Here is a 121,896-nt window from a genome sequence, read left to right on the forward strand (position 1 = left end):
GTTCTTTTCATAAAATCAACCCATAATACCCAGAAGAAAATTAAAACATCTTCATTTTTAAAAATCTACTCCAATGGAGAAAATCTTGCAAGGCATCAGTGTGTCATTCTTTTTATTCTGTTAACACAATATGATAGAAATAAATATTTTGTAGAACAACTATCAGCAATATAACTTACTCTTGATCCCAAAGAAACTAAAGTAAAGAAATACTGCAATTACAGAAGCAGTGTTGCATGATGGTTAAAATATCAGGAATTAGACAAACAACAGTCTCAATTCTGGCTCTAGCGTTTATTATTCACTCTGGCCTCTATTTCTCTGACTGTAAATGGATTTCATGATTATACCTGTTTCATAGTTCTGTGAAAATTAAACATAAATAACAAAAATAGTGTATTTAATATTAGCTTTTTAACTCAAAGGACTCTCAATTAAAAAAAAAAAAACTATCTCTGTTGCTATCCGGTAGTCATCTGAGAATTTATGGCTATCTTACTCAAAGATCAAGAGCTCCTATAAAGTCAAGAAGATGACTGTATTCTGAGACAGAATATTTTTTGAGAGAGGCAAAGAATATATAAAACCTACCGAACTGGTAGGAACCTGAGGACAAGTCTCTACAAACCTTTTTATTACTCCAGAGCTAAAAGATTCAGGATTAAGCTTGAGGTATCAATATTTGGGCCAGCTGAGCATGAGGAACCATAGAAAGTTTATGGGTTAAGCCACTCACCTTTTGTAAGAATGATTGCAGTATTCAGGATGCACACACAAAGGTACATCTTCCAGTTATTTTTCAACTTATCAACTGCAAAATAAACAAATATTTATTGTGAAATTTCCCGAGAAACTCTGACTGGATATTTATTATGCATTTATTTCTCTCCCATAATAATCAACCAAGAAACTCTCATTGACAGCATCTGTATCTTAAAGTAATAGAAGATACAATGGTGTTGGTCTTGGTGAAAGGAGGGAGGGGAAGCAAGGTTATTTCAAAAGGTAGAAATAGTGTGAATGAGGGCTTGTAATCAAGAAAGTATAAGGGTCATCAAAGAGCTATGATCAGACAAATGGCTATGACAGATACATAAATCAACATAATCAAAGATAGGGGAGAAGGGAAACTCATAAAGTCATTTTACAGAAAAAATAAAATGTGAGATACGTTGTTTCCTTTATTCTGTAGGCAATAAGAAGAAGAAGCTTAATGTGTTTGAGCAAGAAAATGTCAAACTAAAAGCAGTAATTTGTGGAGAACAGAATGAATTAGAGAAGAAAAGGGATTTGGCACTCATGGAAATGTTAGGAGAGCAGGAACAAACAGTAATTATTCTATTAATGATTAAAATAATCTTGTCTGGCACATTATTAGCCAATGTAGAAACAATCTGCAAAGACTGTATATGTACACACACACACACGTTTAAATATAAAAAAAGGATTTGAAGAAAGAAAGAAAAAATATCAAAAAGATGTCATACACTTTTTGACTCTGAGTTATAGAGCAAACCTACTGAATGAAAACTAAGAAAAGTTATTAGGTTTTGTAGGACAGGTAAAACCTAATCTGCACCCATCTTAGTTTTCAGCTGGGGTTCTATAACAAAAAGATGGATTAACAAGAGAAAAACAGTTTACTAACTGGTGCAGCGCACAACACCTGGGAGAAACTCAAACAGAGAGGAATTCAAAGAGGTGCTTTAGAACTCCAGCTTATATGGCATCTTCAACAAAGAACAACAAATTTGTAGAGAAATGAGAGGACAGAAAAAAAGCAATTTTAGGCTTCTGAGGGCAGCAAATGGTGGGAAGATAAGTGTGTGGGAGTAAACAAATGGAGTAAGGTTTGCTGTCTCTGGGCTGATCAGTCTGTCTCCAGTAAAAGGAGGATTTATATCCTGTCTTTAGGCAGAAAAGGAGGAGGACAGAGTGAGTTATTCCTGCATTTGCTGCTTCCTAATTGCCTTCAGCTCAAAATAATTTTTACGTCAAAAGGCATATTTTTGGATAACATTCTGGTTTCCTTAAGTTTTATGATCACAATAAAAGGGAAAAGGATTGTAATGGAAGAGATACATTTGCAATATTTTCAGACAATTTGGTTGTATAAGAAGAAATACCAGCAGAATCAACTTTTATTTCCTTTGATTTTTTTATATCACTGGTTACAACTGCTAGTGCTATACTGTACCAATGAGTGAACATCTTTTGCTTGTTCTTGTTCTTAAAAGGAATATGTATAAAATTTCATTATTATCATAAAAATGCTGTATAAATTCAATATATAACATTAGCAATTTAAGAGAGTATTTTCCTATTCCTAGTTTCCTAATAGGGTTTGTGTCAGATAGACATTGAATGTCATCAAATGCTTTGTAGGAGTTTATCAAATAATCATGTGGTTTTACTTTTTAAATCTAACAAGGTAACCTACACTGATTGATTTTCTGAGACCAAAGCATTCCAAAGATAAACCCACTTGAATATAGATTATTAACTACATTGTTCTATTTAGTTACCTAATATCTTATTTGGAATTTCTACTTCTAATTTCATGAGCGAATTTGTCTATTTCTTTTTGTCTTGTTTGTAGCTTATTTTGAAATCAAACTTACAGGTACTAGAGAAAGAAATCAAACTTACAATCCAGTTAAGAAGAACTGGGCGGGTTTCTCTTTTGTTGCCGTTTTCTGAAACAAGATGTACAATTCAAGAATTAGCTGTTCTTTGAAACATTGAGAGATTTCTTCTATTTTAATTACTATGTTTCTATAATATTTATTTCAATTATTTCTTTTTTCTCATTATATTTTGACATTTCTTATTTTCCAAAAATCCATTTATTTTCTTCAAGTTTATAAATCAATCGATGTTCTAGTTTGCTAGGACTGCCACTAATAAGCTGTCAGAAACTGGGTGGCTTAGACAACAGATATTTATTGTGTCTCAGTTCTGGAGGCTAGAAGTCTGAAATTAAGGTGTTGGTAGGGTTGGTTCTTTGCGAAGGCTGTAGGAAAAGGATCTGTTCCAGGCCTCTCTCTTTGGCTTGTAGGTGGTCGTCATCATGTTGACATGGCAGTCTCCCTGCGTGTAAATCTGTCTCCAAATTTCCCCTTTTGATAAGGACGTCAGTCATATTGGATTGGGGCCCACCCCAATGACCTCATTTTAACTTGGTAAAGACCTTTTCTCCAAATAAGGTCACATTCTGAGGTAATGGAGGTTTAGGACTTCAACATATGGATTTGGGGGGACACAATTGAATCCATAACAATTGATAAATTATTATATTTCATTAAATATTAATATTTTATGTAATTATTTGTACTTTATTGATATTTTCTTTATATCTTCTCTTTTGAGGACTTTTATACATCTAGTTATTTAGTCTTTTCTGGTAAACATCATTTGATTTTGTTATTCTTCTCATTTCTTCTGTTTTTTATTAACTTATCCCATTACCTATATTTTTTCATTTTGTAGATTTTTATTTCACTCTATTGTACCTAGATGTGCTTGTCTTCTCATATTTCCATTTCTAATATCAATTTTAATTTGATGTTTGCTTTCCTTATTTTATCCTCTATGTTCTCTCTTTCTCTCTCTTTCAGATTCTTATTATCTAGAAGTTAGCATTTGTACTTCTATTTTTCATCTCTCTCAGCCTTTCTTTTTCATCTTCCATCTTTTTTCATTTTCTAATGTGGTTTGGACTAATTCATTCTTAATAAGCATCCGTTTTACTAATTAACTCTGCAAAATGTCCTTTATTTCAAATATATTTCTATATATAATATTTCCACTTGATTTTTACTAAGCATCTTGTTTCTGTTTCATTTTATCGATATCCTCCCTAATCTTTTTGAGTCTTTTCATTATATTTTAATTAAATTCTCAGAATTGCTTTTAAAGATTCTGCTTCTGGGAATATTCTGTGAATTATTGTATTTAGAGTGGTTAGCTTTCTCAGGTGCCCAGCTATTTGACATGTTCTCTGGGTATCAGTGACCCTGTCATATAGTGACGTGACTGAAGGCTGACTTTTTAATTTAAGAAAACATCATGGCCTTGCAGTGCAAGATTGAGAATTATAAGCACAGCAGACCAATGTTGGCAACCCCTTTCTGCTTCTACCTCAGAGAAAATCTTCTCTGGACAAGAATTCAAACTTAAAGCCTATGAAAGAAGCAGTTTTAGGAAAAGGCAATCTTATTAAGTTGTGATCGCGGCAAGCCTTAGGGTTTGTGGGGACAGTAAGTTTAGGAATTAATGTAACAAGGTGCCTGGCCAGCCTGAAAGGGTACTTTTTAAAATTCAATCTTTCTAAAAATTATAAACATATATGCACCAAACATCAGAGATCCAAAATATATGAAGCAAACATTGACAGAATTTTAAAAATTATCCTGAATTTTAGATAGCTTGACATTAGAGTTATAAAAAAGAATAAAATACAACTCCTTTAGCCAAGTAAATCAGTCAGGTTTGAGTGGGTGACAGATCCAAAAGTTTGGAGAGTATAAACAGGAAGAAAATCTCTATCCTTGCATTATGGAAATGGACAAGATAAAAAGGATTCTGAAGAGTTTACTGGAAGGTTATGAGAACACCAAACTACAGGAATATCATGTGCTTGCAAGAAGAATGAGGGAAAATAGAACCTTCAGCTGTTAATTCAATTCATATTTCAGACTTTCAATATACATTTTTGCTGAATTCTGAGTCTATCCAAGCACATATTAACTATTCTTGGCTTGGCCTTACATACTAGTTTGAAAAGCATCCCTTCTAAATGCTCAAAATGAGTGTAAAAATCACTAAATAGAAAAGAATCAAGCATGTGAAGGTGGTATGGCAGAGTGTGTAGGATTTGAGCTTATTACTAACTGTATGAATGTGCACATATCAATAAAGCTTTATGATCCTCAATTTCTTTGTATCTATTATTGTATCAACCTATTTATTTGTATCTATCTGTCTATCTATCCATCCATTCAATCATCTCTCTGTCTACATACATACCCAAGTACGCACAGGTGTGTGTATATGTGCATAGTTACCCTTCACTAAGCACTTAATACTTATCAGGCAGCAAACCAAACATTCTTCTCAGAGTATCTGTCCCATTTATTCTTCATAATAATATCTGTAAGACAGGATTAATTATCCTCATTTTATAAGTATGGAAATCAATGCTCAGAGAGATTAATATTTTCACCCAAGGTCAATTCAGTTTCATTAAAAAACACTTATTTACATTTAATATTTTTTGTCCCTTTGCTCTTTATTTGTTCTTGTGTCCCACTTTTTTTGGTATTCTTTTTGTTTGAATTTATTTTCTACTAATTCTTTTCGAGAGAGTTTGTGAGTGGTAATTACTTTAAATTCTTACATCTGAAAATTTTTCTCTAACATCTGAATGATAGACTGTGTAAAAAATTTGAATTTGAAACATTTTCTTCTTTATAAATTTGAAGAAGTTGCATAACGAGCATCTACCGTGGCTGGTGAGAGACCTACCATAAAGGCAACGATTTTTGTTCTCTTAGAGTTAATTTGGTTTGTTTCCTTCTTCTTTGAAAACTTTCAGAATTCAGAATAAATTTCAGAATTTATTCTTGATGTTTTGAAATTTAGTATAAAAATTATCAAATTAAGAAATCCTTTTAATTCTTCCTGCTCAGAATTTTTGGGCTCATATGTTTTTCAATTATGATTTCTCTTCTGTTACTGCTAAGGACACCACTCTCCCAGAAAGAGTGAAGAGTAAGAGGATTTAGATCAAAGTTGACAGACGTTAGCTTATGGAAGAAAATGGAAAATTGACTCCTCCATAAGCAAAGTGTATCATGAAATAAGCAAAATATTTTTGTCCTCAAACAAACAAAAAAGTCTTATATGGCATATAGATGGAACACATGGAAAGAAGTATTCATCTTATTATAGCACTCAATGCAATTTCTTATAATTTTCTTGTTTTCCATTTTTGTAGAAAACCTATATACAAATTATTAATAATAATTATACACATATTCAGTCTGTATGGGTTCAAATTCATTTATTACTTGTGCCTTCTTGAGAAAGTTATCTAAACTCTCTGTTGCTTAGTGTTATTCTCTATAAAATTGAGAACAAAATTGTGCTTACCTTGTAGGAATGTTACAGTGATCAAATCAAATACTACGTGGAGAGTGCTTATAAAGTTGATGCCTGGCATTTGTGTCAGATGTATCTGTATCTATCCATCTACACACACACATGCACACATACCCATATTCTGGTGCAGTTTTTTATTACTTTAAAATCTACTTATGAATCACAGCATGTAGGTGTGCTAAAATAGAACTATATATTTCTTGCAGATCTTTTTGTGTATGAAGCCGTATTATGTTTAAAAATTTTTACATCTTTAAGTCATTTGTTACTTAGATCACTGATCCATTTTCCTAGCTAGAGTCAGAATTTCTCTCTGGATATGAATATATATAAATACGCACAATTATGACAACCAAAAACTGTGCATACCTCTTGACTGTTGTGCAGAGCCAACTCTCTGTTCATTTCTGTAAAGTTGAGGAGCTTATATACAGGAAATAGTGAACATTCTCTAAGTTTTCCTCTATCATGCTAGAGGTCTGGATAGCTTCAGCATGGTTGGTCTATGCCTTGTAGACTTTTAGAAAGAACCACTTATGGAATCAGACAGACTTGATTGCAATCTGAGGTCTATAATTTGCTAGGTTTTTGACTTCTGGAAAGTTACATGAACTCTGTTTATTTATTTACTTATTATTGCTTTTGGAGAAAGTTTTCCCATTCTGTTTAGAAGACTATTAAATGAGATTGCACAAAAAAGTATCCTAGGCACAGAAAGGGCACAGTAGACATAGTGAACTTCAAGAACTTTTCTCCTCTTAAATGTTCCCTTTCAATCTTGCATACACATCTATTAAAGCACTTGACATTTTGCATTGCAATTACTGTTTTTTCCCTTAGCCTGATAGAGATAATAAAATATTTATACTGTATTCCTACGTCCCGGTGGCTTGTCAGAATGCTATAAATTACTTGGTCACAATTCCAAAAATATGGGTTATTTGGTTCACTTCAATTTTTAGGGAAACATCAAATCAAAGACTCCCCGTCACTCTGCCTCCCAGTGAAGATGGTCATGGAATGTCCAGAAACAAAGAAGTTCAGGCTACTTTCTATATTTCAGATTCTCAGTAAGCGTTGATTTAATACATATCCAAACTTCTTTATAACTATATTATTTTTTCTTCAATAATTTATACATGTGTTTTTGGGCTCATATTTATGGGTTCATAGCTGTACCTTTTACATTACAAAATGCACTCACATTACATACCTTTTACATTACAAAATGCACTAACAGAACGACTACTGTTAACTTAGAGGGAATTTAAAGTAATTTGTTTTCTTTTTTATTGGAAAATTTTGTTTCAAAATATTTGTAAATGTAATAAAATACATTTAACATACAACAAACAAACAAAAACAAAATGAAGAATGAAATCATTTTATTGTTCTGAGTTTTTCTAGTGGTTACTAAAGTATCTATAAAGAATATGCTTAGATTACTCTTTATAGATATTATCTGTTAAATTTGTTATTGATAACTGAGGATGAGTGAAAAACACCAGCCCTTCTTCTCCTTATCCAATACAATACATATATTTACATTCATTGGTCACCTCTACAATTATAAATAGCACATTTAATGTCTATTTATTGTTCTATACAAAAAGTGTATCTTGATTTCCTGCTCTATGCAAAGAGAACATTAGAAATCACACGCTGCCCTCCATCACTCTCATGCTCTTTTCAGGTATTTTTCATTTTTGTGGTTATGAAGTTGTATTTGTCCAGGTAGGAGGATAGAATAGAAAATTTGTTAGCTTGAATTATAATGCAAATCTTTAAGCATAGAGTATGTGAACCTCAACTTGTTCTCTAGCCTCAGGCTCTGTAAACGTTAGGAGAAGATATGTATAGTCAGGTATATATTGTATACATATATATAATATGTATGTGTGTATACCATCTATACCATATGTACCTATACATACAAATGTATATATATATTCTGGCATATATAAGTATGTTCACATATAGGTGTACATTTTTTTATATAAATGTTAACATACAATGCACATTATTCTGTACCTTCTTATTTATTTATTTTTTTTAAAGATTTTATTTTTTTCCTTTTTCTCCCCAAAGCCCCTCTGGTACATAGTTGTATATTCTTCGTTGTGGGTCCTTCTAGTTGTGGTATGTGGGACGCTGCCTCAGCGTGGTCTGATGAGCAGTGCCATGTCCGCGCCCAGGATTCGAACCAACGAAACACTGGGCCGCCTGCAGTGGAGTGCGCGAACTTAACCACTCGGCCACGGGGCCAGCCCCTGTACCTTCTTCTTTTTTAACAAGATATTGTAAAGATTTTCGTATAACTCATTTCTAAGAGCTACAAGCTATTCTGTACGGATAAAATATGTCTAATTTGCTCCGTGGGTAGATATTATGGTTGTTTCTCAACCTTTTAAGCACAAATTCATATACATTTTTCTTTGCATGCACATACAAGTATATCTAACAGACAAACTCTTAGAAGTGGAATGGCGGAGTCAAAGAACATACACATTGTATATTTTGGTAGATCTGGCTAAATTGCTTTCCAAAGAGATTATACCAATTTATGTTCTCACCAAAAAGTGACAAGATGGGAATTTTAATAAAATCATTGTTTTTTTCTACTTTACTTTTTTGATGAACTTTCGTGGGAATCTCTGTTAGCATGCTGGACTGGACGGTATGGAGGTGGTACTAGTATATATCACAAGCTGATTTCACTTCTCTTTGAGTTTAGTGACTTATAAAAACACTGTAGGTGGACAATCTTTTATTATAGGATGTTTTGGAGGGGCTGTTCTTTCCCAGAACAGTCCTTACTGATTTCAAAGGGAATCCTGACTAATAAACAGCAACATTTATCTAGTGATCTACAATTTTCAAAGTGCTTTTATGTCTACTATTACATTTACATTGTAAAATTTATTCATGAAACAAATATTTGAAATGTACTAATAACAACATTAAAATTCATAAAAATCAAATGATTGGCCTGAGATCATCATACCAACTGAAAATAAGCATGTTGGGATTTAGACCCATATCTTCTGACACCTCTTCCCCATTCCTTCTCAGTATTTGCCTTCTGGTATAATTCATCTTTTTCTCCACTACTAAACCCCAGGAATACTGTTTAAGATAGGCTCCTTCCTTAAGCTCATGCAATTTCTACATTGAACAAACACTATTTGAGTGAGGCAATGATAAAGCTAGTTTAATATCCTCTTTTAGTCTCCGTTTAAATGTTACCTTAGGCCCCTGGATGAAATGTCCATCTCCATAACTGTTTTAGTCATGAACAATACCTGTACACACATGGAGAGGTCCAGGTTACATGTAAAGGACTAAGAACTGATATGGAGCCACTCCCAAACCTCCTCTATATATAGCATTCAAATGGAACAAACTCTAAAAGATATAAAGCATTGTAAGTCACATTTTTCCAATAATTAATTTTTCAATACTTTTAAATGTTTATTGGACATAATTTACATGATAATATTCACTAATTTTTATTGTACAATTTAAGTTTTGATGAATGTATGACACCATGCAAACACCACCACAACTATGATTTAGAACACTTCCATTGCCCCCTAAAAGTTTCCTTGTTTCTTTTTATAGTCACTATTCTCCTTGACCTTGGCTCTTGGCGAGCATTAATTTGCTTTATGTCAATATAGTTTTGCCTTTCCTAAAATTTCATACGCATGGAATCATATAGTATGTAGTGTTTGTGTCTGGTCTATTTCAGTTATAGGAATGCTTTTGAGATTCAGTCAAGTCATGCTTATGAGTAGTTCATTCCTTTTTCTTTCTGAGTAGTGTTCCCATTTTGTGTTATGTCACAAATTGTTTACCAATAAGCAGATGATGGACTTTTTTTCCCCAGCGTTTGACTATTATGAATGAAGCTGCTGTGCACATTTTATAACAAATCTTTTTGTTGGCACATATTTTATTTCTCTTGGGTGAATTCTCAGGAGTGGGATTGCTGTGTCATATGCAAAGTATACATTTAGCTTTATAAAAAATGGCCAAATTGTTTTCCAAAATGAGTGTATGACTTTCAGTTCCCACCAACAATGTAGGAGGGTTTCAGATGCTTCACATCCTCTAAGACACTTGTTATTGTCAGTCTTTTTAAAATTTTATCTATTTCTTATAGGTATGTATTGATCTCTCATAATTTGGTTTACATTCCTCCAACGAGTAATTATGTTGAGCTTTGTTGTATGCACTTATTTATCATTTACATGTCTTCTTTGGTGACTTGTTTGTTCAATACTCTGCCCATTTTTAAGTGAGTTACTTGTCTATTATTGAGTTGTAAGAGTTCTTTATGTATTTTGGATACGAATCTCTCATCCTTATATGTTTTGGAAGTGTTTCCTCTGAGTCTGTGGCTTAACTTTTAATTTTCCTCACAGTTCGTTTGGAATATCAAAAGTATTTCATTTTAATAAAGTCAAATTTATCACTTTTTCTTTCCATGGTTTATAAATTATGTGACTTCTCCATAAAATCTTTGCCTAACTCAAGGTCTCAATGATTTCCCCTTCTGTTTTTTTTCCCTAGACATTTTATAGTTTTAGCTCATATTTAGGTTTTTGATTCACTTTGAGAAAAGTTTTGCACATGATATAGCGTAAATAATGGGGTTAATTTTTTTTAATATGAACATTCAATTGTTCCAGGACCATTTGCTGAAAAGACTTTTCTTTCCTTTTTAATTACCTAGTTACTTTTGTTGAAAATCTGAGGGTCTATGTCTGGAACTATTTCTTGATTCTATTTTGTTTCATTGACATATTTTCTGTATTTATGCTGATGTCACATGATCCTGATTACTATAGCTTTATATTAGATCCCGAAATCACATGTTATAAATCCTTCAACTATGTTATCTTCTGTTCAAGATATACGTTTTTTTACTATTCTGAGTCATTTTCATATTCTTATAAGTTTTGAAATCTGCTTATTAATTTCCAAATAAGACTGCCAGGATTTTTATTCAGATTACATTGAAGCTATAGATTAATTTGAGGAAAATTGACATTTTAATAACATTTTGTCTTCATCTTTGAGCATTGTTTTTCCCGTATTTATTTAGGCCTCCTTTAATTTGTACTCAAGCAATTTTAGTGTGCAAGTTTTGCACGTGTTGTTCATTATATCCCTAGGTATTTTGTATTTTTCATATCAGTGAAAATTGTATTATATATTTCACTTCAATTTTCAGTTGTCTGTTGTTAAGAAATAGAAATGCAATCAACTTGTATATAGTGACTTTGTATCCTGAAACTTTGCCAAACTAATCACTCAGTACTTCTATTACCTATTTTGTAGATTCCTTCGGATTTTATGCATAAGTGTTTACACCATCTGTGAATAAAAGTTGTTTTATTTTTCTAATTAGTATTCCTTTTGTTTCTTTTCTTGCCTTATTTTACTGGCTAGAACCTACCATAAGTGCTGAATAGAAGGGGAAGATTGCCTATTCTTGCAATGTTTCCAGTCTTAGGAGGAAAATATTATCTTCCCTCATAAAATATGATAAGTGTAATGTTTTGTAGATGCTGCTTATGAACTTGAGAAGGTTCTTCTCTATTCCTAGTTTGCTGATCAATCTGGATAGATATTTACCCATTTTATTGATCTTTCCAAAGGACCAGGTATTGTTTACACTCATCTTCTCTTTTTCTATTTCATTGATTTGTTTTTGCATTTCCTTCAGTCCTCTTTCTTTCTTATGTTAGGTTTAGCTTTCTCTAATTTTTCTACTTTTTTAATGGGGATGCCTAGATTAATTTGTGACTTTTCTTCTTTTCTAAGAGTAGCAGTTTATTGCTATCCATTTCCTCCTACGCGCTACTTTAGCTCGATCGTGGGACACAATATATCGTGTTTTCATTTTCATTCAATTCAAAATACTTTGTAATCTTCCTTATCATTTCTTGATTTTTCTATGTGTTAATTTGGAGTGTATTTTTACATTCTCAATATTTGGAGATTTTCCAGATACTGTATGGCTGTAGATTTCTAGATCATTCTGTCGTGGTCAGAGAAGTACTTTCTTTTTAATTGTTTGAAACTTATTTAATCTTCTTTTGTGTCCCGGATATGATCTGTATTGAATTTTTTGTGTGAACTTGCAAAAAAAAAGAACTCAGTTATTGTTGGGTTAAGTGTTCTATGAGTATTGATTAAATCGGGTTGATAGTGTTGTTCAGTCTTCTTGTTCTATAAATTACTCTAATTGTTATATCAGTTTCTGAGAGAAAGGCCTGAAATGTCTAAATATAATTGTGTTTTTCTAACTTTCCTTTTAGTTAAGTTTTTGTTTCATGTACTTTATATTTATCTTTTTAGATGCACACACAATTATGATTATTTTCTTCTCTTGATGAATTGACCCATTTATTACTATGAAATGCACATCTTTATCCATGGTAATATACCTTCTTCTGAAGTCTACTTTGGTAATAATATAGCCACTCCAGTTTTCTTTGGATTATGTGTATTTTCATGGGTATTTATACGTATACTTTATAGGCATATATTTATATGTGTTTACATTTGTAAAGATATGTGTGAAAATATTAGTGAATATGGAAGTGTGCGTCTAGATATATGGCATATGCATATATGCATTCCCATGTGTATGCATTTTGAGTGTATATAACAGGTGTATACTTGCGGTTTTGAATATATGAATACATGTTTCTAATTTAAATAAATGTATCTGTGTGAGTGTGTATATTTTTAACAGCTCTGAAAATTAAAGCTTATACTGCACACCAGATTTCAAAAGATGTGAAGGTCCAAAGGGAGATTGCAAATGACCCTATACAGATTTTCAAAAGAAACGAGTAAGATTAAAACCTATTCCACTTCTCCAACTTTTAAAATATAAAAGTGTTGAGAGAGTTTGGAGAAAGAACTTGTGAAGAGATTTTTTTGGAAAGCCCTCTTGTCATGTTAAGATTTTGCAAAACCCCCAAAATTATATTCTCCTCTTTCCTGCTAGGGTTCAGAACCAGGAAAAACAGATCAGAGAAAAGTCAGCTTTATTACTGAAAAGCTGATTTTGGATAATATGTCATAAGCGCACGTAAACAATGGGCTTCCCAGTTATGCCCCTCAGGATAAGGCAGATTACTCACCTAGTCGCTGGTGTCACCGGACGATTGCAGGTTATTTCCAGGGAAAGGCATAGGGGAACAAAATAGAATGTGCTCCACATGGGCATTGGATCGCAAGTGAGAGGGAGCTCAGCCAGGCCCAATTCCTGACCCAAACTCACTCAGATCAGTCTCTCTTCTCCTGGGAGTCTATTGGGGAAAATTTTCTTCATGGAAATCAGGCAGAGGATTAGTCCTTCTAATTCTCCAATAATACATATAGAGATATAAATAAACACACACACGTATACACACTTGCTGCCTTTTAGAATTGCATATATACATACATTCATCTCTCAATTCTTTTATTAAACAAACGTTTACAGAGTGTCTAATATGTGCTGGATATTGTTCTAGGTGCTTGAGATATATCCATGAACAGAGATCCCTGTCCTCATGGAATTTCCATTCTAGGAAGATTAAACAGATAAAAAAACTAAAAATAATAAATAAACCATATGGTAATTGAATAGGTTATAAGTATCATGGGGGAAAAAAGATAGGCTAGGTTGAAGTTGATTAGTGATGTTGAGGAGTAGGAATGTTAGTTGCAATTTTAATAGGTTAGTCAGAATAGGCATCATTGAGAAGGTGAGATTTGAGTACAGTTGGAGGAGGTGAGGAAGAGAGCCATGTAGACATATGGGGGAACATCATCTTGGTAGATGGTGGGAAGATCCTAAAGCCAGAATATGCCTGGAACACTCCAGAAAGAGTGAGAAAGCCAGTAGTGTCTGGAAGAGGAGCATAGTGGAAAATGAGGTCAAATAATTAACAAGCTAATTTTAGTTTTTCCATTCCCGCAAGCTAATTTTGGCTAATATTCTAAGTGAAGGAGGAAGCTGGTGAAGTATTATCCATAGAATAGTGTTTTGATCTGACACACAATTTATAGGTTCACTCTGGGTGCTGTCAATTGGAAGGGGACGAGATATACTCACCTAGTCTCAAAAAGCATAATTTTCAAAATGTTCAAACATTTGTCTACCATGATCCTAAATTTCATCCCCTATCCCATTCTTTGCTCTTCCTTCCTCTCCTCCTTTATATATCAGATCTTCATCATTGAGCCCTCTGGCTCTTTTTAATATTATTTCAATCTGAGCATGAATTGATGGAAATTCCATCATTAGGAGATGCAAGGTGGCACTCTTGAAATGTGAGTCACCACTGCAGAGACCCCTAGTGAAAACGCACCAGTCCCATTCCACATCCTCCTTTTGTTGACAATGGTTATCTTTATAGCACAGTGATCTGAAAAATTTAGGAGATTTTTTGTTCTTGCACAATATGTAAGTCATGTTTTAACAAAGCTGTATTCAACCGGCTAATATATTTCACAGACTATTGAATCCCAGTCTCTGTAGAGAAGAAAAGAAAGGTATTGTCAAAATGTGCTTCTGGTGATGCTGTACAGGCTTTTATTTTTTTCTATACTATTTTCCAGATTGTTTGAATGTTTACAACAGGCATGAGACAGAACTGAGTTAAAATGAAGTTCTACCATTTAATATAATCTTAGGTAAACAATCTAAGCTTTCCTTTGCTGATTTATTTAAGAAAAACTGATATGAGATATTCAGCATTGAGGCGTTGAAAATATTTAGCAGAGTTCACATTATAAATTTATGCTCAAAAGAGAATAACTCATTGTGTTTGTAAACATAAAAATGTAGAACATAAAGGTAGGGTAACGTAAAATATTAAAATGTGTGGAAATTTTTAACAAAAGTTAGGTGTTGACCCTCTCCCTCTGTCCCTCGGACACCTGTTCAAATATTGTCTGTAATCTAAATCCCATAGCGGTGTGAGAGGACAGAGACATCTCCATGATTTCTTAAGTCACCAGGCCTCTTTTTCCTCATGTTCTGCTCCACCTCTAAATACTCATATTCTGCGCACCATGACTCACATAGCAAAGCTTCATCCCTTCACTGGTTTCAGCAACAATGAATTCATTTCATGTAATTCTTTAGTTCAGTAACTTGAATAAAGACCTAGGGAATCATAAAAAATTGTACATGGCTCAGTATGAATTTGTTTCTAGGGGATTTGATCTTTGACGGTGATGTAAAGAAAGAAACTCTAATCAATATCTGAATATTTCTCCCATGGGCCTTCTTTCGAAATTCTAAATGAGTCACATATCACTCAGGGCTGAGTGGAACACTCAATGCTCACCTCATGTTTTGTCTCTTTTATCTCTTTTAGGCAGATTTAATTGAATTTCAGATAAGTAGAGGAATCTTTCACTCCCTTCCCTTTACTCTTCAATCTGTTCCACTGAGGCATGCTGATGAATCAGTTATGACTAAGACCATCATTACACCCATAAACTTAGATGTACCAGCTTATGTTGCCTAGCAACGGCATGTAAAAACTCAGTTTAGTTTATTGGTCTCCTCGATAAGCATTTAAATAAAGATAAAAATCATTTAAAATTTCATCAATCAACTTAAAATGTGTTTGATGGGAAGGAAAATATATCTATATGAATTTATAATGCATAAAATATAGTTTTTTTTCTTTATTTCCTGTCTAGGGGAGCTCTTTATCTAGGGACAAAGGCCTTTTCCACTGCACATATATTCTCTTGCATTATCACAGTTAGCACTACTTATGCCTTTCTTAAAAAAGAGGCACACTTTCCACTTCCTTCAATATTGAACGTGGGACAAAACAAAGATATTAAATTCTTTATTTCCTGAACCTGATGAAAAATAACTAAGCATAACCTACAATATCAAGTGTAAACTTTGGTGGCCACGTTTCACAATGTGCAATGTGGAAGGAGTAGAAGGAGAGAAATAAGCTGCTTCTCCCCTCTTATCAGTCTCCGTACTTTATGTCAGATTGTGGCGGTGAGAAGCAAAGAACACAGGGAACTTCACTGTCATAGCAACAAAGAGAGTCCTAGACCTTTATAATGCTTTATAGTGTAGTAAACATTGTAAATGATTTTGTGAAGGATTGGATTCCTTCTTTTATAAGTTAGAATAAAAATTAATAAATGAATTTATTTAGCCATATAAAGATTACATGAAGGAAGAGTGTAAATGACATTTCATTAACAATCCTTCTCATATGAAAAAAGTTGGTTTATTTAAGGCTGAAATAGATGTTTACTCATCCACTCTTTGCAGCTTTCACCACAGTAAGATAGGTACAGGCATACCTCAGAGATTTTGTGTGTTCAGTTCCAGACACCACAATAAAATGACTCACATGAATTATCTGGTTTTCCAGTGAATATAAAAGTTATGTTCACATTATACTGTAGTTTATTAAGTGTGCAATAACACTATGTCTAAAAAATAACGTACATGCTTTAATCAAAAAATGCTTTATTGCTAAAAAATGCTAACAATCATTGGAGCCTTCAATGAGTCGTAATCTTTTTGCTGGTGGTGGGTCTTGCCTTGATGTTGATGGCTGCTGACTGATCAGTGCGGTGTTTGCTGAAGTTTGGGTGGCTGTGGAAATTTCTTAAAGTAAGACAACGATAAAGTTTGCTGCATCCATTGACTATTCCTTTCGTGAATGATTTCTCTGTAGCATTGATGCTGTTTGACAACATTTTATCCACAGTAGAACTTCTTCCTCTTTTTTTTTTCTTTTGAGGAAGATTAGCTTTGAGCTAACATCTGCTGCCAATCCTACTCTTTTTGCTGAGGAAGACTGGCCCTGAGCTAACGTCTGTGCCCGTCTTCCTCTATTTTATGTGGGACACTTGCCACAGCATGACTTGACAAGTGGTGCGTAAGTCCACAACCAGGATCCAAACCAGCAAACCTGGGTGCTGAAGCGGAATGTGTGTACTTAACAGCTGCGCCACGGGGGCGGACCCACCCCCAAAATTTTTTCAAAATTGGGGTCAATCCTCTCAAACCCTGCTGCTGCTTTATCAACTAAGTTTATGTCATATTCTAAATCCTTGTTATTTCTCCAATTTTCCCATCTTCACTGAGAGTAGAGTCCATCTCAAGAAACCACTCTTTTTCTCATTCATAAAAAGCAATTCCTCATCTGCTAAAGTTTTATCATGAGATTGCAGCAATTCAGTCACATCTTCAGGCTCCACTTCTAATTCTAGTTTTCTTGCTATTTCCACCACATCTGCAGTTACTTCCTCCACTGAAGTCTTCAGCCTCCTGAAGTCATCTGTAGGGGTTGGAATCAACTTCTTCCAAATTCCTGTTAATGTTAATATTTTGACATCTTCCCATGGATCACAAATGTTCTTAATGGCACATAGAAAGGTGAATCCTTCCCAGAAGATTTTCAATTTACTTTGCCCAGATCCATCAGAGCCATCACTATCTGACAGCGATAGCCTTATGAAATGTGTTTCTCAAATAACGAGACTTAAAAGAAAATTACTCTTTGATCTATGGGCTGCAGAATGGAAGTTGTGCTAGCAGGTCTGAAAGCAACATGAATCTTGTTGTACACCTTCATCAGAGCTCTTGGGTTACCAAGTTTATTCTCAATGAGCAGTAATATTTTGAAAGAAATCTTTCTTTTAAGCAGTAGGTCTCAACGGTGGGCTTAAAATATTCAGTAAGCCATGTTGTAAACAGTGTATTGTCATCCAGGCCTTGTTGTCTCATTTTTAGAGCACAGGAAGAGTAGATTTAGCATAATTCTTAAAAGCCCTAGGATTTTTGGAATGGTAAATGAGCATTGGCTTCAACGTAAAGTTACTAGCTGAATTAGCCCCTAACAAAAGAGTCAGCCTTTCCTTTGAAACTGAAGCCAGGCATTGATTTCTGTGTAGCTATAAAAATCTTAGGTAGCATCTTCTTCCAATATAAGGCTTTCTCATCTACATTTAAAATCTGTTGTTTAATGTAGTCACCTTCATTAATTATCTGAACTAGATCTTCTGGATAACTTACTGCAGCTTCTATATCACCACTTGCTGCTTCATCTTGCACTTTTATGTTACAGAGATGGCTTATTTCCTTAAACCTTATGAACTAATCTCTGCTAGCTTCAGACTTTTCTTCTGCAGCTTCCACACCTCTCTCAGGCTTCATAGAATTAAAGAGATTTAGGGCCTTGATTTATTAGACTTTGGCTTAAGGGAATGTTGTGGCTGGTTTGATCTTCTTTCCAGGCCACTAAAACTTTCTCCATATCAGCAATAAGGCTGTTTCATTTTCTTATCATTTGTGTGTTCACTGGAGTAACACTTTTAATTTCCTTCCAGAACTTGTCCTTTGCATTCATAACTTGGCTAATTGTTTGGCACAAGAGGCCTAGCTTTCCACCTTTCTTGGCTTTCAGCAGGCCTTCCTCACTAAGCTTAATCATTGAGATTTGACTTAAAGTGAGAGACGTTTGACTCTTCTTTTCACTTGAACACTTGGAGGCTATTGTAGGGTTATTAATTGGCCTAATTTCAATATTGTTGTGTCTCAGGAAACAGGGAGGCCTGAGGAGAAGGAGAGAGATGGGGGGATGGTTGGTTGGTCGAGCAGTCAGAACACATACAATGTTTGTCAATTAAGTTCACCATCTTATATGGGCATGGTTTGTGGCACCCCACAACAATTACAATAGTAAGATCAAACATCACTGAACACAGACCACCATAACAAATATAATAATAACGAAAACTTTGAAATATTGCAAGAATTACCAAAATGTAATACAGAGACATGAAGTGAACAACTGTTGTTGGAAAAATGGTGCTGATAGACTTGCTCGATGAAAGGTTGCCACAAACCTTTAATTTGTAAAAAACAGAATGCCTGCGAAGTGCAATAAAGCAAAGTGCAATGAAATGACGTATGCTTGTATTCTTTACTTGACATGTTATTATACACATAAATGGTCATAAAGAAAATATCTAGAAAAGATTTTCTAAATTCCTATTTTAGGTCATGGATAAGCATATAAAACTCAAAATGAGGAAAAGAAAAATGCAATGATGCAATGGTGAGTCATCATAAATTCTGGTATATAATTTCTGAAATTAAATGATTTCATCACTTTTTTGGGAAACTTTGTAGCACTGGTTTACACTTTCCTAACTTCTAGAGTATCTTCAAATTTTTATCCTGCCTGTTTCCAAAATATGTGCCTATGCATTCCCTAGTGACAACTGAGAATTTACTAAACTGTCATGGGCTGAACTGTGGACTGAATTCGTAAGTTGAAGATCTAACTCCTAGCAGCTCAGAATGTAACCGTATTAGGAGTTGAGATGTTTAAAGAGGTGATTAAGTTAAAATGAAGTCTTTAGGGTGGGCCTTAATCTGCCAAGACTGGTGTTCTCATAAGAAGGAGAAACTTGGATACAGATAGGCATGTGCACAGAGGGAAGACTGCGTGAATATACAGGAAGAAAGTGGCCATCTACAAGCCAAGGAGAGAGACCTCAGAAGAAATCAACCCTGCTAACACCTTGATCTGGGACTTCTAGTCTCAAGAATTGTTGTTTAGGTTATCTAGTCTGTGGTATTGTCCAGTAGCTCTGGCAACTAATACACCAACTTTAACCAACTTATAGCTGTCTTGCTTCATCCTCATCTTTTTTTTTTTTTTGGTGGGACTATGTATAATATATAGTATAGTGTTAAGCTGCCAATATTTTTTCTTGAGAAATATGCTATAAGTATTAGTTTTCATTGTCAGAAAGTTTAATTTATGGCCACTTTTTCTTACATTTTTAAAAGTTGAACACATAATTATTGGCTGTATTATTGCCTTCAAATCATTGTGTGTGTATTTTCACACCAAACTGGATATAAATGAAATGATGACAGGAGAAGTTTCTCTAAATTTAGAAGCTCCTTTATCATGTCATATACTTCATATAATATCCAGCACAGAATGCCACAGAACCAGTACAGTACCTATCTATAGTAAGTGCTCAAGAAGTTGTAGCTGGTTACCCCCTCTTTGGGGAACTCAATATCCTTCTTATTCATTTCTCCTCCCTGAAGTTGGGGAAAATGTAAAATGTTTCAAGAACAAAAATGTAGTCTAAGCGTACAATCAGTTCTTCAAGCTCAGGAACATACAGAAGTTCTAGAAATTTAAATAAGGGTCAACTAGGTTAAACATTTTCTCTTTCTCACTTATTCTCTCCCATTTTAGGCCACCAGTGGGTGTGGTAAGTGTGGGTTTCAGTAACATTCTAAGTCTTCCCTGTCAATGAGAGTCCACAGCAACAACAAAGAAACAAAAGGCAAAGTCTTGATTAGAAAGAAACAAGGATCAAATTAGCCTTTCATTTAGTCTAGGACAAAAGGGACACTTGCTGCTTATATGCAGTGCAGTCCAACTCACCATATAGAAGTAAATATTGATATTCGATGTCAAACCCTCACTAAAGACCATATATTTGTCTGAAGGTTCTCTTTGGCATCTGTTTGTTGAGGTCGTTTTTGGGAGATGATGTGGAGGAAACTGTGAAGGTAGCTGATTATAGTCTCAGAATACTTACCCTGCTTAACACATTTAATAATAAATAAACATTATTAAGGCTTCCCAGTTGTCCTATGCATTTCCATTTGCCCACATTCAGACTTTGCTTGCATTGTAATTTTTCACTCCAATCCAGTATGAAGAGGACCTCAGATAGTGCAGCGAAGATTCCTCTTACAAGATACAGAGTGCTGTACTGGATCTCTCCCGGTTTTCTCATTTTCACTATCTCCAATGCTATGGTCCTTTTAGAGCCTGTTATTCTTTTGCTAGGGATATTGCAGCAGCCTTGTAACATGACTCTCTGCTCTTATATTTACCACTCACTGGCCCATCACAGCAAAGAAAATTCTTTTAAAAACCTAAGCCAGATCATGTGACACTTTTGCTCATAATTCTGTGATATCTCCTTATTTTACTTGGAAGAAAAACCAAAGCCTTTACAGTAGCCTACAAAACCCTAATGATCCACATCCCTCACTCACTCCCTCTTTCTAGGCACATTGACTGGCTGCCACTTTTCTGTTCCTTGAATGTTCCAGGTATATACCTACCTTAAGTTTCATTTTCTAGTGTTTTCTCTTCTTGAGAAGCCTAACTCCCAGATAATCCCTTAACTAACTCCCTCATCTACCATACATTTTTGCTCAAGTGTCATCAACTCAGTAAGATAAGACTATCTTACGTTCAGCCTACCCACTCGGAACACTTATAACATTCTCTAATTTGTATATATATTTTTGCATAAAATTTACTAACTTCTGATATCCTCTTTGATTTATATATTCATTATGATTATTTTTCATTCTCTTTCTCTTCCTTTGGGAAATAAGCTCCATAAAGGCAAACATCGTTGACTGTCTTGTTGACTGATGTATCACACCATTGAAGTACACCTATCATATAGTAGCTACTCAATAAATTAAATGAAATGTATATTGCAAAGAGAAATCTAACCACTTCATTCTTGAAGTTGAAAATGACCATAGATCCATGATAGATCATGCAGTTTGCCTGGCCATCTATCCAAGTTTTTTGATGTTCAGACTGAAAGAAGCAATTATTATTGACTTGCTTCCAGCCTTGTAGACTTTTGTTGCATCCTCTATGCATGCCTTGTCTTTAAAGATACTAGGATTTTTAACTAAAATTAACATGGTGGTGGAGAAGAAAAAATAAAAGTGTGAGAAAAAGGAAGAATTTGACCTTCAGGGTAAAGATTCTCATATATTTCAGATGGAGAAAATGTATTTTACCTCCATATTCAATTCAAATGACTTGACTTTAAACTTCAACTCAGAAAAGTTAAAGCTCAAGACAGAATATGAAAGAAATCAGCACTGAAGAATGCAGATCTATGCATAATTTAAGATACCAATAATGAACAAATAACAAACTTCCAGAAACTTAATTAATCTTCTCCTGCCGTTTTTCCTCTCATTTTTTAAATTTTCCTAGCATTTACTCTATACATCAATTTCCTTTCCTGGGTCATGTCTCACTGAAAGTAAACCAATTCTCTATATTCATAATTTCAGAGACTGGCTCCTTATTGTTGACTCAACTGAGACTAGATTGTCTTTCAAGGACAGCCTTTCCCTAGAAGTTGAAATTTTTCCTTTGTCCTTAAACACGAAACAGTGGAAGAAAAAAGATGTTGGAATTTTACTAGCTTTTTACTACCCACCTTTACTTTCTAACTTACTGCAACTAGATAGATGAAGTTACTAGTTGAGGTATAACCTTGAGAAAAATAAGGTTTGCCAAAAGGATACCTTTTACCTACAGCTGAAATAAATGGCTGGTTCATAGTCAAGCCTATGGATGGGAGGATCCTCAAATGGAACAAGAAACCAGCAGTTTGGTACAATACATATGAGCCCTGGTACAAAAGCCAAGTGGAAATATCAGGTCACTAAAATTATACAAAAGTATTAAGTTCAAAGTGATTTTAAAATGTCCAGTTCAAACAAGCAACTAGTAAAAAACTCAAGTATTTGGTTCAAAACTTGTGTCACCAGAAAGCCAAGTTGTCTCATTCATTCACTAATTCATTCATTCTTTTATTCATTCATTCAACAACAACCAGTTGAGCTTCTATCACATACCAGACACTTTTGTAGCTCTAGGAATACAACAGTGTACATAACATACACAAATCCTTGCCTTTATGGAATTTGTGTGCCTAGTAAATTATGCAGTTTGTCACAAACTATATCAGAGGGAAGGGGATTAGGATTGTTGGTGGAAGGAGTTGGAATTTTAGTATAGTAGTCAGGAAAGAGTTCAATGTGAAGGTGACATTTACTAAAGGCTTGAAGGAAGTGAGCTGGTGAGGTATATGTACACGGGGGTCGGGGGAGATCGTCCCAGGCAAAGAGAACACATAGTACAAAGGAGCAAGGTGAATATATCTGGCTTGCTCACAAAACTGTGAGGATGCCTGTATGACTGGAGAAGACTGAGTGAAGGGGCAAGTAGTAGGAGATGAGATTACAAAAGTAACTGAGTGACTGGATCCAATAGAGTCTTGCAGACCATTGGTAGGATTTTGGTGTTACTCCTGTGAATGAAAAACTACTGCAGCATTTTGAACAGATCTGATTTGTTTTAAGAAATTTGTTAAAAATATACTCTAGAGCCAGCCCTGATGGCCTAGTGGTTAAAGTTTGGTATGCTCACTTTGATGGCCCAGGTTCAGTTCTTGGGCAAGTAATGACACTACTTATGTGTCATTAGTCATGCTGTGGTGGTGAATCTCATAGAAGAACAAGAAAGACTTACAACTAGAATATATAACTATGTACTGGGGCTTTGGGGAGGAAAATAAAAGAGAGAGGAAGATTTGCAACAGATGTTAGTTCAGTGCTAATATTTCCTAGCAAAAAAAATCATGTTCATGAATTTAAAAATATATATACATACTTTAGAACTGTACTGTCTAGTTTGGTAGACAGTGGCTATTGAGCACTTGAAATGTGGCTACTCCAAATCCAGATGTCCTGTAAGTAATAAATGCACACTGAATATAAAAAACTTAGTATGGGAATGTAAACTGGTGCAGCCATTATGGAAAACAGTATGGAGATTCCTCAAAAAATTAAAAATCGAACTTCCAAATGATCCAGCTATTTCACTTCTGGGTATTTAGCCAAAGAACACAAAAACATGAATGCATAAATATATATGCACCCTATGTTCACTGTGGCATTATTCACAATAGCCAAGACTTGAAAATAACTTAAGTGTACATCAGTGGATGAATGGATAAAGAAGATGTGGTATATATACACAATGGAATACTGCTCAGCCATAAAAAGATGAAATCTTGTAAGTTACAGCAACATGAATGGACCTTGAGGGTATTATGCTAAGCAAAATAATTCAGACAGAGAAAGTCAAATACCAGATAGTCTCACTCATAAATAAAAGATAAAAGCAATGAACAAACACATAGATACAGAGATTAGATTGGTGGATACTAGAGGAGAAGGGTGGAGGGAGAAGGGTGTAAGAGGTAACAGGGCACACGTGTACAGTGATGGAAGGTAATTAGTCTTAGTCGTTGCGTGGTATACATGATGTACTCTACACAGGAATTGAAATATAATGATGTACACCTGAAATTTATACAATGTTATAGACTGATGTTACCACAATAAAAAAGTGTAAAAAAAGTATGTAAAAATCCCATTGATAATTTTTATATTGTTACATAGTGAAACAATATATTTACTAAATTGAGTTAATTAAAAATACAATTAAAATTATTTTCATTTATTACTTTTTAATTTTTTAGTGTGGCTTCTAAATGACATTTGTGTCTCACATTATATATTCACTGGACAATGTTGCTCTAGGTGGTCAATGGTGGAAGAGGGAAGAATATTTAGAAGAGAGAAAATGTTGGCTAGGAACAGGGTGGTAACAGTAGAGGTGGTGAAAAGTACTCAGATTCTGGTTATGTTTTGAAATACCAGGCAGAACTTACTGATTGTATTTGGGGTATGATGGGGGGAAAAAAGAGTCAAAACGTGACTATAAGGTTTTTGGCTTGAAAATTGCAAAGATAAAGATGATATTTTCCGAGATAAAGAAAACCATAGATAGAAGATGTTATGGGAGAAAGATATACTAAGATTTCAGCTTGGACAATGTTAAGTTTGATATGTTTATTTGACAGTCAATAAAGTGAATTTAAAAATTTGGAATTCTGGGAAGATACCTATATTGGAGATATGTATTTGGACGTCATCAGAATCTATGTGACATTTAAAGTTGTAAGTCTGGTTCAGATTGCCAAGGGTACAAGCGTAGATATAGAGGGGGCATGTTCAGGGATTGATCCCTGGGGCACACCAAAGTTAAGAGTTCAGGAAGAAAAGAAGGAACAAGCAAAGGAAGCCTGGAAGGAGTTACAAGTTAGTGAGGGAGCAAACCATGAGAGATTGGTGTCTTGGAAGTGAAATGAGAAAACTATTTCCAGAAAGAGAGAGTATTGAATGATGCAAATAGGTCGAATAACATGAAGACTGAGAATGGAACACTGGATTTAGCAATATGGACGCTACTAATGAAACTGAAAGGCAAATCTGGTAGAATAAAAGGAAATAGGAGCCTGATCAGAGTAGATTGAACATAAAATGGGAAGACAGAAATTAGAAAAAAACTAGCTAGGAATAATTTTCAAGAAGATGTCTATACAGAGAAGACAAGAAACAAATTGGTAGCTAAAGGAGGAGTGAAGTCTAATGAGTTTTTTTAAGGTAAGAAAAATACCACCAAGTTGTATTTGTGGTGGGGAGGTTTCACTTGATCATGTGCTCTCTCATAAATGCCTGCTTGATCTAAGATTTAGCACAAATACTTCTCCCGTCATGAAGCCTTACTTGACGACCAGAGGCAATCTTATAATCTCCTTCTCTTCAGCTTCCAATTGAACATACTTCTATTTAGCAATTATTTTGTTGCATCATTACTGTTTGCTTACATGCTTGTTTCTTCATTAAAGATGAATTCCCTTAATGCCAGAAATCCCATTTTTTTAAATTTAAATACTAGGTATCACCATCACCTAAGACTTGCCCAAAGTTCAATAAATATTTACAACAGGATGATCATTTTAGAAGGCAAAACAGGCGACTCAGTCTGAAAAGCAATCAGATGCTGTGGCTGGGAGAATACTTTCTGATTCTAATTATTCAATGTTAGGGAAGGAAAGGCCAGTCACTAGTAGCAGACTGAATCAATAATAATATAATTAATATTTTTTAGCAGAAATTTTTCACTGACATTTTCTAGGAAATCCTAACATTGCCCAAAAAAGAAAAGCAATGCCTCCACGTATCACACTTGATATGGCCAGCATTTTCTTTGTTACTATACATAAGAAAAACACATCATTGTTTATCTTCTAAAGAAAAACAAATAAGCAAACAAAAACCTAAGTAATCTTTACCTTTTTCTCTGTCTTCTATATGTTTTACTATTCACTACCCAGCAATTAATGTATTAATGAAGTGAGAATGGTACTAAAGATCCAACTTTTCAGCAGCAGTAGCATCTTCAAAAGTGCTTTGGCTCCACTTTCCAGTGTCATTTCTAAGAACTATGTTATAGTTTTCTGCCCTGCTTCCAGAACAGAAAACCAAGTTTCCTCCTGGGACTTTTTAAAAGAAATATTCTCATTTCCAAGTGGGAAAATATCAGGTGGAGACGGGTAGATCCACTGTTTCTTTGAAGTCTTTGTTTTATTAATGAAGACCGCTTTTACTTAAGGGCCGGAGTATGGACTATACTTTAAAAACCGCTGAGGGTGTAAGCTGGGATCAAGAAAAGATGCTGGGATAATGATAGGAGACTCAGTTCCTATATCCGAGGACAATTTCCCTAGTCCCCTTTATCTGGCTTCTTAGCCTTCTTGACAGCCTCCATTCCATCCCTATTCTCAGTCCTTTCTTCCTCCATCTCCAACCCTCATGTTAAAGGTTCTTTTGTGGTCACAGCTGCTGAGATAATCCTGGGGATGAGTTGTGAATTGCTAATTATATGTGGTGAAGGGCACCCTGCAGAAAACCCAGACACCAGTTTTTTCAGAGGGCAGTGCAGTAGCAAGACTGAACTGGAAACAGCACAGCAATCTAGCATCCTTTGCTCAGTCTGGTAGACTAGACTTTGGCTAGATGCCCCCAGGGGCGGTGCATGTCCTTTATCTTTTTCTCTATCTTCTTACGAAGCTGGGCAGTAACTGTTACCAGGCAAGCACCAGCCGGCACCCTTGTCCAGTGGTGATGGCTCTGCAGCCTGGGATAGGCTGTAGCAAAGTGACAACTCTGAGAATTTAATCTCTGATTAGCTCTTCCCGCCTACCTGCTAACTACTCAAAGCAGAACATGAAGAGGCCCATACTCTCCATTTTTGGAGCCTTTGTATAGTCTCCCTAACATCTAAAATCTTAGACAATTCTACAACATATGAGTTGTCGGCTTATAAACTGTGCAAACTCACCAGCATCACAAAGTGGTTCTGCCCATTCCCCTCACATTTCTTTTAAAACAAGTTTTTCCTGTTCTTTTTAACTTCTGAATTCTATGTTTACCTGTGGACTGCTTGGAGAAATTTAGGGGAAACAAAGCCATTGTTTTTACATGTTTCTATAGTACTTGAATGAAGATGTTTCATATACAGGCAGTCCTCACTTTGCCCAGGAGAGCAGGATGATAAAAATGACAGTGTAAGCTGAAGCCATGTTATTTTAATAACCAAAGGGGGAAATTATGATTGTTCCTTGACCTTTAAAAATTTTTGTTAAAGCATTGGAAGCTCTCTTACTCTCCCTCAAAACCGTGTAGGGAATAATAAATCAGTAAAATTAATATTTTTTAGTTTTAAATAAACATTAGAATTTCAATTTAAATCCTAATTTAAAACATTAGCATTAATTTAAACATTAGAAGCACTAAGAATTGAAGTACTTCATTTTATTTTGTAGAAAACAAAAAGAACCCTCAACACTTACCAAGAATACTTTGAACAGGTTTCCTTCTTCTTGTTGATAACTTACCATATGGAGAGAGTATCTTTTCCGTGCTGTCTCAAACTTTTTACTTCTAAGTTTGAATGGGCTTTCAACATTGGATCTGTTGCATTTGGAATGGCATGAAGTATCTCTGAGAATTCCTTTGCTGTAAATATTTTTTGTGGATGTAACTTCCCAGGCCATCTCCATTCTTTTCATCCCAACCATTTTTCTTATTTTTGCTCATGTTTGCCTTCACTAAATTCTTCTAGCGGCATCTCTAGGGTCTCTCCAAAAGTGGCATTGTTGGTATCCCCAAGATCAGCTATTTCTTTTATAACTCCATTTACCTTCTATTTGATTTTCACTTTTTGCATTGTCACTTTTTCTTTCTCTGCTGCACTGTAACTATTTTCACCAGTTCCCTCTTTTGATTATCTATTTTTATAGAATGTCACGTGAATTGATCACTAAGAGATAAAGTGATAACACAACTTTACCCTTAACTATCTTTGTGTTAACTGATGACAGATGCACATTAATCAATCACTAACAAACTTAGAAAAAAGTGACATGATTGGTCATTGATCATGACTCATATCTGTTACATATGCAGTGATTTGTAGGCTGAAAAACTAGCAATGAATTTTGTACTTTATATAATTACTCACAGTAAATGTACTGTAAATATATTGTAAATATGCTTAAGTTTACTGTAAAATTGAAATTTGAAATGTAGTTGGAGGATGGTGTTATTAAACCATAGTAAATGAAATTTGTGCATATCATAACCGTAATAAAACAATGCATAATCACACCTCACACATATACACACTCTCTTGCAAATGTATGTATAAAAGTAAAAATATATGCACATATAAGCATAAATGATATACATATATACCTTATTCTGGACCTATGATATGGACTAAATGTTCGTGTACCCCAAAATTCATGTCTTGAAATTGTAACCCCTAATATGATGATATTAGGAAGTGAAGCCTTTGAGAGGTAATTAGGTTTAGATGAGGTAACAAGGGTGGAGCCCCCATAATGAGATGCTGTGTGTGTATATATATATGTGTGTATGTATATCCTATCCATACACAGTGGATACATAAAACAAAAGAAGCAAACTCTGAACACAAGTACACAAAGTGGGGTGGAGGGGAAGAAGTAAAAGTGTAGAGTTTCTGCGTATCATTGAATTTAAGTTGATATCCACTATAAAATCCAATCAAATTATTACACATAAAATCAACCTCTAATTCATAAAAAAGAGTATGTACCACATGCACTCCCACCCTGCAAATAGGACTCTACCTAAAATGTTGAAGAAAACAATGGATTAGGATATGTAATCAACAGTGTCTGATACAGTGTTATTGCCAAAAGCTTTAATAAAATGTGTGTGTGTGTGGGGGGGTGGTTATTTACTGATTGCAAGACACAAAGAAAGAGATAGTACCAGTAGTCCTCACACACAGTATAAGAAAATCTGATAAAGAGAAAAATCCATCCTTCTCAGTTGCAATTGAGATATTAAAGGTCAAGAAAAATTCAGAAGTACTAAATACCCTTGTATCTTAAAGCAGGTGCTCTATCACCTATGCAAGAGCTACTAAGAGAGTATAAAATCAATTTGACTTACCTTAAACCATGATTCTCCTTGTGAGTACAAAAATATTTAAGTGACAAAGTACAAACAAAAAATGTATTTGGAAGAGCTGTCATTATGCTGTGCAGACCCTCAATGACCCACAATGAAAGAGAGAAACTATTTCCCACTCATCTCCAAACAAGTGGGAATAGCTCCAAAGGGACCACTCAATGGACGCAAATGTGTCCCCTGGTGTTTGAAAGTAGTAAGGGCCAATATCTGACCCTATCTGGGGGAGGGCAAAGAGAATTTATGGAGTAGCCTGAAGCTGGCAGAGCAAAGAGAAAAAAGACTGCAAGGGAGCTAATCTATTTCCACCAATCACGCAGTGGGATCAAATGTGCATCCCAGCTTGGGAAAATGGCTGGGGGTGATTATAAAATGTATCCGGTACACATTTAATGCAATCCCTATCAAACTGACAACAGTGTTTTTTTCAGAAATATAAAAATCCATCTTAAAATTCATATGGAAACAAGAGATCTCAAATATTCAAAACAATTTTGAAAAAAGAACCAAGTGGGAAGTCTCACACTTCTCAATTTCAAAACTTATTACAAAGCTACAGTAATGAACCAGTGTGGTGCTGGCATCAAGACAGACATATAGGCCAATAGAATAGGATAGAGAGCCCAGAAATCAATCTTCACTATGTGTTCAAGTGATTTTCAGCAAGAGTGCCCAGACCATTTACCATAGAAAAGACAGTCTTTTCAGCTAATGGTGCTGGGGAAACTAGATATCTACATGCCAAATAATGAAGTTGAACCCTTACCTTACACTGTATACAAAAATTAATTTAAAATAGATCAAAGGCCTATTGATCTATAAGGGGTAAAACTATAAAGCACTTACAGGGAAAGCTTCATGACATTGGATTTGGCAAAAATTTCTTGGATAGGATGCCAAAAGCACAGGTAACAAAAGTAAAAATAGTTAAGTTGGACTAAATCAAAATTAAAAATTTTTGTGCATCAAAGGATATAATCAACAAAGTGAAAAGGAAATGTACAGAATGGGAGAAAATATTTGCAAATCATATGTCTGATAAAGGATTAAAATTCAAAATATGTAAAGAATTCTTACATCTCAAGAGCAGGAAAACCAAACAACTCAATTGAAAAAAATTGGGCAAAGGGCTTAAGTTGACATTTTTGCAAAGAAGACATACAAGTGACCAACAAGCACATGAAAATATATTCAACAATCATTAGGGAAATGCAAGTTAAAAACACAAAGAGATAAGACTATCAGGATAGCCATTTCTATATTTCCAAAATATTCGCTTTTAGTGGGAATGTAAAATGGTACAGCTGCTATGGAAAACAGTATAGTGGTTCCTCAAAAAATTAAAAATTGACTTATTATATGATCCAGCAATTCTACTTCTGGAGATATACCTTCAAAGATTGAAAGGAGAATCTTGAAGAGATATATGTAAACCTATGTTCATAAACAGCATTATTCACAGCAAACAAAACATGAAAGCAACCCAAGTATCCATCAATGGATGAATCGATAAACATAATATGGTATATACCCATAATGGAATATTAGTTGGCCTTTAAAAGGAAGAAAATTCTGAGACATCTTACAACATGGATGAACCTTGTACATTATGCTAAGTGAAATAAGCCAGTAACAAAAAAATAAACATTGTATGATTCTACTTATATGAGGTACCTATAGTAGTGTATTCATAGAGACAGAAAGTATGGTGTTTGGCAGGAGTTAGGAGAAGAGGGAAGTGATGAGTTGTTGTTTCATGGGTATAGAGTTTCAATTTTGCAACATGAAAAGAATTCTGGAGGTTGGCTGCACAACAGTGTGAATGTACTTAACACTACTGAACTGTACACTTAAAAATGGTTAAGATGGGAAATTTTATGTTATGTGTACTTTACCACAATTTTTTTAAAAAGTGTCTAAGAGGACTCTACGCAATGAAACTCTAATAGAATCTATAGAACTCCAAAAGCCGAGGAGGAACCACCTCAAGAGAAGCATCTGACAGGAAGTAAGCAGCAGTCAGATCAGGGGATTTCTGAAAAGCTGACAAAATCACTCAGTAAGGAAGCCACCAAAAGCACACATCTGTTCTTGTCCTCCGGTTTTCTCTCCCACATGGGGTCAGAAACAGCAGCTGATAAATAGAGGAACTGATGAAGCTAGGGAAAAAGAGAAAGCAAACAGCACATCTCATCCTCTGTAGGCTCCGGGGTCTGAAATAGTACAGACTGGAGGAGGAAAGAGATTTTAAATTAAAAAGGGAAGAGTTTAGAGTTTTGATATTATAATATACATAAAAATTTCTGAAATGGGATGCTTCTTGTTACTGAAAAGAACTGCAAAACCAATAGGACTGACCCCAAACTATACAGATGTGGGGAAACAAGAGTCTTAGAGTGAGTTTAAGGAAGTGAAAGAATACAGTTAATTTCTGCTCATTCTTCCCATCTTCAAGAGTGTGACTGAGGGTTGTGGGTTAGTGGTTCTTCCTTGACCATAAACTTGGAGATATCAGTTCCTGTTAGGTGGGAGGGAAGGAAGGTAGGACCTTAAGAAATATCTCAGTCATACAAATTACTTTTTAAATAAATATGGTGTTTTCTGGAATCTCATGGTTATGTTGAAGTTTGTTGCTATTTATTTTATTAACTGTTTCATAAGGAAATGTTACCTCTGATTTCTCAGAATGTACAGCCTTTTTTATACCTTTAAATCTTTGCATATGTCTATACTTTTTACCCCATTTTGCTCATGTTTTCTAGCATTGGATTATGAGATGAGTAACTTCAGAATTAGCGTGGTATGTTTTAGACAAAGTGGAAAATAAAAACAATTATTGATAGCTATAGTTGTGAAATTTGGAATCCAATTGCCTTGAAGGGCAGTAACCAAGAATATTGTACAGCAGTCAGTGGAGTGAGATGGATCAAGAGAATGTTTCCAGGCAACAAACTCAACCAGTGTCTGGTGTGTAATGATCTGAAGATGGTCTGAGGCTGAGTTTGTTGCCTAGCAACGTTCCCTTGACCACTCTCTCCCCCAGTGACTACTGCACTGAGCTTGTGGGGTGCTTGTTTCCCTCCGGGTCCTGGGCATGGATGTACACACCACTCATCAAGCCATGATGTGGTGGTGTCCCACATAAAAGAACTAGAATGACTTACAACTAGGATATGTGCCAGGGCTTTGGGGAGAGAAACAAAAAAAGAGGAAGACTGGCAATAGATGTTAGCTCACAGCCAATCTTCCTGACCAAAAGCAATAAAAAAAATTGAATTTCAGATCAACAACAAATATTGAAAATATAACAAATACAAACATTACAAGAAGAATATTTACACAAAAATAAACCATTTTCAATTTGAAATTCAAATTTAAGTGGATATTTTGTATTTTACCTGACAACCCTACTTAGGTCACAACAACTTTTCTTATCTTTTAAAGTGTTCAGTGCTCCAGGGCTTGGTTTCGGGTTTCTCTCAGCTCTCCACTTACACCCCTCTGTGAACCCTTAGGAGGTGATACAGCCCAGAGACTGAGGACAGGAAAGGAATATGCACCAGAGCAAAGATGGATTGCTGCCCATTCAAGGGTGGAAAGGCCCCAGAGAAAGGGGAAGTGGAAAAGATGACATGAGACCCTGGGAAGCAGGACCTGAGGAATCGTGTGTACGCAGTTCATTTGGAAGATGAGAGAAACGCTGAAGGATCGTGGAGAATTGGGACAGGGTGTGTATGGAACAATTACTACTGTGAGTATCTAGAGCTTCATTTAGCAGAGCACTTGTAGAAGCTGGTGTAGATACTATCATGACATTTTCCTGTCTTCTCCTAGGAGTGTAGAGATGTTTCTTTTTCACTTGCAGTTGTAATGCATCCTCACCTGTGGCCTGAGAAGGAGAGTTTGCTGCTTTGTCCCCAGTGGCTTAAGGCTTTCGTTCCATAGGGGAGACATTTCCGGGTGCGGCTGTGTGTCTTTTGTACAAAGACTGCTGTGTATCTCCCCCAGGCCTGTAACATAAGAGAAACTTTCTAAAGGCTCCTAACCTGCTTTCAAACTTTCAGCATCCTCTGAGGTCTGTGGGTGTGATTTGCCTTTGCGTCTGCGGCTCTCTCAGGTTCTATGCTCTCATGCAAAACTACACTCGGCTTTTAGCAGCTAGCTAAAAGCTTTAGCTGAATTAGTTATAACAGCTTATATGAGTTGTGTCTTTACTCCAGGTAAGCAAGATTTCATGCCTGGTCTCTCCTTGGAGGTGCCGGTCTTTCCTTAGATTTCAGCTTAGTTGACTGCCCTGTGACCTCAGATTTCTGAAGGTTTTAAGAAAGTTGTGAATTTTGCAGATTATCCAGCTTTAACTTTGTTGTTGTAAAAGCAGGAGTGATGTACTTTCCAGCTTTCTACATGCTAAGGGGCCCTGACTCTTCCCCTCCAGTTGCTAGCTGCACCAGGGATCCAGCCCCGTAGCCCTTACAGGTTGTGTTTGCTCCCTTGGAGTGGAATAAATGTCAGCCACACTTTGGAGTCAAGACTAGAACGAGAGGTTCAGAATTAACTCGTCCAATACTGATTTTCTTCAGGGTTAGCTCCTATAAGTCTCCAAAGTAACTGGCTATGGTTAAGTGCTTAAGACAGACAGTCAGTTCGGATGGCATGCATCAGTGAGGCATCGAGTGATAGGCTGTGGCACATCCTCCAGTTACAGACAGGAGGGGGCTGGTGGTTTCTGCGGTGAAAATACTGAGGCAGCAGAATAGAAGAGAAGCAAGATTTTCTGATGTAATAATGCTGTGACAAAAGCTTAGAACGCGGCCCTTGATCTTGCCACCAGAGAAACTGCTGATTTCCTCAGCCATGCACCTGAAACACCCACGTGCAGCGTTAGAATCTCCTCCCTGGGTCTGATATCCAGACTTACTAGATTACTTTGCATCGCCCCGGCGTGTGATGGGTGAGAGGAAAGCTAAGCAACTGCTATTCAGTCTCTATCTGTGATATTGTCACCTAGTAAATGTCCCAGAAAAACTGACGTGAACGTATTGTTTGAGCATTTGCTCTTATATGTATATGCTCAGTAGATTTTATACAATGAGCAATAGGAAGATCTCTAGTTCTGGCCAAAGATCTGTGGCTTATATCACACGACTACCTACAAAAACACCATAATAAAAGGACAAATTCATAAAACAACTGAGAAGATGAAACTTGAGGGGCTCCAATTGGTCAAGGCTTACTTCTTATGTTCTACCTGCCTCCCAGAAAAAGAATAATAACTGCTTTGTTGAAAGATATCTTTCATAATCTCCAATGTCTTTATGTACAATGTCTGGTATGTAATAAAAATTATGAGGCATCCAAAAAAAAAAAAAGGAAAATGGCAACACAACAAATTGACAAGGCAAATAAAAATAACTGATCTGCAGGTGCTTCAGATACTGATGATAGACAGGAAATTTAAGATAAAAATTATTAATATGTTCAAGAAAAGAGAGAAAAGTAAGAAGAGTTTCAATAGCATGGAAATAATTCAAGTCAAATGAAAATTCTAGAACTGAAATAAATAGTCAAAAATAATTTAATTAAGGATTAAGTGAGGGCAAGATGGAATCAGAGAGATAAAAGTGTTTAAGAAGAAAGGAATAGCCATTAGCATCAAATACTTCAAAGAGAAGAAAACTAAACAACTGTTTTTGTTTCTGCATCTGTGATACTGTCTCCTGGTAAATGTTGTCCCAGAAAAACTACTTACTTACTTGTAAGTTAATATATAAGAAATATTCAATGGATATAGTGAAATTATAGTCTTTGTTGAAGTTGGTGGGACCCATTTTGTTAAATGAAAGGAAGAATTTGGACTACACTGGACTGATGAGACCCTAGCTAGAGGGAGATTGTATGTGTGTATATGTGTATGTGATATTTGAAAAACAGGAGAAAATTGAGCTTTAAAAATGTGTACAAGAGCATTGTGAGATACAAAATAAAAAGTAAAACCCTATCTCTCCCATCTTTCTTTGTTCCTCTGCCAAAAGTAAATTTTAAGTTATTATAAAATAATTCCTTCCAAAAAAGAAAAATATAAAACTGTTGTATGATTGTCAATTTTCTTCTTGATATTTATTTCTTTTCTGTTGATTTGTATAGCCTGTCTGTAATTTTATAAGATTACCTCCTCGTCCTTTATGATATATATATATGATATATATATGTATATATATAATTTTGTTCACTTTGTTATACAAATGAATTTAACTTTTATATTGTCAATTGCATCAATCTTTTTAATGGCTTTTCTTGCCTTGTTTCACAGATCTTTGCCACTTAAAGATGATAATAAATAAATCCACCAGTGTATATTTTCTTCTAAAATGTTAAAGTTTTCATTCTTTATATACAAATATTGGGTCCACCTAAGAGGAAGAGAAGGGCTGGTCTGTCCCCACAATGAGAGGCGTTAGAGCCTGTGGACATGTATTTGAACCAGGCAGCCGGCATGCTTGGGTCAGGTCTCATCTCTACCACTTGCATCTGTGTGATGTTGGAGAAGGGCTTCACCTCTTTACAGCTCACTTCCCCTTCTGTAAAATAAGGATGATGATAACAGACCTAGCTCAAAGAGTTGTGAAAATGAAACCAGCATTAGTAAAGTGCTTAGGATGAGATAATGATTATATAGTTTGCATACGCTTTCCTGTAAATTTACTGGCAATATGCCTTATGGTTATATTTTCAGATCAATTTCAATAGCCTTTTTTTACAAGTACTAGAAAAACACAATCTATTAATATTTTAATTGTTACCATTGAATGTTTAGATAAATTTGGGAGGATTGATTTATTTTTTAAAATATTGATGCTTCTGTTCCAAAATTACATTTTCCTTCTTTTAGTTTTTTTGTTCTTTTAAAAAGTTTTAAAATTTTCTTCATTTTCCTTCTGCAAATTTCTAGTTTTTTGTAACTGTTTTTTTTCTGTTTTTTAAAATTCTTTACTAGTTCTTGTGAAAGGGCCCTATTATTTTATTTCATTTTTACTGTATCCTAACATATAATAAAGCAGCTAATTTATTTACTGAAATCTTTTGGAACTCTTCACATATTCTCTTTAGTAAAAAAAATAGTGTCTATACACTTTATGTTATTTATATGTGGCAATACAAGAATCTCAAAGTAAGATTTATTAATGAAAATTAGGAAAGAATTTACTCAAAAACAGTCATTCCCCAACCCCCACCTCTAACATGTGTACTTGATCAACAAATGAATGAGCCTCTACCTGCTAAGAATGCTGAGTCAAACTTAGAAGACACTGGCCTGCAGGACCCTGGAGACTCGTTTCCTCCCCACTTTTGGTAGCTCAGATGAACTCAATCAACAGGATTGAGCCAGTCTGCAGAGACAGCAAGGCTGATCTCAGTTTTCCTGGCCTGCAAAGCTATTTCTAGGGCGTTTGGTATATCAACCATCAGTGTGCATACTCCCTGGCATGGTTCCTGGGCCCCAGATCCCTTAATATAGCTCTTGTTACTAGAGAAACCAGGAGTTCCCTAGCTCCTCTTAGGCTAACCTATACCATGTGACAGGGTGACAGGGTGGGGCTTATGCTCTCCCTCCTTCTGGGAATGCTCTCTGTGCATGTGCAGTCTCCAGGCTAAGGCAAACCCCTCTATCAAGGACCTTTGCCATGACACATACAGGATACCTATGCCAGGCCACTGCTGTAGAATAGCGAGTGAGTGAGGACTGTGTCCTGCCTATTATTTCTCTTCTTGAGAGTTTTTCTCCAATAGATTCTATATTGTCTCTGCACCATGTGGCTCTAGTGATTTGTGCCCCCTTGCAGGACACTAATATGCAAGACATTTTTAAAAACTACTTTCTGTAGTTGGTAGATACAGAGAAATGAGAAAAAGGAAGAGAGAAAAGGGAGAAAGGTGTTCCCTCCTGTAACAGTTCTCTACTCTCTCTGAGGCCACAGATGGACTGCAGCTCGTTTGCAGACCTGTGGGTGATTGGTACAGTGAGTTTAAAAATAGAAGTTTAAGCTTGTAAGTTCAAGCTACGGTTTTTAAACAAAAGTTTAATATCACAACTCTTGTTTAATATTAACTCTGTTATGTGACTCTCACCTTTTTTATTTTTTTTACAGTTTGTCGAGCTTTCTTTTCATAGTCATCAATGTCTGAAGAAGTTACTTATGCGGATATAAAATTCTAGGACTCCAATAAGAAAGAAAATGTCCAGGGGTTTGACCAATTGGGGATAAAAGGTAAGATTTTGAGCTATGGATGTGTTGTAAAGTGGTAGAAGTGTAAGGGTAGAAGATACTAGAAAAGTAAGGGGGAGAAGTCCTGCACTGTAGGTGTTAGTAAATCAACAATGATCCTTCAATTTGATTTTTTTGATTAAGCCTCCCATTTTTACCAAAGCTGCTAAAGTGTCATTCAAAATGATTATTAAGGGATTTTTTTTTTAAGGCACTGATCAGTGCATTGAATAAATCTTCTATGAATTTTCTACGTTCTATTTCCACTCGAGATAATTAATATAGGATTGTATTTTCATATGATTGGATTGCAAAATTTTCTTTTTGTCTCATGAAAGGAAACCATGGAACAAGAAGCACGTGTTGCCCGAAAGTCATGCTTTTCTACGTTCTTTTTTATAAGAAAATACTAATGTGTGTGTGTGTGTGTGTAAAAGAAACAGAGAGACAAAGAGAAACAGACAAATAGAACTTTTAGAGGATTTAATTTGATTTTCTACCTAGTCAGGCATTTAATACCCTAAAATTTTTCCTACTTCTTTTGGAAATCTTTTCCCAACTTGCTAAAATATAAAAGAGGTTAAGTTAAGTGAAAAGACATATCAAGGATTAAACAAGATAAAGAAATATTGGAGGATAAAACATTCAAAACCATACTGTACCTGGAAGCTTTGTATTTTTCCATTCAAATTAAAATTGTGATAAATGGATTACCTGTGTTTACTTCCAGTTTATACTCCAATAAAGTATAACCCAATCTCCATTCTACTCATAATCCCATATGTCTCCTATTATGCATAGCTCCCACCTCCTGACTCCTGAGCTTTTGGGTGAAGTCGTCCACAGCATATCCATACTTGAAATCAGTGTGTTTAAGTTAAAAATAACTTAAATGGTAGCTATGGAAAACCTGGAAGGTTGGTAGAAAAAGTGAAATTAGGAGAGAGAAGTAATAGAAGAATTCTCAAGTATTATTTATGTGGGGTTTTTTTCCCCTCAGAAAATATAACATTCCATGAAATAGTAACTTTACTATGAACAGAAAGTTCATTGTTATATCTTGGATCCATCTATCAGCATTGTAAATCTTGAGAAGAAATAGCAGCTAAATTCTGTGGGCTTTTTCTTTAATATAATTTTGGGTTTTTTAAGAGCAGGAGATTTAAGGGTTTTACAATATTTCCTATCTCAATTTCCTTGTTTGTATTTCACCTTTTTTATGGTATAAAAGGATGAGTTTAATATACCAATAATTGCCCTTTATGTCTCCCATTATATCCCTTCCCATCTCCTGTCCTACTAATACATCTTACTCTAAATTTGTACTTTCAAAAAATTTTTGTTTTTTATAGACCACATTTTGTTTATTTATTCATCCATCAGTGGACATTTGAGTTGTTTCCATGTTTTGGCCATTGCAAATAATGCTACTATGAACATGAGTGTACCAACATCTGTTTAATTTCCTGCTCTCAATTCTTTTGAGTGTATACCCAGAGTGGATTTGCTGGATCATCTGTCAGTTCAATGTTTAATGTTTTAAGGAACCACCAAACTCCTTTCCACAGCAGGTGCATCATTTCACATTCCCACTGGCAATGCATGAGGGTTCCAACTTCACATCCGCCACAGCATTTGTTGTTATCTCTCTAGCCATCCTAGTGGTCTGAAGGGATATGTCACTGTGTTTTTGTTGTTGTTTTTATTGAGGTCATAATAGTTTATAACGTGAAATTTCAGTTGTACATTCTTATTTGTCAATCACCATATAAATGTGACACTTCAACCCTTTTGCCCACCTCCAAAACCCTTCCCCTCTGGTAACAATGAAACTGTTCTCTTTTGTCCATGTGTTAGTTTATCTTCCACATATGAATGAAATCATACGGTGTTTGTCTGTCTCTGTCTGGATTACTTCACTTAACATAATATCCTCAAGGTCCATCCAGGTCATTGTGAATGGGAAAATTTTGTCTTTTTTGATGGCTGAGTAGTATTCCATTGTATATATATATACCACGTCTTCTTTATCCACTAATCAGTTGATGGGCACTTGGATTGCTTCCACTTCTTGGCTATAGTGAATAATGCTGAAATGAACATATGGGTGCATAAGTCTCTTTGAATTCTTGATTTCAAGTTCTTTGGATAAATACCCCGTAGTGGGATAGCTGGGTCATATGGTATTTCTATTTTTAATTTTTTGAGAAATCCCTATACTGTTTTCCATAGTGGCTGCACCAGTTTGCATTCCCACCAACAGTGTATGAGTGCTCCCTTTTCTCCACATCCTCTCCAACATTTGATATTTTTTGTCTTGGTGATTATAGCCATTCTCATGGGTGTAAGGTGATATCTTAGTGTAGTTCTGATTTGCATTTCCATGATGATTAGTGACATTTAACATCTTTTCATGTGCCTCTTGGCCATCTGTCTATCTTCTTTGGAAAAATGTTCATATCCTCTGCCCACTTTTTGATTGAGTTTGTTTTTTTGTTGTTGAGTTGTGTGAGTTCTTTATATATTTTGGAGATTAACCCCTTGTCAGATATATGATTAGCAAATATTTTCCCCCAGTTGGTGAGTTGTCTTATAGTTTTGTTCCTGGTTTCCTTTGCCTTGTAGAAGCTCTTTAGTCTGATGATGTCTCTCTTATTTATTTTTTCTTTTGTTTCCCTTGTCCGAGTAGACATGGTATTGAAGAAGATCCTTCTAAGACCAATGTCAAAGAGTGTATGGCCTATACTTTCTTCTAGGAATTTTATGGCTTCTGGTATTACTTAGAGGCTTTTATCCATTTTGAGTTAATTTTTGTATGTGGTGAAAGATAATCATCTATGTTCATTCTTTTTTCATGTAGCCGTCCAGTTTTCCCAGCACCGTTTCTTGAAGAGACTTTCTTTCCTCCATTGTAAGCCCTCAGCTCCTTTGTCAAAGATTAGCTATCCATAGATGTGTGATTTTATTTCTGGGCTTTCAATTCTGTTCCATTGATCTGCGTGGCTGTTTTTGTACCAGTACCATGCTGTTTTGATTACTGTAGCTTTGTAGTATATTTTGAAGTCAGGGATTGTGACGCCTCCAGCTTTGTTCTTATTTCTCAGGATTGCTTTAGCTATTTAGTGTCTCTTGTTGCCCCATATGAATTTTAGGATTCTTTGTTCTGTTTCCGTGAAGACTTTCATTGGGATTCTGATAAAGATTGCATTGAGTCTCTAGATTGCTTTAGGTAGTATGGACATTTTAACTGTATTTATTCTTCTAATCAACGTGCATGGAATATCTTCCCATTTCTTTACATTATCATCGATTTCTTTCAATAACATCTTATAGTTTTCATTGTACAGGTGTTTCAACCCTTGGTTAAATTTGTTCCTAAAGGGGCTGGTCTGGTGGCACAGCCGTTAAATGAGCATGTTCTGCTTCGGCGGCCTGGGTTCGCAGGTTTGGATCCTGGATGCGGACATGGTGCTGCTTGGCGAGCCATGCTGTGATAGGCATCCCACGTATCAAGTAAAGGAAGATGGGCACGGACATTAGCTCAGGGCTAGTCTTCCTCAGAAAAAAGAGGAGAATTGGCAGATGTTAGCTCAGGGCTAATCTTCCTCGGAAAAAAAGAGAAAATTGTTCCTAGGTATTTTATTCCTTTTGTTGCAGTTGTAAATGGGATTGTATTCTTGAGTTCTTGCTCTGTTAGTTCGTTATTAGAGTATAGAAATGATTTTTGTAACTTGATTTTGTACCCTGCAACTTTGTTGTCTTTGTTGATTACTTCTGATAATTTTCCAATGGATTTTTTAGGGTTTTCTATATATAAAATCATGTCATCTGCAAACAGCAAGAGTTTCACTTCTTCTTTGTCTTTTGGACTCCTTTTACTTATTTTTCTTGCCTAATTTCTCTAGCCAAAACCTCCAGTACTATATTGAATAAGAGTGAAGAGGGTGGGTACCCTTGTCTTGTTCCTGTTCTCAGAGGGATGGCTTTCAGTTTTTCCCCATTGAGTATGATGTTAGCTGTGGGTTTGTCATATATGGCCTTTATTATGTTAAGGTACTTTTCCTTTTATACCCATTGTCTTCAGAGTTTTTATCATAAATGGATGTTGGATTCTGTCAAATGCTTTCTCTGCATCTATTGAGATGATGACGTGATTTTTATTCCACATTTCTTTAATGTGGTGTATCACGTTTTTTGACTTGTAGATGTTAAACTATCCCTGTGTCCATGGTATAAATCCCACCTGGTCATAGTATATGATCTTTTTAATGTATTGCTGTATTTGGTTTGCCAATATTTTTTTGAGAATTTACAATAAAATATGTTCATCAGTGATATTGGCCTATACTTTCCTTCTTTGTATTTTCCTTGATTGGCCTTGGTATCAGGGTGATGTTGGCCTGGTGGAATGTATTAGGAAGTGTTCCACTTCCTTCAATTTTTTGAAATAGTTTGAGAAGGATAGGTATTAAATCTTCTTTGAATATTTAGTAGAACTCACCAGAGAAGCCATCTGGTCTTGGACGTTTATTTTTTGGGATGTTTTTGATTATTGCTTCAATCTCTTTACTAGTGATTGGTCTATTCAGATTATTTCTTCTTGGCTCAGTTTTAGGAGGCTGTGTGAGTCTAAGAATTTATCCATTTCTTTTAGGCTGTCCATTTTGTTGGTGTATAGCTTTTCATTGTATTCTCTTATAATCCTTTGTATTTCTGTGGTATCTGTTGTAATCTCTCCTCTTTGATCTGATTTTATTTCTTTGAGGCTTCTGTCTTTTTTTCTTTGTGAGTCTAGCTAAAGGTTGTCAGTGTTGTTTATCTTTTCAAAGAACAAGCTCTTTGTTTTATTGATCCTTTCTGTTGTCTTTTTAGTCTCTATGTTATTTATTTCTGCTCTGATTTTATTATTTCCTTCTTTCTATTGTTCTTCTTTTCCTAGTGTAATGTTAGATGGTTTATTTGAGATTTTTCTTGTTTCTTGAGGTAGGCCAGTACTGTAGAAAAATTCTCTCTTAGTACTGCTTTAGCCACATCTCATAGGTTTTGGTGTGTTCTGTTCTCATTTTCATTTGTTTCCAGGTATTTTTTATTTCTCCTTTGATTGCTTCATTATTCCAATAGTTGTTCAGTAGCATGTTGTAGGGTATTAATGTCTCCCCTACTATTATTGTGTTTCTGTCAATTTCTCCCTTTAGGTCTGTTAATAATTGCTTTGGTACTCTTATGGTAGGTGCATATATGTTAATAGATATTATATCTTCTTGATTAATTATATGCTTTATCATTATATAATGTCCATCTTTGTCTCTTTCTATCCTTTTTGACTTGAAGTCTATTTTGTCTGATATAAGTACAGCTATATCCACTCTGTTTTTGGTTGCCATTTGCTTGAAGTATCATCTTTGACTTCATGTTGACAGTATATAGTTATGTCTTGTTTTTTTCTTTTTAATCCATTCACTCAGTTTTGATTGGAGTATTTAGTCTATTTACATTTAAAATAATTATTGAAAGGTATGTACTTATTGCCATTTGTTAATTGCTTTCTGACTCTTTTCATTGTTCCTCTGTGTTCCTTTGTTCTCTTTGTCTCTTTCCTTGTGGTTTGATGACTTTCTTTAGATATTTAGAGTCATTTTTTATTTACTTTTGCTCATTTACTGTAAGTGTTAGCTTTGTGGTTACTGTGAAGTTTACATATATCATCCTATGTATATAATAGTCTATTTTAAGTTGACAATAATTTAAATTTGAACACATTACTAAAGTCTACATTTTTGTTCCTCTCTTCCGTGTTTTATATTTTTGATGTCACTTTTTACATCTTTTTATTGTATGAATCCCCTGACTAATTATTGTAGTTTTAGTTAATTTTACTCCTTTTGCCCTTTAACTGTCTTAGTAGCAATATGTGATTAATTCACTACCTTTACTATATATTTACCTTTTCCAGTGAGATTTTTACTTTCATATGTTTTCTTGTTATTAATTAGTACCATTTCCTTTTAGCTTAAAAAAGTCCCTTTAAGATTTCCTGTAAAGCCAGTTTAGTAGTGACAAACTCCTTCAGTTTCTGTTTATCTGGCAAAGTGTTTATCTCTCTTTCAAATCTGAATGATAACTTTGTTGGGTAGAGTACTCTTTTTTTTTTTTTTTCGAGGAAGACTAGCCCTGAGCTAACATCCATGCCCATCTTCCTCTACTTTATATGTGGGACACTTACCACAGCATGGCTTGACAAGTGGTGCTGTGTCCGCACCCGGGATCTGAACCAGAGAACCCCAGGTCCCCAAAGTGGAATGTGCGAACTTAACCGCTGCACCACCAGGCCAGCCCCTGGTAGAGTATTCTTGGTTGGAAAGATTTTCTTTCAGCACTTTGAATATGTCATGCCATTCCCTTCTTGCCCATAAAGTTTCTGCTGAGAAATCTGCTGATAGGTTTAAGAGTTTTCTGTCGTGTCTAACAATTTTTCTCCTGCTGCTTTTAAGAGTCCCTCTTCATTTTTAACTTTTGCCATTTTAATTATAATATGTCTTGATATGGAGCTCTTTGGGTTCATCTTATTTGGAACTCTCTTGGCTTTCTGAACCTGGGTGTCTGTTTTCTTCCACGGGTTAGGGAATTTTTCAGCCATTATTTCTTTAAATAATTTTTTTATCCCTTTTTCTCTCTCTTCTCTTTCTGGGACCCCTATAATGTGAATGTTATTCTGCTTGATGTTTTCCCCACAGGTCCCTTAAGTTATCTTCATTTAATTTATTTTTTCTTTTTGTTGCTTTGTCTGAGTGATTTTTATTGCTTTGTCTTCCATCTCATTGATTCATTCATAGGCTTCCTCTAGTCTGCTCTTGAACCCCTCTAGTGTATTTTTCAGTTCACTTATTATATTCTTCAGCTCTGTTACTTCTGTTTGGGACTCTTGTATATTTTCTGTCTCTTTGTTGAAGTTCTCACTGTGTTCATCCATTCTTCTCCTGAATTTGGTGAGCATTTTTATGATCATTACTTTGAATTCTTTATCAAGTAGATTACTTATCTCCATATCCTGAAAGTGTTTTTCTGGGATTTTGTCTTGTTATCGTGTTTGCTCTAGCTCTTGGTTGTCCCCCAAACCTTTGTGATTGTCTAGACTACTGATTTATTCTTGACATGTCCCCATTGTTGAGAGTGTGCCAAGACTGGTCAGTGTACCAAAGAGAGGAATCTCATTTAGTACCTAGTTTGAGGCTTATTGGAAGCTAGATCCTCAGGCAGCAGCTTTTAATGTATACACAGTCTTGTGGGCTGCAATTGTTATCCCTTCTGGCCTCCAATCAAGGAGATCTGGAGGTGTCCACTGGGCAAGTATTGCAGATTTTGGGGCTCCAGGTAAGAGTATAAGCTTGTTTCTGTGAAGTATCACTGATCCGTGGCAAGGCCAAGGGATTGTGCAAGAATAGTGTCTCCCTTTTTACATTCCCTGGTTGCGTCTCCTTAGCATCTAGGTATGTGGCAAGCCTGAAGCCTATCCCTCAAGCTGATGCTCCAGGCTAAGTAAGTAGGTCTTTTTCACAGGAAGACTGGGGTTGTGTTTCAGTCTTCTGTCTGTATAGTGCCCTAGGGGTGGCAGCCTGCTAAAAACTCTCTTTCTGATTGTTACAGTCTTGTAGAGCTCAGGTGTGCCAGCCCTCTTGGCAACCAGGGTCAGGAAACCAAAAGGTATCCCTTATGTGGATTGCATGCACCCACTGGATTTAGCAAGGCAGCTGCAAAGTGTAGGGAGTGAGTACACTCTATGGCTTCAGGAAGGCAGCAGGGAGATGTCTTGACATTGCGCTCCTGGCTTTAGTCTGGGAGCAAGAGAATGCCATGACTACTCTGACTTGTCAGCCCCAGCCAGAGAGTAGGAAAGTGTTGCAACCACCCATACTCTGGTTTCAGTAGAAAGCTGACTAGTCCCACAACCATTTGCCTCATCCTGTCCTAGCCAGGTGGTGGGAGGGTGCCACGTCTGAGGTGACTCACTTGTGCTAGCAGTAGGGAGTGCAATAATGGCATCCACCAGGGCCTCCATCAGCAGGGGGCCTTTCAACTGCCCTGGTCCCTCCAACCAACACTGTTAGGTTAGCAAATTAATCTCCTGCACATATAGTCTATGAACTTTTCAAACTGTTATTTTTTCACTGACTCTCTGGGTGAGTGAAAGTACATGTGAGCCCTTTAAGAGAGGAGTCTCAGTTTCCTATAACACTTTGGGTTCCTTGGACATCAGCCCTGTTGCTTTTCTAAACCAGACATTTTAGGGTCTTAACTCTCCAGTGCAGATCTCAGGTGTTTGGCATGCCTCACGAGGGATACCAACTTCTCGCTCCTCTGGGAGAAGGGCCCGTCTGGTGAGATCCCTCCCTATTTTGTGTCACCATGCTGGGGCTGAGGTCTTTTGCTAGACCATGTCTCTGCTTCTCCTACCCCTCTTGATGTCCTTCTTTTACCCTTTTTGTGGAGAGTAGTTCATCTAGTTTTCAGATCTTTTACAAAGAGAAATGATCCATATCCATATGTAAATTTGGTGTGTCCCTGAGAGAAGGTGAATTCAGGATCTTTCTATGCTGCCATCTGGGACCCCCAGATCTCTCTTCTTTTATTGCTTGATTTCCTGTAGCCTTTACAAAGTTGAACAGTACCCCTTCTTTAAATAATTTTATTGCAGATTCTCATGGATGCATCCTCATCGTTTCTGCCACCACAATGGCTGCTCTTCTCAGTCTTTTTTTTTTTTAAATTCTTCCTCCTGGATCAAACTCTGTATTGTAGAATACTCCAAGGCTCTGTTCTGGGTCTCTTTTTCTTGTGTCCCTAAATATACTTTTCTAAGTGCCTGATTCAGTCATTTGGATTCAAATATAATGACTCCCAAATATCTCCTCATAACCTTTCCTTGGATCTCCATATTAGAAAATACAAGCTTCTGTTTCACATTTCCATACAGGATTCTGATTTCATTTAAAATTTAAAATGGCAAAAACATAGAAATATTTGTTTTTCCTCTAAAACTGTTCCCTTTCCCCAATCATCCTCACTTCATTAAATACAAATATAAATACAGATTTAAATATCACTGAGTGTGTGCTATGTGCCAGCACTGTTCTAATATTACATATATTAAATCATTTAATCTCTAATGCTTTGTGGCTTTCTTTTTTTAAGCAATGCATACTAAGACACAGAGAGGTTAAATAACTTATCCATAGTCCCACAAGTCATAAGCAGCAGAATCAGGATTCAAGCTCAGGTATAGTCGTCCTAGAGAAGGTGCCGTGCTTTTTATCACTATGCTATATTGCCTATAAATGTTTATATCTTATTATATACTAACTTCATCAAGTCAAAAGTCTCTCATAAACGTTTCATAATTTGTGCTATAGATTCTAACTTCAAAACGTATTCTTACTCTATCCATGGGTCATCATATTCTCTAATACCAGTAAATCAAGCTACTATTCTCACACGCATGGCGTATGGCAATAAATTTCTTGCTATTATTCCTGCTTCCAATAGTGCAGCCCTATGATTCATTTGCCATATGCAGTAACAGTGGCTTTCTAAAAAAGACAATTCAATTATTTTCCCCTCCGATTAAAGTCCTTTCAGTGGTTTTTCAGGAAACTGCGATCCCCTTACTGTGATTAACAAAGCCTGGAAATAATTTGTCTCCTGCCTTTTTCTTTGACCTCCTCTAACATCATTTCTCACCTTGGCCACCATTCATTAGCCACTGTGATTTTTTTTCTGTTTTTCAAATAAGTAAAGTTTTTCCCCAAATTAGTCTTTGAACTAGATGTTCTTGCTACCCGTAATCAGTCCCACTGATTTTACCTGCTGATTATCATTGACTGTAAGATCTGAACTACCTACTGTCTGTAATATAACTTACTTTCAAATCTCTGCATACTATAGTGCAATTTGAGATCTGTATATCTATCTATTCATTTATTTTTGTTCAAAATTAAAATTTATCTTCTATGAGAGAAGGGACTTGTATGTCTTGCTCATTTCCGTATTGTTAGCACCCAGAATAGTGTTTAGTGTATAGAAGGTACTCAATAGATAACTTTTAAATAAATAAATACATAAATAAATGAGAAAATAATTATTAAGAAAGATAGTTTTTAAGGTCACACTTCTAACCTTAGATAAGACCTTTTCTGTATAGTTCTTTCAGTATTAACTATTTTCTAAAATCTAAAAAAGTTATTTCACATTTTATTTGCAATTCTCTCTGTATTTCACAATATTACTGTCTCACCAACTGTGAGGTATAGGAGAAGGACCAGAAGTTGAGAGAGATTTTCATGTTATCTCTGAATTATATTTTTTGAAATATCTAGTATTTATGTGTATACATAATGACAATTTATTTATTTGTTTATTTATTTAATTTTATTTTTTTGAGGAAGCTTAGCCCTGAGTTAACTACTGCCAATCTTCCTCTTCTTTTATTTTTTGCTGAGGACGACTGGCCCTGAGCTAACATCCATGCCCATCTTCCTTTACTTTATACGTAGGCTGCCTATCATAGCATGGGTTTTGCCAAGTAGTGCCGTGTCCGCACCCAAGATCTGAACCGGCGAACCCTTGGCCGCCGAGAAGCTGCATGTGTGAACTTAACCGCTGTGCCACCGGGCCAGCCCCATAATGACAACTTAAATCATGTAGTGATTTAATAATAATTAAATTATAAGGTTCATAATTTCTGCTTTTGTTTTTAATAGGGAAATAATCTGTTTTGGGGTTCACCATTCAGCAAAATGGAAGCATTCAACCAAAATTTGTTACTAAAATACATGAAGAAATTCTAATGAGGAAATGATGAAGATCTGGCCTAATTGAGATCTGACTGATGGAAGGACAGTTAGATACATTACAAAGAGACAGAACCTATCATTTATGTTCCATGGCCAAATTCTCAGGATTTTCTGCAGAAACTAAAAATAACTGAAATTATTTTCTTTGACATCTCTCATTTGTTGATGCGAAAAAGGAGTTCTCAGATTGACCTCTCTGTTAACTGCCAGCTACTCTAGAATCTTTGACTTCCTTTATAGAAGAGGAGAAATCAATCCATAGTCTCTTCCTCATCTGATCATTCTCAAACAATCGATTCATAGTTATTTACTCAAAACAACGTCTATGGGAAAAAACTGTTACTCTGGCTATACAGCCAGAATTCTAGACTGGTTCTAAATTCTCTTCTATCACCACTCTCACCTGACTTTGCTACATTTTTCTCCTATTCTTTCTGTTTCTATCAACTTGTGTTTACAGTGATTAACCACTTCCTTTGCCCCTGGACTGAAATATTTACTGCTCAATATTTGAATCCTGTAATTTGTGAACTTCATTGACCCTAAGTTAAGGTTAGGCATGGATTGGTGGATCTTTCTCCACATGAGACAGTAACCAATGTATAAATGCTGGAGGAAATCCTACAGTAAGGACACTTTGCCTCAATTTTTTTTTAATGCCATTGAAAAGTAGTAGAAGAATGTCAAAAATGTTACCTTAGAAAAGTAATATGTAGGGGCTGGCCTGTCAGCGCAGAGGTTAAGTTTGCACGTTCTACTTAGGTGGCCCGGGGTTCGCTGGTTCGGTTCCAGGGTGTGGGCATGGCATCGCTTGTCAAGCCATGCTGTGGTAGGCGTCCCACATATAAAGTAGAGGAAGATAGGCATGAATGTTAGTTCAGGGACAGTCTCTCTCAGCAAAAAGAGGTGTATTGGTGGCAGATGTTAGTTCAGGGCTAATCTTCCTCAAAAAAAAAAAAATATGTTCTATGTAAAAAAAAGTAATAAGTAAGAAATTATGTTCTGATGTAATATACAAAAATAAAAGATAATTATTTCAACCATTTCTATTTTCTGTAGGAATTTATAAAATTCAAGAGGTTATGTAAATATTGGCTGACATTATCTCCCTGAAAAATTGCGTAGCTTGCAAGATCTTGGATGAGACAATTATATCCTCTGACTGGTAACTCTTTATTTTTGTTGAATTTTTATCGTTGGTTTGAGTAAAGGTGTTTTCCTCAGGAGATTTGCTCTTTACAATCAAAACTGGCTTCGACCAAAATTGCATCCTTAAAGAACTCTTTTCCATCAGGCTTCTTTAATGTGTTTAATAATGCCAAAAGTTTCTGCAAATGTCTTATTATCTTAACAAATCATTAATGAATTTATAGTAGCCAATAAGGTAGAATTTCTGTGAATAATGCTTTTATCTAAGAAAATTATAGAAGCCAACCAAATTCACTGGGCTCTAATATGTGCTTAAAATTGTGCTAAGTGCCCGGATTCAAAGATGAATGAAAGATTGATTCTTCCCTCAGTTACATAGCCATTAATTGTACATACAGACTAATTAAATAATTCTGTAGATAAAAATAATATAATCTGATAAATGCTTCAGTTAGAATACACAGAATAACCAAAAATAAATTTGAAATTTATGTCATAACTGACATTGAAATGTCCATTTTTGAATAAAAAATTTAGAGATAGACTAGAATACCTTTTCTGGTAAAAAGAATAAAATGAACATGGGCATGACATATTGCATAGGTGGTATATACAAACTATTTTGTTGTGTAATATAGTAATATATTAAGAAATGTGGTTATAAATATACCATTATAAATGGATTCATCTGTTGTATTTGTTCTGCTTGTAATGAGGGGGCAAAAAAAGGCTCACTTAAAATATGCCAAATCCATTTGTATTTTATAATCCCTTAGATTTGGGAAGCAGACTGGATTAGACTAATAAAACAAACCAGAGAGACTGAACCGGTGGTGCAGCAGCTACATTCACGTGCTCTGCTTCTGGGATTCGCTGGTTCAGATCCTAGGCGGGGACCTATGCGCCATTTATCAAGCCATGCTGTGGTAAGCATCCCACATATAAAGTAGAGGAAGATGGGCATGGATGTTAGCTTAGGGCCAATCTTCCTCAGCAAAAAATGAAGAGGATTGGCAGCAGATGTTAGCTCAGAGCTAAACTTCCTCAAAAAAAGAAAGAAAGAAAGAAAGAAACTAGAACCTCAACCTGCTAGATACTATTGGAAGCCCACAAATTTATACATATTTATTGGTTGAAGACACATCAAGCAGGAGTGAATTCAGGGCAACTGTGTCAGGTGCTGCCACACTGAATCTAAACCCTGATGTTCCTGAGAGCTCACCACATTGGGCCAGACAGTAAATAGAAGTTTTGGCTGTTTTTGTGATTCATTTTGTTTTGTTTGCTTTTTTCTCTCCAGATTGAAATAGTAGGTGCAGGAACATGGGTCAGAAAGACAAGGCAACTGCAGCTCTCAAGAAGCTTGCAATGAGAAGAAAGAATGAGGTATTAGTTATGTGCAAATGGGGGAGAGAAGCATATATATTTTAAAGATTTCATTTGGAGTGAAGGACTAGAGGTATAAGTGGTATATGTGTCAGGGGAAGGTGTAGATGGAATCTTGTTTGGAAAAGTAAAATTTCCATGTGTTTATTTGTAATTGTTGCTAATGGGAAGGGCATCTATAATGGGATGGAAAACAGTAGATATTTCAAATTGTCAAGAAATAATACTGAAATAAAAAGTATATAATAATATATATGTATATACAGTACGTTTTAAATATGTATGTTATATAATCATACATAATATACATGACTGTATGTATGATTTCCTTTTGTTTTTTATTCTCAATGATAGCTTTGGGCTTGTTTCTGGAAAGGGGCTGTGATAAATGACATCTGTATTATGTCATCTCAAATAGGAAGTTTCTCTTTTGAAAGTTTAATTGATGAACTCATTTATTGATTGATCATTATTATTGACCTAAGTATGGCTGCTACATTTTTTCCAAAAGACAATATTTTGAATATACAAGTTTGTCTTTAATACATGGTCCCTGATCAGTAATCTTGTATTAGGGGCTGGTAATTATTCGGAACTTCAGAGGAAGATCTTTGAAAAATGCCTAGAGGGAAATGTCAACTGGAGATGATGTTGAGCTTGTGGTATCATATGTTAGGTTAATTCCTGGTTTGGATGATAATGAAAAGCATTTAAGGAGGAAATTTTCAAATACTTGCTACTGAGCCACTTAGACTAGAGAATATAATGGAACTGAATTATTCTAAATCATATTAGGTATCGGGGAAAGGAGGTGCAAAGTGTCGAAGTGTAGGACAGCAAACATTCCAGATGCGTGACAGTGGAAGCGACAAAGAGAAATAAAGCAGTGTTTGAATTGTGTGTTTGTTGATAAATGAGTAACTTGGATATTGTTGACATTGTGAATACCAATTACATTTTATTTAAACAATGCAGCACCTATGAGCAATGATATGTTGGAAAAGTAATTTTTTTCTGTAAATGTGTCTCAAATGTTTAACTTGCCAAGCGTAATTCTTTATTTCCTCTTTCAGGTTTAAAAGAAACACAAATGACTTAAAAGACAGGATTATTGTGGGTATATAGATAATATATGTGTTTATTATGCTGGCTGCACTGAGCCAAAAAGGATTAGATGTGAGAAGTTGGCTAATCCAGTGAAGATTGAGAGTACACTAATGAGGGAAGTACCAGAAGGAAGAATGCAGTCAGTGCAATTATTTTGCCTCAACTATTATCCTGCAATTAAAGGCAACTCAGGGGGCATATAGCTTACGGACCACACCAATGGAATAAAGATGCTATGCGACTAAATTTTTGTCTATCTCCTAACAATTTACATTTTCAAACTTTGTTCCTTCTCCTCATTTTCTGAGTGCAGGTAACCTAAAGTCATACTTTATCATCTAGATATAGTCCAGATATTTGGTAGAAATATAGTGCTTTGGGTGAGAATACAGAAAACTGAAGCTAATTGCTCCTGCTTTTCCAGAAATAAACAAGTTAAATACCCACCTTATGGAAAATCAGAAAAATTATATCTAGGAATACATAGAGAAGATAATGCACCATGACCAATTGTCGTTTATTCTAGTAACTCAGGTTGATTTATATTTTAGAAAAGAAATATGAAAGAGAGATAGAATATATATTATTTCAATAGATGTACAAAACACTTGATAAAATTGAACTCTTAACCATTGTAAAATCTCTCAGAAAACTAGAAGCAGATTTTCCTAATCTAATAAAAAATGTCAACATTACAAAGAGAAAAGGAAAAAAAAACCCAACAGCAACAACAAATCCTAAACCTAACATCATATTTCTGGTAAAAGGGTGAATGTTTTTCTTCTGAGCTCTGGAACGAGATCAGAGTGATTTTATCAATTATTTTACTCAACAACCTCTACTACCCATTGAAGATCCTAGCAGTGAATCAAGGCAAGAAAAAGAAATATGAAAAGTGGGAAAGGAAGAAATAATATATTTTTATTTGTAGATAATATAATTATGTACATAAAAACCAATATAATTTATAAAATACTAAAATAAATAATTTATAAAGATAATTGTGTAACATCTCAATATATAAACATCAATCATATTTTTATATGTTAGCAGTATACAATGAGAAATAAAATTTAAAAGCAATACATTTATAACAGCATCCAAAAACAAATTAGTAATAAATATAATAAAAATGTGAAAAACCTCTGCACGCGAATATTTCATGCCGTGTGGCCCATTGCCTCATCCAAAGTAACACCTCTTTCCTAGGGATCTCTTCATCTAGTGACTGGCAAATATGGTGTATCAACTGGAATGGAACCTTACAAAATATCATGTCTGACCAAGGGACACATTTTCGAGCACAGAGGTAAGAAAGTGGGCAATTGATCACAGGATCCACAAACAGAAGCAACTTAAAGCTGAAGGTCAGATAGAGGAATGGAAAGGACTAAACACAGCTGGAGAGCCAGCTCAGAGTTAATACTTATGACACCATGATGCCATCTTCCAGGTTTAGTGTAGGCTTAAAATCAATAACCTTTATATGGTACTTGTCCTCAGTAGCTAGAATACCTGGGTCTGGAACAAAATGTCAAAAGAAGGAATGACCTTGCTTGCCATCATTTCCAATGACCAACTTGAGAACTGTATGCCTTCTGTCCAAGTCACTCTGGCTTCTGTGGGTTTAGAGAACCTGGTCTCTAAAGGGCAAATTCTTCCACCAGGGGGCACAGTATCTCATTGTATGAATCAATCTCTTGGAATGAATAATTGAGGAACAGAAGGTAAATCTGCTGTTACACAATAGGGAAAGGAAGAAAATATGTTTGGTATCCACTTGTCCCACTGGAATACATCTTTATAATCCATCACCCATTTTGATGGTAATAGACAAATTCAGCAGTCACAGTTGAAAACGGTATGATAAACAGGGGCTAAAACCCGAGGTAGGTGACTAAGATCAGCAGAGGTGCCAGCAGAGAGTGAGAGGAATCTGGAGTGAATAGTAGAGGAGAGGGAGGACAAGGATCAGTTGTGACTCTGAGCTCAGCTGCAGCACCAGGGGCTGTAATTCACTCCATACACCTTCTTCTTACAAATTTATCCCAAGAAAAGAGACACACCTTCAATCTGGACTTGCTTCACTGCCATGAAGAGTGGATCTAGGTTGAGAAACAGTTAAACTGTAGTGGACTCTGGAGTGTGGTACACAGATGCCCCTTCAGGACTGAGGGGTTTATTCTCCCAGTTGCTGCAGAAGCCGTCACCCAACAACCATCAAGTGTGAGTCCTTGCCTCTTTCAAAGAGAATGAACTCAGTCAAGGCCGTGTTCCCTTTCCAGGGCAGCTCATATCCATGATTAGTGATGTGGGAGCATAAAGGCCTGGCTGCCCTGCTCTAGCTGGGGAAAACTCAAAAAGTCTGTTCCAGTTTCAGAGCTCTATCTGGGGTTGACTTAGGCCTCACTGAGAATGCATCACAGCCTGGCTTCCCTTCTGCCCAATACTGCTCCCTTCTCTTCTCTTCCACAGGTGGTAAAACCAAAGGTGCTCCCTAATAAACCTCCAGGCTGCTAATCTTGATTTCAGAATCTGCTTCTGGGGAACCAAGCCTGTAAAAGTTGCTGACAAAATTAAAGAAAAACCTAATACGTGGAGAGATTACCATATACTTGGATTATAAAACTCTATATTCTTGGGATGTCAAGTTTCCCCAATTTAACCCGGGGTTCAATATAATCCCTGAACATTTCAGATGGACTTTTTGGAAAGTGACATGCTAATTCCAAAATTAATATAGAAATGCATAGGATTTAGAATAGCCAAAACAATATTTAAAAAGAAGAATGTTTGGAGAAATTATAGTACTGACTATCTAGACCTACTTACGCCACAATAATAAAACAATTCTGACTTAATATCAAGATAGATATACATCCACAGGACCAGATCAAGAGTCCACAAAGATATTCATGAGAATACAGTTACTTTATTTATAAAAAGTTATCACTGCCATTAGAGGTAGAAAATGATGATCTTTTCAATAAATGGAGCTGGATTAATTGGCTATCTGCATAGAAAAAAATGAAACTCGATATATAACTTATACCATGCATAAATATTAGGTCATGAAAAACTGTAAGAGACTTGAAACATTCTCCCCCAGAGCCCAGAATGTATTCTCTCCTAGAGACTTCAGAAGGAATGGTGCCCTCTTAGCACTTTGATTTCAGACTTCTGGCCTCCAGAACTGTGAATGAATACTTTTCTGCTGTTTCAAGCCACCAAGGTTGTGGCAATTTGTTATGTCAGCCATAAGAAATGAATGCACAGACCTCTACATCCAGCTTCTCTCCCATCATAGTTCTTCTATTAAATCCCTTATTCCTATCATGGCTGAAGTGGCTCTGTTTTGCTGACTGAACATTTGCTGATTCAGGTATTGGTGCTAGAGCTGGTTTCAGGGAACAAACTTAAGAATAAATTCTTGAATGTTTTAAATGTCTGGATTTAAACACATCAATGACCCCATCCCACTATTAAGTGGGACACTAATCTATGATAGTATGCAATGACAAAATTTACTTATGTTATCATTTGTGCTTACCTGGAGTCATGTCAGCCATAGAACGTTAGAGTGTAAACAGAGAATATATTTGAAAGAATTTGATATTTTCTGATTTCTTCTAAGTATTTTGGAGTATGTCTAAAAATAAAATGATGAGCTCAAAGTTTAACATTTCCTCTCAAGGTCCATGTAAGAAATTAAAAATACTCTGTGACTATTGTTAAAGTAATACCCATCTTCTCTAGCCAAAAAGCCAGATTGCAGGAAATCAAATCTAAACTCTGATTCTGCAGGTTTCTGGTTTCCAACTCAAAATGATTTCTCAACCCTGCAGAGACCTCTTTATTAAAGTGAAGTGATTCATTGCTGGCAATAAGGATGTGACATCTACTAAGGTTCTCATAAAGCTGAAGACTCTGAGCTCTCCGATACCATTGATCCTCCTTTGTAACTAGAAGCAGGCTTGGGTCTCCTGCTGAAAAGTTTATCCTCATCTTGTCTAAATATATTAATGATTCCTGAGGTACTCTTCTTGCAGGAGAGTGTTGATCCTCATCAACACCCATCAACTATCATTGCTTCTAAATGTATAACTAGATTATAATCTGTGCCATTGATCCTCTTTCAAGAACAATTAGGTTCTTGCCCAAGCCTATCTTATCTAGTCCTTGAAATCCAAACTATTTTATCCACCTGTGATGTTTGTCACCAAAATTTTCTTACATAAATTCCCAACATTCATATCTTTGATATTATGCAATAATTCTTTCAAATAATTACTAAATGCTCATATAACAGGAGAGAGACTATCTTCTCTTCATGAAAGAGGATTTCTTTAGAATCTTTTGATTTGTCTTAGAAGAGCTGACTTTGATATATACATATATAATGTATCACATATTATCAGATACATTTTCATTCAGGAATAAGATTGTTTTACTTCTGTGCCATTGGTTCTGTAATCAAATTTCCAACATGAACTTTGGAAATTATCAATGAATTTGTCTTTGTATTTCTTTGTCTTTCATAAATCCTAAATAATTTTTAGAGCAGGAACATAGATAGCACAAATTTATTTACTTTCTTCTCTCCATATTATCTCCTTTGTGTAATTTTACAATCAAATGTATAGGATAGTAATTAAGCAAAGATACAGATCTTAATAAATTATTGTAAAACAAACAACCATGTGAATACCACTCATGTCAGGAAATAGTGCACTGGTAGAATGTGAAATGCCTTACAGAAATCCTTTCCCACAAGTAGCCTGATTCCTCCCCCCAACAATAGTCACTATCTTGACTTTATTATAGCTATACTCTTGCTTTATAATATTTGTACTACCTAGTTATGACTCCCAGAAAATATAATTTAATTTTTCCTATTTTGAACTTTATTAAAATAGTATCATACCATATTTATTGCATTGTATCCAGCTTCTTTTCTTGAGACTTTATCTTTAAAATGTCGTTTCATGTATATATAGTTTGCTAATTTTCAGTGCTGTATAGTTTTCTATAGCATACGTATACTACAGTTTGATTTTCATTTTAATGTTGAAGATCATTGGGTCTTCTCATGTTTGGCATTATGACAAATGATGCTACTATAACTGTTCTTGTACATGTTTCTGATGGACCAATAAATTCTGTGGGGTATAAATCTTGGAGTGAAATTTTTGGTGATAGATATTACGTATCTTCTGCTTTGGTTAAAAACGTCAAGCTCTTTCCCAAGTAACTTTATCCTTATACCCTTAGTGTGAGTACCAAATGCTCCACATACTTATCAATATGTACGTTGTCATATTTTTCAATTTTTCCAACCCAGTGATTTTGTAGTGCTCTTTGTATTTTTCATTTGCTATTTCCTGATTATTAACAAGAAAAGATGATTTTTCATATGTTTATTAGTTATAAATGTTCCTCTTACCAGTTAAAATCCTTTTCCCATTTGCCTATTGAATTTCCATCTTCTCCTTATGCATTTGCAGAAATTATTGCTATAATCCAGATTTGACATTTGTTAGTTACAGGTATTACAATAATATTCTCCCACTGTGTGTCTTGTCTTTTGATAATTTCATGGCATCATTTGCAGTTAATACAGTCAAATTTGTCAATATTTTTCTATATAGTTAATACAAAATTTTTTGCCTTCTTTTATACACATTATTCCTGGGACAAAGTGATAAGAATACTCTGCTGTGTTATCTTCTAAAAGTGTTAGTTTGCCTTTCACTTTTAAAGGTGCATTCCACTAGTGTTGACTTTTGTATACAGTGTAAATGGGTATCATTTTGTTTTCTTCCACTTGGAAAAGCAATTTACCTCTCAACATATTTGAAAAAGCGTTTTCCTTTCTTTGCTACCCTACAATAAAATTATTTCATATATTGATTGTCCCCGAATGCATAGTTTTGTTCCTACTTCTCTCTTTTGATGCATTGCCTGTTTATCTATCTCATTAGCTTTATAATGTCTTGCTATCTGGTAGAGCAAGTTCTTCGGTTGTGTTTCTTTCTTCTTCCCCAAGAGTTTTTTTGTCACTCTTTGCTTCTTGCACTTTTATATCTGTCTTTTTCCTCTCTGTTTTCTTGCCTCCCTTTGCATTAAACAGATTAGTTTTTTATTGTTTAACTCTCAGTTAGCATGTTATGTATGTTGATTTTATACCTTCTTTTATCATTCTTTTAGTGGTTACAATAGGAATTACAAGACACAGTATTGGCTTGTTAGAATCAAATATAAATCAATTCTTATTATCATCAATATTTTAATTCTAAACCTATTTAAACCCCTAAAAGAAAACACTATGTTTTATACAGTAAAAATTTACTTTTATTTACCCAAATATTTACTATTTTTATTGCCCATCATTCATTCACCTTCTCTTGGATGCTAACCAGTGTCATTTTCCTTCTGTCTTGAGATCACTATTTAGTTTTTCTTCTAGTGTAAGACTATTGGTAGCAAATTCTCTCAATGTTTTTTATCTGAAATATCTTAACTGTGCCTTCATTTTGTATTTTCACTGGGTATAGAATACAACTTTATCCTGCATTCCATTATATTCTAGCTTCTATCATTTGAAAGATTATATTGTTTCTAACTATCTTCTCCTTCCCCTCTATGAATATTATATATCCCCACCTTTGCTATGTTTACTTAGTTGAAATACACTTTCCCACTTCATTCTCCCTCTTAACCATGTGACTTTACTTAGTCAGACGTAGTATATGTCATGTGCATAGGAAATTTTAAATATGCTTTCATATTTTGCTTCATTTATTGCTTCTGCCTTTGCCATGTAGAAGAGACTGATCCTTCAGTTTGGATCCTAAAATAAAAAAACATAATCAAAGCTGGTAGAAGTTGGCAGAGGCATACAAAACCCATAGCCATGAGTGAGAAATGTCTTTGTGAATTTAAGATATTGAAATACTGGGATCGTTTGTTACTACAACAAAAACTACTAATGCACCGTTTCTGTTGAAAACTTAGCTGTTAGCTTTACTGATATTTTAAAGACAACATATCTCCCTCATTCTGGATGCCTTTTAAGATTTTCTTTGTCTTTGTTTCAGTAGTTTTACTATGATATGCATAGATATGGGGGGGGGGTTGTTTCATTTTTTTTGTCTGCTTAAGATTCACATAGCTTCTTGAATCTGGATTGTTTATCACCTTTAGAATATTCTTAGATAATATCTCTTCTAATAATATGTACCACATATTCTTACTGCTTTTTTATGATATTCCATTAAATTCCTATTAAAACTTATTACTGTATTCCATAGATGTCTTACATTCTTCTGAATTTTTCATCTTTCTTTTCCTCTCCTTGTATCCATCTGGATATTTTTTACTGACTTACCTAAGTCAGTGCAAACTAATTTTATGTACCTTTTGCTATGGCTAATCTGCTGTTGGACCTTTGAGTTTTTAACTTTAGTTATTGTACAGTTTAGTTTCAAAATTTTTAGTTGATTCTTTTATATAGATGGAAGTTTTCTAGTAAAAGTCCCTATCTAGAACTAATATTGTTGTATATGTTCACAAGCCCCCAAATTTAAAATCTATGGTTAATAACACCAATATCTATTTCTTCTGTGTGTTTCTTTCTATTTGTTTTTTTCCTCTTGGTTTTATGTTATTTGGACCTGGATCCTGGGCCGTTGGGTTACTTTTTATTCAATTACTGCCGCACAGTATGAACAACTATAAAAGCTATGGGTAATGTTATGTTTCTTCAGAATAGATTTAATTCTATTTTGGTAGAGTTTTCTGGTAGAAGCAGATCATTTTGCCCCAATCAGGAATTGAGATATCTAAGGTTGCGTTTCAGTCTTTGTGAACTGACTTTGTGAAGGTTGTGAATATCCTTTGTGAAGGATGGTCTCTGTGAATTTTACTTCAAGAGGTACCTCTTCTGAAGTCTCTGCTCATGGATCTCAACTTCAGGGCTCTGTTTTTATGGTCACTGAAGCATATGAGACTCATAAACTTTATGTATCTTCTAAGGCTCTTAGCTATTGTTTTCACTTGGCTTCTTGGTCTCATGACCTGTATACAATAACCTTGGAGTGAAATGTTTTGAAGGAAAAAGTGGCTCAGAATATCACACTCACTTCTCTATGGTTCTTTTTTCCTGTTAATTTGTCCCCTGTAGTCTTGATTATCTTGTTTCCCTGAATTCCAATTTTTTCCTCTGTGCCCATGAGAGTATCTAAAGTTTGAGCTGTTGGTCTCTGCTTTGTAAGTATGCCGTGAGCAAAAATGGAATCTGCAACATGAAATATAAATACCAGAGTTACCATAAAGTGTTTCCTTTAAATACACAATCTTGATGCCCATAAATCCTGGCTGAATCATTTGATATTCAATGCTTTGAAACAGTCATTTTGATGTCTTATCCATCTTTTAGAGTTGTTTTTAAAGAGATATGTGATCTAATATAACTTACTCTTCTGTAGCTAAAAATGAAAGCCTATCAGTGTTTCTAGTGAAGTTTACCAGGCCTTTGTCAATAACTAAGTAAACTATTTAGTATGGTTTTTATGGCAATTGTATGAAATTTTAAGTAACATTCTGAATTGACCACTTTGCATATTTAGTGTTCTAATCCAAGAACATGGTATATCTTTCCTTTTGAAGACTTTTAAATATCTTTCAATAAATTTATTTAATATTCCTCAAAAAGTTCTTGCACATTTTTAATTGCTTTATTGAGGTGTAACTGGTATACAATAGATTGTACCTATTTAAAGTTAAAAAATCAGTAAGTTTTGACACAGGTATAAACTCATGATATCATCACCACATTCAAGATAATGAAGATATTCATATTCCCCAAAGTTTGCTTGTGCCTGTTTGTGTTCTGTCCTCCTCAATCTTCTCTGCCACTTCATCTCCTGGCAACAACTATCTTTTCTGACACTATAGATTAGTTTGCATTTTCTAGAATTTTAAGTAAGGGAATCATATCATACACTTTTTTGTCTGGTTCCTTTTCATCAGAACAATTACTTTGAGATTATTATAAATTGTTATTTGTATCAATAGTTCATTCCATTTATCGCTGAGTACTCTCTCATTGTTTGGATATGTTTATCTATTCACTTTCTGATAGCCATTTGGGTTGTTCTGGTTATAACAAATAAAGCTATTATGGACATTTGTCCGTAAGTCTTTATATGGGCATATGTCTTTATTTATCTTCTGTGACTACTCATGAATGCAGTGACTGGTCATATGGTACGTGTAGGCTTAGCAATTTAAGAAATCACCAAACAGTTTTCCAAAGTCATTGTACAATTTTACATCCCCCTCTTCAGCATGCAAGAGTTCCATTTGCTCAATATCTTCACCAAGACTTGACGTAGTGAGATTTTTTTAAACATTCTAATAGTTATAGAGGGGTAGCCATTGTGATTTTAATTTTAATTTTGCTAAAGTGTAATGATATTGCCTTTCTTTTATTAGGCTTATTTTCCATTTGTATATCTTTTTTGGATATTGTGTCAGTTCTTAAGTTTTGCTCATTATGCAATTTTTTGTTATTATTTTTGAGGGTTGAGAGTTCCTTTTATCATCTGAATGTCAGACATGTTTTATGAAATATGTGATTGGCAAATATTTTTTCCTTGTGCTTGGCTTGTTTTTTTTATGTTCTTACAGTGTTTTCCAAAAAGCTGAAGTTCTTAATTTTCATGGAGTCCAATTTTTGACTTACGTTATTATTTTTTAGATTTTACACTTTGTGTAGTATCTAGGAAATCTTTGCTATAAAGATTTTCTCCCTTCTATTCTTCTTGAAGTTTTATAGTTTTAGATTATACATTCAGGTTTATGATCCATTATCAGTTTTGGTTGTTGGTGGCTTTTTCGTTTGTTATTTTCTAAGGTACAAAGTATGGATAAAAATCCAATTTTTTTCATAATGATATTCAACTTTTGGAATAAGTATGCTGTCTTCATTGAATTGCCTTTATATATTGGTAAAAATAACCAATTGTCCACATATGTATGGGTCTATTATAGACCTCAAAATTTTTCATGGGACTATTTATTTAAATCAACAATAATATCAAACTGTCTTACATATAGTAGCTTTATAATAAGTCTTACATCAGGTAGAGTAAGTTTTCCAATTTGTCTTTCTTTTTCAATATATTTTAATTATTCTTTCATCATTCTATAGATATCAATCAGGTCAAGTTGGTTGACGGATTTGCACAAGTCTACTATATACTCGCTGATTTTCTACCAGATCAGTGTGGCTCATTTCAAAGGAAGTATAACAATCTGTTGAACTGCCTCTTTAACAGACTATTCTGTTGAAATAGTTTGCATATGTCAAATCTTTGAATGAGAGTAGAACGCAGGGGCTAAGTTGAATAAAAAAACCAATACTCTGGCCAATGTAAAAAGTAACAGAATAAGGAGAGCTGTTCTGGGTCACTTCCAAACCCCATTTCTACCATACTTCTGTAATACTCTGAGGCAATTGAAAAGAAAATGTTTACTGTATTCTTGTGAAAGCGATTTCATTCTACCTTCATGTTGTGAATTAATACATTTTCATTTGCCAATGAACGACTCAAGTTTTGAGATACTGTGTTTTTGTGAGAATAGTTGGCCAATTTTTTTTCTTTGCCAAGATGAGATACATATTGTTACATGGAAATAACCAAGAATAGTTTTTTCCTTTGCCCAAACGGCAGTGAAGCTTTGTTTATAAATGAAATCTCATGACACTCATGGGCTATTCTGAAGTGAGATATGTGACAGTGTGTTGGGAATAATGACAAATTGTGCTTGATCACTTTAAGGAAAAGTTCCATGAGAGTAAAGCTAAGAGAGTAAAAGCTAAAATTAAGCATTAAAATTTTTTTCATTGGAACTGGCTCTGTGGCCAAGTGGTTAAGTTCGCACACGCTGCTTTGGGGGCCCATGGTTTCACCTGTTCAGATCCTGGGTGTGGACCTAGCACTGTTCATCAAGCCATGCTGAGGTGGCGTCCCACATGCCAAAACTATAAGGATCTACACCTGGAATATACAACTATGTACTGAAAAGAAAAGAAAAGAAGAAAAGAAAAAAAAAAGAGGAAGATTGGCAACAGATGTTAGCTCAGGACCAATTTTTAAAACAAATTTTTTTTTTCATTATGTCAATGTTAACAAGTTATTTTGGCTACTGTCAATACTGGTCCAAAGGATGTGTCATAAGTTGGAATCAAAAGTCATCACTGAATAGCCAGCCAAAGCACAATATGTCAATAATATTGATTCTCTTTCTGGTAACCGAAGTTTTTCCCTATTCTGCCAATTTTTTAAGAAAAGTTTGCAAAACCTGTAGCTCAATTTTCATGTGATTTTTAAAGTCGTCTTTAAAAATCTACTGAATCAAATCCTATCATATCTTTTCCAATTATAATTGTTTCATTTTATTTCATTCTATAAAGTAATAATTTCTGACTTCTAGTAACAAATATATCATAGGCTGTTTGTTTAACGAAGTAAATTTCAGCAGGGTAATATGTATATTTTTTGGTTTCTTTATATATATTGGAAAATTGGTCCATCAACGTAATTCACACATGTGTGTAAACACACATACGCAAAGACTGTCACACTAGTTGATAGAATGCCATGCCTTCTGTTGTTTACTTCACCTCATTTATATCTTAAAATTTTAGCTCCATCATACGTTGCATGATTACAAGTTAAGCAATGAGAAATAGCATATTGATTTATTACCTTCTTTTATAACATAAAAATGTATAAATAAATTTTATTGTCTATATCATTTTAACATGATTCAACTACTCTTACATTACAAATAGTCTCCATAATATATTTTCAGTATCCTTTAATGGGTTCCTCAAAATGCATGTTAGTTGTCAATATAAATAAGAATATCATATTTTTTTGACATTGGAGAAGTCGTATTGGATGATTTGATAATGTTACTGGCTTTGTCAATAAGATCATAAGAAATATTTTCTATAATTCACTAAGTTAAATATGTAGCTATGCTTTATTGACACAGATATACTTAAAACAGTAAGATTAAAAAATTATTTAAAAAGTTATGTTGAGGAATTTTAATGAAATTAATAGGATTTTGATGTCTCAACAAGTACTGAGAATATTAGGTTAAACAAGCAATCTCTAAGTGAAAAAGCATCTGTTAGAGTTGCCACAGAAAAAACCCTTAAGTTTTATATACAATATTCTTCCCAAAACTTGAATAAATGAATCAAAGCAACAACTAGGCAACAAAGTAATTTTGCAATTCTCATTGTTTCCAATACTTTCATCAAAATCAAGGGATGATTTAATAACATATTAGATAAATAAAAGCAATATTTTCTATTAGATAATTAGGTAACCTTTGGCAGGTAATTCACAATGAGTGGAATTGCTATAGTGAAACTTTCTCTATTCTCATCAATTAAATTTTATCAACAAAATATTCTGTTTTTATATCCATAAACAAAAAAATACAAACTGTTGAAAATTGCCTCAATCATAACTATATACATCTGCCTGACTAATTATAGAACACAGTAGTGTGACAAAAAGATACATTTCCAATAGAATATTATATTTATGTTTAAAAGTTATTGAAATGACCAATACATTTATATTGTTTTTATCAAATGTACATTAATTATTTTAATTGTAAATTTCAATTCATAGAGCTTCATGTATACAGGACTAAAAAGAATATAAAATTCATCCTCTATATCCATACTTCCCTGGAGAAAGAGCAATATGCTAGTCAGTGGGTTTTAAATTAAGGGCAGAATCAATAGCAAAGGAATCAGTTGGGGCAAGGTCAAAATGAAGGCAAATTATGCAACTGGGGAGCGATCCTTGGTTAATAGCTATGAATATACACTCTTGTTTTCATTTATTCAAGGTAATATGTGTACGCATTTAAAAAAAATAGTACAGAACATCTTGCTGGTCAATAAGAACATCTCTCCTCAAGTGATTTTCTTGCTCCTGTAAGGTAATTGTTTTTAATTATTTGGGCTTCTTTCTTATGGTGATTATCTTTATATCTCTAAATAATATATTTATATTACTCTGTATAGATGTATCAACCTTAGAAATTGTCTATTGGCTTCCTGTTTTGATAGATGACTCATTTATGATCACTCTTTCTCACTTCTTGTCCCTCACCCCATCACATAGGCCTTTATTCCTTATTTAAACAACTACTGAGTATATCTCTAAATACTTCACTGTGTATGAGGTGGAGATTAGTGTTATCACCTTTCATTCCAATTCTCTTTCTGCCCTCCACTTCTCTCTTCTAATCTTACTCTCTCTTAATCTCTGTGATTTGATTCTCTACGTTTGCACTGCTGACACTAGAGTAAAAATAAGCTCCAGGATCATAATTATTTCCTGATTGTACCATTGGCTGATTGTAAGATTGAATTTTAAAAATGCATTTATTGCACATGGAACATTCTTCAGGATAGATCACATATAAGGCCACAAAACAAGTCTCAAGAAATTTAAGAAGACTGAAATAATACCAAGCATCTTTTCTGACCACAACAGTATGAAACTAGAAATCAACTACAGAAAGAAAATCAGAAAAGCCACAAATATGTGGTGATTACAGGAAATACAACTGAACAACAATTCGGTCAATGAAGAAATCAAAGGAGAAATCAAAAAATACCTAGAGACAAATGAAAATGAAACTATAACATACCAAAATTTATGAGATACAGCAAAAGCAGGTCTAAGAGGAAAGTTTATAGCAATACAAGCCTACCTCAACAAACAAGAAAAATCTCAAATAAACAATATAAAAGTGAACTTAAAGGAACTGGAAAAAGAAGAACAAGCAAAGCATAAGATCAGTAGAAGGAATGAAATAATAGAAATCAAAGCAGAAATATATGAAATAGAGACCAAAAAAAATTAGAAAAAATCAATGAAACTAAGAGATGGCTCTTTGGAAAGATAAACAAAATTGCAAATCTTTAGCTAGACTCATCAAGAAAAAGAGAAAGAAGACTCAAATAAATAAAATCAGAAATGAAAGAGGAGAAATTAAAACAGACACCACACAAATACAAAAGATTATAAGAGAATACTACAAAATGCTATACACCAACAAATTGAATAACATAGAAGAAATGGGTAAATTCTTGGAATCATGCAACCTTCCAATACTGAATCAAGAAGAAATGGAGAATTTGAATAGACCAGTCATCAGTAAGGAGATGAAAACAGTAATCAAAAACCTCCCAAAAAATAAGAGTCCAGAACCAGATGGATTCCCTGGTGAATTCCACCAAACATTCAAAGAAGAACGAATACCTATCCTTCTCAAATTCTTCCAAAAAGTTGAAGAGGAGGGTAAGCTTCCTAACTCATTCTACAAGGCCAGCATTACCCTAATACCAAAATCAGACAAAGATGACACAAAAAAAGAAAATTAAAGGCCAGTATCACTGATAAACATACATGCAGAAATCCTCAACAAAATACTGGCAAATCTAATACAACAATACATTAAAAAGATCCTAGAACATGACCAAGTGGGATTTATTCCAGGGATGCAGGGATGGTTTATCATCCACAAATCAATCAATGTGATACATCACATTAACAAAATGAAGAATAAAAGTCACATGATCATCTCAATATATGCAGAGAAAGCATTTGACAAGATACAGCATTCATTTATGATAAAAATGTGGAATAAAATGGGTATAGATATAAAATACCTCAACATAATAAAAGCCATATATGACAAGCCCACAGGTAATATCATTCTCAATGGAGAAAAACTGAAAACCAACCTTCTAAGAACAGGAACTAGACAAGGATGTCCACTTTAACCACTCTTACTTAACATAGTATTGAAAATCTTAGAACAGTCCAGCAAGGAAGAGAAATAAAAGGGATCCAAATTGGAAAGGAAGAAGAGAAAGTGTCCCTATTTGCAAGTGACATGATTTTATATATAGAAAATCCTAAAGAATCCACCAAAAAACTTAAAGAAATAATATATGAATATTGTAAAGTTGGAGGATACAAAATCAACAGACAAAAATCAATCGTGTTTCTATACAACAACTATGTAGCCAGAAGAGAAATTAAGAATACCACCTCACTTACAATTGCAACAAAAATAATAAAATATGTAGGAATAAACTTAAAAAGAGGTGAAAGATCTGTACACTGAAAACTATAAAACGCTGTTGAAAGAAATTGAAGAAGACACAAAGAAATGGAAGGATATTCCATGCTCTTGGGAGAATTAACATAGTTAAAATGTCCATACTTCCTAAAGCAATCTATAGATTCAATGCAATCTTTATCAAAGTTCCCACAGCATTTTTCACAGGAATAGAACAAAGCATCCTAAAATTTATATGGAACTGCAAAAAGAATCCTGAGAAAAAAGAACAAAGCTGGAAGTATCACGCTCCATGATTTCAAAATATATTACAAAGCTATAATAATAAAAACAGCATGGTACTGTCACAAAAACAGACACACAGATCAATGGAGCAGAATCAAGAGCCCAGAAAAAACCCATACATTTAAGGACAGCTAATTTTTAACAAGGGAGTCAAGAACATACAATGGAGAAAGGAAAGTCCCTTCTATAAATACTGTTTGGAAGACTGGACAGCCACGTGCAAAAGAATGAAAGTAGACCCTTATCTTACACCATTCACAATAATTAACTCAAAATAGATTAATGACTTGAATGCACGACCTGAAACCATGAAACTTCTAGAAGAAAACATAGGCAGTATGCAATTCCACATTGGTCTTAGTACCATATTTTCAAGTACCACGTCTGGGCAAGAGAAACAATAGAAAAAATAAGTGGGGATACATAAAACTGAAAAGCTTCTGCACAGCAAAGGAAACCATCAACAAAATGAAAAGGCAATCTAAAAACTGAGAGAAGATATTTGCAAACCATATATCTGATAAGGTGTTAGTATCCAAAATATAGAAAGAACTGATAAATCTCAACAACAAAAAACCTAACAACTCAATTTAAAAAAGGGCAAAAGATCTGAAAAGAAATTTCTACAAAGAAGATATATAGATAGACAACAGGCACATGAAAAGATGTTCAACATCACTAATTATTAGGGAAGTGGAAATCAAAACTATGATGAGATATCGCTTCACAGTCATCAGAATGGCTATATTTAACAAGACAGGACATACCAAATATTGGAGAGAACAGGGAGAAAAGGGAACTCTCATACGCTGCTGGTGGGAGTGCAAACTCTTGCAGCCACTATGGGAAACAGTATGGAGATTCCTCAAAAAAGTAAGAATAGAACTTCCATATGATCCAGCTAGTCCACTGCAGATAATTATCCAAAGAACATGAAAACACGAATGTGTAAATATACATACACCCCTATGTTCATTGCATTATTACTTACAATAGCCAAGACTTGAAGGCAACCTAGGTTTCCACCAAGGGACATATGGATAAAGAAGATGTGGTATATATACACAATGGAATACAACTCAGCTGTAAAAAAAAAAAAAAAAAAAAAGATTAAATTTGGCCATTTGTGACAACATGGCTGGACCTTAAGCATAACATACTAAGTAAAATAAGTCAGAGGGAGAAAGTCAAATACCATACGTTCTCACTTATAAATAGAAAATAAAAACACCATCAAACAGTCACATAGAGACAGAGATTGGATTGGCAGTTACCAGAGGGAAAGGGGTGATGAAGCAGGGTGAAGGGGGTAATTAGGCACATGGTTATGATGATGGATTGTAATCAGTCTTTGGGTGGTGAACATGATGTAATCTACACAGAAATTGAAGTGTAATGATGTATACCTGAAATTTATATCATGTTATAAACCAATATTACCACAATAAAGAACATATATATAAAATAAAACAAAATAAGATAAATAAAAGTGCATTTACTTATTTACCGTATTATGGTTGCATAATAAAGATCTTTCTGCACAGCTCCAACATGCCACGCCACTCAGAGGACAATATACTCAGCAAAATGTTCAAATGAAATTCTCGTATTGAGCCTCACTAATTGTTCAGAGTCATCCCAAATTTGTGTTTGTCTCACATAGTTATCTTGCAGTTATTTGATTTTGCCTTTTGATTGTCTTATTGCCTTTGTCCTTTCATTACTTTATTTATAGCATATCTTTCATATTTTTAGATTCTTTGTCATATTGTATATTCAGTGGTGTGTCCTTTTTTCTGGAGTCCTTCTTCCTCATTACTAGTGAAACACACCCATGAGGTCAATGTGTACCCAGTTACTGGGACTGGACCAGTGGATCCAGAGACTGAGAACATGAATTAGTTCTTATTTACATCAGATGAAGATGCAGTATTTGACATATTTCCTGCCTTGGTCTGATTTGGCAAAGGATCAGGTTTGGGCCAGAAGATGAAAATAAGGAACATACCGCGATGAAATTGAAAAGAAAGAGAAAACTTAAAAGTAACCAAAACCTCTGAAACTGCAGAGTAAATAACTTACTTCTAAAAATTATTCTGACTCTTACGATTTCAGTAAGTAAAAGAGAGCATAGTATTATAGTACTAAATTAATCTCTTTGTAGATTAATATTTTTATCGTTGTTGTTCTCTGATTGTTTCAAATGACAACTCTGCAGAGACCTTTCATGAGAATCCTATTTATAGCAAGCCTCCTCTCCTTCCTCTGTCACCCTGTTACCCTGCTTAATTTCTATCGACAGCACTTATCACTATTTTACATTATATTATTTATCCATAAATAAATATATAAAATATTAATATATAAGCACCTATTTACAAATAAATAACTGAAGTATAGTGTGTAAACATCAAGGAAAATGTCTTTATCATTTGTTCTTGAATAATGCATAGTATACAGTAGGTACTCAATTAATTTCTTGAAGAAGGGAATGAATGACTAAGCAAATGTTTCTGAAATGCCACATAAACATATTTTTCTTTTTCAAAGTTCAAAAGATCTTTAAAATGGGTGAATAGGAATACTACCCTACCTTCCTCTCAGAATTCAAGTTATTAGAATTCAGTTCCTAACCTGATGGGTACATGCTAAAGAAAGAACTGGCACTTAAAAGACATCTCCTTTTCAGTGGCTGTTGCGCGTGTGTGTGGTGAGGGGACAATCTTTGTTTAGTGCAGCTCCACCTCAGCCTTGCTCTTTTTCTCCTCTTTCTCTGAGTACTGCTTTTTCTTTCTTTTGCTTGCTCTATTAATATTCTGTGTTAACTTCTCAGGAGTCTTTTTAATACACAAAAATAGGAAGTAAAAAAATTAGGAAAAAAGTTTTGGTGAGAATTAACTCACCTTTGGTTTTCTGGGAGTTCATAGTGGGTTAAGTACCACACGTAATTATAACACTGTTCTCACAGGCACAGGCTGATTAACAACTTTATATATACAGAAATAAATACACTTTTATTTGTATTTTCACAGGATGGTCTCGAGTCTGGAGATCCCTATGTTTTTTTCAAAAATAAGAAAAAAACTTTTTTTATACTTAAAACATACATTTTCCTCTTAGGACCATTTCTTAAACTTGGTGTTTTACTGGAGGAAGTTAAAAAATAAAGATAAGAAGGGTGTGCAGAGGTGAGAAGAGCACAGTTCTGCAATTCTCAGAAGAACAGTTCTGTTTTCTGACACTATACTTTTGTTGGTTTTGACAAAGGTGGATTGCTCCATTTAGTCCCTGCCTAGATCACGCACAACAGCAGCTTCGCTGAAGTTCAGTGTGGTACGCACGGCACACAGTGACTGAATTGTGCTTTATCTGTTCAATAATGCCTGAAGAAGTAACTTATGCTACTCTCAAATTTCCAAATCCTTCTCAGACAAAGAAACTCCAGGACAGCTCCAGTCTCAAGAGAACAGGTAAGATCCTCTGTGCAGGATCAGACAGACGAGAGAAGAGATTATTCAGCTGTACTGTGGGTTCTCCTGTCTTCAACTCAGGGCTCTTAGACGACTCTGAGATTTCAGTTATGGAATATTAGTTTATATTGAAGCCACTGTGCCATGGCCTAGTTTTGTTTATCTTACTTAGTTTTTAAGATCATCCTCGTGTGTGAAAAAAAAATTAGTCTAAGCCTCTGGAAATCCAGATCTCCAATATCATCAAAATAGCATTTCTCGTATTTTTTTTTAGCATTTTAGGATAATCTCACATATAGGTGAAGGAAAAATAGTAATGCATGAACATAACTATCCAGGGTTTTTATTTAAATGCTAAAAGGTATCAAACAGACATATGCTATGAAATTCATAGGACCATGGGACCCTAGTTAGTGATGATGTAGTAAATATTTCTTTCTGAGAAGGGATAAGACTGGAAGTTCCTTGTCTGAACATCACATAATTCCAGTCCACATAATTCCAGTCTGTTTTATCCAGCAATTTAGTTACTAGAAAGCTAGGGATAACAATAAAGCAGTAGGAAGATACTTTTTGGAAACATTAAAATCATATTTACTGAAATTTCTTTATTTCTTTGGGATACATGGTTTCTTGTGCATTACCTGGGATTATTTTTTGTTATTTATAATTTTTTTATTTACATTATTTCTAGACTTTTTCATTTGTTTTTTAATTTGTTTTTAAGTCCTTTTGATCTTAACATAAAATTCTATGTTCTACATAGGTGTGAAATATTTAATATATGAATTTACCCCAAAGTATTTTATATTCGAATGATAAAGAAAAAGATAAATCTATTATCAGAATTAGAATCAAGTCAGGAATGCTGGGAATATCTGGATTGTTAGAAAGTAAAAAGAAGACTAGAGAAAAGAATTATTTTTTTAACACTTTCACTTTTTTCCCTGAAAAGATAATCAAAAAGTGCCTGAGTTGGAGCTGGGTAGTGAAACTGGAAATGGAACAGAGGGAGCTGAGAGGACAGTTGAGGCGGTAGAGAGCACAGCCATGAGAGGTAAGATCTATTTGAATAAACAGAGCCACTGGGTCAAGGAGAAAACTAAGAAGGACACTGTGGGAGACATTGAGGCATAAAAAATAGAGATTACTTTTAAAAATAATAGATATAAAATATGTGAGAAAAGAAGCAAGGAGGATAAACAAAAGATGATAAACTCATGTCCCATAATTACAGGAAATCATCCTTTTTTGATTATTTTCTCCATCCATCCCTTAAGTTTTCATATCTTTTCCTATTTTTATAATGTTAAACTTCATTGACTTATCCCCTCCCATTTTTCATCATTTTATCCTTTTATTACATTTCAAGAGTGATTTTATTAAATTATTTTAAATTTTTCCTATCAAAAATGTGTTTCTGGTATCATTTTGTTTTCAATGAATTTTTGTTGTTTTCTAAAGGCTTCTTTTATAGCATTCTATTCTTATGTGTGGATGCAAAATCTTATCTTACTTCTCTGATGGTTTTAAAAATTGTATTTTCAAGTCAACATTATTGAAGTAGAATTTAAATACAAAATAATGTATCCACTTTAAGTGTATAGTTCATTGTATTTAACAGATATCTACCTATATGACCACAAAAATTAAGATATACAATATTGCTCTCACCCTAAAAGGACACCTTGTGTGCCTTCCCAGTTATTGTCACGACCATTAACATTAATCTTAGTCCAAGGTAATCACTGATCTACTTTCTGTCATCCTAGACTATTCTGCCTGGTCTGGAATTTTACATAAATAGATTCAAGTAACTATTCACTTCTACGACTGGCTTCTTTCATTAAGCATAATGTTTTTGAGATTCATCCATGTTGTGTATATCAGTAGTTAATTCCTTTTCATTGTGGAGTAGTATTCCACAGTATGCATACACCACAATATGTTTTTCAATTCACCTGTAGATGGACATTTCAGTCATTTCCAGTTTGCGTTAGTATAAATAAAGCTGCTATGATGTACATATTTTTAGAAATTTAATTAGGTAAACACCTAGGAGTAGAATTCTGGGTTGGATAGGGTATGTTTAACTTTATAAGAGAGTGTCAAAACTATTTTTCATATTTACACTTCCATGAGGAATGTAAAATCGTTCTAGTTTATTTACAGAACTCTTGAAGTGTTTTCATTGTGTTATCTCTGATTCTTCTAAATTCGTTTTGTGTGTATTTTATTTTTTTCTCAGCATTTCATGTTGACAACTTTCTTCTAATGTCTGGTGATCCTAGGCTACCTGTACTCATTTAAAAGTGTGACTCCAAATCAATTTAGTGGGACCTCAGTGTATAAGATGAGATGGGCTTGCTGAACGGTAGACTTCATGGACTGGGGCAATTCACCAATAAACCCAATTGTCACTATTTGTAGCACTTTCTTTTCCCCTTTTGGTCCACTTAATTGCTCTAGAGAGGAATCCTCCAACACTCTGCCCCTGGCAGCCTTCTATCACAATGTGTAAGAGAAGATGCTAAGGAAAAATTCAGTTTTCCAGCTATTGTAGGGGAAAACTCAATTCTTCCCGTCTATAAATTTCTTCCCTGTAAGTCTCCTTTCCTATTCACATAGAATACTTCACTTCTGACACTTCTGGTCACCAAGTGTGTTGGGATTTTTCCCCACATCAGCAATTCTCTGTGACACCAGCTGGGTGTCCTACAATTTAACTCAATTCTAACACTATATACCTGGAGATAGAGTCGGATCCCACAGGTTAAGGGCTCAGTCCCACAAGACTCTTCCCTCCCTACCTCAGATGCCAATCACAAGTAATAAGTCCTCAGGCTACTCACAACTTTTGTCCAATTTGGCTACAATTGGAAATTCCCATGACCCCTTCCTCAGGTTAGATTAATTTGCTAGAGTGGCTCAAAGAACTCAAGGAAGCACTTACTTACATTTATCAGCTTATTAAAGGACATGATAAAGAATACAGTTGAATATTCAGATGAAGAGATACATAGGGTGAGGTCTGGGAGGGGCCCAAGCAGAGGAGTTTCTGTATCCATGGAGATGGAGTGTGTCACTTTCCTGGTGCTGTGTTTGCCAGCCTGGAAGTTCTCTCTGAACCTGATACTTTTTGGATTTTATGGAGGCTTCATCACACAGGCATGACCAATCATTAACTCCATCTTTGGCCCTTCTCCCTGCTCAAGAGAATGGGGGATGTAGCTGAAAATTCCTAGCTTCTCTTTATGGCTTGGTCTTTCCAGTGGTCAACCCTCATCCAGAAGCCATGCAGGAGCCCACCTAGAGTTACTTCTTTAGAAGAAAAGGTGCTCCTAGTGCTCCTATCACTTAGGAATTTACAAGGATTTAGGAGCCCTGTGTCAGGAATGGTGTCAAGGATAAATATTAGAACAAGAGATGCTCCTAATGTTCTTATCACTTAGGAAATTTCAAGGCTTTAGGAGCTCTGTTCAGGTACCAGAGAACTCAGATGTATGAAGTGCAGGAGAAAATATGAGGTGAGGGGAGTCTATCTGTATCTTATGTAGATTCTCAGGTACTTTTTCAGTTTTCAAGCTCTCCCATACCTCCACTTGGAGAGATGAATACTAAGTGTCACCAATGCATGGAGCTTTGAGGGTTCTTAAGTAAGAATCAATTTGTTTCTTTTGTTTTCCTCACAGTTGACTTGGGTTCAGTTTCTGAGGGCCCATAAAGTTACTAATAGATTTTGTGTCTGCTCTCTACCCTCCAGAATGCCCTTCTCGTGGTTTCCTTTCCCTTTATTACTATGAATCTATGCCTTCTTTAACCCCTTTTCTATATTTTGTTGGAGTTTTTAGAGAAGACCAAGGTAAAGGAATGAGATCTAACTCTAACAATTAATTCCAGACTGATTTCTAATCAACATTTCAATCAGTCCAAATGCACCTCGTTCCTATTTCCTACAACCAAATACCTCCCCTGAATGGTGGCAGGTCATTGAAGGTATGCATATGTCCAAAACTCCTATGGGGTTCCATTGAAGAGAAGAGGTGATGGCTTTCTTGACCTCTGTGCTGGTCAGGACCCTGGAGAGTCACAGAAAATAGGTCTTAGGGGAAGATTCAGGCCTCTCTGATCCCTGGAAAAGGCCTAATATCTTGAGATTATTGGACTCCATAGAGGAAAGGTGGAGCCAGCCTTCTTGTGTGGTCCTAGGAAGACTTGCTTGTATTTCTGGCCTCACAAGACTAGTATGCAAACTGAATAGACATGCAGAGAAGTTCCTCTGTAATCCTAAATTGTAGAGAGTACTAGATTTTGCATCTGAGAAGACATTGGACCATGTTTCTTCTTTTATAGAACATAGAATTAAAATCTTATCATCCAGCTTGCCACTGACACATGGTGAAAGAAACAACTATACTTTCATCACAAATAGGTTTGACATTTCTCAAAGTACTCCAAAGCTCAATCTCAAACCCGAGTAAATAAAACTAGGGGAAGACAAATAAAAAGCTATTGATTTTAGGGGAGTCAGAGGCCTCGAAATACCTCAAAAAGGCAGCCGCTGGTAAAATAGAATCCCTAGAAGAGAAAGATAACCAAATTAAAAACTAACACAATAAGATTATTTAAGATATTAAATGATGGCATCAAAAACTTTAAATTGAAACAACATGACTTTCACTGTAATAACTCATCGTTGTAATGACTCATCACTAATGAGTAATCATTCATCAGTAGATGAGTTGAAGGGGAGAATGAAGATGTTAAGTTCCAATTGAATGTCCTGGAAGGTCATACAGAAGGAATTATTCAAAATTAAAGAGAGGAAAATTATGATGGACTTGAATAATAAAACCAAGTGATCTAACAAGTAAATAATGATTCCATAAAGAGGAAAAAGAACAGATATAAACAAGGAAATAATTAAAGAATAATTAGACATCATCCAGTACTGAGCAAATATGGAGAAAAATTAACTACCATACATCCATCCTGAATTCGGAAAAGATATAATTCATCTATTCTAGCAAAATAAAAAGTAATCATACATGCCATTTGAGAAAAATGCTCTAGAAAATTTCCGGACACACAATGAATTAATTAGACCTCAAAATAACAGGAAATTTACAGGTAAGTATAAAAGTAAAGCTGATGATGGAATGACTACAATAAAATTATAATAATAAAAGTGCTAAATCATTTTTGCAATGAAATAGACATATTGCAAGAGAGTGTCTATAATTGCCTAGAACAAATTTTACTAAACTCTCACAATAAAACATATGATTAGGGAGAAAAGAGATAAGCGAATAAAAGTATTATAAAAGTCCTGGAGGTTGAAACTGGTAATTCTATGCTAATACTATACTATTGCAACTCAGAAGCAATGAATGATTAGAGCATATTGGTGGAGGAATTAATGTTGGTACATTATTTCATAACATAGGAGATATATAACTAATTTAAGAAGAAAGTTATAAAACTAAAACTTCACTAAGGAAAAAATCAAATAAGTATTAAATCTAGATCAAATCAGGGGAAAAGGTATGTTATGTAATGATGAAATATATACTTCATGAAGTAGATCTAAGAATAATAAACCTGTATGCATCAAATAATATGAGGAAGCAAAAATTATTAGAGATTCACGGAGAATTTTATTTGAAATAAATTTAACTCAGAGATTTTAATATACTGCTTTTGTTACTATGGAATACCTAGAGGAAAATCTGATAAATAAGAAATGAATGATTCAGTACTTAAATTAACACACTTATTTAATAGTTAAAATGCCATATTTTATATGACTGTGAATTCTTAAGATAGAATGTCTTTGGAAGAAAGAGTTGGTAATTTATTTTTCAAAAATGTACCAAATGGTTTTAAATTTTTAGGGATTAATTGACCTTTATATCTCTGATCATAATACAATAAAATTAGAAATAATAATATTAAGATAACCCAAATAATCTTAAGTACTTGGGAAAAGACATATTCTTAATAATATGCTGATCAAAAAGAGCACAATAAATTATAGATATTTAAAATGTGATACAAAGGAAAACATTTCCTTTTGGAAACAGATGAAGCTATTAGACAAATAATTATCACCCCAAATCTTTTATTAGCAAAAAAGAAAGAATATAATAACCCAACTTAATACATGTATTAATAAAATCACAAAACAAATTGAGAGAATTGACAAATTTAAACAGCTTAAATCAATAAATAGAAAGTTTTTGAAGAGAAAAATTTAATCTGAAAACTGGTTTCATTGAATAGAACCCAATAGTCAAACTGAGGAAAAATGGAGAAAGAATAATTATCAGATATTAGGAATAATTTTTAAAATGCAGCCATATGCAGGGAGAGAATAAATATGTATAAGAGTACAGACTATGCAACTTTATGTAAACAAATTTGGAAATCTAAAGGAAATAGATGAATTCCTAGCAACATATTAAAGAGAACACTTGAAAAGATCAATCATCAGAGAATGGATTGGAAATCATATTAAATAATCTATTTCAACAGTATCATGGAAAAAGTAAGGAGGAACATCCAGCAGGGGTTCAACACTGATTACCTGAAGGTGGAAGGTAGATCAATGAGAGCAAGATTAGGAAGGTAGCAGGGGGGAAAAAGACTACTAAATATAAACAAGAAGGTGTCCATAAAAGCATCCAAAATATGTCACACATTTACTCACAATTATGCGTTTTACTGCTACATGTGAATGTAGAGATGTGTTCACATTGGTTGAACATAATCAAGGACTTCTTGACTTCTCAAACAATGATTTTTTTTCACTAAAAAAGAAAATAGAGTTCTAAGACTCCCATACACTGAGGTCCAGGGGATGGAGGGGGTTAGGGAAAGAAGACGCAACGTAAAACGTCTTGCTTCATGTCATGTTTCTAAATTCATGCTTCCTCATAGGACATAGCGCTCCATCGAAAACGTGGTGTAGCGTTGCTTTCATTTCGCTGACGCTGAACCTAGTAGTGCTGGCTGGACTGGGAACCCTGGGCTTAATGAGTAAGTTTTCACTTTTCTCTGAGGCGGTCTCTTGTTTTATCAGGCACATTGGAAGTGAATCCAAGTCCTGAGTCATATTCATATCAAATTTCCAAATAGAGAGGGAAACAGGTCTCATTTCTATATGACCATATCACGTTAGTCATTCTCTCGAGGATGCTTTAACATCAGATTCCCTCAGTGGCAGCTACTCATGGTAGAGTAATGCTAAAGTAATGTAAAGCCTGTTTTTCTAAAAGTTGTAAAATCAATACAACAAAAGTATAATTTATACTCTGAGAGTCTTCATAATAATTTCACTTATTTGAACCAAATTATACATTTTCATGACATTTTCTCCTTGCCCAACTCATTCTAATTGCAAACATCTTTCAAAATGCCGTTGTCGTTACTTGGTTCTTTTTCTTCTAATATTTTCATTAATAGCCAGTTATTTTCTTCTAGGAATCACAATTTCAGATAAATATGATCTGGCTTCATAGTACTGCCATTTGAAAGATAATTTCTCCCAAATGGTAAATCTTTTTCTCCTAGAACTTCTATAATTTTTCCTACCATTAGTACAATAATTAATAGACAAGGTCTCTATCCTCCAAGCTTCTTAAAGGCACGGACTATAGCTTATTCATTCTTTGTAATTTTTGGTTGAATGAATATGTTAAATGATTAAATGAATCAGTGAATGAACAAATAGGTAAACAAACATGTAGGAACTATGAAATAGCTTTATAAAAAAAAGGCAAATCTCGGTCTACACTAGGCATGAGTTACATATTTAAGGAAAAAGGAATACAATTCCTTTAACATATATTTTTTTAATAAAGACCTAATACATGTACATTGCAAAACCTTCAAATTATAGAAAAGGTGAAGAAACTAAAAACAATTGGAATCTGCCAATGGGAGATAACTATAAAAACATAGAAATATACATTCATATCTTAGTTATCACAGAGTAGCTATCATTTTATATCATTATGTTTAATAATTTAAGTAAATACTCATAACATTACATTACTTAACATTTTTGAGTACTAATGTTTTCCCAAGTTATTCACATACATTATCTCATTTAATCTTTACCACAATCATATTCTATAGCTACATTTTCCCTCAATATCCAGGGTTAGAGATCCCAAAGTACTTTTCCAGTTCTGTGTGGTTTATAAGTGACTGGTGGGGAATATTTGATCATAGCTCAATCATTTTACTTTACACTTTATAGTTTTAACACTTTTCCTTTTCTTCATGTTTCCATCCTTTGCTAAATGGATTATGTCTTCTTCTTTTCCTTGACTACCTTCCCAACTCTTGCAATAATGTTTCTTTAAATATCCGTTAATTATTTATTTGATAATTAAAAGGCTTCTTTAAGCCCTCAATATTTTAGGAGCATCTCTTCTCAAAGCTGGATGCTAGTGGAAAAAGCTCTCCCCCCCTCCCCTTCCTCCTACAACAGGGAGTACACAGACATCCTGAGGAATAGAAAGGGGATGATTATAAGAATAATTGCTAACATTTTTTGAGTGTCCAATCTTTGTGATGTTATCTCATTGTCATCATAAAATTTAAATAAAAAATTAAAGATTCTGTTAAATTGCAGGGCTGGCTGGTAAACTAACATCAGTCTATCTAGACAACCCGGATTATGTTAAAATAATCCACAAGATGGAGAAGGTCTGAAGTTTTCTGAAACTTCTGAAGTTTTTAGAGATAGAATTCCTGTCTTCAGAAATTATTTTCTTTTTATTCTGAAGCTGGTGTTTACCAATTCTACATCCTTAAATTATGGTTAGATCTGTCAGGAAACTCAAACTCACAACATAGAGGCTCATTGATACTTTCTCATGCCTCCTAGTCTCAAAATTGTGATTGGATTTTTATTAAAACACTACCCAATTACACTGTGTTTTGTTTTTGAAATTTCTTCTTACATAGGTGTTTTTTCTTTTGTATTTTTAAACTTATTTGGATATTTCCTTAAATAAGAAACTAGTGCTCTGTTGAGTAACATTAAACCTTTTTATCTCAAATAAATTTTAATCTTAAAACTATATAAGATTACTTTCCACACTTATATAAGTATGATTTAAATGTGTGCTTTCCATTAAAATTTTAAATAACCATTGCAATATTAATATAATTTACTGAAAGATGTTGACTGTGTTAAAGTCATTCATCTACTGATATGAATTACAGATCACCACGAACTCATCTCCTGCAACAGAACAGACTATGACATGCAAAGAAGTGTAATGAAACAGTTGGAGAGAAATAAAACATTATACATGAATATGTATAATAATATCTCAAGTGAGCACCCTATTTTCAAAAATAAGTTAGAAAATGTATCAAGAGTTGAAAAACTTTACCTCAAAATACTCTGAAGAATTAAAGCAGAGGGAAAATTGTGAGTGAAATGGTCTCTCTGTTTGACATAGTCTCATGAGTAACTTAGGGTTCTCAGTTTTCCTGGTGTTGCCCACTGAGTTCAAAATCTTGAAACATTTCTTAAATTAAAAAAAGCATGGCAATATGATAGCCACTTACAAATTCTTATATTAAAAAACTTTTTGTCTTACTTGGCTTAGTTTCTTTATATGTTTAATTATCATTTTTGTCAAGCTAATCTGTCTCTCTTCTCTCTCTCTTTCTTGGGTTAGATTCAGTTTTCTTGAATCCCTTCTTTTTTCCATTTTTATTTTTTAAAAATTTTATTTTATTGAGGTCATATTTGCTTTCAACGTTGTCTAAATTTCAGATGTACTTTATTGTATTTTAGTTTCTCCATAGACCGCATCATATTCAACACCAATAGTCTAGTTTTTATTCATCACCATACACATGTGCCCCTTTAACCCTTACCCCTGCCCATGCCCTTTTCCTCTGGTAACCACCCGTCTGTTCTCCTTATCTATTTGTTTGTTTATCTTCCACATATGAGTGAAATCACACAGTATTTGTCTTTCTCTGTCTGATTTATTTCACTTAGCATAATACCCTTAAAGTCCATCCATCTTGTAGTAAATGGCACACTTTTGTCTTTTTTATGGCTATTATTCCATTCTATATATATCCCACATCTTTATCCATTCATCTATTGATCAGCATTGGGGTTGCTTCCACATCTTGGCTATTGTAAATAATGCTGTGATAAACATATGGGTGCATAAATCTATTTGAATTGTTGATTTCATGTTCTTTGGTTAAATACCCAGTAGTGGGATAGCTGGATCATATGGTATTTCTATTATCAACTTTTTGAGGAATCTCCGTACTATTTTCCATAGTGACTGCACCGGTTTGCATTCCCACCAGCAGTGTATGAGGGTTCCCTTTTCTCCATATCCTCTCCAACATTTGTTATTTCTTGTTCTGTTAATTATAGCCATTCTGATGGCTGTGAGGTGACATCTCATTGTAGTTTGTTTGCATTTCCCTAATAATTAGTGACATTGAACATCTTTTCATGTGCCTGTTGGCTATCTGTATATCTTCTTTGGAGAAATGTCTGTTCATATCCTATGCCCGTTTTTTGATCATGTTGTTTATTTTTTTGTTGTTAAGTTGCTTGAGTTCTTTACATATTTTGGAAATTATTCCCTTGCCAGATATATGATTTGAAAATATTTTATCCCAGTTAGTGGGTTGTCTTTTAATTTTGTTGACGGTCTCCCTTACTTCACAGAAGCTTTTTAATTTAATATAGTCCCCTTTGTTTATTTTTTCCTGTTTCTTTTGACTGAGTAGACATGGTGTTCAAAAAGATAATGGTAAGATTGATGTCAGAGTTTACTGCTTATATTTTCCTCTAAGAGTTTTATGGTTTCAGGTCTTACACTCAAGTCTAATCCATTTTGAGTTAATTTTTGTGTATGGTGTAAGATAGTGTCCTATTTTCATTCTTTAGCATGTGACTGTCCAGTTTTCCAAACATCATTTATTGAAGAGACTTTCCTTTCTCCATTGTAATCTCTTGGTTCCTTTCTCAAGGATCAGCTGTTCACAGATAGGTGGTTTTATTCCAGGGCTGTGAGTTCTCTTCTGTTCATCTGTGTGTCTGGTTTTCTGGAAATATTGTGCTGTTTTGATTACTATAGCTTTGTAGTACAATTTGAGTTCAGAGTGTGATACCTCCAACTTTGTTCTTTTTTCTCAGGATTGTTTTGGCTATCCAGGGTCTCTTGTCATTCTACATAAATTTTAGGATTCTTTGCTATATGTCCATGAAGAATATCGTTGGGATTCTGGTTAGATTGTATTGAATCTGTAGATTGCTCCAGGTAATATGGACATTTTAAATGTTTATTCTTTCAACTCATGAGCATGGAATATCTTTCCATTTGTTTATGTCTTCTTCAATTTCTTTCAATAACGTCTCATAGTTTTCAGTGCATAGGTCTGTCACCTCTTTGGTTAAATTTATTCCTAGATATCTTATTCTTGTTGTTGTGATTGCAAATGGGATTGTGTTCTTGACTTCTCTTTTTGCTAGTTTGCTATTAGTGCACAGAAATGCAATGGGTTTTTGTAAGTTGATTTTGTATCCTGAAACTTTATGTATTTGTTGGTTATTTCTAGTAGTCTTTTTGTTGTATTCTTTAAGGTTTTCTATGTTTAGTATCATGTCATCTCCAAATAGGGAGTTTCACTTCTTCCCTTCTAATTCGGATCACATTTATTTCTTTTTCTTGCCTAATTTCTCAGGCTAAAATTTCCAGTACTACGTTGAATAAGAGTGATGAGAGTAGGCATCCTTGTCTTGTTCTTGTTCTCGGAGGAATGGCTTTCAGTTTTTCTTCATTGAGTATGATGTTGGCTGTGGGTTTGTCGTATATGGCCTTTATTATGTTGAGGTACTTTCCTTCTACACTCATTTTATTGAGAGTTTTGATCATAAATGGATGTTGGATCTTGTCAAATGCTTTCTCTGCATCTATTGAGATGATTATGATTTTTATTCTTCATTTTGTTAATGTGGCATATCAAATTGTTTGATTTGTGAATGTTGAACCATCCCTGAATCCCTGGAATAAATCCTAATTGATTGTGGTGTATGATCCTTTTAATGCATTGTTTTATTTGACTTGCAGGTAATTTGTTGAGGATTTTCACATCTATATTCATCAGTTATATTGGCCTGTAATTTCCCTTTTTTGTGTTGTCCTTGTCTGTTTTTGGCATCAGGGTAATATCGACCTCATAAAATGAGATAGGACATGCACTGTCCTCTTCAATATTTGGGAAGAGTATGAGAAGGATAAGAATTAAATCTTTTTTGAATCTTTGGTAGAATTCACCAGAGAAGCCATCTGGTCTTGGACTTTTGCTTTTTGAGAGGTTTTTGATTACTGTCTCAGTCTCTTTGCTTGTGATTGGTCTCTTCAGATTTTCTATTTCTTCTTGATTCAATTTGGGGAGGTTTTATGATTCTAACAATTCACCCGTTTCTTCTAGGTTATCCAGTTTGTTGGTATACAGCTTTTCGTAGTATTCTCTTTGTTTGTTCTTTTTCTCATTTTTTTAGGTATATGGTAATCTTGTTTTGAGATTTTTCTTGTTTTTTAGGTAGGTCTGTGTTGCTATCAATTTCCCTCTTAGTACTACTTTTGATTAATTGCACTTTTTTGTATGTTATGTTTTCCTTTTCATTTGTCTCTAGCAATATTTTGATTTCTCCTTTGACTTCTTCATTGATCCAATAGTTCAGTAACATGTTGCTTAGTCTCTACATATTTGTGACTTTCCCACATTTTTTCTTGTAGCTGATTTCTAGTTTCAGAGTATTGTGGTTGGAAAAGATGCTTGACATGATTTCAATCTTCTTAAATTTATTGAGGCTTGCCTGTTTCCCAACATATGGTCTATCTTTGAGACTGTTTCATGTGCACTTGAAAAGAATGTATTTTTTTTGTTTTTCAATGGAATGGTCTATATATATCCACTTAGTTCATCTGGTGTTGTTTCACTTAAGGCCATTGTTTCCGTGTTGACTTTCTGTCTGGATGATATATCCATTGACATAAGTGGGCTATCAAGGTCCCCTACTATTATTATGTTGTGTCAATTTCTCCCTTTACATCTGTTAGTAGTTGCTGAATGTACTTTGGTACTCCTGTGTTAGGTGCATATATATTAATAAGTGTTATGTCTTCTTGGTCAAATGTCCTTTTTATCATTGTATAATGGCCATCTTTGTCTTTCATTATCTTTTTTCTCTTGAAGTATGCATTGTCTGATACAAGTATGGCTACACCCCCTTGCTTTTCCTTGCCATTTTCCTGGAGTGTCATTTTTCATCCTTTCACTCTGAGCCTATGTTTAAATTTAGAGCTGGGATGTGTTTCCTGGAGGCAGCATCATTGTTGTGTCTTGTTTTTTAACCCATCCAGCCATTCTGTGTCTTTTGATTGGTGAATTCAATTCATTTACATTTAGAGTGATTATCGATATATAAGAGCTTAAAATTTCTGTTTTATCTTTAATTTTCCAGTTCTTCTGTATTTCCATTGTTTCTTTTTTAAATTAGTTTCTTGTTTAATTTTAATTTTTGTTTTTATAGCAGTAACATTGGATTATAACATTATATAACTTTCAGATGTACATCATAATATGTTTCGAATTCTGTGTAGATTACATCATGTTTACCACCCAAAGACTAATTATAATCCATCAACACACATGTGTGCCTAGTCACCCCTTTTGCCCTCCTCCATCCCCCTTCCCCTCTGTTCTACATATATGGCAATCTAAATTGAGTTGATATTTTCTTTAGCTTGACCTCTTTCTAAAAGCTCTACTCCTTTACTCCCCTCCTCCCATATTTTTGTTTTTGAAATCATACCTAATCTCTTGTTTTGTGTGTGTCTATCCATTACCCTCTTATCATTGTAATAGGTAATTTTAGTACTTTTGTCTTTTTTTAAAAAGATTTTATTTTTTTCTTTTTCTCCCCAAAGCCCCCCGGTACATAGTTGTGTATTCTTAGTTGTGGGTCCCTCTAGTTGTGGCATGTGGGATGCTGCCTCAGCATGGTTTGATAAGCAGTGCCATGTCCGCACCCAGGATTTGAACCAACGAAACACTGGTCAGCCTGCAGTGGAGCGCGGAAACTTAACCACTTGGCCACGTGGCCAGCCCCAGTACTTGTGTCTTTTAACCTATATACCATCTTCGTAGGTGGTTGATCTGCTACCTTTACTTAATTTTCGCCTTTACCAGCGATTATATTGTATGGCTTTTGGGGGGTTATTTTTTTATAATTTTCTTATCCTTATTTGTGGTCTTCTCTTTCCCACTTAAATAAGTCCCTTCAGCATTTCTTGTAGAACTGGTTTCTTGGCGATAGACTCCTTTCATTTTTGCTTGTCTGAGAAGCCCTTTATCTCTCCTTCCATTCTGAATGATAACCTTGCTGGATAGAGTATTCTTGGCTGTAGGTTTTTTCCTTTCATCACTTTAAATATGTCATACCACTCTCTTCTAGCCTGTAGGGTTTCAGCTGAGAAGTCCGTCGATAGCCTCATAGGCTTTCCTTTGTATGTCACTTGTTGCCTTTCTCTTGCTGCTTTTAGGATTCTCTCTTTATCTTTAATTTTGGACATTTTAATTATGATGTCTCTTGGTGTAGGCCTTGTTGGATTTATCTTGTTTGGTGCTCTCCATGCTTCCTGTACTTGGATGTCTGTTTTTTCCTTAGATTAGGAAAGTTTTCAGCTATTCCTTCAAATAGATTCTCTGCCCCTTTGTCTTTCTCTTCTCTTTCTGGGTCACCTATAATGTGAATGTTAGTGCCCTTGATATTGTCCCAGATTTCCCTTAGACTGTTCTCATTTTGTCTAATTCTTTTTTCTTTTATTTGTTCAGGTGATTTCCTCTAGTCTTTCTTCCAGCTCACTGATCCATTCTTCTGTATCATCTACTCTGCTATTCAGTTCTTCTAGTGAATTTTTCATTTCCTCTTTTGTATTCCTCATTTCTGATTGTTTCTTTTTTATATTTTCCAATCCTTTGTTGACGTTCTCACTGTGTTCATCCAGTCTTCTCCCAATATCAGTGGGCATCCTTATGAGTTTTTGTTTTAACTCTTTGTCAGGTAAATTGCTTATTTCTGTTTCATTTAGTTATTTTTCTGGGGTTTTGTCCTGTTCCCTTGCTTGCAATGTACTCCTTTGTCTCATCATTATCCCTGTTTCTCTGTGTTTATATCTATGTATTAAGTGGGTCAGCTATGTCTCCTGAGCTTGAAGAAGTGGCCTTATGTAAGAGATGCCTTTTGAGGCCCAGCAGTATGCCTCCCTCTCATAACCAGTCCAAATGATCAGGAGTGACCCTTTTGTAGGCTACTTGTGTCCTTCTGCTGTGGAAGAGTTGCTCTTACTGCAGGTACTCAGGGAGTCTAGTCTTTCCCTCTCTGGCCAGCTATTGGTAAATCTGGTTTGGGGAGCCCCAGCACAGTTGGCTGTAAGGTCTAATAGCACACTCATGTTTCAGTTTTCCTGTTAATTGACTATGTACCAATTGTAGCTTGTTGCTAGGCTCAAGGGCTTAAAGTTTCTATACACCGCAGGCCTGCAAGGCTGTTGTCAGCTCTCTTAGGATTGCAGTTGATTGGGGCTGGCCCTAGGCATAGGAACACCCAATTGTTTCAGGTGTTGGAAGGTGGAGTCAATCATCTTTGTGGATGAATGTGAAGCACAGGTCTTCTGCTGCTGATAAGCCCCATCCCCCATCAGGTACACACACACTGTCAACACAGCGCTTGTCCGTGCACATTTCCCAGCCCCCTGGAGCATACTCAGTTGCCCCACTGCAGAAGCCCCCACCTCTCCACCAACACCCCCCACAGTTCACCTGGTCCTCACACAGGGCTTGCCCCACAGAGGTAGACACACTTGCCTGCCTGTAGAGGATCAAGGCACCCAGTCTGTGCAGGCCAACAAGTAGCCTGAGGGCTTGCTGTTGGATGGGGCCTGTCTCTAGGTCAGCCTTCTTGCCCTGGATGAACTGGATTAAATCTGCACCCTAGTGGGTGTGGCAGACCCTTGGGCTATCAGGCCAGGGGAAGAACCTCATTGGCATCTGCCAGCATCTGTGTCAACTTGCCTGGATTAGGTCACGACAATGGCCACCACCAAAGTTTCAGTCTCTAGAGAGGTCTCACCTCTCACTGAGATGCACCCAGAGCCTACCAGGTGAGTCTCTTTTCACCAAAGGACTGTGCAGCTGTACTTTTGGTGATTTTAGGTTGCTCTCTGAGATGGATGAACTTGTGCATGGGCCTTTTAAGAGTCAGGTATTTTCGGCTTTCCTCCAATAGCTTTTCTGGGGGTTTTCCTTGTTTCGGTTAATAGCCAGTGAAGCCAGATAGTAGGACACTCATCTCAGTTGTGCTGAGTCTGAAGGATGCTTATAGTGGTAATGTGCCCCTGCCAAGGTCCCCACTTCTCCAAGGAGGGCAGCATACCTTACGGTGGCTCCCACCAGACCAGTTTTGAAGCTCTGCTGCTCAAGAAGGTGGTTTTTTTCACTTCAGGAGGAATTTCTTCCTCTCTGCCTCAGTCAAGAGTGTTCTTTGTTGTGGGGGTTCTTTTTACCCAGTTTTCACTTTTCATTCCAGGGTAATTTTTCCAAAAATAATTTAACCTAGTTGTGTTTGTGGGAGGAGGTGAGTTCAGATTCTGCCTACGCCACCACCTTGACAAGGTCTCTCCATTGTTTCTTTTCTCTTGTGTTTCTGTCTGCCATTTCAGTTTTGTGGTGAACTGTGATGGTTTTCTCAGTTTTCTCTTTATTTATGATTTGTGACTCTGCTCTGACTTTTTTTGTTTCATGGTTACCATGATGTTTGTATAAAATATGCCATAAATGAAAAAGTACGTTTTCTGATAGCCTCTTATCTCCACTATCCTATGCAGGTTCCATCCTTTTCCTCTTCCCCTTCTATGTTTTTGTTGTCAAAAATTATTCTTTTTTATGTTGTGAATTAGTGACCAAATCAAAATGTATCTAGCTACTTTTCACGCTTTTTTCCATGTATCCTTTATTTTATAATTAAGTGCTTGCTAACCTATTCTGGTACAGAGCAGCAATTTTCTGATTTTGTCTGTTTACCGCCTTGCTCAAAGCTTTGTAAACATTTGCCTCTTGTTTCAGGTAGGAGGGGTCCCTTCATTTCTTATGAGGCACGTCTAGTGGTGATGAACTCCCTCAGTGTTTGTTTGTCTGGGAAATCTTTTATTTCTATGTCATATCTGAAGGATAATTTTGCTAGAAAGAATATTCTTGCCTGATAGTTTTTAATCTTTCAATATTTTGAATATATCATTCTACTCTCTCCTAGTCTGTAAGATTTCTGTTGAGAAATCTGCTGAAAGCCTGGTGGAGGTTCCTTTGAAAATTATTTTCTTCTCTCTGGCTACCTTTAATATTCTTTCTTTGTCATTAGCTTTTGACAGTTTTAATATTATATGCCTTGGAGAAGGCATATAATAAAAGATCTTATAAAAGATAATATAAAATATCATATACATAAATAGTAAAAGGTCATACAAAAAAAGATCTTCCTGGAGAAGATCTTGTTGCACTGATGTAACTAATAGTTTTATTAGCTTCATGAACTTGCATGTCCAGTTTCTTCCCCAGGTCTGGGAAGTTCTCAGCTATTATTTCTTTGAATAAGCTCTCTGTGTCTTCCTCTCCTACTTCTCCCTCTGGGATACTGTAATCCTTATGTTACTGTCCCTAATTGAGTTAGATATTTCTTGAAGAACATTTTCATTTTTTAAAAATCTTAGTTCTTGCTCATCCTCCACCTCAACCATTTCTAGGTTTCTATCTTTGAGCTCACTGATTCTCTTCTCCATAAAATCTTCTATATTTTTTATGCTTTCTACATTATTTTTTATCTCTTTAATTGTGTTCTTCATATCCACAATTTCTGTTTTGTTTTTTTGGGGTTTTTTTTTCAGTTTTTTTTATTGAGTTATTGATAGGTTACAATCTTGTGAAATTTCAATTGTACATTAATGTTTGTCAGTCATGTTGTAGGTGCACCACTTCACCCTTTGTGCCCACCCCCCACCCCACCTTTCCCCTGGTATCCACTAAACTGTTCTTGGTCCATAGTTTTAAATTCCTCATATGAGTGGAGTCATACACAGATTATCTTTCTCTTGCTGGCTTATTTCACTTAACATAATTCTCTCAAGGTCCATCCATGTTATTGCAAATGGAATGATTTTGTTCTGTTTTGCAGCTGAGTAGTATTCCATTGTATATATGTACCACATCTTCTTTATCCATTCGTCTGTTGATGGGCACTTAGGTTGCTTCCACGTCTTGGCTATTGTAAACAGTGCTGCAATAAACATTGGGGTGCATAGGACTTTTGGGATTGCTGACTTCAGGCTCTTTGGATAAATACCCAGTAGTGGGATGGCTGGATCGTATGGTAGTTCTATTTTTAGTTTTTTGAGGAATCTCCATACTGTTTTCCATAGTGGCTGCACCAGTTTGCATTCCCACCAGCAGTGTGTGAGGGTTCCTTTTTCTCTGCAACCTCTCCAACATTTGTTGCTATTAGTTTTAGATATTTTTGTCATACTAACGGGTGTAAGGTGATATCTTAGTGTAGTTTTGATTTGCAGTTCCCTGATGATCAGCGATGATGAGCATCTTTTCATGTGCCTATTGGCCATCAGTATATCTTCTTTGGAGAAATGTCTGTTCATGTCTGCAGCCCATTTTTTGATTGGGTTGTTTGATGTTTTGTGGTTGAGTTGCGAGAGTTCGTTATATATTAAGGATATTAAGCCTTTGTCAGATATATGACTTGCAAATATTTTTTCCCAGTTAGTGGATTGTTTTTTTGTTTCAATCCTGTTTTCATTTGCCTTGAAAAAGCTCTTTAATCTGATGAAGTCCCATTTGTTTATTCTTTCTATTGTTTCCCTTCTCTGAGAAGGCATGGTGTCCGAAAAGATCCTTTTAATACTGATGTCAAAGAGTGTACTGCCTACGTTTTCTTCCAGAAGCCTTATGGTTTCAGGTCTCACCTTTAGGTCTTTAATCCATTTTGAGTTTATTTTGGTGAATGGTGAAAAAGAATGGTCAATTTTCATTCTTTTACATGTGGCTTTCCAGTTTTCGCAGCACCATTTGTTGAAAAGACTTTCTTTTCTCCATTGTATGCCCTCAGCTCCTTTGTCAAAGATAAGCTGTCCATAGATGTGTGGTTTTATTTCTGGGTTTTCAATTTTGTTCCATTGATCTGCGTGGCTGTTTTTGTACCAGTACCATGCTGTTTTGATTACTGTAGCTTTGTAGTATGTTTTGAAGTCAGGGATTGTGATGCCTCCCGTTTTGTTCTTTTTTCTCAGGATTGCTTTAGCAATTCGGGGTCTTTTGTTGCCCCATATGAATTTTAGGATTCTTTGTTCTGATTCTGTAAAGAATGTCATTGGGATTCTGATTGGGATGGCGTTGAATCTGTAGATTGCTTTCGGTAGAATGGACATTTTAACTATGTTTATTCTTCCAATCCATGTACATGGCATGTCTTTCCATCTCCTTATGTCGTCATCCAATTCTCTCAGAAAGGCCTTGTAATTTTCATTATATAGGTCCTTCACTTCCTTAGTTAAATTTACCCCAAGGTATTTTATTCTTTTTGTTGCAATTGTGAATGGTATTGTATTCTTGAGTTCTTTTTCTGTTGGTTCATTACTGGAGTATAGAAATGCTACTGATTTATGCAAATCGATTTTATACCCTGCAACTTTGTTGTAGTTGTTGATTACTTCTAACAGTTTTCCAATGGATTCTTTGGGGTTTTCTATATATAAGATCATGTCATCTGCAAACAGCGAGAGTTTCACTTCTTCCCTCCCTATTTGGATTCCTTTTATTCCTTTTGTTTGCCTGATTGCTCTGGCCAGGACCTCCAGTACTATGTTAAAGAGTGGTGATAGAGGGCATCCTTGTCTTGTTCCTGTTTTCAGGGTGATGGGGTTCAGTTTTTGCCCATTGAGTATGATGTTGGCTATGAGTTTGTCATATATGGCCTTTATTATGTTGAGGTAGTTTCCTTCTATGCCCATTTTGTTCAGAGTTTTTATCATAAATGGCTGTTGGATCTTGTCAAATGCCTTCTCTGCATCTATTGAGATGATCATGTGGTTTTTATTCCTCAGTTTGTTGATGTGGTGTATCACGTTGATTGATTTGCGGATGTTGAACCATCCCTGTGTCCCTGGTATGAATCCCACCTGATCCTGATGTATGATTCTTTTGATGAGTTGCTGAATTCTGGTTGCCAAAATTTTGTTTGGAATTTTTGCATCTATGTTCATCAGTGATATTGGCCTGTAGTTCTCTTTTTTCGTGGTGTCCTTGTCAGGTTTTGGGATCAGCGTGATGTTGGCCTCATAGAATGTGTTATGAAGTGTTCCATCTTCCCTAATTTTTTGGAATAGCTTGAAAAGGATAGGTATTAAATCCTCTCTGAAAGTTTGGTAGAATTCCCCAGGAAAGCCATCTGGTCCTGGGGCTTTATTCTTTGGGATGTTTTTGATTGCTGTTTCAATCTCTTTCCTTGTGATTGGTCTCTTCAAATTGTCTGCCTCTTCTTGAGTGAGCTTTGGGAGATTGTAGGAGTCCAGGACTTTATCCATTTCCTCTAGGTTATCCATTCTGTTGGCATATAGTTTTTTGTAGTATTCTCTTATAATCTGTTGTATTTCTGCAGAGTCTGTTGTTATTTCTCCTCGCTCATTTCTGATTTTGTTTATTTGAGCTTTCTCCCTTTTTTTCTTTGTAAGTCTGGCTAGTGGTTTGTCAATTTTATTTATCTTCTCAAAAAACCAGCTCTTTGTCTCATTGATCCTTTCTACTGCCTTTTTCGTTTCAATAGTATTTATTTCTGCTCTGATTTTTATTATTTCTCTCCTTCTGCTGACTTTGGGCTTCATTTGTTCTTTTTTCTCTAGTTCAGTTAGGTGTGCTTTAAGGTTGCTTATGTGGGATTTTTCTTGTTTGTTAAGATGTGCCTGTATTGCGATGAATTTTCCTCTTAATGCAGCTTTTGCTGTATCCCATATGAGTTGGTATGGCATGCTATCATTTTCATTTGTTTCCAGGTATTTTTTTATTTCTTCTTTAATTTCTTCAATGATCCATTGCTTGTTCACTAGTGTGTTGTTTAGTCTCCACATCTTTGTGCCTTTCTCAGCTTTTTTCTTGTAATTAATTTCTAGCCTTATAGCACTATGATCTGAGAAGATGCTTGTTATTATTTCAATTTTTTTAAATTTTTAGAGGCTTGTCTTGTTTCCCAACATACGGTGTATCCTTGAGAATGTTCCATGTGCACTTGAGAAGAATGTGTATTCAGCTCCTTCAGGGTGGAGTGATCTATATATGTCTATTAAGTCCAATTGTTTTAGTTTTTCATTCAGCTCCACTATTTCCTTGTTGATTTTCTGTCTGGATGATCTGTCCATTGATGTGAGTGGGGTTTTGAGGTCCCCTACTATTATTGTGTTGTTTTTAACATCTTCCTTTAGGTCTGTTAATAGTTGCTTTATGAATCTTGGTGCTCCTGTGTTGGGTGCATAGATATTTATAAGCGTTATTTCTTCTTGGTGAAGTGTCCCTTTGATCATTATATATTGTCCATCTGTGTCTCTCTTTACCTGTCTTATTTTGAAATCCACTTGGTCTGATATGAGAATTGCAACACCTGCCTTTTTTTCCTTGCTATTTGCTTGAAGTATTGTCCTCCACCCCTTCACCCTGAGTCTGTGTTTGTCCTTGGGGCTGAGGTGTGTTTCCTGGAGGCAACAGATTGTTGGATCTTGTTCTTTAATCCATTTTGCCACTCTGTCACTTTTTATTGGAGAGTTCAATCCGTTCACATTGAGAGTGATTATTGATGCATGTGGACTTAATGCTGTCAATCTGTCGCTCATTATCTTGTTTTCCTGTGTTTCTTTTCCTGTGTGCTTTAGACTACCCATTTAATACTGCAATTTCTTATGCTGGGTTTCTTAGATTTTTCCTTATCTATGATTTGTGACTCTGTTCTGTACTTTATTTTAGTGTCTACCTTGAAGTTTGTATTTAGAATCTCGTGTGTAATATAGTCTATTCTCTGGTGGTCTCTTACTTACTTGACCAATACTGATTTAGACCCTTTGCTCTTCCCCTCCTAAATAATTATTTTCATTTTTTATTCCAACTTGTCTTATTAATTTGTAGTTAGAGTGCTAAGATCATCCTTGTTTTGGTAGTTTCCTTATTTTTACCCTAATGCTATAGTTGAATATTTGCTATCCTGTTCTGGTTCTATCCATCGGTCTCCCTAGTCTGTGGATTGTGTCCCCTTTCTCTCTTTTTTCTTTTTTCAAGTATGAGACCCTTCTTGAGGATTTCTTCTAATGGAGGGCTTTTAGTTACAAATTCCCTTAACTTTTGTTTGTCTGGAAAAGATTTAATTTCTCCCTCATATCTGAAGGAAATTCTTGCTGGATAGAGTATTCTTGGCTGAAGGTTTTTATCCTTTAAAGCTTTGAATATATCACTCCATTCTCTCCTAGCTTGTAGGGTTTCTGTAGAGAAATCTGCTGACAGTCTGATAGGGGCTCCTTTATAGGTTATTCTCTTTTCTTTTCTTACTTCCCTGAGTATTCTTTCCTTATCATTCCTATGTGCCAACTTTACTACTATGTGCCTTGCGGTGGGTCTTTTTACATTGACAAATCTAGGAGATCTAAAACCCTCCTCTACACACATTTCTCCGTTGATCCCTAGATTTGGGAAGTTCTCTTCAATAATTTCGTTAAGCACACTTTCTGCTCCATTTTCCTTTTCCATATTCTCGGGAATTCCTATGATCCTTATGTTCTTACTCCTCATTGAATCCATTATCTCTCGGAGATTTTCCTCATTTTTTTAATTCTTAGTTCTCTTTCTTCCTCTGTCTGGCGCCATTCAGCCTGTCTCTCCTCGATTATGCTGATTTGCTCCTCTAGGTTGTCTACACGGGCATTCAGGGAATCCATATTCTGTTTTATCTGGTCCATTGTGTTTTTCATCTCAAGTAATTCTGTTTGATTCTTCTTTATGATTTCAATCTCTTTTGTGAAGTAACTCCAGAACTCGGCTTGTTTCTCTATCTTTCTCTCTACCTCATTGAGTTTTTTGATTATAGCTGCTCTGAATTCATTATCACTTAGTTTACCTAATTCCAAGTCCTCAGGACTTAATTCTGTGTTTTTATTGTTTTCCTTCTGGTCTGGGGCTTTTATAAATTGCTGGATGGTAGAGGAGCGGTTTTTTCGCATGGTGGTAGAATTTGGTTGCAGTTACAGCCTGTCGCCACTAGATGGGTGTCGAGAGCGGGGTGTTAGCTCTCCGCCTTGGGGCAAGATGGCTGCGCCCACTGGCTTTGCTGGGGGGGAGGGGCTGTTACTCACACGCTCTGGTCTGGGTTCAGATCAGTTCTGTTCTCTGGTCTCCCAAGGCCCTTGATTTATAGGGTCCCCGCGCACGGAAGCTTTCCCCCCATCAGCGGGTCTCCACTGAATCAGCGACAGGAGTCCTGGATGATGTCCCGGTCGCGCGGCCCCTCCCCCGCTCCTTCCCGACCTGCGCCGCAGTGATCGCAGACTCTAGGGGAGGGAGCGATGTTCTCTCCTACCGTTCCAGCGCCTCCGAGGCTGTAAGCAAGGTTATGATCTCAGCCTTCTTGGTACTGTAGGTCTCTAACGAGCTGGCATTATGTTTATTCTCTGAAATTCAGTTCTTCCAATCTTTTGTTGTATTTTGGAGGGGAGAGAATCCCGGGTCAGCTCACTCCGCCATTTTGCTCCTGCTTTTCTTTGTTTTTTTTTTGTTTTTAAAGCTTCAATATCTTTGGTGAAGTATTCCTTCTGTTCATTAATTTTATTCCTGAGCTCATTGAACTGTCTTTCTGAGTATTCTTGTAATTCATTGTCTTCTTTTTTTTTTTTTTGAGGAAAGTTAGCCCTGAGCTAACACCTGCTGCCAATCCTCCTCTTTTTGCTGAGGAAGACTGGCCTTGAGCTAACATCCGTGCCCATCTTCCTCTACTTTATATGTGGGACGCCTACCACAGCATGGCTTGACAAGCAGTGCCACGTCTGCACCCGGGATCCGAACCGGTGAACTCCGGGCCACTGAAGCAGAACCTGTGAACTTAACCACTGTGCCACCGAACAGGCCCCATCATTGAGTTTTTTTATGATCACTATTTTCAATTCTCTGTCATTCAGACTGTAATCTTCTGTGACTTTAAGTTTGGTTTCTGAAGAGCTGTCATTTTCATTTTGTTCTGCCATGTTACTGTAGTTCTTCATGGTGTTTGATGAATTGATCCTCTTCCAACACATTCTGGGTAGTAACCACTTTCTTATTTGAATATGGCTTTGGTTACTTTAGTTCTGAGCTGTTTCTGGTTGTATTTGAGAGACTGCACTTTCCAGCTTCTACTGCCTCTGCTAGAGTTGTCATCAGTGCCGTTCTTCTGCTGCTTGTGCCTCTGATGTTGCTGTTGCCTTGCTGCTTTCAATGTCTCTGAAGTCTCAGGTGTTGCCACTGGGGTCACCAGGCTGTGAGCATTTCTGCTGCTTTTGGGGTCACCTATGTCTCACGTTCCCCCAATTGCTCTCTGCAGGTTTTCCACAGGCTCAGGTACTGCCGCCCCATGCATGACCTGTGCTGCTGCTCCTGTGTTATCTGGGGGTAATGGCAGCACTGCTGCCAAGGGCGCTGGGTTCACAGGTGTTTCTGTTGCTCTTGGAGACCCAGGTTCTTGTATGCAGCATCCACTGCTGGTACAGCAGGTGTTGGGAGTGCTGCCACTGGGGGCTGGGTCTCAAGTTCTCGTGTGGTTCTTGAAGCCTCAGGTTGCAGGTGCCACGTGTCACTTCACGTGTATAGATACATGGATCACTCAGGCGTTCTATTGTTCAGGGTGTCCTTTGATGGTCACTGGGTGTCGGATTGGTTGTAACTTAGAAGGGAGAGAGAAAAGGAATGACTCACACCACCATGATGCTGATGTCACTCCCTCTTCTTTCTTTCTTTTTCTACTCCCCTATTGACACTTTTTTTTGTTGAGGTTATGATACAACCTTGTGAAATTTCAGTTGTACATTTTTATTTGTCAGTCATATTACAGGTACACCACTTCACCCTTTGTGCTCACCTCCCAACCTCCTTTCCCCTGGTAACCACTAATCTGTTCTCTTTGTCCATGTGTTTTATTATCTTCCACGTATGAGTGGAATCTTACAGAGTATGTCTTTCTCTATCTGGCTTATTTTGTTTAACATAATACCATCAAGATCCACCCATGTTGTTGTGAATGAGGTGGTTTTTTCCTTCTTCATGGCTGAGTAGTATTCCATTGCATATATATACCATATCTTCTTTTCCGGTGATCAGTCACTGGGAACTTAGGTTGCCTTCACGTCTTGGCTATTGCGAATAATGCTGCAAAGAACATAGGGGTGCATGCGTCTCTTTGAATTGATGATTTCAAGTTCTTTGGATAGATATCCAGTAGTGGGATGGCTGGGACATATGGTATTTCTACTTTTAATTTTTTGAGAAATCTCCATACATTTTTCCATACTGGATGCACCAGTTTCCATTCCCACTAGCAGTGTATGAGGTTTCCTTTTTCTCCACAATCTCTCCAACATTTGCTATTTTTTGTTTTGGTTATTTTGCCCATTCCAAGGGGTGAAAGGTGATATCTTAGTGTAGTTTTGATTTGCATTTCTCTGATGATCAGTGAGGTTGAGCATCTTTTTTTTTTCTTTTAAAGATTTTATTTTTTCTTTTTCTCCCCAAAGCCCCCCAGTACATAGTTGTATATTCTTCGTTGTGGGTCCTTCTAGTTGTGGCATGTGGGACGCTGCCTCAGCGTGGTTTGATGAGTAGTGCCATGTCTGCACCCAGGATTCGAACCAACGAAACACTGGGCCGCCTGTAGCGGAGCGCGCGAACTTAACCACTCGGCCACGGGGCCAGCCCCGAGCATCTTTTCATGTGCCTATTGGCCATCAATATAGCTTCTTTGGAGAAATGTCTGTTCATATCCCCTGCACATTTTTTGATCGGGTTGTTTGATTTTTTGTTGTTGAGTTGTGTGAGTTCCTTATATACTATAGACAAGACAGTAACAGTTTGTCAGATATATGATTTATAAATATTTTTTCCCAGTTGGTGGGTTGTGTTTTTGTTTCAATCCTGTTTTCCCTTTCCTTGTAGAAGCTTTTTAGTCTGATGAAGTCCCATTTGTTTATTCTTTCTAACGTTTCCCTTGTATAAGAAGAAAAGGTGTCTGAAAAGATCCTTTTAAGACAGATGTCAATGAGTGTATTGCCTATATTTTCTTCTAGAATTCTTATGGTTTTAGCTCTTACCATTAATTCTTTGATCCATTTTGAGTTTAATTTTGTGAAAGGTGTAAAAGAATGGTCTATTTTCATTCTTTTATATGTGGCTGTCCAGTTTCCCAACACCATTTGTTGAAGAGACTTTCTTTTCTCTATTGCGTGTTCTCACTCCTTTGTCAAGGATTAACTGTCAGTAGATTTGTGGTGTTATTTCTGGGATTTCAATTCTGTTCGACTGATCTGTATGCCTGTTTTTGTACCAGTACCATGATGTTTTGATTACTATGGTTTTGTAGTACATTTTGAAGTCAGGGATTGTGATGCCTCCAGCTTTGTTCTTTTTTCTCAGGATTGCTTTAGCAATTTGGGGTCTTTTGTTGCCCCATAAGAATTTTAGGATTCTTGGTTCTATTTCTGTGAAGAATGTCATTGGGATTCTGATTGGGATTGCATTGAATCCATAGATTGCTTTAGGTAGAATGGCATTTTAACTGTTTATTCTTCCAATCCATGTGCATGGAATGTCTTTCCATCTCTTTAGATCATCATCAGTTTCTTTCAGGAAAGTCTTGTAGTTTTCATTGTATAGGTCTTTTGCTTCCTTGGTTAAATTTGTTCCATGATATTTTATTCTTTTTGTTGCGATTGTGAATGGGATTTTATTCTTGAGTTCTCTTTCTGTTAGTTTGTTATTAGAGTATAGAAATGCAATGGACTTTTATAAGTTGATTTTGTACCCAGAAACTTTGCTGTAATTGTTGGTTACTTGTAGTAGCTTTCTGATGGATCTTTTAAGGTTTCCTGTATATAAAGTCATGTCATGTGCAAATGGCAAGAGTTTCACTTCTTCATTGCCTATTTGGATTCCTTTTATTTCATTTTCTTGCCTAATTGCTCTGGACAAAACACCCAGTACTATGTTGAATAAGAGTGGTGAGAGTGCGCACCCTTGTCTTGCTCCTGTTCGCAGAGAGGTGGCTTTCAGTTTTCCCCCATTGAGTATGATATTGGCTGTGGGTTTGTCATATATGACCTTTATTATGTTAAGGTACTTTCCTTCTATACCCATTTTACTGAGACTTTTTAATCATAAACGGATGTTGGATCTTGTTGAATGGTTTCTCCATGTCTATTGAGAGGATCCTGTGAGTTTTGTTACTCATTTTGTTAATGTGCTGTATGACACTGATTGACTTGCAAATGTTGAACCATCCCTGTGTCCCTGCTATAAATTCCACTTGATGATGGTGTATGATCTTTTTAATGTATTGCTGCATTCAGTTTGCCAATATATTGTTGAGGATTTTTGCATCTATGTTTATCAGAGATATTGGCCTGTACTTTTCCTTCTTTGTTTTGTTCTTGTCTGTTTTTTGTATCAGGGTGATGTTGGCTTTGTAGAATGTGTTAGGAAGTGCTCCACCTTCCACAATTTTCTGGAATAGTTTGAGAAGGATAGGTATGAAATCTTCTTTGAATATTTGGTAGAATTCTCCAGAGAAGCCATCTCGTGCTGACGAGGTTTTTGGTTACAGTTTCAATCTCTTAAATTGTGGTTAGTCTATTCAGATTCTCTATTTCTTCCTGAATCAGTTTTGGGAGGTTGTAAGAGTCTAAGAATTTATCCATTTCTTCTAGGTTGTCCAATTTGCTGGCATACAGTTTTTCATAGTATTTTCTTATGATCATTTGTATTTCTGTGGTATCTGTTGTGATTTCTCCCCTTTCATTTCTGATTTGATTTACTTGAGTCTTCTCTGTTTTTTTCTTAGTAAGCCTGGCTAAGAGTTTGTCAATTTTGTTTATTTTGTTGAAGACCGAGCTGTTTGTTTCATTGATCCTTTCTGTTGTCTTTTTCATTTCAATTATTTCTTCTGTAATTTTTATTATTTTCCTCCTTCTACTGACTTTGGGCTTTGTTTGTTCTTCTTTTTATAATTCTGCTAGCTGTAGTTTGAGATTGCTTATTTTAGATTTTTCTTTTTTATTGAGATGAGCCTGTATTTCAATGAATTTCCCTCTTAGGACCACCTTTCTACATCCCAAATGAGTTGGCATGGTGCATTTTCATTTTCATTTGTCTCCAGATAATATTTGATTTCTCCTTTAATTTCTTCAATGATCCATTTGTCATTTAGTAGCATGTTATTTAATCTCCATATCTTTGTCCCTTTCCCTTTATTCTTTTAATTGATTTGTAGTTTCATAGCATGGTGGCTGGAATAGATGCTTGATATTGTTTCAATCCTGTCATATTTGTTGAGGCTTGCATTGTTTCCCAACATATGGTCTGTCCTTGAGAATATTCCATGTGCACTTGAGAAGAATATGTAACCTGCTGTTTTTGGATAGAGTGTTCTATATCTGTCTATTAAGTCCATCTAGTCTAGTTTTTCATTTAATTCTACAATTTCCTTGTTGACTTTCTGTCTGGATATCTATCCATTGGTGTTAGTGGGGTGTTGAGGTCCCCTACTATTATCATATTGTTGTTAATATTTCCTTTTAGTTTTGTTAATAGTTGCTTTATGTACTTTGGTGCTCCTCTGTTGCTTGCATATATATTTATGTGTTATGTTTTCTTGTTGGAGTGTCCCCTTTATCATTAGAAACCGCCCCTCTTTGTCTCTCTTCACCTGTTTTTGCCTTGATGTCTACTTTGTCTGATATAAGTATGGTGACACCTGTTTTCTTATGTTCCCTATTAGCTTGGACTATAATCTTCCATCCCTTCACTCTGAGTCCGTGTTTGTCTTATGGGGCTGAGGTGTGCTTCCTGGAGGCAGCATATTGTTGGGTCTTGCTTTTTAATTGTGCCACTCTATGTCTTTTGATTGGAGAATTCAATGCATTTACATTTAAAGTGATTATGGAAATGTGGGGGCCTAATGCTGCTATTTTTATCACTTGTTTTCCAGTTCTCCTGCATTTCCTTTGTTTCTCGTCCCATGAATTTCAGACTACTGATTTAGTTAGGTAGTTTTCTATGCTGGCTTTCTTAATTTCTCCTTATTTGTAATTTGTGTCTCTGTTCTAATTATTTGTTTAGTGGTTACCATGTGGTTTGTATAAAATGTTTCATAGATAAGATAGTCCATTTTCTGATAGCCTCTTATATTCTTAGACTAATCCAGTTCCATCCCTTTTCTCTTCTCCTAAGTTGTTTCTGTCACATCTGTTTTCCTTCTTCTCTTGTGAGTTTGTGGTTAAAATGACAAGATTATATTTATTCTTGGTGTTTCTCTTCCCTTTATCTTTAATATTATATACTTAAGCATGTGCTAACTTGCTCTGATAGAGAGCTGCAATTTTCTGATTTTGTCTTTCTTCTTATCTCCTTTACTCAGGGTTTTGTAACTCCTATCCTTTTAGTTTTTTTCTGGCATGGGTGCTTTCCTGAGCATTTCTTGTAGGAGAGGCCTTATTGTGATGAACTCCCTTAACTTTTGTTTATCTGGGAAAGTCTTTATTTGTCCATCATATTTTCTCTGGATAGAGTATTTGTGGCTGAAAGTTTTTATCTTTCAGAGTTTTGAATATGTCATTCCACTCTCTCCTAGCCTGTAAGATATGTACTGAGAAATCTGCTGACAGCCTGTTAGGGGTTCCTTTGTAGGTTATTGTCTTCTGCTTTGCTGCCCTTAATATTTTCTCTTTGTCGTTGACTTTTGCAAGATTTACTACTATATGCTTTTGGTTTGGTCTTTTTACATTGACAAACTTTGGAGATCTATTGACTTCTGTCACATGGATTTCCAGCTAACTCCCCAGATTTTGGAAGTTCTCAGCTATTATTGCTTTGAACAAGCTTTCTGCCCCATTCTCCTTCTCTTCTCCCTCTGGAATACCTATAATTCTTATGTTGCATCTCCTAATTGAGTCAGATAATTCTCGGAGAGTTTCTTCATTTCTTTTTAGTCTTAGTTCTCTCTCCTCCTCTATCTGAAGCATCTCTGTACTCCTATCTTCCAGACTGATTATTCTGTCCTCCATATTATCAGCCCTACTGTTCAGGGAGTCCAGATTTTTAAAATTTCCTCCATTGCGTTTTTCATCTCCAACATTTCTGATTACTTCTTCTTTATAGTATCAAGTTCTTTTGTGATGTAGCTCCTGAACTCTTTGGGTTATCTATCTGTGTTCTCTTTTAACTCATTGAACTTTTTAGTGATAGTTATTTTGAATTCTTTGTCATTTAAGTTACAGATTTTTCTGTCTTTAGGATTGTTTTCTGGGTACTTGTCATTTTCCTTTTGTTCTGGAGATTTAATATATTTTTTTGTACTGCTTGATTGAGTAGATTTGTGCCTCTGCATAGAGATAGAATTTGGTTACTGCTTCCACTTGCTGCCACTGAGGGGGTGGGAGCAGCAGCTCTGTAATCTGCACTGACCAAGATCCCTGTCAGCTGTTCCTGACTGAGCCTGGGCCATTCTTTGGGATTGCAGTGGCCCTGTGGGGTCTCCCAAAAACTGTGGGAACAATCATACAGGGGTTTCAGGTTGTTGGTGTCTGCTCCCATAGACTTGCCCAAACACACTCCCTCCTTAGGGACTGCAGTGGTGTTATGGGCTTTCATGGCAGCCAGGAACTAGTTCACCCAGACTTGCAGCTCTGCCCACATCTGGTCCTACTTGATCTCACTTGCCCACTCTGGGCCACAGCAGAGCTATGGGCATCTAATGCAGCCAATGGTTAGCTTGCCCAGCCATGCCACTTCTGCTCTTTGGTTGCCCAGCCTTTGTGCTTGGCAGGTGGGGAATCTCCATTAAGGCCAAGCAGAGACTCTCCCTGGGGCTGCTGTGGGACCATGCATTTTCCCCCTGGACCGAGGAGCAGTTAGATTTGGGCTCCCGATTGTCCCCACCCACTTGCATGGTCCTGGTGGCTCTCACTTGCCTCCTTGGGGCACAGCAGAGCTGTGGGTGTTTAATGCACTTGGCAGGGGGTAGCTTGCCCAGCCAAGCCATTCCTGCCCCAAGGTCGCCCAGCCTTTGTACTTGGTGGGCAGGGCCTCTCCACTAGGGCTGAGCAGAGATTCTCCCTGCAGCTGCTGTGGGACCATGAATTTTCCCACTGGTCCACAGGATAATCACAGGGGCCTTAGGGCTGTAGTCACCTGTTTCCATAGTTGCACTGATGTGCACACCCACACTTGGGGCAGCAGCAGTGCTATGAGCATGTCAGCTGGGAGAGGGTCACTCACATTTACTAGGCTATTTGGGGGCTGGAGAATTTTCACTTCTCTCCACCTCCTCCCTGGGGATAGTCCACCCACCTTCCGATGTATAGCAGCACGGGTCTCTCAGGCATCCTGAGGTGCTGTGTGAGTATCCTCTGTTGATCAATAAATGTCCATTTAGTTGTAGTTCAAAGGGGGAGAGACAAAGAAAATCGCTCACTCCACCATGTTGCTGATGTCACTCCTGACACACATTTTACACTCACATCTTAATGGAGGTTAGCCTTAATGGAGTTTAGCTAGGTATATGGAGTATAAATTTTCCATATCCTTGCATGTCTCAGAAGGTCTTTATTTTGGCTAGGTGTAAATTCAAAGGGTAAAAATTAGTTTCTTAAAGAATATTGAGAAAATCACTTCATTTTCTCTAGCAAACAATATTGTTAATAAGAAGTCTGTCCCCAGTGTGATTTTCATTCCATAAAAATGACCTGACTTTAACATTTAAGATATTTTCTTCAATTTGGGGAGCTGAAATTTTAGGTTATTCTGAGTAGGAGTGTTTTTAGTCATTTGTTGGCTGTGCACTCTGTGGGCCTTCTCAATCTAAAATTTTATGTCTTTTAATTTTTTTTTAAAGATTTTATTTTTTTCCTTTCTCTCCCCAAAGCCCCCTGGTACATAGTTGTATATTCTTCATTGTGGGTCCTTCTAGTTGTGGCATGTGGGATGCTGCCTCAGTGTGGTTTGATGAGCAGTGCCATGTCCGCACCCAGGATTCGAACCAACGAAACACTGGGCCGCCTGGAGTGGAGCGCGCGAACTTAACCACTCGGCCACAGGGCCAGCCCCTATGTCTTTCAAATTTATGAAAAATATGTTCTATAACTTGTAAGTTTATTTTTTCCTCCACCCCATTTCCTCTGTTCTTTCCATGACTTCTCTGCTTCAAATGTTGAGATTTGCAGATTGTGATCTTTATTTGTATTTTCTATCTTTTGTGGCTTCAGATTCTGGGAGATTTCCTGAACTTTATTTTTTAATATTTCTATTTATTATTTTCACAATCATATTTTTAGTCTAAAAATAATATTTTTTAACTTTGTGATTCTTCAGTGTTCTTGTTTTCGTAGCATCCTTTTCTTACCTTATGTATATAATATTTTGGGGGCCATCTAAGTAGATTAATTATAGAAATATTTTAAAATATCACTCTGTCTTTCCAAAATTCACTTTTTGGGATGGGAGCAGTTCTTTCCTTTCTTTTGTTTTTCTTTTATCATGAGAGTTTTCTTTCCTGTGCTGGTACTCCTATAGACCTTATAATTCTTTCTTCTCTGTTCATATTCAAGAAAGGGAAGGGTGGTTGGTGTGGTTGACTTTACTGCTAATTAAAGAGGACAGTTTTTCTTAGATGTCTCTGGAAGTAAGGAATCTCTTTAGATATTTTAAGAGTGGAAGCCCACAGTGGAGTGTATGAACAAGCAACTTTCCCTTTCACATGAAGCTGGATCTAAAGTGTGACACCCACAATTATAGTAGAAACCTAGGCTCTGCCAGATAATTCATTCAATATCTTCAGAGAGAAACTAGGTCTTCTCCTCTCATGAAAATTCTATAGCCTCTCATTGATTTTTCTTCCTTCTTGTCTTCATTCTTTCCTTTCTTACTTTCTTTTATTTAAAAAAATCTCTGCACATTATGTGTCAAGTACTTGGGAGACCTGAGAATATAAAGTTTTTGGCATAAGAGTTATAACAATTCCTAATCTTGAGTAACTTATGATATGATAAGAGAAGCAGACAAGTAAACAGAAAATCACAATTCAGTGTAATAAGTGCTCATAAGCATAAAAATATAGAGCAAGAGACAATATAGTTGCAGGAAATAGTCCAGACTGAATGACAGTACAATGTTCAATGGTGGGAGTGGAGACATATTGCAATAAAAGTAATGAGATGTAGCATGGCACTCTCAAGAAAAATTCAAGGTATTCAAAATGAATGGGTTACAGGAAGCTAAGTGGAAAATCAGAGATAAAACCTGAGTGTCATAAGTGTTCCTATAGGTAATGGGGATGGTTTGAATTTTAACCTGAAAGCTATGGAAAAATATTGGATCATTTAAAGCAGAGCCTTATAGAATTACCATTGGAAACACTGAGAGGATAACGTTTCTGTAGAAAATTTAGGAGAATAAAGAGGGATTATGGCCCTGATGCACCACTACAAACATACTGGTGTTTTCTCCAAGTGCTTTTAATAATCTCTTCATCATTTTATTCCTCTACATCTATGATTTTTCTTCTATCCTCAGATTGTTCCAGATCCAAATCCCAAATTTCAGATTGCATTCTCTTTCTTCTCTCATATTTTAAGCAATTATCTCTTTCAATGTATAACTTTGTTAATCAATATATATTGCAAATGTTTGGAAATTCTGATATATATCCTTATTTATAGTGTATCTGTGCATACATATTAAGCATGCATATGTGCACATAGGTATCATATCTTTGTTTACTTTCCTCATTTGTTTTTCAGACCTTGGATTTCACTCATGCTCAGAGTCATGGATGTGCCATGGAGATAGAGGAAGGAATTTTTCCTGTCTCATGAATATGGACAATAAGAAAAATTGGGTTGGCACCAAGGTCTGTGCTATGATTTGTGATACATTCATAAAGATGTCTTGGTATTGTTAAGGTGCAGGTAATGAGAATTGGGGTGACAACATTAATCTTTGGTTGTTACTAGTAAATGGGCTTCATGACCTTTATCATTGCCCCTCCCTCTGAGTGGAGTCACTGGAGAATTCCTACATCACAGGTGTAAGTAGCAAGGATATATAATTATTAGAGTTACCTGTCCATGAGACATATCACAACAGGTAAGCTATGGGAAGATATTTCTTGTTCCCTGTGGTTTCTGATTCTTTTAGAACCAGAAAAGATAGAGTAATGATTTATTTCCAGGAGTGAGGCATATTTTAATGGAAAATTGGTGCAAATTAGGTTTAGGGATTCTCTTTCCACTTAGAGTTTTTGTCTACTGATGAAAAAAACATACTTTTAGGTATAATCCATCTGGTACAATAAAATAAGTTATATGTCTTATCTTCACATATCACAACCCTTGTTATTGTTATTAAAGTTACAATACAAAGAAACAAATCAGATAAAATTACTGGATTGCTCATGATTATTCGCTGTTGTGGTTTTTCTTAATATCTGAGGGTGGAAAAAAATACCAAATTCCCAACTGGAATACTAGTACCTTTACTATCCAGCATAATTTATTTTTTTTTAAATTTCTGTAATATATATCATGTTCCAACTCAACAGATTTTGTCATCGGCATTAACTTGAATGTGATTCATCCCTCTGCAATTTTTGCCCTTTGTGGTTTTGTTACCAGAATTATTACGCTGTCCCTTTTGAACTTGATTAATCCAACTCAATTTTCAAGTTTCAACCTCACTGATTCTTTGAAAAGTTTGCTTCCATCACAATAAGCTCCCTTAGCAGCTTTTTCTTTCATATTCCCACAGCATTGTATTTTTAGTCAACAGCTATGAATCTGTCTGTTCTGATAGACTTTTAGTTCCTTGAAGGTAGAAAATATGTCTTACTTATTATTGTATATTCAATTATGATACTGAGAACACTTTTAGCCTGGCTGAAGTAAGAGGTTCTTCAATATCTTGATTAAAAAGAATGCTGTTTTTCTGTAGGCGAAAGGATTACTCAGAATGTCAAAGAGGAGATTTTTCATTGTTTTAACATATTATTTTGATAATTTATATTTTTAAAGGAAGAAATAAGTGAATCAGGGAAATCAATTAAGGAATAGTTAAGAAACTAAGAAAACTCGAGATAAAATTGTTTCATGCTAAAACCTAATTAGATATGGGGTATGAAGGAAGGGAGCAGATTATGATAATTTTAAGTTTTCTGTCTTGAATTTTTATACAAGGAAGAATGATCAGTTATATGTATGGTATTTCTGTGTTTAAGATCCATATCGAGTCCAAGTTTTAATATGTCAAATTTATGGTGCTTGTGAGAATCACATGGACATAAAATGCATTTGAGCTTGGAGCTCAATGGGAGATGATTATAATAGATTTTTTTTTAATTATCTGCCTATAATATTACTAAACATTAATTCTCAAACATTTATCAGTAATTACCATGTACTTTTCATTGGTGATATAGATGAATAAATTACTGATCCCTATCATCAAGGGGAATTTGAAACTGGTAAGGAAGAGTTTTAGTCAATATAAATAAAATCCGTAGATTGAGTGATAACATCCAAAACAAATTGGTAGATTGAGAAAAGGAGAAATAGAAGGATAAACTCCTAGATATCCACACTATATATAAGTGGGGCAAGAAAATAGGAAAACTAACACAAGTGTTTAAGAATAAATGATTAAAGGAATAGAGAGAAAAAAAGAAAGGCATGATGCCATGCGAGCTAATGAAGAAAAGAGTTTTGAGAATAACATAATCAACAGGGAAAGCACTCAAGGAGGTTAAATAATGCATAAGATTAATGACAAATTCTATTTATTATATGCCTATAATGAGCCACAAATTGGAAAAGACCTTTTTATCTGACTTTTACTTAACCTTAAAACTGTTTATATATGTATCACCATCCCTAAATTTCAGATCAGGAAACTGAAGTTCATAAAGAATATGTACATTTCTTAAGATCACGTGAGTAATAAGCAGCACAATGCAGGCTCAAATCCCAGTCGGCCTATCTCCAAAGCTCAACATACATCTAAAAATAAGCAGTAAATTGGAAATGAACAGATTTTTCTGGCAAAGATATTGTAAATGAAATAATATAAAGGTATAAATGGAGTATATAAAGAGAGTTATATAACCAAAGTAATATGGGTTAAATATTAATAACATTTTATTATTCTTCAAACAAATATTTCCTAAGTGTTTACTAAAGTCTGCAACACGGACTAAATGCTGGGGATATAACAATAGGCCCTGCCCTCAGAAATCTCACAGAAGCTTATAATCTAAGGTCAATTAAAATAAAGTCAAGTAAATTAAGATAAGTTGAGAATTAGGCAAATGGTTGTTCAATTGAACTTATGTTACTTATGCAAAAAATGGACAGTACAGTGTTCAAAGAGGATAGTTAGAGATGGCTTAAAATCTGAATGAAGAAGAAGCAATAAAATAAGGTTTAAATTCCAGATTTTCTCTTAAGAATCTTGGAAGTGAATGGAAGACAACATATCTTTTATATCTCAAGAGAAAATTCATGATACCAAGGAGAGTTTTAATGACATTATTACTGAGCCAGCCCTGGTGGCCTAGTGGTTAAGTTCAGCATATTCTACTTCAGCATCCCAGGTTCAGTTCCCAGGCATGGACCTACACCACTCATCTATCAGTGGCCATGGAGGCAGCAGCCCACATACAAAATGAGGGAAGAATGGCAACAGATGTTAGCTCAAGGTGAATCTTCCTCAGCAAAAAAAAAAAAAAAAAAAGACAGACATTATTACTTACTTCAGGGTAGGGCCCAATGAAGAGGGAAAGATTAAAAGAGTGGGATAGAGATAAGCAAATTGTAAAAGAGCAGGAGGTCTCTTTGGAAAGGCTAGCCTGGAATAAATGGGAACTCATCCCACAGTGAATGCAGAAAGAAAATTAGAATCTCTGCAGTTATAAACATGATGATATTTGGAGGTGTGGGAATTAGCTCATCTGATGTCTTCTGTTTTTGCCTCTCATCTGCTGAATGTTAGAGTGTAGGGATGACATTAAACAGGAAGCTTGAGAACAATAAAGAAGGTTTTAAAATTCCACTGAGGCAAAGGGGAAAGGAACCAAGAAGAAGTGAAAGGATTGTTGTGTGGAATTTTGATGACATAAATCGGGTTTGTTGTACTTGAATTAGCTCCCAGAGGTACAAAGGGGCAACTGTAACTGATGTTTCCTTTGTTTATAGCTGTTCATTATATGGCTTTCATCACCTGTCTCCTGGATGGATCTGAATTGTACTCTCAACACAAGAAATCAGACAGCAGAGAATGGTTCAAAATTTTGCATTTTGAATTGTAAGTTAACTTGTCTCTTCCTTCTTGTCAATAATAAAAAAAAATCTGTTATGCTAATTTTGAAGATGTTTCTCTGACAGTCATCCTCCATGTATGGCCAATGATGTATACAGAAAAGGCAAGAAATTCTGGGAGCATTTGTCTGTACTCAAGCCATTCTTTTTTTTAGCAAAAAGTCAGTTTCATATCAAACAAGTTTCTTGGAATTGAGAGCACAGGAAGTAGAAAATCAGAAGCGTTGCTATACTTCTCTGTCCTTCCTTTCACAATATTGCTCCATGCTGTCCCAGAGCACTAAGAAATGACAAGAAGGGGACCCCCGGTGGTGCAGTGGTTAAGTTCACATGTTCCATTTCCTGGGCCAGGGATTCGCTGGTTTGGATCCTGGGTGTGGACCTATGCACCACTTGTCAAGCCATGCTGTGGCAGGCATCTCATATATAAAGTAGAGGAAAAATGGGCATGGATGTTAGCTCAGGGCCAATCTTCCTCAAAAAAAAAAAAAGAGAGAGAGAAGGTATAAGTCAGGGTCAATTAGTTGTCAAGGATATTATCCTATGTATTATAAAATAAAGTGCCCCTTTGGAGCCGAGTAAACTGCTTTGTTTCTACTACTTTACATGTTATTTAAGTAAATAGCATAAGCTTATATACTTTACTAGAGAAAAACTATGGCAGTATTTTAAGTGCGTTATAATCAAGGTGACCATATGATTTATTTCTCAATCCGGAATACTTTTGAGAGTGAAAGGAGGCATTATTGATAATTAGACCAAGACACCGGGCATAAATCAGAAGTGTCCTGGACAAACCAAGGCAGCTCAATGACCTCTCGGGTGAAATTGGGCACAGAAGGCCTAGAGGTAGCTTTGGGCTCCAGATATTTGAGAGCTGTAGTGAGTTCTCACAGTAGTGTCAGGAATCGCCACAACTATTGTCACTTTCTTTTAACTAAAATAATCTAATGACAAAAGGATGATAAATTTTTTAAATGATAGATTGGATTTATGAGGTAATTGTTTTTCAAGATAAATAAAGCACACAACTCATTTTTTAATTTTTTTGTTGTTGTTACAGGTTTGGCACCCCCATAAATATTTCAAGTCTGTAACAGTGAAGTATGCAGTATTCAATGGAATGAAATAACTGGAAAGTCTAATGACTCCAGTAGTTATCATATTTGTGAAAACAAAGTGGATATACTAAATTCTCAACCTTAGGTAAATGCAAACACTCCTAGCTTATTATAATAGTGCGGCACATACAAATGATCGCGTAAGCTGAAACTATGCAAAAACAATGTCAGAATCAAAGAGAAACATTTGATTGCATTGTGATCTTTGAAACTTTTTGTCAAAACATTAAAAACCCTCTTATTGTTGATTATAAATACATAGGGAAATGAAAAAATAGTAAAATTAATATTAGTACATTGTAATTTAAAGTATTAGAAACGTTGAGAATTAAAGTAGTTTATTTTGTTTATCAAGAATGGCATGAACATGGTACATATTCTTCTTGTGGTACAACTTATCATATAGATTGGCCATCTTTTCCATGCTTTGGCAAACTGTGATACTCCTTTCTAAGTTGGGATCAGATTTTAACATTTTGTGCTTTGTGCTCTCAAAGACATGAAATATTTCCAACAGATCCTCTAACGTGAAGATTTTTGCTGGCATCACTTTCCTTAGGCATCTTCAACTTTATCACAACGACTTTCTTTATTTATTTCAATGAATTTCCTTCAATAAGTTCTTCTGACTGCTGTTGAGACATTGAAATTATAGCGCAGTCAACATCCTTACAGTCAGCTATTTCTTCTTTAGCTGTATTTAGATTATTCTTTGCACAGTGTGGTAAAAGTTCTTGTCATACTCTACAGATATTATTCATTATTACTTCCTGCCAGCCTGCTTGAATATTTTCGGCTGTATGCTTTCTATCATATTTATAAAACTTAGCTAAAGAAATTACATGATTCTAGAGTTGATAGCCTGTCCAAATCTCCCTCTAAGATAAAAGGTTTTCATAGATGAAATAACTTCTTGGTCCATTGTCTGGATTGATGAAGTGGTGTCTGGTGATAAAAGTCAACTTTTCACATTTTCACCCATGACCCTAAGAGAACCAGTGTGACCTAGAGCATTTTCTAACAGTAGAAGTGCTTGAAAAATGAAAGTACTTTACCTACAGTATCTCTGCAATTAAGACACAAGGAGGGCAAACAACTGCATGCTTTACCATCTATATGTCAACTGAACGAGAGGTTGTCAGTGACCACTCACAGATAGACCTTGAAAGAAGTGACAAGATATGTCACTGATCATAATAAAGAATCATTAACTTCCATGGCAGCAAAGTTTGAACTTTGTGCAATTGCTCAGAGTTAATATACTGTAGTAAATGAAAACTGAATTGTGTTGTTGGGGGCCTGGTGTTATTTAAGTGAATCATGGTCACTGAAATCTGTGCATGTGAGAACCATGAAAAGCAAGAACTGTCTGTGCTTCCGAAACAATTCAGGTATAATTCGCATAATTTGAGTACCTCTATTGAATCCTGTAAATTATAGCAATTCTTAAATTCAATAATATCAGTCTTAATCTCACTAGTATGTCTGTATTGAATATTGGATATAAAGAAGAAGAACTACCTTGTCTTTCCCCTCAAGCAGCTCAATGTGCACCTATAAGATGCAAGTCAAAAGATGTTATCTACCTTTTAACTCAGATATTCTGCACCTTGGTAAAAAAAAAAAAAAGCTTCAGTGCTTTTTCTGTTTCGAAATTAGTTAATTTCTCTTTAGCCTTTTTTTTTTAAGTAATTCTTTCTTCGTGCTACTGCAAACTTCATATGAAATGTTGGAAATTTACTTGGGCAAACAATTCCTAACACTGAGGAATGCAAAAATGATGAAAGCCTCACTGAGGAGAATTTTACAAAATGACATATGCATTTACTCTCTGATCCTGAAGTTACACTTTTAGAAATCTGTTTCCACAGCAGAAAGACAAACAAGCAGACAGACAAAAATATGGTATGCATCAGGCTAGTCCTAACAGTATTCTTCCCTCTTTGCAATAAGAAAAGTTTAACAACAGCTCAAATGTACGTCAATAGATGACTGGTTGGATAAACTACCGTACCTTCATACAATGAAGTAACCTGCTGCTTAAGAAACCAGTGAGGAAGAGCCTAGCCCTTACACTATTATGGGTTGTCTTCAAGAGATATTGTTAAATGAAAAAAGCAAGAAGCAGAACAAAGTTTATAGTATGTTACCTCTCGGTTAAGAAAGTGTGGAGGATACAATTTAAATGCATACATACACATATGCATATGTGTAATTTTCTTATATTTTTAAAAATAAACAATTAAAGGATAAACCACAACTAATAAAAAGTGAAGGAAGGGGATAGGAGAATATAATGAAAGCTAGATTTACATAATAATTTCCATTTTAGACACAAATATTTCACATAATTAAAAAACAAAAGGCAATTTCTGGAGAGAAAAAAGTATCAAGCTGAAGTAAATAAATCTAAATACATACCAAATTGGTGGCATAAGCATCCAGACAAGCTTTATATAGTGATATTAGAATACAATACTTGACTTACATCTCTGGTGAGATATTTCTTAAGGACAAAAAAAAGAATCATCACTTTACTAAATATTTGCCAGCAAGAGAGAAGATACTGAGAAAACTCTGGACATATCTGATTTGTCTGGAAAATTGGCATGATTGAATTTTCTGGGTCTTTTAGGGAAATAAAGGCTTGAAAGTTAAGTCAAATTACAGATAAGTCAAAGATATATTTTTACACACTTGATTTTTGTTCTTGTGAAAATTTGATTCTGCAGTATTTGCAAACGTAACCCTTCAGAATAGTAGAAGACTTAGATATTATTACCACTAAGATATTATATCCTTTATCTTAATAATGTTAGAATGGTTTGTTATTAAGAAATATACTCATAGGTACTATTATACTACAAGACTTGTGATACAACAAAACACATTATTTTCAAGTCTGTTGAAGAGCCCTTCAGAATAGTAATAATAACTACAGAAAATATGCTTATTGCAATTTTGCTCAACAATTACAATGTGGTGAGTTTTTTCCCTCACACCACCAGGCAATTCTCTGTCACCAGCTGGGTGTCTTACAATTCAACTCAATTATGACATGATCTACCCTGAGATAGTATCAGATTTCACAGCTTAAGTAACGGCTCAGTTCCACAAGACCGCCCCCACTTCAGATGTCAGTGGCAAGTCCACGTTGTTACCTGTGGGATTTGAGGGAACTTGGAGGAGAGGGAGAGACCCATGTAGATACACAGAGGAACATCATCTTGGCAGAACTGTGTGAAGATTCTAAAGCAGGAATATGCCTGGCACATTCCAGAAAGAGTTAGAAAACCAGATATAACTGAGTAATAGTAGGAAATGTGGTTAGATAATGAACAACAAGCTAATTAACAAGCTAAGTTTAGTTTTTCTAAGGTCTTGGCTAATATTCTAAGTGAAATGGAAAACTGGTGAAGTATTTTAAGCACAATACTGTTTTCATCTGACACACATTTTAAAGGTTCACTCTGTGTGCTGTCAATTGGAAGTGGATGAGATATACTCATCTAGCCTCAAGAAGTTTACTTTTTAAAATGCTCAAACATTTGTCCATCATGATCCTAAAGTTCATCCCTGTCGACGAAAAATAATCCATAACCAATCTATAAATGAAAATTTGGGAGAGTTTATTCTGAGCTAAAATCTGAGGGCCATGGCCCGGGGCCTTTCTTCCCAAAGGAAGAAAGGGCACCAAAGAAGTGGGGTGCACAGAATGGTTATATACCCCCAAACAGGATGTTTCACATATGATTGAAATGTCCCTTTTACAATAGTTGCAAGACTGCTCTGTTGGCACAGTGATTGATGGAAAAAGCAGGTAGGTCTGCTGTCTCAGTGAACACAGCAGGGTGGCAGGTCTGTTGTCTCGAACTGGGTGGTCACAGGTGAGCTGGGTGGTCAAAGGTGAGCACAGCAATCAGTTCCTAGGCTAAGGAAAGATGCTTATCCCTAAGGAAATGCCAATGTGGGGGAAAGTTGCACCTTTATCTTAAGGCCATTTGTTCTTGCTGTAGTAAATGTTTTAAAGCAGATATACAATGCGTGCTCAACAGCCACAGTCAGGCCCTTTTGGAAAAAACAAAGTCAGGCCGAATTAGGTTTACACCAAATGGCTTCTTCATATACTCCAATATATGCTATTGCTTGCCATTTTTATTTGTCATCTCCTATCCCATTCTTTGCTTGTCTTTCCTCTCCCTTCTTGTCTATCAAATCTTCATCGTTGAATGCTCTGGCTCATTTTAATATTATTTTGACCTCAGTATGAATTGATGGAAATTCCATCATTAAGAGATGCAAGGTGGCACTCTTGAAATGTGAGTCACCCCTTCAGAGATCCCTAGTGAAAATGCACACGTCTCATTCCACATCCTCCTTTTGCTGACAATGGCTATCTTTTGTAGCACAGTAATCTGAAACATTTAGGAAAGTTTTGTTCTTGCACAGTGCGTAAATCATGTTTTAACAAAGCTTGAATTCAACCTGCTAATACATTTCATAGACTATTAGATTCCAGCCCTTGTAGAGATGAAAGGAAAGAATGTTGACAAAATTTGCTTCTGGTAATGCTACACATGACTTCTAACTTTTTCTATACTATTTTCCATATTGTTTAAATCTTTACAATGGGCGTGAGACAGAACTGAGTTGAAAATGTAGTTCTACAATTTAATATAATTTTTTCTAAATAAACTAACCTTTTATTTACACACTTATTTAAGAAGTTGATATGAAATATTCACCACTGAGGGGTTGAAAATATGCAACATAGTTCCTGTCATAAATTAATACTCAAAAGAGAATAACTCATTGGGTTTGTAAATGCAAAAGTGAAGAAAATAAAGGTAGGCTAAAGTAAAATATTGAATATTAAAAGGCACAGAGATTATTAATGAAAACTAGATGTTGACCCTCATTCTCTGTCCCTCAGATACCTGTTTAAATATTATCTCGAATCTAAATTCTACAGCTATATGAGAGGCCAGAGACATCTCCATGATTTCTCTAAGTCACCAGGACTTTTTTCCTCATGTTCTGCTCTATCTCTAAATACTCATGTTCTGTTCACTATGACTCACATAGCAAAGCCTCATCCCTTCACTGGTTCCAGCAACAAAAGCAACAACAAATCCACTTAATGTAAGTAATTCTTCAGTTCAGTAACTTGAATAAAGACCTAGGGAATCATAAAAATTTGTGCATAGTTCAGTATGAATTTATTTCTAGGAGACTTGACCTTTGATGCTCATGCAAAGTAAGAAACCCTAATCAATCTCTGAATATTTCTCCTCTGGGCCTTCTTTTCAAATTCTGAATGTTATATACCACTCAAGGCTGAGTGGAACACTCAGTCCTCACTTAGTGCTTCATCTCTTTTATCTCCTTTAGTCAGATTTAATTGGATTTCAGATAAGTGAGGTGTCTTTCACTCCCTTCCTTTTACTCTTCAGTCTGTTCCACTGAGGCATGCTGACGAATCAGTTTTGACCAAGACCATCGTTACACCCATAGACTTAGATGCACCAACTTATGAAGTCTAACAACCTCATGTGAGAACTCAGTTTCTAGGCTTTTTAGATAAGTATTTAAATAAAAATAAAAATCATTTAAAATGTCATAAGTCAAATTAAAACGTGTTTGATGGGAAGGAAAATGTATCTATATGAATTCACAATGCATAACAAATTTCTTTAATTACTTTATTTCCTGTATGGGAGAACTCTTTATCTCAGAACAAAGACCTTTTCTGATGCATATGTATTTTCTTGCATCATCGTAATTGGCACTACTTATGCCCTTCTTAAAAAAGAGGCACACTTTCCACTTCCTTCAATATTGAACCTGGAATAAAACAGATTAATTCTTTATTCACTGAATCTCATGGAAAATAACTAAGTACAGCCTAAAATATCTTGTGTAAACTTTGGCGACCATGTTTCAAAATGTGCCGTGTGAAAGGAGTAGAGGGGGTGAAATAAGCTGTTTCTCTCCTCTTATCAGTCTCCAAACTTTGCCTCAGGATGTGGTGGTGAGAAGAAAAGGACACAGAGAACTTCACTCTCTTAGCAACAAAGAGAGTACTGGAACTTTATGTTGTTTTATAATGTAGTAAACATTGTAAATTATTTTGTGAAGGATTGGATTCTTCCCTTTATACTAAATAAATTCATTTAGCCATTTAAAGATTATATAGAGGGAGAGTGTAACTGACATTTCATTGACTATCCTTCATATGCTAAAAGAATTGGACTACCTGAAGGCTGAAATACATGTTCACTCATCCATTCTTTGCAACCCTCAGCATAGTAAAATAGGTATTCTTGATAGACTATGATAAATAACCATAAATAAAATATCTAGAAAGGATTTCCTAAATTCCTTTTTAGGTTACATGTAAACATATGAAATTGAAAATTTGAAATGAGGGAAAGAAAACTAGAATGATGGGTCACGATGAATTTCTGGTCATATAGTAATTAAAATGCTTTTAGCACTTCACTTTTGGGAAATTTTGTAGCACTGGCGTACACTTTCCTAACTTCTAAGGTGCCTTCAATTTTTATCCTTCCTGTTCCCAAAATATATGTGCTTTTCTGTGCCTACACATTCCCTAGTGCCAACGGAGAACTCACCAACTGTTATGAGCTTAACTACATCCCCCCCAAATTCATAGGTTGAAGACATAATCCCTAGTAGCTCAAATTCATATGTTCAAGACCTGGACCCTAATAGTATTATGAGATGAGGTGTTTAAAGACGTGATAAAGTTAAAATCAGGTCTTTAGGGTGGTCCCTAATCCAATATGACTGATATCCTTACAAGAAGAAGAAATTTAGACACAGACAGACGTGTGCACAGAGGGAAGACTGTGTGAATACAGAGGGAGAAGGAAACCATCTACAAGCCAAGGAGAGACACCTCAGAAGAAATAAACCCTGCTAACACCCTGATCTGGGACTTCTAGTCTCCAGAACTGTTGTTTAGGTCATCTAGTCTGTGGTATTGTTACAGTAACCTTAGCAACTAACACACCAACTTTAACCAACTTGTAGCTCTTTTACTTCTCCCTTATCCTTTTTTTTAAAGTGATGCTACATATAGTATATGATATAAAGTGAAGCAGCCAATAATTTCTCTCAGCAAAACATCTTAAGCATGAAGTTTTCTAGTAAGAAAGTTTAAATTATGTCATACTTTTTCTTATATTTTTCAAAGTTGAAAACATAATTATTGGCTATATTATTGCCCTCAAATCATTTTATGTGAATTTTCATGCCAAATTGGATATACATACAGCAATGACAGGGGAAGTTTCTCTAAATTTAGAAACTCCTGCTGCTCTCTTTATCATAAAATTTAAATTTAGAAACTCCTGCTACTCCCTTTATCATATCATACACCTCATATAATATCTAGCACAGAATGCTACAGAAATAGTATAGTATCTATCTACAGTAGGTGCTCAATAAATTGTAGCTAGTGACCTCTTCTATGAGGAACTCAATAGCTTTCCTATTCATTTCTCCTCCCTGAAGTTGGGGAAAATCTTAAATATTTCAAGAACAAAAATGGAGTCTAAGGATACAATCAGTTCTTCAAGTTAAGGAACACAGCGAAGTTCTAGAAATTTAAATAAAGAACAACTGGGGCAAACATTTTCTCTTTCTCACTTATTGTCTTCCATTTTAGGCCACCAGTTGGTGTGGTAAGGTAGACTTGAGTAATGTTCTAAGACTCCCCTGTCAATGAGAGTCCAAAGCAACAACAAAGATACAGACAAACACACGCAAGGCAAAGTCCTGAGTGGAAAGAGGCAAAGATCAAACTAGTTAAGACTTTCATTTAGTTTAGGACAAAAGGGATACTTGCAGCTCACATGCAGAGTGGTCCAAATCACTATGTAGAAATAAATATTGGTATTTGATACCAAATCCTCACTAAAGACCATATCTTTGGTTCTACAGACCATATTGAAGGTTCTCTTTGGCATCTATTTATTGAGGTCCTCTTTGGGAGATGATGTAGAGGAAACTATGGAGGTAGCTGATTATAGACATAGAACCCTTACTCTGCTTAACACATTGAATAATAAACACATGTTATTAAGGTTTATCAATAATTGTTACATCTCCATATGCCCATGTCAAGACTTTGCTTGCATTTTGATTTTTCAGTCCAATCCAATATGAAGAGAGCCCCAGATAGTGCATCAAAGATTCCTTTTACAAAATATAGAGTGCTGTAATACAGGAAAACCAAAGCCTTTACAATAGCCTACAAGACTACACATCCCTCATTCACTCTCTCATTCAAAAGCACATTGACTGACTACTTCTTTTCTGGTCTTTGAACATTCCAGGCATATACCTTCTCTTCTTGGGAAGCTTATACTCCAGATAGATATTTCCTTGACTAGCTCCCTCATCAACTTTATATTTTTGCTCGTGTCATCACATCAATGAGATAAGATTATCTTACCTGCACCCTACCCACATGAAACAGTCATAACACCCCTTACTTTATATACATATTTTTTGCATAAAATTTACTAAGTTCTAATATACTGTAAAATTTACACATTCTTTATGATTATTTTTCATTACCTTTCTCTTATCTTGGGATGTAAGTTCCATAAATGCAAACATCTTTGACTATTTTGTTGACTGATATATCACATCCTTGGAGTATACCTGTCACATAGTAGCTACTCAGTAAATTAAATGAGATTTATACCATATAGGAGAGATCTAACTACTTCATTCTCAGAGTTGAATATGGCTAGAGATGCACAATAAACCATGCACTTTGCCTGGCCATCTATCCAAATTCTTCCATGTTCAGATAGAAAGAAAAAATTACTATTTTCTCTGTTTCGGGCTTGTGGACATTTGGTTGCATCCTCAGAGCATGTCACATCTTTAAAAATCCTTGGAATTTTAAGTAAAATTAATACAGTGATAGAGAAAAAAAATGAAAGCATAAGAGAAAAGAAGAGTTTATCTTCAGGGTAAAAGATTCACATATATTTCAAATTGAGAATGTATTTTACTTTATATTCATTTCAAATGATTTAGCTTTACACCTCAAATCAGAAAAAATAAATATCAAGAACAGAGCATGAAAGAAATAAGCATTGAAGAATGCAGATCTCTGAGTAATTTAATATAGCAATAATAAACAATCTTCTAGAAACTCAATTAATTTCCCCTAGCCATTTCCCCTTTCATTTTTTTTTCATCCTCCCAGCATTTTCGGTGTTCATCTAGCTCTTTTTGTAATTTACTATGGGATATGGGTTATGTCTCACTGTAAATACCAGTTCGCTATATCCATAACCTCAGAGGGCTGACTCCCTATTGTTCACTTAGCTTAGACCAGATTGGCTTTAAAGAACAGCATTTCCCCTGAAGTTAAAATTGTTCCTTTGTCCTTAAACAAAAAAATGGGATGAAAATGTTGAAATTTTACTAGCTTTTTACTACCCACTTTTTACTCTCCAACTTACTACAACTAGATATATGAGGTTACTTGTTGAGATATAACCATGAGGAAAACAAGGTTTACCAAAAGGATACCCCTTACCCACAGCTGAAATAAATGACTGGTTCATAGGAAAGCCTATGAATGGGAGGATCCTGAAATGGAACAATAAACCAGCAGTTTGGCACTATATGTATGAGCCCTGGTATAAAAGCCAAGTGGAAATATCAAGTCACAAAAAATATTTGAAAGCATCAACTTCAAAATGATTTAAAAATGTCAAGTTCAAATAAATATCTAGTAAGAAAGTCAAGTATTTGGGGGCTGGCCCGGTGGTGTAGTGGTTAAGTTTGCCTGCTCCACTTTGGTGGCCCAGGTTCAGCTCCCGGGCACGGACCTACACACCACTCAACAAGCCATGCTGTGGCAGCGTCCCACATACAAAATAGAGGAAGATTGGTACAGACTTTAGCTCAGTGATGATCTTTCTCACAAAAAAAAATTAAGTATTTAGTTCAGAATTTGGGTCACCAGAAAGCCAAGTTTTCTCATTCATTCACTAATTCATTCATTCATTCAACAACTACCAGTTGAGTTTCTATCACATGCTAGACACTTTTGTAGCTCTAGGAATACAACAGTGTACATAACATACACAAATCCTTGCTTTTATGGAACTTACATGTCTAGTAAATTGCATAGTTTGTCATAAGATATATCAGAGTGAAGAAGAGTGGGATTGTTGGTGGAAAGAGTTCAATTTCAATATATTAGTCAGAAAAGGGTTCAATGAGAAGGCGATATTTACTAAAGGCTTGAAGGAGGTGAGCTAGTGAGGTTATATGGGAAGATCTTCTCAGGCAAAGAGAAGACATGATACAATGGACCAGATGAATGCTTCTGTCTTGTTCACGAAATGGTGAGGATGCTTGTATGACTGGAGAAGACTAAGTGAAGGGGCAAGTAGAAGGAGATGAGACCACAAAGATAATTGGATGATGGGATCAAGTAGAGACTTGTAGGTCATTGTCAGAATTTTGATATCACTCTACATGAATGAAAAACAATTGCAGTGTTTTGAATAGATCTGATTTGTTTTGAAAGTTTTGTTAAAAACATACTCTACAACTGTGCTGTCCAGTATGATTGGCACTAACCACAAGTGGATATTGAGCATTTAAAGTATGGCTGGTCAAATACAGATGTCCTGTTAGTATTAGATACACACTGAGTATCAGAAAGAGTACAAAAAGTGGATGAAAAAATCTCATTAATGATTTTTATATTGTAAGATGGTGAATTAATAATATATTGACTAGACTGGGTTAAATAAAAATACAATTAAGTGTATTTTCATTTGTTCCTTTTAATTTTTTTAGTGTGGCTTCTAAAATGTAGATGACATTTGTGGCTCACATTACATTCTTACTGGACAATGTTGCTCTAGGAAGTCAAGGATAGAAGAGGGAAGAACATTTAGAAGAGAGAGGATGTTGGCTAAGAACAGGGTGCTAACAGTAGAGGTGAAACTACTCAGATTCTGGTTATATTTTGAAAGACCAGGCAGAACTTGACGATTATATCTGGGGTATCACAGGGGAAAAAAGAGTCAAAACATGACTATAAGATTTTGGACTTGAAAATTGGAAAGATAAAGTTGCTATTTCCTGAGATGAGGAAGACCAGAGGTAGAGGTTATGGGATGGAGATAGTCTAAGATTTCAGCTTGGTCAATGTTAAGTTTGATATATTTAATAGATAGTCAATTAGGTGTATTTTAAAATTTGGAATTCATAGACCCAAATTGAAGATGTGTATTTGGAGGTCATCAGAATCTATGTGACATTTAAAGTTGTAAGTCTGGTTCAGACTGCCAAGGGTGCAAGGGTAGATAAAGAGGGAACCTGTTCAGTAATTGAGCCCTGGAGCACACCAAAGTTAAGAGTTCAGGGAGAAAAGAAGGAACAAGCAAAGGAAGACTGGAAGGAGTTACAAGTTAGTAGGAAGCAAATAATGAGAGACTGATGTCTTGGAAGTGAAATGAACAAACTATTTCCAGAAAGAGAGCATTGAATGATGCAAATAGGTCAAGTAAGGTGAAGACTGGGAATGGACCACTGGATTTAGCAACATGGAAGCTACTAATGAACCTGAAAGGCAAATTCGGTGGGAAAAAAGGAAATAGGAGCCTGGTTAGAGTGGATTGAACATAAAATGGGAAAACAGAAGTTAGAAAAAAACTAGCTAGCAATAATTTTCAAGAAGATTGCTGTATGGAGAAGAAAAGAAATAGATTGATAGTTAAACGGAGAGTGAGGTCTAAAGAGTTTTCTCTTTTTTTTTAAGGTAGGAAAAATACCACCACGT

The 121,896-nt window shown here is 35.5% G+C and overlaps 2 protein-coding genes across 10 annotated transcripts in view; one reads left to right on the forward strand and one right to left on the reverse strand.

The window, feature by feature from the left end:
* The window catches only part of LOC111774040 (C-type lectin domain family 2 member A), a 4,074-nt gene extending 3,289 nt beyond the window's left edge, over window positions 1–785 (reverse strand). The window contains 1 exon segment of the mRNA XM_023644030.1: window positions 737–785. Within this exon segment, the coding sequence (XP_023499798.1) occupies window positions 737–785 (49 nt within the window).
* A 32,302-nt stretch (window positions 786–33,087) lies between these two features.
* Window positions 33,088–111,267, forward strand: LOC102147769 (uncharacterized). Of its 9 annotated transcripts, none has more exons than XM_070269849.1 (14): window positions 33,088–33,218; window positions 37,615–37,734; window positions 49,638–49,743; window positions 50,504–50,653; window positions 51,028–51,113; window positions 52,187–52,533; window positions 53,430–53,529; window positions 65,163–65,255; window positions 70,965–71,167; window positions 72,123–72,224; window positions 78,107–78,205; window positions 105,358–105,467; window positions 108,802–108,910; window positions 109,988–111,267. In XM_070269849.1, exons 9-14 carry the CDS (start codon window positions 71,077–71,079, stop codon window positions 110,002–110,004), a joined length of 528 nt encoding a protein of 175 aa, XP_070125950.1. In that variant the 5' UTR covers window positions 33,088–33,218; window positions 37,615–37,734; window positions 49,638–49,743; window positions 50,504–50,653; window positions 51,028–51,113; window positions 52,187–52,533; window positions 53,430–53,529; window positions 65,163–65,255; window positions 70,965–71,076; the 3' UTR covers window positions 110,005–111,267. The 9 variants fall into 9 exon arrangements, 6 of the variants coding, with proteins under 6 accessions (XP_070125950.1, XP_070125951.1, XP_070125953.1 ...); XM_070269850.1 differs by having other exon boundaries at window positions 52,187–52,226; XM_070269853.1 differs by having other exon boundaries at window positions 33,127–33,195; window positions 52,187–52,226.
* The last annotated feature ends 10,629 nt before the right edge of the window (window positions 111,268–121,896 follow it).

Source organism: Equus caballus, chromosome 6, assembly GCF_041296265.1.
Source record: "Equus caballus isolate H_3958 breed thoroughbred chromosome 6, TB-T2T, whole genome shotgun sequence".
In the NCBI taxonomy this organism is placed as follows: Eukaryota; Metazoa; Chordata; class Mammalia; order Perissodactyla; family Equidae; genus Equus; species Equus caballus.

Bases quoted from the DNA above. Each gene is read 5' to 3' on its own strand.
- LOC102147769 (XM_070269849.1), top strand. From the start codon at position 71,077: ATGCCTGAAGAAGTAACTTATGCTACTCTCAAATTTCCAAATCCTTCT. The intron at 71,168-72,122 runs GTAAGATCCTCT...TTCCCTGAAAAG, and splicing joins CTCCAGTCTCAAGAGAACAG to ATAATCAAAAAGTGCCTGAG. The intron at 105,468-108,801 runs GTCTGTGCTATG...CTTTGTTTATAG, and splicing joins AAAATTGGGTTGGCACCAAG to CTGTTCATTATATGGCTTTC.